Here is a 144,179-nt window from a genome sequence, read left to right as displayed (position 1 = left end):
GTTAAGTTCAGCTAATACAATATAGTTTATTATAATCATCAAAACAAACAATTCATTTATTAAGGACATGGTAGTGATGTGATCTTATGTTTCTCCTGTCAATATAATGTGATGACTTATAATGAAGTCCAGGTTTAAAATATAGCTCCACTAACACAATGCACTTGGTGGTCTCCTGTATGCACCAGATGGAAACTTTCTAGTCTGCACAACATACTTACTTGTGGGTATGGAAAAATATCCAGTGTGGATGGGATAGTATCTAGTGCTCACCAGATAGTAATCCAAGCACACAAGAAAGAATTCCAGCTGTGTCTTGATGAATATGTATTATATTTAAATTGTGATAATAGCTCAACTCTACAGCACAATTCTCTCTCATCACAGCTAATGTATACTTAGTAATACAGTTATATTATCTCTGATATCATGCTGGCATCAAAACAATATCAAAACCATGCATTAACTTTTAATATTTTAACAGTCTATGACTCATAATCACTCAACCTCGGACTGAAATAAAAGGACTAGAGGTGTTTAAACCACACCACAGTAGAATTATCTATTTATCTTGTGCCAAAACATTATTTGGAAATCATGTTATGCAAGTGCATGATTCCACAATATTTTTAGTCAATGCAAGGGATTGTATAGAGGAATGCCCCATGATGCATAGTGTAATGTGGAAATAAAAGTGTCAGAGGTTTTCCCTGCTTTGTTGCTTCTTGATGTGTGAGTACTTCTTGTTTACAGCATGATGCAACATGATGCAACATGATGTCTCTTAAATGGAAGACGTCATCCTAGACTGCTTCTTCAACCTTGTATGAGCCTTTAAAGGAGCTGTTATCTAAGGAACTCATTTAGGCTGCTTTTTATTTCACATGTGAAACAATCGAACTTATAGATTAACCAGATTTTAAGATTTAAGGTTGGCAGCATACACTTTTTAAAAGACAGAGACATGAATGCTTTTATGGACCAAACTGGTCTGAAATAAAGATTGAATTGAATTCAATTCAATGCCAGTTTTTATGGTGCCCTATTATTGTGCCTCCCTTGGATAAGCAGTCAGGTGTTGTGTTTGTGTGTTGTTTATGTATGTACAGTAGTAGAGAGAGAATACCTGTATTTGCTCGAGAAACCAAACCAACCTTCAACGTCAGGAATTTATTTTTTAATTTTGGATTCAATTTGCCCTCTGTTGTTATGGAGGAGGAAGTGCATCAGTTCTGGGGGTGACAGTTTAAGGCAGATACAGAGATAAGGAGGAGGCTACTTCCCTGCAAACTGTTGTCTTGGCTTTAGTCTTATAGTGAGAGGCAGAACCTTAAGTGCAGTGTGAGGAGACTATGCACTACAGCAAGCCTTTTATTTTAGGAGGCAGCAGGAAGGAGATACATTGCAAGAGTTTCCCTTAACAACAATGGCCCTCATGGGACAGGTGTAGCAGCTTGCATCTGGCCTTTCTCTTTTTGACTAGCCCCCACGTCCAGCCACTGAAACTCTACTTTGCCATCTTGTTCTGTGTCAACCCAGTTCTAGTCTAGTGGCTTTGCATAGGACTTCATGCTCTACAGCTGATCAACATTCTCATGACCACTATCATTGGCCCCATGGGCAGTGGAGCTGGTGAAGCTCCAAAGCCTGTGTCAAATGCTCAGTCTGCCCTCTTCAAGCCTTGGTAGTAGCTCTCCATGTGTTATTTATTTATTTAATATTACCTTTTTGTGTGATCTGTTTTTCTTGGGTTCCAAAGTGGATACACTTAAATATTTACTTAGGGTAAAATTCCCAGAGGTGGTGTAGTACAGTATAAAGTAAAATAAATAAATAAAACCATACTCTTACCACACTGGAAGCACATTAATTGTTTTTTAGGAATACATTTGTATTTTGATAGTTTCTCATAACTTAACTGCACACTGTTTTGTATTATTTCAGTTTCACAGTATACTGTATTAGATGGAAATTTATATTCCTTCCTGGAATGCAATCATCATGAATACAATGCAGTATGTTTAGTTTTTTTTCCTGTCCTTGTGATTCATGCATCACTTAAACATCAGAGACATGGGAAACAGCAACATGGAAAACAATTTCCTGCACTCTGAGGCAGAAACAGTACTTTATTATTTCACTATGTTCAAATGTATTTTATTTTGATTTACATTATGTGGCCTAACAGGAGCTTTGTGCAGAACAGTTTGCAGATTGCCATCTCACTGCTGGCTTCCATAGGAAATGAAAACACAAATGAAAGAAAGAAACATTGCACTTTATAAAGAAAATATATAGTACTTCACAAATATGAGGAGGTAAATGTCTTTTCTGTTTGAGGGAAATACAGACCTCGCAGCTGCTGAGACTGTATGGTAGTAAACATCCAATCTGTCTTAGGTTCTTTTCTCCAGCAATTCAGAAAATAATGTTTACAGGATGTCTGGTCTTGACTGTTATGATTACTTTACAGTAATGGACATTTTAAATTAAAGCAAAGTCCTGGCAAGTAAAGACAGCACTTTTGAAAAGCCACAGTCCAACTTATTCAGTATCATCCTTTCAGAAAGCATTATGTTCAAAATATTGCAACTCTGTGCTAATGCCTAATCAGACCTAAAATAAGCACAATCTTGAATCATGGCTTGGCAACCTGACATTATGGAATTATATTAATGATACACAGTACCAGTCAAAAGTTGGGACACACTTTCCCATTCCCTTGAATGGCAGAGTGGTATTATAGAATTATATTTTTCGTCAGTGCAGCAGTCATCAAATGATGGTGATAACCAAATGCTTTTATGATGAGAAAGGCTAAAGAAGACTTAGAAAGTACACTTTTAAAGGGGTGCTCCACTGATTTTATATGGCAATCTACTAAATCATAGGAATATCCCTTTAACTGAAAACACAGTCATTGTAATACAATATTGTGTCCTATCTTTAAAATCATGAAATTATTTGTTTTATTTGATTATTTCATCCAGTATAAGCTGCCTCCTAAATGTAACATACCTTAAACTAATGTCTAAAGACTATAGAGAGATATGGGAGATTATTCACTTTTTTCAATGCAGCTGTAAAACATCAGGCTCTATCATGTGCAAACCTCTTGGGTTGGTCGCCATGGCCACCTTACATCAAATACAATGGGCTCCCTGCTCGGACTCTCAATTGTACAACCTTGCTTTTTTTCACCTGCTGTTATGCTAACTATAGAGTCTGATTGTACTTCACCTTGTGGTGGCACACACATTAGTGAACACCTACAGTGAGTTTCAATGCTATTGATTTTCACCTGTGTGCATATTTCTGCTTCAAATAGGCAATCTCAATTTCCATAAATACAGGAGGATTATATTAACAGAAAGATTATTGCGAAAGATTATGAAAGATTATATTTACAATAGCATTTCACACAACGTCCACTTTGCAACGTCCACTTTGGTTCTACTTGTGTTCTCTTATACAGTATATCATTTCTGACAGTAAAATCAATTTCATGGCCAGACAATTTTGTATCTGATAGCTAAAATATTTAAAACATGCAGACATAATGGCTAACTCTACAAAAAAATAAATCTGAATCTACCGAGCCTACCAGCTTTAAAAATTAAACCTGCTGAGGGATAACAATCAATAATATTCATTATGCACATTGTGGATGATTGAGGAAATCCTGTGGACCCATGGGACAAAAAAGCATAAGCAGGGACAAAATAATATTCATCTGCATAAATAATGATGCTGCCTCTTGACTGTTGGGATTCAGCATGTGTATGTGTGTGATACAAGACATATTGACGCACAAAATCTTCACACAGTGACATCATTCAATGGATGTTTTTCAGCAGTGTCTGATGTAATGGACTGTTCAAGGATGTTCACAGAAGCATGTTGTCTATATATTTTTTTCCTTACTTAGCTAGTGTGAGTTACACTGGACTCTGGTTGAAGCTATGAGTCCCTAATTTACACAATTAAACCACAAGGCAACATGAAAGTCTTCACATTAAAGGCTTGACATTAATTCAAGTCCAAAATAATCATTCAGAGAAAATTAAAATGATCTATTTGAAACTTTTGAAAAGTTGTATCTGATATAATGCATAATGGTCCTAACCTATGCTCAGTTTAACCAAGTCAAATGTTATTCTTGACGATGGAAACAGTACACAGTCTTAACTTACGGTACAGTTATGCAAGATAGGGTTGGAAGGTTTATATGCTATTGATTTCAGCCATATGGTCATTATCAGAAGCCATCAGGAACATCGTATTGTCATGGACAATATAAGTTGAGAAAGGCCTTAGCAATTTTGCACCAAATACACATATCAGCAAAATAATAAACACATTTAACCTGAACAGCAAACTTCCTCTTTTAATAGCTGAAACTCAACAAGCTGCCGTGCAAACAGTGATAAATCAAATCCCTTTCAGGAACTTTCCTTCTGGGTCTCACCTTTTACTGTGATGGATTGTAACAGCTGAGTTATGATCTGTCAGAGCCGAGAAATCTTGATTTTTCCTGAGCTGCATCAGGTCATGCCCCACTGTCACCGTCTGCGTGAAATATTGATGGCAATTATCTGAGATGCTGGTGGCCACACTGAGATGGTGGGTGTATGGGTGATTTGGCTGACAATTTGTTACATCACAAACTGTAGCTGATATAAAAGAGATAATCTGTAAGACCTTGTGGTGGCTACAACTTTCTTACCATACTATCTTTGCTGTGGTATTCTTACATTGCTCCTCCCAGTAATAACGTTCATGATTCCTTGCCCTTTCTGCCTCAATCCCTGCCATCAGCCCTACACTCTCATGTTGGCGATTGCCATTCTCCACCTATCCTTCAGAAGCCTGAAGACTTTCCTGTCTAGTTCCTACACTCACTTGCTCCCTTGTTGCCACCCCCGTAGCTACTCATTACCCCTTCAATCCCAGTACTATACATACCCTAACCCTAACCCTAGTCTCACAGCAGTTCGTAAAATAGTCACGAAATGTAATGTCCACAGACACAAATCAATACTCACTGTTGATTTTATTTATATCCTTAACATTTCTCAACTCAAAAAAATGAAAGTGTCCTTGATAACTCAATGAAACAATGGATGAATGTTATGGCCTTTAGCTTTAATTATATCACCCTCGATTGGGAGACATTGATTTTCTTCTTTTTTTTGAAGTTTTGGACAATAACAGAAGTTACCCATGATCCTCAGTGACTGTTACTACGGTGAAGAAACAGCAAAAGCTGTATAACATTATATAGTACTTTTCCTCATTGTTGATTTTAATGATATCCTCAACATTTCTCAACACAAAACCATGAAAGTGTTCTTGACAACTTAAAAACATGATGGTTAAATGGTATGGCCACTGACTCTAATTATTTCACTTTCAATTCTGAGAGTCTAAGACTCTACAGCCATGCTAATGCCCCTGTGAAACTGTTCTTAGCCAATGTCACCCTGCTATGATGACAATACTAATGTGCTAATGCTAAGCAAGTATAGTGTATGCCTTGTTGACCATCTTGATTTAGTGTGTTAATATTTGCTAATGGCCCAAAATACAAAATATGGCTGAGGCTGATAGCAGAGATCCCAACTCTCCCGGAAGTTCCGGGATAGCAGCTCCCTGACACCCCCCCTCAAAATAATTATCTTGAGGGGGACATTTCTTGGCTGTCCAATTCGAGAATATGTCTCTCAAAACTGTGAAGCTCCAGTTTCTTAAATGTAAAATATATTTGTTTCCTCTGTTTTAAATTTTTGGGTTTTGGACTGTCTTTGGTCTTGGAAATGCACTTTTTAAATTATTTCTTACATTTTATAGTCTAAATTATTTAACTTAAAAAACAACTAAAATTTGTTGTTGCAACCGTACAAATTACAACAACAATGCATTCCCTGTGTATGTGTTCTGGTTAGATTGCTTTCCATCCAAAATTATTTTAGAGACGAGGAAAAAGAAGAGCTGTGGGAATACAAATCCTCTGTCCTGCCTTATTCTGTGTCTTTAACCACAGACCATGAAAGCAAATTCCACAAACCAAACATGCTTTTACTTACTTACACACACACACAAACACACATGGACACACGCACACACACACACACAGGCCGGGGGTCAAAACAAAGTAGTAATGCCAGAGGAAAAGATTAGAATGACAAAGCAGAATGGCACTATGTCGGGAGAGCGGTGTGGAGGAGGACAGCAGAGATGGAGATGCTAAATAATGGCTCTCTTGTGGATAAAATATAACCTCTGCCAAAAGAGGGGAAAGCAGTGGAAGGAAGTAACTATAACATTTTAGAGGCAGGGTAGAGAAAAAGAAGACATGGAGTTCCAAAAAGAAAAATACCTCGAAATCAACATTTTATTTTATTTATGGGGTAAAAGGTCCTTCCTAAAAGCTGTATATATATTTTTTTTAAAGTTTCAAGATAATTTATGATTTATGTCATTTCAACATGGATGGATATCAGACCGCCTGCTGTGCTGATAAGTTAGGTTCTATATTCTTGCCAGAAACATATACATTTTAAGGTGGATTCATCTTTTTGGATGGAAGCTGTGAATGTGCAGGTTTAATGGTAGACAGACACTCCAGGCTGAGAGGATCTGGTGCCTTTCATCATTACAGTCCTATTATTCTAGCTTGTGCCACTGGAACATACTGTAAATGAATTAGTGCCCACACAAAAAGCAAGTCTATTTTTATTACTAACTGGGGATCTCATAACATTTACAGCAAGGCCAAAGTAAACTCAAGCGCCTACAGTATATTGAAGCTGCTTTATATTCAATTAATGGACACACTCCATCTATTGCTGAAGACAGGTTAAAAGAAGGTCAGGCCTCTATTCTATGCATGTCCAATATGAGTAATAAGGTTATTAGTCCCCTCATGTGACCCAGAATGTAATGAATGTTCAATTGCTCGGCTTTGAAATGAGAAGAGGAGTAGGGCTGTGGACCTCAAATCTTATACTACTGGTAGAGAAGAGAAGTCAAAAGAACAGAAGGAAGGAAGATAAACGGACGAGAGAAGGCTGTAGTTTAGTGAAATGAAACCAAAGTCAACTAGGAAGTGGTAAGGGAGCATACAACTACCTAATTTAGTCATTTTGAAAATAGATAATGTTTCAAAGACTTTCAGAGACAAAAACTCTGCTTTGACGCAATAGAGTATCCATAGACAATAACTAGTCAGTAATAAATGAAGTCTGCTGTCATGGAACTGTAGGACTTCTTGTCTACATTATGACTTAAAGAGGTTTGTTGTGATTTTCTGTTATTTTTACATTATTATGATGTTGGATGTATATTAAACATGCTTAAATTGGTTCACTTTGTCCACTCACATATTTTGGATTGGATTTTGGTATGAACATGTTTGGAGGAATCTGAGATCTTACCATTTTGAGTAACTGTTTACTGTAAATCAAGCAAAAACTCTCCAGTATAAAACATATACACCTGAAAATGTGCATGATATGTAACCTTTAAAAGCTCAAGAACAAGCAAGAAAGTGAACCTTGAGTGGAGATTGTTTATCAACTGTGGATCCCAAGGTCAAAAATGAACTGTCAAGCTTAATAATTTTGATTTTTTGGGGAATACATAAATCTAGGGAAGTGAAATCTTTCTACAAGGTTAAAATGTGCAACAATAAAAGTTTGTGAGTCTTATGACCATTGACTTATGGCTATTTAGTTTGTGTTGCTGTTGTGCTATTTAGTGACAGACACACACACAAGGTTTATATTAAAAACCACAAATTAAATTAGCAGTACAAACTATTGAGCACTGTTTGCATACACACTGAAATAATAACAATAATAATATCCTATGTAAACATATGAAAACCATATGAAAGGTGTATTAACATTTAAGATGGCGCCAATGCGGCCATGAGCTGTATCTGCACTTCGCACTGCAGCAAACATGAGTGCCTGTCTCCTCTACAGTATGTATGTACTGTATTCCTATTATCATTAAGTTGTTGATTTTCTTCGACCAACTTTTTCTTGTTGTTCAGCAACACACATGAACTCCTCAGCTGCATTCAGACTACAAACAGCCCTGTGTTAAATAATACATGTGACTGTTTAAAATGAAGGTGAGACAATGAAATCCAATTCAGCAAGTCCGGTTGGAGTAACAGATTATTGCATTTTAAGGCTGATCAGAAAAACAATGCACAGCTGTTTCTAATAACCACAGAGTGGATTTTTCAACTCTCGAAATGTATCACGATGCAACCCTATTTACTAGTGGGCACATAAGCAGGTGCAGATAGAACACTGGGGCACAGTCTCAAGAAGGGTGGCACATATAAAGAACATGTAAAAAATTTTTAAAAAAAAATATCAACCAAGTACATTCCACCAGTGGTGGGGGGGGCACCTGGGGTGGCCAATCAGATTCTAGGAGGTACTGTATAGGTGCCACCCACGGCCACCATGTTGGCTCCGCACTAAACATAAGGAATACATTTGTGTCCACAGACCTTCGAAAAAAATGGGACCACATGTGCGTCCACACGACCACAGCTGTTCACAGATGCAGAATATGGAAAGCTCGACTTGGCCTTCAAACTTTGCCTACACTGGGCGTTGATGTACTGTATTGTATTTCCTCTGAGAAGGAAAAGTGCGGTTACTGCCATCCACCATGAAACAACATAAACCCACTTTGCATGCTGCACCTGTGCGCTTGCATCTGGGAGACTACTGTTGCTAATTCTGGTTGATGCTGGACAGTATTTACAGTATATGTATGTGTATTTACAAACACAGTTGTAATAATTGAATTAGTATTATTATAATAATTAAAATTTGAAACAGTGGAGTCCCTGTTTGAGGGTCAGGTCATTCCTCTCTCTCTCTCTCTGTTTCCTGTCGATATCTGTGCCAGTTACTATCTCAATAAAAAGATAGTCCAAAATAAATCTTAAACAGTAAAAAAAAAAAAAAATTGAAACTGTAAAACTCACTGTTGGGCATTTTACTACTTCTTGTGGGTAGCCTTTCAGACAGCCTATGTCTACAAGAATTTGGATTACAGAATTTGAATTGGGAAAAAAAATCCTCAATTTAGATAATCTGTGCATGCCAAATATAATAAAGATTGGCTAAAATAAGTCTGCAAGAAATGTTACAAAAATGATGATACAAATGGTAATACTCTGTATAGGTGGAAATCTTGGCCTTTCTATTAAAAAAAGATTCTTGAGATATTCTGCGAAACAAACAATAAACAGTAGAAAAAAACACAACCTCCCTGGCAGAGGTTAGAGCTCATTAAAGTGTTTTCTACCAGTTTCTCTGTTTGAGGGCTCTATACAATCCGATGCTAATTTGCACCTCCAAAATTCTCTCAATGCAGTCTTGATTCAGTCTACAGCACCACTGTGACATGATTAACGAATGACCTAACACTTGACCTTTCATAATTGCACGTATTAGCTGCCAAGACACAAACCCTTGACATGGCCACGTGGACGTCTTAGACTGGGGGGTGAGGACTCCTCCGGGTAACTAGAGACCCTGAACAAAACAGAACCAGACTGGAGGAATTAATAATATTGTAGTCAAGCATCAAAACCGTAACATTATGCATGCACAGTGGGAGCACATCCCCTATCGTGGTTAACTAGCATGTCAGCTCCTCCCTCAGTGGAGCAGGATGGTAGGGATGGAAGCCACTGTCTGTCAGGATACAACAACAAGGTCAACTGCCATTTAGCAGAGCAGCGTTCCTCGAATGCCAGTAAAACAGATCCCTCTGCCCAGGCTCCTGACCTTGTCTTGTTTAATGAAATGTAGTGACCATGCGTAACTTCTCAGCCTGTTTAACAGCCTGTAGACTCGCCTGCATGTGAGCCATGCTGACTGTGAATCCTGCCCATCGGTCTGTGATACAAAGCTGTATCACAGAACGCCCTGCGCCAATGAGCATGCATGAATAATGTCCATGAATTACAGGACTGGCTGATTGGAGAGATTTGAAATGTGGCATTGATAATAGATAGTGAAATATTACCTAAATGTGAGTGATGCTGCTGGGAGAGAAGAGGCGTTGCAGCACAATTTTATATTTCCATTCTTCTGCTGCAGTAACCGGTCTAATCAGATATGCTGTAAGTGTTAAAGGCTACCAAAACATTGCTGCCTGCACCTGCATAATAACATTGATAAGGAACTGATAATAACATAATAACTCACTGAATTAGCTCTCCCCCCTGCCCTCTTACGTGCTGAAGGCTCTCTCACATTGCATATACACCTCTCACACCTTTGTATACATATCAGAACTGACTCTACTGCTGCTGAGGATGAACCTCCTTTGGCTATGTGGAGAATTAGCATTTGGAGAGGGAATCATACTGACAACTATCACATGTGATCACTTGTTGCATTTTGACTACAGGAAGTCATCCATGATGGAATAACATAATCCAAATTGACAATTAATCTGCTGTTTATTGGGTCTCAGTAGACTGAGGCTGATTCTACATTGTGCAGTGCCTTCTGTATAATGGCACCAAACAATTGACACTAATTTTTGGTATGAGGAGAAGTCTTATGTTACTGAGTATCATTGCCACTGTCTGTTAAATCATTAAATGATTATCATAATTTGTTTCTACAAAAATTAAACCAACCCAGTGATGACTGGTATATTCATTGTTGCTCATAGTCTTCTCGAATCAGGGACAGATTTGGGTGGATATTTTTGATAGTACCTCTGGGGGTGCCAGTGGCTTTATCAGAATATGTCATTATTTTGGGAAATATGATATTTCACTTTCTTTCTAACAGTTGGATGAGAGCCTCCTGGAATACCACAAAACAAAATAAATATTATGTGTTAAATATTGAACTTTAGATATACTTGGGGACAGACTTTTTTTTACCATTGGACAGAGGCAAGTTAGCTGTTTCCCAGTGCTGCCAAGATATGAGGCTGGTATTGCCATTCTTAACTAATTACACAATGAATAAGAATACTTCCCTAATATCTGGTCTGATGTTTGCAACTTCATTCTCATTCTCTGAAATGCAAATCTATAACTGCAACAAGCTAAACAAATTGTCCAAATAGTCCCACATTTCTGGATTTAGAGGTCAGTTAGTGTTTTGGTGTAGTGTCCTTTTTAATTAAGCCATTGAAGAATGCATTGACTCTCCTGCTTTACATCAGGTAGTGCTGTCATTATTTATTTATATTCAAGAGCTACATTGACACATGTTCTAGTTATGTGATATCCAGCTCTGCATCCAGGGGCCTCTGACCACCAGGGACCTCCCCTTCATGACTTCCATGGTGCCTTAAGGTCAGACACCATGGAAGTCCCTGAGCCCCTTTGGCCTAGTCAGACTTAATCATACATTTTTCCACCTCAGGGAGCTGGTGACCAAGGGTTACAAGAAATCAATTAATTAATGATTATGGATGGTTTCAATGGAAGGGCTTAACTTGATGACAGAAATGAAGGGAACATTGATGTCTGAATTTGTTAATTAAACACAGTTTTTTCAGCAGCTTTAGGTCAAAGCTCCAAAAAAAATTGAAAGCAAAGAATCATTACACGCCAACATTAGCGGTCAGTTATTAAATAAATCAGTTCCCAGTGCCAAGTGACGAACTGTATGCTGTTGCTACTGCTGTCACCTCTGGTGTCTGAGATGTGACCATTCCCACGACATGTGCCTCATCTCATTGTGACATTAGCCTTGAAAAGGACAAAAAAATAGTTTGAATGTAATGTAATTTAGCCTACCATGGCAGTCTCCTTGATGGCTGCATCCATCATTGTCAACAAAGGCTACATCAGTGCAGGCCCCAAGGTTTCGCCAAAGAATACTTGAATTGTGAATGTCTCACTCAGGTGTCTGAAATCATTGTGGAGAGGAATAGACAAGTCTAAGTGAAAGTGGCAGAGAACACCATGCCCTGCTTATTTTGAACAAGGAACATCTTTCTGACTGGGAATTGCAATGATATAGACACAGGAATTATGAATTACCCACAGACACAACTTAAAAGTTTGGATTTACTGTAGGCGACACAAGAAACTTTCAAGTTTAGATTTAATGTACTATAGGTGTCAAGGTAAGATTGAATATTCCCATATCATCCATTCAGTGAACATGCTCATAGAAAAAAAAAGAAAAGCTCTGTTTGTGTTTTGTTTACTGTTGACATTTAAGCTGGGTAATGCCTCAGCGTCCTGGTATTCAGTGGGAGGCTATTTTATCATATTTCATTAGTGCGGCTCATTAGGATCAGATGAAGGCTTGGATCAGGCATTTCAGAGGAGATTCCTGGCTGCTGAATGATGTCTGTGACCCCCCCCCCCCCACCACCACCACCACCACCACCACCCCCCATCACCAACTCCAACTTCAAGTAACAAACTAAATAAAAAAAAGAGAACATCAAAGGCTTTTATCTGCCTTTCATCATGGGGAGGTTGGCAATTTCGCAAACCAGTCAATTAGAGCTTATTAAAGCCATCACACTGTTGCTGTTCCACATCCAGCATTTAACAGATATGGTCTGTTTTTGTTCATTGCATTTTATTTTGTTATTTATTCCATATTAATATTGATCAAGCATTGAAAGCAGTTTTTCTGTGTAAATGTAGTCCATGTTTGCTTTGGGGTTTTTTTTGGAATTAATTTTATGAGGGCACCTCTGGGTTATTGCCACCCTCTGATTTAACAAACATACAACTGGATTCAGATTGTTCCTCTTCCATCTGCATTCTTTTGCATGACAGGTGGGAAGACAGAATCTTGCTACCAGACAAACAAAACAAATAACAACAAAAAAACAATGGCTCTGAACAATAGATGGATGAAATAATCAAGTATTTGTATGGTTTTCATGGGATTAGTATTATCAGGGGATATCTATCCTCCCAAAAACATGGTAGATTTACAAATTAAAGGAATGGAAGCTCCTTATGGGATTATATTCATTAACTCTCCATGATTATTATAAATCACTTGATCACCTCAGGGAATATTAGCCCTCTGCGTATACAGATTTTCTCTCTTAAGGAATTTAAGCAACTTGTTGTGATGATTTGTGAAGTCATTTTAGACATACACTATTAGGAAAAACAGACACCATGTTCTTAATGATTAATGGCCCCAAACTTTTAAAACATTTTAGATATCTGTATTTTAGGTTGGAGTAGACAGATTTTCCATTTGTTTTGTATTGTAACAGCCAGCTATAGCTCACTGCGGTTGTTCTCTCAGAGAGCTCGTCTGAGTCGTCCCTTTGAAGAATGTTAATGTGCCCTCTGCTGGTTCGTCAATTTCCTAGACTTTTGTCTTATATTGGTTCCACCTTGAACTGGCTCCTTGGCCCACTGCGAGACAGGAGGCAGATTAATGCCACTCCTTTGAAATCTCAGTCACATAGCAGCAGCACCAGCTCAACCATGAAAATAAATCTAGAGTTTGCCATCTGTCACCACATTGACTAATGTTCAGGTCCAAAAACTAGCCTTGATTTTTACCCAAATTGAAAGGAGAAAGGAGAGAGAGAGGGACATCAATGAGTGCTGATATTATCCCCGTGCAACTACCAGTGTTTTGGCTGCCTAAGCCAATGTCAACAGACAGGTTGCTGCCAGGTTTCAAAGACATTTTATTTGGATGCTTCCCTTATCCCACAAAAAGTTGAATGAAACACTGTAAGACTGCCAGCTGGGAAGGGAATTAAAGTCACCATATCTTCAGGGACCACAGATAAAAATTTGCTATAAGCTAACTGTGGTACAGTACATCAAATGGTAACATTAATGTTTAACACTGTACATAGTCCCATTAAAATAATTACTACTGCTACTTCTTGTAAAGACAAGTCTAACACTTGAGCAACGTAAGATCCAATCTATAACCTCCATGCTTATTCTCAGCTGATGTATCATGTTTTTTTTTTATTTTAGAATCATGTATTCAAATCAATAAGCTCCAGACAAGGCGTGTGTTCCAGGAAAGTGTGGTCCTTGAAAACCAAAGGATATTTTTAGATTTCCCATTCCTATATTTAGCAATGTACAGTATATGCATTGATGATGGAAATGAATGTGCTTTGACAAGAGGACTTTTCAGGACAGCATTTTATTTATCCTAACAGATGTACATAAGAAAACATTGCAGATGAAAGAAAATGTGTAAAAATCTGGTTTTAGTAAACGTTTTCTGCCAACTGTCTATCTTATTAACATGATAAGGTGCAAATTGATATTGTCATCACAAATTAACTGCAGCAAGAGATATCAAAGACATAAAGACACGTGCTTTGTCCTCCATACATTTCAGAAACTTTTAATGTCGGCTTGTTCTGCTGCTTGTTTTGGTTTCCTCCAAGATGCATGATGATATTGTACTGCAGAGGGACAGACAGTCTTTATTTCACTTCTTTGTGTCCAGACCACTGGAAAGCCAGCCACTGACAGTTTTATGGATCCATGTGAAGGTTCTCTGCAAACCAAGGCGAACTAGGTTTATTTGCCCATAGAAGGCTGTGATGCCAGACAGAGGTCTTAACTGTGCACATTGTTTGTCTGCTGATCCTTGGAGAGATCTGTATCATTTTTGGACATGGTTTAAGAATCTACAAATAATATTACCCACAGTGTGTGTATATTTGGATTTACAGTATATATATCTATGCGCAGTGTCTCTTGGCACGTGGTGCATTTACAGTTGTTCCATCATAAATATGCAAATATATGTGTGTTTTGCATGTGTATGTTAATGTGTTGCCATGTGTGAAAATGACTGTGCTGCATGTCAATGAGTGTGTGTGCATTTGTCTGTGAGCATGTACAAGCATTTGTACGGTAATGTGTGTTGAGTGTGAACTGATTTGTGCACAGTCAGGATGTTTTTGGAGTGTTTTGTGATGTGGACATTCATGCAGACAAATCCACACATATTTCCCCCTGCAAGCAGGAAAGCTCTTAATTATAAAAGAAGGAGCACTGATTTCATGAATTAGCAACAAAGGAAGGGCTTTTTTAATGTAACAGCACTGCAGAGTGGTATGCTTGTTGAGGGGAGTGTCTAACTCCATATTACAGCTTGTCCTTGTCCTACTCATTCATTACACTACACTTGTAATCACCACTCAGTGAGTCAGTTTTATATGAATTTAAGGTGATTAAAGGTAAAAAGCTTGCATCATTACAGTGTATTATATATTACACAGAAACATATTCAATCTGGAAGTTGTATAATTTTAGAACCAGGAGGACAGTTACCCTGCCCACACATGAATTAGTCTTTATTGTAATGTTTCAGAATATGCCTATGACAGTGTGTAATTTTCTAGAAGTCCCTGCTGTTGCTAACTGCAAAATTGCACTAAGAAGGCAAAAATGCCTCTACTGAAATCCTCCAGAAAAAAACCTACCGAGTTAATGGCCACACAAATAGAAACAGGCTCATAAATTTTAGCAACATGTCAGCATCAACTTGAGCCATGGCATTTCAGCTCTTGTCGATTTACAAGACATTAGCAAACATACTATGACGGTCTTAGGAATTAAATGAGTGATTAAAGAGAGTTTAGTAATCCAAATTTCACACATATGAGTATTTCTGAAGTGATGTCTGAAAGTAGCCCGAGGGACCAGATGGTGAATAGCATTTTAGTCAGTGGAGAGGAAGAAAAAATAAAGCTCACAGCAGTCTCAGTTTACTTTAATTTAATTTTGCATGTCGTGTGAATTGCCTTTAGTTCCAAAGTGTCGTGTTTTTAAAATGGAAATAAAGGGCATTTTGACCAGTGCTTGCTTCTCACCAAATGTATGAAATTCTAATAAAGTACCATAGCAACCATTTTCAGAGTAAAGCTATTACAATTATAGTTAATTATATATAGCAGACCTGAGTGTGAAATTAATATCAGTGTAACAAAATGGGGAAAATAATTTTGTTTGAAATTGTGTGTACAAATAACAAGAAAAAGGCTTAGTTGCTTGTTTGCATCTTTAAATAGTCTCACCATATTGAAGATGTGATATTTATCCATCTATCCATCAATATAATTCATACTCAAAGCAAACGCCTGATTTTTTTTTTTTTCTAAAATCGCATTCTTATTGCCATATGAACACCTCAAGTACTGTATATTTTCCTTTAGTATTACATGGTTAAATCTGCTGACTTGCAAAAACAGCACAGTGTATTATTAAGTTTGTATACAGTTGGGATTGTAGTATTAAATTATGAGTTGTGAAGAGTTATGTTGAAGATTGAGTTTCCTTTTTTCCAAAGTTATTTAATTATAATGATTTCAAGAGAGATTCATTTCATAGAATTTAAGTTTAAAAATAAAAATCATTTTAATGGTCCATAATCCATTATCCTGCCAATTTGACCATATATTTCTTGTATAATAAATGCCTTAGCTCAAGTTTGGAGGTAAACTGTTTAAATCGAGGATAAATGAATAAAACATATATTACAGTTCGCAGGTGTCACACATTTCAAGAAGTAGTATTTTTTTCTTGACACAGGTGGAAATATACTGGTATTAAAGAAGTAAGCTTCAGAGGGATTCTGCTCAAAGATTGGATGGAGGAGTGATAAAAGCCTAAATACCAATGGTACCAATAAACAGCTAAGAGACAATAAACCAAATGCGCATCACATGTCTTCACACATAATATCAAAGGTACATGGAATTTCTAGTGATCAGCACCTGAGAAATCAACTCTATAGCTATTTGAATTGACATTCACAGATGGCAGCATTACTCATTTATTCCAATGTATTTATTGATTTACAAGCAAAGACAAAGGGAAGTCACACTGGTATTTAAATGGAACCACTTTGAATAGCCAAAGAATGCATACAGACACCTACAATTAGTCGTCTGTGCCTCTTGTGAGAAATACCTTTCTACTTAATCAGACAAAAGAACCATATTAATCTTTTTTTTTCATGCAGGATGAGTTTTTTATTTGTATTGTTTTCCACCTGTGCCCATGGTGGCTTGCTGAGTCATAGCCTTCCTTGCCACACCATTCATCTTCCACCCGTGTCAGGGTTAAGGACCTGTTCACCTGACCACCCTGTATCATTGATTGCAGTGTAACGTAGCGCACCTGTGTGAGAATGCATGTCACGCTTTGGCTGCACAACACCGGCTCAGTTGGTGCCTTATGTGAAGACATTTAGGATTTAAGGGCCTGCTGGGAGCCTGGCTTTACAGTGCGGGCTTCATTTCCTCCTTATTTCGAATGGGATACCGTCGGAGGACTAATGTCATCTTTCTGAGAGCTCTGCAAGCAAAAGCAATGGGTTTGGTAAACTCTGATATGTATGGATGATTGTTGACATTGTGTTTTTACAAGTGAGCAAATTGGGTTTGTGTGATTTGACAGTATATTTTGCCATCATTGTCACCAATAACTTGACTAGTATCACTGCTTTCATTCTCATTATTTCCCTCATGTTTTGTTTGGGCTCTGTGCTTTTTGTCATGGCATGTGACATCAAATATATACTATAAATATGTTTATTAGGTACACCTAGGTAAAAAAAAAATTCTAATACAATAAATCTAAAATTATTTCTATGTGCATGATGATTACAACGTTATATTTTAGTTGGAAGCTATGTGTTAATTGAGCATAATATATTTTGGTGCTTTTGGAGCACATGTTTCTAATATTTTGCCCTTATCATTTACAGTATATCAATAATGGAAATAAAAGTTGCATTTCCAGAGCTCATAGTTCAAACTCTGCAGTCAGTGTCTGACTTTTTTCTTTAGACATTTGAAAAAGAATATTTAAAATCAAATGTGACTTAAGGAAAATAATAATATTAGTTATAATAATGGTAATAATGATACAATTTGAGTGTCAGTTATTCCTGAGAGCTTAGCATGTTTCTAATAATTATTGTATTGTAGAATTACAGTAAAACAAAAAACAACAACAAACTTTGAGTAAAAGAGCTCCATATTTCAATTGGGTTTTCTGTCATCGCTTAGCAACAAGAGCCATAACCATAATTTCCCACATACAACCTATTAGCACTGCCAGCTACAAAGTGGCACCCAGTGGACACAGCTGTTCCAGGAGTGGCTGTAGGTCAAGGCCAAATTTAGCAGCACAATTAATATGGATTCTATAAATTGCAGAAAAGTGAAAAGGGTGAAGGGTAAAAGAAAGGAGAGAAGGAGCTTATAGATAGATGGATAGATAAATAGATAGTCTTCCTCACTTGCAGTGCGTTCAGTATTGCCCTCATCATAATCACGCTTTTCATTCAGGACCACATTACCATGGCACACACCCTACAGGCTGTCAGATTTCTCAAAGGGCCTTTGCATATTGAATCAAATCAAGTGAAACAGAGCCAGCACAACTTAATGGGAAATGTTGCCTCTCCCGACAGGCAGAAAGGCGCCGTCTTCATTTTAGCACATCACAGAGTTTTCTGTATGACCACAGAATTCATTCAATCACTGAGTCCTTATTGACTAAATATGCAGACAAATGTTATTGCTGATTTGAATATAAAAGCAGATGAAATTGATTATAAAATGGTATTCATAGCAGACATTTGATATGAGGAGCGTTTGAGTTCACAGTGTCCTTGTAGCTCTATGTGTTCTTAGATGTTGTCACTGCATAATATGTACATTAATAGCAAGGATAAGTTAATATGAAGGCCTTACTGCAACAAACACAGGCTTTCCCACTTTCCCAAACTCGATTGTATTGCCACGCATCAGAGGAACAATCCACCCTTGACTAGTTTTTACATTTACGTTATTTACTGTTTGTCCCTATTTTCTCTTTACCTGCAAGTGTTTTTGTTTTTTTAATATCCATCAAGACCTATAACACCCCTTGGATTGATCTCATTTAAATCAGCTTGGGTTTATATGTTGATGTGAAGAGTGAAAAATGCAAAACAACTTGTCTTTTCTGCTGTATCCTCCTCTATTGATGGTACTGATTGTAGAGAAATTGTCCACTCTTTCTGCCTCTCCTATTTTTCTCTGTGTCTGACTTATTCCTCAGTGCGAAATATTTAGTCGACAAAGAAGCATTTGCTCTTTGTCTTGAACATTGCCTGTAGCTGTTTTTTAAGTGTCTTATGGTGAACTTTTTTCCTCATATGACAATAAAAGATATAAATCAACCAGAGAGAAGATTTTGTTCACTCAGACAGCGTGTATGAGCTCTCCTGACATAGTTAGCCTTACTATTATAGAACAAAGGAAGATCCTCATAATCTTGTAAATACATTTTGCCAAGCCCAGTTATAAGGACTGGATAGACTACAGCATAACATGTGAGATATAAAGCAATCAGCTGCCTTAATGGTGATATTTTTCCACCGGCTGATACAGTATGAAAGACAGCCAATACTAATGCTGTTTTTCCTGACAGCAAAGAGGCACAGCAATTGTCACTGTAATTGTTGGAATCAAATTAATCAAGTAAATAATAAAGTTAGCAAATTATTTGTGAGTAAGATAAAAAATATTGAATTCAATTTTGCACACTGCACAGCAAAAATCAATACGAATTAGTTTTTTTTAAGGTGGCTCTGAGTCTTAAAATAATAATTATCTCAATGCATGATAACATCTTATCAGTATTTCTAGATTCAGAATGCAAGTATAAATACTATCTAAGATCCATGAAGCTTCAGTGCTCAGAAACCTCCTTTTCTCTTGATCTTTCCGCTCTCTTTTGGTCATGCCTATCCCCTATGCTTGGCTTGTGCTACATACATACACCAGTCAAGCTGATGTTCGAGCAAAGCAGGAGAAAGAAAGTACTAACTAGACTCTCATGCATGGGCTAAGATACTGTATATTTAGTTATATGGTGTTGACACACCAGTGTTTCAGATATGTTATGTTGCAGGCTTTACATCACCAGTTGGCATAGTAACCATGCAGCATGTAAGCACTAACTACTACATTGTGACATCGTTTTTGTCCAATTACTATGGATGTAGCTCTTTTCACGACAACAGACATGTAGGTTCTTTGAAACAGTGTTTTTATTGCTTGGGCATGTCTTGTTCCTCTGATGCATTCATGCCTTAGTCTCACCATTGGAACTATATTCGTGTATGAACATAGTACAAATACATCAACAAATCTTACAGTACATAGCATGAAAACAAATGAAAATACAAAATGACGCTTGGTGCAAACAAAGGGAATTTTACAAGTAAATAACGGCCGCTGGTCATGAAAAGAGGTCCTTGAGTTCTTAAGAGTATTTTAAAAGTCTTTTTGACTATCTGCTTTGGGTTCAGACATAAGTAATTATGACTTTAAAAACAATAAAGCAGAATTTTATGACATTAGATTGTACACAGCCTGGCAATGAAATACAAACAATGAACTACTACACTAGTGGCTACAACCCTTTCAGTTTAATCACATCACAGTTACATTTTAATTTTACATCAAATTCTTTACATGTCATAAATTATGTATTTATTGCATGAAATTCTGAATACGAATCAATTATGCATCATGAACATAGCAAATTTATGCAACAGCACTTACAATGGACGCCACAGTAGGCTAATAAAATGCTATGTTTCACTGTCACTTATTCTAAAAGCCTTTCATGCTGGCATTTGCCACTCCAGGCACACATCAGCATTGAAGAGGGCTGGAATCTGTCATGTTGTGCAGAACTGAGGCATTGTCCTTTGTGCAAGCATCAGGGATTTTTTCTGTTTTGTTTTGTTTTTTTGTTTTGTTTTTTTTGCTGGCTTGCCTCCACCTTCTTTGCTCCTTGAGTTCTAGTGGGTAGCATCAAATTTGTGTGGGCGAATCAAACATCCATACCATGTCGAAATCTGCCAATGTAGTAAAAGTTGAATTTCTCAACATAGTTTTTTTGGGGGGGGGGGTAAATAAGTTATCTACCTGAAGAGGCTTCTTTCTCTTTCAGATTCTTGAAAGAAGGAATGAAAAGTAGTCACTCTCTGTGTCCTCTCTCATTTTGTGGCTCTAGTTTATCGCCTCCCTCTCCAGCTCCCTGCTGTGTTCTTAAACATTGGCATCTGTGTCTCTGCGGCAGAGTCGGTGGATCAGCTCAGCCACCGCCGTGGCGGTCACAGTAAAGCTGCGTGCTCCATGTCAATAAGAACTCAGCTCAGCTTTGAGGCCCGAGGCTGTCAGGGCACACGTCTCATCAAGCCACACTGGGACCAGAGAAAACCTTACCAGCTCATGCAAATGCATTCTGGATTGGATTCCTTCAGCAGTCGTGTGGTTTCTGCACACAAACATGGTAATTATGAATACTCACTGCACTAAGGTGGTCGTACAGAAGTACAGAATAAAATAATTTTGTGCTGAAAAAATGACAACAAATGGTAGTCAATCAGGTGAATTAAGGGGTGGGAGTTTTTTTGTTTTCAGACAACAATCAGAGACAAAGGGTCTGATTGTCTCCTAGATCTGTTTATGGTGCAGAGACAGATCAGAAAAGAGTAAATCGATGCAGAGCTACTCACTGACTCCTATTACCCTAACAGGAGAATGATGATGGGGATCATCTGCTGTGTCTCACAACCCCAGTGAGGGTCGCACCTGCAGGCCACCTCGGTCACTCATTTTCTCATTTTTCACTCGAGATCTCATGGGCTCCAGACTGCTATGGTGACTGAGTAATCCTACCCTCCCAGTAAGATGGAAAATGTGGCCTGTGCTGATTTGGTCAGTTGGTTTCTTGTTTTGTTGCGTTTGTTCACTGTGCTGTGATTATTTACAGTATGTACCATTGGTAGGGTTTTATCCTCTAGATGTATTTGTTGTATTAAAAAACTTTGGACAAAAAAGCAAAAAACCTTTGCAGCCTAACATTCTATAAACAACTAGACACAGAATAGCTAAGACATGTGAGTAAGAGACATGGCTATGCCCTAAGCTTGTAGACTGAGTGAAAACAGAGCGGAACAGCCGGGGTTTAATGTTTATTTTGGAGTGTACAAAGTCCAAAATGTCTTTTTCAGCATTTCAGCATCTCATACAGTCACTTATTTGTGAGCACTCTTTACTGTGAGAACAAAAGAATTACTGCACTTATTTGTTTATTTTGGCTTTAAATGAAAAAGAAAATGGAGAAGAAAAGGACAATATTGGAGAGACAGTAACAACACAGCCATTAGCAAGATTGGAAACTAGAGCCAGAATGTGTGTGGAGCAAATCAAGAGGAGACTTCTTGATTTAACAAACTGTAAACACAGCAGCTTGTGGCTTCTGTGTTGTGGCACAAGAGTAGGAGATACATTAATAGAACAATCCTGCAAAACAACTGCTCTCATTTCAAGCCATCCTACTGAGTTCATAGCATGTGTCTCTCCTGCTCAAACAATCTCTCTCTGTCTCTCTGTCTCTCTGTCTCTCTCTCTCTCTCTCTCTCTCTCTCTCTCTCTCTCTCTCTCTCTCTCTCTATCATACACGCACACACACACACACACACACACACACACACACACACACACACACACACACACAAGTGAACACAAATTTTCTGAGTACTACCACTGTCCACTAGGTCTTGGGGCTATGAGACTTTTGTTTTCAGACAACAAAAAGAGAGACAGAGGGTCTGTTTGCCTCCAAGACCTGTTTATGGTGCAGACACACATCAGAAAAGAGCAAATCGATGAAGAGCTACTCACTGACTTCTATTACCCAAACAGGAGAATGATGATGGGGATCATCTGCTGTGCCTCAGAACCCCAGTGAGGGTCGCCCCTGCAGGCCACATTGGTCATTCATTCTCTCAGTTTTATCTGGGCCACAACAGCGGGGTCAGCCCTATAAAAGTGAATAGCTGTTATTAACTGAGCGAGTGACTGAGTGATGAAGTTACACCATCAGTCAGCTAAACAGACAGGGTTCAAATGTTTATTTTGCAGCGTAGCGAGTGCAAAATGTATTTTGGAGCATTTCATAAAGCCCTTTCTTTGCTTGCACTCTTAACTGTGAGAACAAAATAATTACTGCATTTATTTTGTCTTTAAAGGAAAAGGAAATGGATAGGTAAAAGGACAATATTGGAAAGACAGTAACAAAACAGCCATTGTTTTGACTCAAAACTAGAGCCAGAATGTGTGTGGAGCAAATCAAGAGACTCCTTTATTTAACCCTCCTCCCATGTTTGGGTCAAATCTGACCAATTTCAAATGTTCATACATCATAATGTTGAGTTATGGTGACAGTGAACGTCATATCATGATTCACATAATTTTCATACTCGTCAAACCATTTCCTGAGCCCCTATGCCCCATAGATGGAAGAGACCACTCACATCGGCATAGAAATGTTTCATCATAGGATAAAGGTAATCACTCACAACAACTATGTATGTAATTGCAGTGACCCTTCCCATAACAGAACAGGTAGACTTTATTTGTGCCTTGCTCTCATTTTATTCTATGAACACAATGTGCAGGCAACTGATTGTGCGACTTTCTGTCCGAGAGGCTCTGGACCATATTTTTGAGCCAAATTATAACTTTGTGAATGATAGTTATGTTAACCACTACTCTGAAAGATTCAATCAAGCCTGAAAAAGACTAAACAATGCATAATACATTCTCACAGACCCCGTATATAAAGCTTTATTTGTGCCTTGCTCTCATTTTATTCTATGAATACAATGTGTAGGCGACTGATTGGACGACTTTCTATCCGAGAGGCTCTGGACCATATTTTTGAGCCAAATTATAACTTTGTGAATGATAGTTATGTTAACCACTACTCTGAAACATTCAGTCAAGCCTGAAAAAAGGGTTAAATGATATTTGGTGATGATGGTTTTTGTGTGTAAAAACAGACAAACACTTAAATAAGGGTGGAGCAACAAACACTGGAGGAGGGTTAACAAACTTTATAAAACAGATCCTATCCTTGATTATGATTGGCTGAGCTGCATTCAAAATCGTTGTAAAATAAATACACATCTGTGAATGCATTTCAACAGTATTACTGTGTCAATTAGTCAAAAATTGTTTAAAAATAACAGATTTTGTTGTGAATTTTAATTTACTGGAGAAAGATTTTTTTTTAAGAGGAGACAAGCTGACATCAATGAGACAGAAACTAAAGACCTGTAACAGTGAGGAGACAAAGCTGAGACCTTGTAACATTGTGTTGTGAGATCAGATCCTGACTCACCATTCATCGTAGGGAGCAACAAAGACATTGTGATGTCAGGTTTTTGGACAATATCACATAATCACTGTCAGTAAACAATGTAACCTACCTGGCTCTCCCTGTTGGAGACGGATGCTGGATGCTGTTTTTTTGGGGGGCCAGTGCACTGCAGTGTCAGTAGGGAGGGTTGACCAGGTTTTTTTCACACCTTTCCAGAGTCAAACACCCCTGTACCAGCAAAGCGGAATGCTTACATAATGTTATGTAATCATCATTTTTGTTGCTGTGTGTTTATTATATGAAACTGTAACTATTTTATAAAAGCAATAAGCCAGCAGTGGTTTGAGAACAGCCAAGGGGCTCCACGTCACTCCGTAGCTGTTCTAAAATCACTGTAGACCACAGCCTCTTGTGGCTTATTGCTTTAGCAAACACAGCAGCTTGTGGCTTCTGTGTTGTGGCACGAGATGGCATCTATCAGTAGGAAATGAATTAATCGAACAATCCCACAAAACAACTGCTCTCATTTAAAATCATCCTACTGAGTTCATAGCATGTGTCTCTGCAACACAAACAATCTCCCCCCCCCCCCCCCCTCTCTCTCTCTCTCTCTCTCTCTCTCACACACACACACACACACACGCACACGCACACGCACACACACACACACACTAGTGAACACAAATTTTCACAGTGCTAGCACTGTCGTAGGTCCTGGGGCTAAGAAGCTTTCTGATTTACTTTGGTAATCCCAGCTGTAAGTCCCCTTATGACTGTCAGTGTGCACTACTGATGCTAAATAAGAGAACAGAGTGGTAAAAATGTAATTACGCCAAATCTTTATTTGGTTTGGAGGTAATTAGCAATGTAACATTACAACCTTGAGAAGATTTGTTGTTATGCCACCAATATCAGAATGAAGTAATATTCACTGTACATTGAAGGGTTTAGCAGTGCTAACCATTATAAATCACATGATTAGCAATTTTGAGCCTGCAATAGAAATGCCACCTTTTACTACTATAAAGCAATCTAATTAGTGCATGACTTCTGAAAATGTGTCATGTTGCTTTTGCTTTTTGTTTTCTGTTTTAAAATGAAAAACAAAAACAAGTATGCATGGTTTCATGGATTGTAAATTATGATAATGAATATAAATCCTCTGTTCTCAAAGAACATTGAAGCTAAGAAGTTAATGGCTATGTGGTACATACTGTATATTATTAAGAGTTGCTACCTTTTCCCCTGGAAAGGCTTGCATGTAGGAAATTGTGATTGTGAGATTGGGTTTAACATAAAGTACTACAGCTATGTGCTGCACAGTGGGGAGAAAAAAAAGACTTACATTAAATTACACTGATGTTTATATATCAGTGATGATAAGCTCTCCAAGGGGCCAGACATATCAGCAGCCACAAGACTGAAGTGTCCCGTCTCTCACAAAAAAAGAAAGAGATGGCATATTCTAGAGATGCATGTGAAAGTAAATCAGATCAGAATTGATCATGTTGTGCATCATAAGCAATGAGCACATACCTAGTATTCTGGGATGTGAACACAAGCAATGCAGGTGCTTGAACAGTCTGCTCATTGCTACGCAGAGGAGCTTAATAATGAGTGTTATTACAAAGACCAGATGTTCAGCTCGTAATCCATCCTCTAATTTGATTAGCAAATTGTCAATACAAAGTCAGGAGGCTCTTTAGGGAGGCTAGATCGAGTTGCATCAAGCACTAATTTAGCTGTCTGGTAACCAGCGCAGCTGGTAGCAGTGGGGGCACTGGGTCATATGTGTCTGCCAGCTTGTTCACCCTTTTACAGCAAATTTCAAGCATATGTCATACAGGGCTGCTCTTGTCATCCAAATAATAGGGGAGAGGTGTCATTACCTCTGTATTCAGCATGCAAACCCACGCTGTGAATGAACAGCGGTCACCCTGGATGTCTGTGACAGTGACTGTCCCGAGATCAATTAAACTGTGTGGTTTCTACTGAGAGAGGAAAAACGCCACAATTAAAGTCGGAGCGCCTTGAGATACTGGTTCCACAGTTAATTTTTAACCAATTAAATCAAATTGACTTTGCTCCGGTTTGATTGTCAGTTACAGAGCTTGCACTGGATCTTTATCAACAGTAATTGCACTTCAAAGATGGTAAAAGAGTGAAGGATCCACTGTGACAGCTTAGGACATGGGTAGTAGGCATGTATCCAAAATGCAGTGGTGGGGAGAAAAATGAAACAAAAAAAGGAAGGATGCAAGATGAAGCTAAAAATCTGGTTTCACACTCACTCGCGTTCATCATCAGAGGGAGAAGGAGGCATATCTGACAGGCTCTAAGTGGTTAAAGCAATCTTAACAAGCCAGCCTTCGGAAAAATTACAAAATGTTAAAACACTTGGCTACCATTCAGACATAGTGAATTAGAAGCATCTCAATTTCATTCCCGAACTCTGCAAAATAGAAGATGGATGGCTGTATCCAAAAGCTTTATGTCTCAGTTTTGCAGTTTGAAGGAATGACAACTGGGTTCCTTTCTGTGTCAGGAAGAGGCAGCATTTCCTATTCGAGTTTGTTGCTCCCATAGTAGCTTCACATAAACCACGTCTGACTGGAGAAGGCTGAATAGAATTGATGGAACCAAGGGTATTTATCGGTTGAGATTCATGACCTGCCATCTCTGGATCACTTCTCAGGGTGAAGGTGTTGTCAGCTGGACCGCACTGAGCTGCCTTAATTTACACTGCATCAGCATGCTGTGTTGCAGAAGAGAAATGTTACCAATAATCCCGATGTGTTGTAAATCCTAAAGATTCCCCTAGTATGTGGTCCCAGTCCTCCAGAGCTGTAAAGGGACAATGCCATTCAAAACAAAACTTTTGCAATCAAGGAAGCAAGTGGACCCAGTCTGTGAAAAAAAACAAAAAAAACATTAAATAGAAACAGATCTTACAGTTTTTGATCTAACAATAGCATATATAGGGCTGTCAAAGTTAACACATTCATAACAGGTTAACGCAAATTCATTTTAACACCATTATTATTTTTAATGCACAAACGTGTTCAACCCCTGTCCCAGCCTGTAGTTTGGAAATAAGGACGCGATGCAGCTGTAATGTTTTGGATAACAAGCAGAAATAGATTAAAAAAAGGGTCTTATGAACGGCAAATTCAGCTTCAAAGCCCTGCCAGATGTTCTATAAGAGACCAAAGTTATTTGCATTACACAGTACGTCGAGTCTCAAATTAAAAACTGGAAAAATATTACTTTAAAATACATTTAGAAAAAATAAAAAATGTGCAATTAATCGCGAGTTAACTAAAGACAATCATGTGATTAATTGCGATTAAATATTTGAATCATTTGACAGCCCTAGCATATACATGTGCCAGTTAGTCTAATATTTGACGATGGGCAGCAGTTTATGTTCATTTAGTAAAGATTCCAAAAGTATGGCATTATTGGATTATGTAAACGGAGATAGAAAATATGACATATTGTCTTTTACCTAGCAGCCCGGACTTAACAGTGTGTTTCACAAGTTAATGTGAGAAATGACTCTGTTGAAGCTGACAGCTCAGATCACTAATGAGGATTTGGCTTTGTTCTGATTGAGGCACCCCCATTCTGATTCAAACAATCACAGATCAAATGGATGATGTTGTTTGCATTTGTCGCTTCCCTGATGAGGGGGCAGGAAAACAACTGAAACTGTTTGTGTTTGAATCGTTTAACAACCAATTAGTCATAAAGCTTAAGCTTTATGCACAATTCAAATGGGCAACATGAGAGCATGTGGTCCTCCTCGTCAGACTGTATTAAAGGACTTGTGAAGCTCTTATTTTCACGGTGAAGTAACATAATCATCAGGTACAAAGGGCTCATGTCCTCCCATAGTAGTAAATTGGTCATTATCAATAGAGTATGTACCATAACTAACATGCTTATCAGTTCACTATGGAACAGGTTGTTATTGTGAATGCAAGACCCTCATCAGCCTCTGATTCAGTTTCTATTTCAGAGTCAAGGTGACATGACTTATTCTCTATCGTCATCTCTGTGTGAGGATTACATGTTACGGCTGTCATACCAAATTGCAACTTGTAGAGAGAAAAGGAGCATGAGCACTGCTTAAGTGATGGAGAGAAATGAATCAGTTCAAGTCTCTTCTGTGGCAGGAAGCAACCTTTATGTAACTCAAGAAAATGTTGCTGAAACAGCTGCATCTATTAACCAGACTGTCTGTCAAGGCCTGATACTGAGCAGAGATGAACCCTAAAACAAGAATGTCACAGTAAAAATGTCAGTGAATTGTACTGTAAAATTTTAATGAATTAAGTTGGGGGATATCTGCCTTATTTGGCAACACCTCTTATATTAAAATAAAATTTTAAAAAACAGCTGGAAAACTATCAGCGGATTACAGGAGAAAAAAATGCATTTTGAAAACACAAGCTTAAAACAAGATTAAATGACTTCTTTATTTTATTTTTTTCTTTCCGCTTTTAAACAGAAAATTATATTTGTTTCTGGAGTCTCACCAGAACACATCTTAACGTCTAATTTGTGTCTTTGTCATCCTTTTCCTTCTCCTTTAACAGCACCTGACAGTTGTTTATCTGTGCCTGAGTAAAGACGCCACAGCAGTGAGGCAGCCTTAGTAATACCTTAGTAATAGTTGCTGATGTAAGGCATGCAACACCAGCACAAAGAGCATTTCCGAGTTGCTATATAAATAAAGATGATGATGATGATGATGATGATTGTTATTATTGTCATTGGCAGTTTTTCATCATGCAAATGTTTTGGAGGTCTGAGAGAAGCAGCATAGTGAGCTTGATCCCTTTTTCAGTCTGATTCAAAGCGGTTCTGTGATTGCAAGGCCAAACACAGGACCATTTCCAGAGTAACCTTGCTGTAATGTGCTGTAATATTACAGACCCTTCTGTATGAGATCTTGCTGCAAAGTTCTTCTTTCATTTAAATCGCTGCCATTTTCATCATGGCAGATGCCCCTGCGCTCAGCATATGTGCAAGGTCATAAATCCAGATTACCTACTTCTTGTGTCGCTTCTTGAGCCATCTGGTGTGATTTAAGCATTGGGCAATACTTTTTTCAACACCTGCTCCCTGACTGGAGAAAAGGATGGGGATGGCTCCAAAATGATCTGGCTTCATCTTCAGTCATTAAAAAATAGTTATTATTATTATAGGATTATTTGTGACTGTGTGTTGTGAATTCAGTTAATATATGAGTATCGCTGCAATTATTATTGGCAGTCAAGCAGGTTACATTTCATGTGAAGAAGAGAACATTACAAATATGCACTCATGATCATTATATTCAATATAGTTAAAACACAGATACAGAGAAACCCAGTAGAGTTAAGGTGAGGTATTGTATTGTAATTTTGAGTCAGTTTGAAGAATGCAGAGGACAAAAACACAAAAACACTAACACCATTAGGTCTTTAGTCTTAGTTAGCAACTAGAAACACTTTCAAAGATTTTAAAGACCCAGTTGTGTACAGTTTCTGGAGGTTCAAAATTTTACCCCTTGGCTACTGCACACTGTCAGTGAGCCAATGAAATCAAAAACAAAATCAGTGGCTCTGTATCAAACAGTCTATAATGCTGGCTTGACACAAAATTTATAGACTTTAATCATCTGCATCTCCTCAGTCTGGAGAGATAACAGTTAATAAGTCAACAAACAATTTATCAAAAATTAAAAATGCCATCATACAGTCTCCCTTTAAAGGAATGGGAGACTGCTGCTGCCCCACTCTGTGTTTTTGACTGAGAGATACAAATAAATAACTAAAAGCTTGGAAAAAATTGTTAAAGAGGGTTTTAGCCTCGAGTCGTTAAGAGTGTAGAGTGGTCGAGTGGTTAAGAGTGCATGCCACATACGCAGCTGACCCCAGTTTGAATCCTGGCGTGGGGGACCTTTGCTGCATGTCACCCCACCCAGAAAAATATCAATTTGATATCATTCGAGAGAGAGTACAGTTAACATCAAATTTCTGAACACACTATCTCCACCTAACTTCTTGTGGCAATTTGCACTGGTCTTTGTCAGTTAGATGGTTTTATTTGCATAGAGAGTGCCCATTTTTCACAGAATATGCCCTATGTCTTTATTAGTGCATATTTGGTATTGCAGTAATCCTAAAGTAACGGAAAGTAATCAAGTAACATTACTTTGATTTTGGTCCCACTTTGTGGTAACTCCAAGCTACCATCTGCACGATTTCAGAAACCCAGTTAAAGGAAACATAAAGCTCCAGAGAGTGACGCCGACAACCCAACAGACTTGTAGCCCACCTCCCACATCTGTGTGATGCTCTTTGGGCTGTTTAAGAAAGCCATTGTTACACCTCTAATTGACTGCATGTTGAATGGCTAAATAGAAATACACTTCAGTGTATTAAAAGTGTTACCTTTCCAATATTTTGTAAGTAGAATTATAATATATTTGCCTTGCAATTTTTCAGGCATTTCACTTTATCAGTACTAATATATAGCTTACATAGGAGGTCAGACTGAACAAAATGTTGACTCTTGTTACAAAAAATGGGCATACAGACCTTAGAAGACCTAAAGGAAATACAAAACTGCAGTCATTTATTTCACCCTTTTCCCTGCAGTATCAAATTTGCAGAAGCTATTATTGTCCTTGCCTGTAGATGAGGCACATTCACATGTCTACATTTGCAGTTCTGAGCTGTCTCTGATGCTACTTTCATTATCAGTAGGTGGCACAGGTTTGGCCATGAAATGTAGGTCCAAAATTGGGTATATTGAAAGTGCTAGGAGTGTGGCTCTTCTGGGCCTGGTTTCAGGTGAATCACATCATAACACTGTGTCCTTGTTACATAACATTCTTGCTTAGTGCAGCTTTAATTTGGGACTCTTAGTATAAAATCAGACAGTGCAGTGCAGTCAGTGGCCCATATAATGCCAGGAGGGCTTCTGTATCTGACAGGGACCATTGAGGATATGGCACTTCTTCAATGTAGTGGACCGGGAGAGCTACAGACACCTTACTAACCTTGGGCCATGTGATGGAGCATCTCGCCTTGCCAGGTGGACATGCTCATTGTCCGGCTGCCTTATCTCTCCAGGGCCATTCCTCCTGAAGATCACTGGGACTGACAGAGAAGAAGCATAGGCATTCCTACAGAAATTTCTGGAGCAGGCAAAGCCCTGGGGAGACTATTGGCGTTGCAAACGAGGAAAATCTAAGGCGTCTGGACTAAAGCTTGTCTGGAGTATTCTTAACAGTTTCTTGGAGGTTCAAAACCTAGATGGTTAATCACTAATATATATTAAGGATATATCGCTGATAAGGATGGTAAATGGAGGCTCTCCACTGGACACATTTCCTCCCACTGTTATTGCTATAGTGTATAGTGGTAGTGGAGCAATTTAAAGCACCCTTGGGACTGGATCGATGATGCAACCAGTTTGTGTCCCAGTGCATTAAATTTGGCAAGTGATTCCATATCTCAGGATTGATTGTTGTGTCTTGTTGTGTGAGTGATGCAAGATAGTAGTTTGATGTGACAGTAAACCTATTCCATTACACAGGAAACAAAAACTCTCTCATATAAGCTTTGACATTATGACTTATTATTATTCTACACAATGCATTTCAATATTCAATTTGGTATGTTGATTATGACCCTTCAATGTTAGGTTCAAGACAAACTATCCAAAAGGTAAATGAACATGTCGCCCACTGTGGTTGCCTTAGGAACCTGCTACTAAGGTTTCAGAAACCAAGCTTTACACGCCTGAGGTGAAGCAAATAAGAACTATGTCAACTCAAGATGGGATCTCCTCTTGCACTAAATACTTGTGAATAACAATCCCCAGTCATGTGACGAAATAACACGAGCATACTTTCTATGTGAGTCAAGTGGGCAGATTTGCTCTGATTGTTATTGTCCCAGAAAATAATATATATTTTGAGCAAGGCAAACATAAAAACACACATTAGTGACCAGACTCACATTGCTAGTAGAACAGTATTGAAAATGATGACTTGGCATGTATGGACAGATAAATGAAATGCAGGGCATGTGTGGCTTTCAATCGATCACATTAAGAGAAAGTTGAACTCTTGAAAGCTTTTGTTGTGAACATTAAACCACGCAGAAAAAAAAAATTGTCTGATAATTATCAGATTAGCAGATCTGTCAAATCGGGTTTGACAGATAAGGACTTTTGCCTGCAGACAGTCATATTTAGACCAAAACTAGTGAATTATTATATAAATTTTTAAAAGTGACTATTTGCATAAAAAAACAATCCGACACAACAACACAGCACATTTTTCTTTCTTTCTTTTTAAGAATTGTCTGGGGTAATTTATGCTTGCTGAGTACCCCAATACTACAAATTTTCAGTAGTATTGAACATTGCAGGACCGAAGTAATTTAAAAGTACTTTACAAATACATGAATTGAAAAAACAACCTAATTTCCATTGCAGGGACTGACACTGATCATCAGGGTGATGTTTATTATTGAGGACATGTGCATGTTTGTTTATCTATTCACTGATTTATCTATTAAAAGGATTAAGTTATAAGACCACTTGGCTGTGCTGGCACCTTCACAGCCAAGTGGTCTTATAACTAACAGATTTCAGGTTCAAAACCCTTAACACCCTTTTAAACCCTGCATGCTTACCTGATATTTCCCCTGGTTGAGACTGTCAGACATTTTAACATACTAGAAGAGAGATGGACCATACGAAAAATATCTGTAAGAAATAATTTATGAAAAGGCAGTCACCTCATATGTTTATTTCCCTAAGTTGATAATGAGGGATTAGTCAGGTATTAACAGAAAGCCCCTGTAAAAGTGCATGGTCTCACACATGCTGTGTGTTGCTTTTCACACAACAAGCCTGCTGTTCATGTGGGATTTTACCATTAGTGCTACTGGCTGTAACACCGGACTCTGCAGTCAACTCTCTCCGCTTGTATGCCTGGAATGAGAATTTTATTGCACATTATACAGCTTAATGAGGTAAGAGATTAAGACGTTGCCCTCACATTGCAACGGCTATATTAGCACACTGGATTCAAAATGACTCTGCTCGGCGACTACCTCTTGCGGCATTGTTTGGGGTGAGAGTGATGGAGTGGTTGGTGATTACTCCACAAATCTCTAATTTGAATGTAATTTCTAGCTGTGGAATTTGGCCTCTTAGGTTGGCCAGAGAGTTTCCATTTGATTTAAGTCACAGGTTATTGCATGATATAATTATACTGTGAGGATATGCTGGCACTTTGAAAAGAATCCACATCTAACCTTTTGCACTGGAAGAATTTTCATCCAAAAAAGACATATCCCAGATAATAATATGATTCTTGAGAAATCATTTTATCAATTCATTTCATATTCAATGGAAAATAGATGCCGCATCTTAGAATGAAAGACATGTCAGAGATTTTAGTATTCAAGTTATCTTGTCATTATATGCCCTTCAGACCAAAAAGCTACAAATGTAGAGCTCAGATGTGTCGTGAGCTGAAAGCATGCTTCCAGAGAGCTGTGGTTGTAGACTGAAGGAAAGGATTTATTAACCTAGGAGGTAAAGGCCCCTGCCTCCTCAGGTCAGGATGTTGCCCAGCGCCTGTGTTGCAATACAACGCTGCAGGGCTGTTATGGGTGGGTAGTATTGATTGAGCTGGGTGTAAATGAAACTGGCATGGGAGTTCACAAGCAAGATACTGTAATTCTCCATTCTTGATCTCGATGCTCTCTATAGATAGCCTCCAGTTTTAAAGTGTGATGTCCGGAAGGTCTGAATTTTGTCTCAGTGTGAGGGTAGTGTGTCACTTCCTCTGGAAACAAGGACTCTAGGGGTGAGTTGTACCCTCCTGATCCCTTTTTACAATGTGAAGAGTGATCTTATAGCTTTTTAGGAGTCAGAGCTGTTCTCTTTTGTGCAGCTGGAGCACCGAGGGCAGTGTTTGACCTCATAAAGTCTTGCATTGATTACATGTTATTAAATGTTTACAGCTCTTGTGAGTGAAGCACTTATGTCTAGATTTATGGAATTCCCAAAAGGGTCAACTGGGAATGTAAAGGTTTGAAATGGAGAATGCACTATTTGCACTCCCAGGATATTCATAACTCTACTAGTGGACAGACCATCAAGGCTAGTTTCAGGGACTTGACTTACTTACTGCTTGTTGGGTTGGGTGAAAAGATTATTCCACCGGATTCTCGCTGCCATCCTGAGGCATGCAGGCTGGAGGCCATATTTAGCAGCAGACGCTGACATGCTTGACCTCTGCCAGCGAGACACACAAGCTGGATTACCTGGTGATACGCTCCTGATTCTCTAATCCCAGATCTGTCGTGCAAAGATTAGCAGAGAGGAAATCAACCACATGCAATACTGAGAAGTGACATGCCGAGACTGACCCACTACCACAAATGCCCCACACCCCACACCCCACTCACTGTTTGTTAATTTTTTTTTTCCTTTCTTGAAGTGCAGTAAAACTAGCTCTCAGTAAATAGCTGCTGGAGCCAGTGGCTTTAAAATATTCATTGAGCTATTTCCAGTTTCCCCAAACATTGCTCTCATTAGATAATGATTTTTCCCACAAGCAGGGGAAGACGGAAGTTGTTTGTTGGGTTTCATCAGAACAAAAACACCACAGACATATAAATTTTAGATTTTTCCTTCATTTGGTGCAACAGTTTGATGTAAGAGTGGGTTATATGCTTTACTTCAACAATTTTATTTAATTTAGCTTTTATTTTATTTTATTTAATTTAGTTTATTTAGTTTAAAAATAAAATGAAAGCTGTTATAACAGCTTGCTTTTAAGGCAAAAAGCATGACTGAATTGTTGAAATCTGTTTTTGATGTTTTGTCATCTGGCATTTTCAGAAAATGCTGTAGCATTTAAATTCTCCAGCATCTATGCCTGTGCAGCTGTGTACAGAGTATAAAATGATTACGATGCACGTAATTGGTGCTCATGCTGAGAATGGCCAACTGTCCAGTGTAAAATAAAACTGCCATAGAAAAAATATGTTTCGATCCTAAAGGAGAGTGCAAATTGAACTTAATTCTCGAGACCAGAAACTTCACATGAATGCAAATGTTTCTCTATGTCTGCTGAATAATTAATCATTAAAAATTACATTGCACTCAACAGAGAAACTATAGGGTTAATATTCTGTTCAAACGCTACCTGACAAACAGCTTCTTTGCAGCCATGTAAATGAGTCCTGTCAAATGACAGTCCTATCAGCAGTTAATGTGACAGTATTATAAAGAAGCTTGCGGTGAATGGTTGTGACATTTGACACTAGAGATCACTGTTAATCTCCTAGCAACAGTCAACACTGATTTTGTTTAACCACAAACACATCCTTCCTTTAACCACAGTGTTTTGTTACCAAGACTTTAACCATTGCATATTACATAGAGGTTATTACAAATGACCTATTTAGGAATGACAAACTGCACCTGATGTAGAAATGATATAATTGATTTGGAAAAGAAAACACTTTAATTAAAATATATCAACAATAAGCCTCTAATCTATCAGGGGTGGATCTAGGAGTGGACAGGATCAGGGGCTAAGCGGCTAACCAGAGCACCCAGAGCCAGGTCTAATGGTTGGTTCATATATGCATTTGACTGCATTTTATGATTATTGCAAGCATTAGTAGTAGTAGGGATTTATTTTGCTCCTCATTAGCTATTTCCCGAAAATAATTCCACATAGAAATAAATAAATAATAATATGGCATTAAATCAAAAGGAAAACAACAAAATGTCACATTATTTTTTAATTACATTTCACTCAGTAACACTGCCTCAACTGAAAAGAGTTTCACTCTTAATTGTTATAAACTCACTCAGATTCAGTTAGCAGTTGGTTTAAGTCACAGTTCAGAAAAAGTGATTTCTACCAGAATTTATTATTTTTGTTTTTAAATAAATCTGGGGATTTTGTAAAACACTTTTGGGGCTGCAGATCCAGAAGCTACTCCCTCATCCCAGCACCTGATATCTATGCTGCTTTTATGTGAAAAAAAATAAAAAAAATAATAATACATATCCAAATGACATTGACAAACTTTTATAGTTACTTTGAGTTTTAACCTTTTCCCAAACACTGAGTCACAGGTAGTGCTGGCCAAACAATTGGTTTCGCTTGTATTGTGACACATGTTCCATGAATTTAGAGCGTACCTTGGTGTTAAAGAACATAATGAGTTCTACCTCCCAAGGAACACACTGTGTGGGAGATGAAAAACCAAAGCAGGACCAGCATACAGATCAAGAAGCTTGCAACATTTGTGAACAGTCTCACTTCTCAGTGGGAGACCATCTTGTTGCTCCAAGATTATGGAGCCTTACTCTCAAAAGAAAAGATAGTGTATTGTGCCAAAGCAGCCATGACTGAAGGAGAAAAGGGACTTCTTCTCTGTAGTTACGTTGTGGAATCATGCCTGAGTGATTTGCACAGTAACTGAAGTAAACTTTCTTTTTTTTAAGATTAGCTTTGTGCAGGATGTCTCAATGGAACCAAAACATTTGTGCAAAATGCTGATTTAATTTTACACAATAAATAAAAAGAATGATTGCTTTAGTTAAAAATGGAATATCATTTTGAAGAATAAAACCAGAGTTTGTGATATTTTTCATGACAGATACCTAGAGTGTGTGAGGAGGATTTGATTTGCTCATGCGGTGCACACAGTGCTGTTTTAAATCTGCTGAGAAGTCTTTCTCATGCAAACCGAATCAGTCGATGCAGCTTCCAGACCATTGCGCTTGCTGTTACAAGCTCCACTTTACATTTTGTTGTAACATGTTGTCTCATGCATTTGTGTTGTCAGGAGCTAGCACAAGTACGGTACAAGGTCAGAAAACACTGCTGAGGCTTATTCTGCAGGTGCTGTGGGTCTGTTTGAACAACCATGTGTGTCAAAACCCAAGTGAAGGACCCACTCTGACACATCCAGCTCTATTACACTGGCACTCGATGGTGAATGAATGGTGTTGATTATCAGATGGTGTGATACATTTGTTATGGCGGAGATGGGTTTTTTGTTTGTTATTATTTGTGAGCACATCATTATTTCTGAAATCTGAACTTCTGTGCTGGACTCCTTCCCTGATGGGACTAGAAAAAATGGAAATAGACACCCAAAACAGATCATCCTTCTCTGCTTACCAACAAGAGGTGTTTCTTTTACTTGTTATAAAATAGATCGAGCTTGTACAATGTTTACTCCAAATGAGGTAATGTGGATTAGTATGAACATTTCAAAGAGCTGCTCTGTTGGCAGAAATAACCTAATTAGATATATTTATTATTCAACAAATTCGAAAGCAGGAACACTTACACAAATTAAAATATAAATTGGTATTGGCTTCTTTTTTCATTCATTCATGACCCACAGCAGTCATGGACCAACCGGCAAACTTCCCTTCTAATATACTAGTAATAAGACTTGTATAGCCTCATTTATATCTTTTCTTTGACCTTTGTTTTTCATAATTTGGGATAACTTTAACATTACTTGCCAAGAAAAGTTTGGCTCATCGATGTTGAACAGACAGTGTTTGTTTAAATAAAACTCCAGTCTGCTAAAATTAATTCAGTGCTTTCCAGTGTTGAGTGTCTGAGATTCTGTATGACCACCATTACACCATCTGTAGCCTTCAAGTGACGCCATCTAAAACACTTTATGTCACGCAGATGTCTCTACATCCATGAATGACATGTGATACTAGCTATGTTTACATGGATCCTGTTCTGGTCATAATTGAAACAGAATAAACAGAATCAAAATGCTCCATATAAACACCTCAATCAGAATAAACAGACCCAAACTGAATGAAATTTCAATCAGTTTCAGAGGGGCATTGTACCATATAAAAGATTTAACCTGATTATTTTCTGGCAGTTATTCTTTCTGCACATATGCTTTGTCCTGATGTAAACATGTGTGGATGTATGTTTCATCAACACCCTTCCAAACAATTACAACTTCCAAGCAACACTAGACCTCTGTGGAGAGTTTGTTTTCGATACAAGATATAATGACTTATTTCAACAAGTCCATAAAAAATAATGAATGAATGAAACCAGGATTTTGCTCATGTCACACAGCTGTTCTGATTAAATGCATCTGTGCACGTACAACAATGAAAAAGAATGAAAAAAGTCATTTCTACTGAAGTGTTAAGTTCAGGCTTTAGGCACCTTACTATACTCATCTCATCTACAGCTAATCATTTCAGAATTTCAGGTAGCAGTGGTGTTGTTTTATCAAACCGCTTATCACTTGTTTTATCAAATGCTCTTGACTGAGTATAATAAGAAAGAAGCTCTTAAAAAGCAGTACCAAAATGTTCATATTGTCCATGCCAGAATGCCTCTCAACTAAATCTGTTTAACCATCTTGGAGGGTGTAAAAGATATTGAAAATGATCCTCAGGTTCATATAGGTTTATTGCTGTGTGTGGGCCACAAGCTGACATGGAGGCTGACTCGGACTTCAGCAGTAAAAGGGCATTATTCTAATTGGTCCCTTGAATGTTACAATCCCCCTACATCCCTGCAATTCTAAGAAAAGATTGCAATTTCAACTGTCACTAAATATTACCCTCATTTTTTGTGGTACACAATGCCTAGTGAAAGCTTCAGAGTGCTTATTTAGCAAGGGAATACCTTTTCCAAACTATCTCTGCTTTTTCTTCCTCCTAAAAGCCAGTCTTACAGCATGCTAGTGTAATAAATAGCATAATGTGTTTTTAAATGTTGAATTCTTCTCACCCTTTTTTAATATTCCCCCAATTTTTGTAGTATTTTGTTGAGTTAAATCGTGCTTTAAAAAAAATCTGTAAGGTTAGCTGCAATTCACTAAGCTTATATATCCTTATATAGACTAATCCTTATATAAGCTTACATGGTGTAGTTAACATGAGCTGCAGACAGAGCCTGTCTGGCAGGAAGTGAAACCTCTTGACCCATGACTTCCCATAGCATCCAATCCATAAATCGTACTCGATCTTTTCTCCCTACTGAGAGTCTGAAAGATGTAGGATGACACGTTTAGGGTGTTGAGAAATGTCCTGTGCCTAATCATTGATTGTGTGGCATAAAAAATATGGTTGGTATGTGGTTTGCTTTATATCTACAAATACAGTGGACACTATTGGAATCTACATATATCCCATAGTCATTATTATCAAACTAACCATATTACTAAACATCTTTAAATTATGACTACATTAAAGACATTTGATTTAGTATTGTGAGTGTCAGAGCCACTGTTAAATTTCGAGTCCCTAATTACAGAACTTCGACGTAGTATTACCACGTCCATAGAAATGTAACTACTTCTGGATAATAATTTGTTTGTCTCTTTCTCAATAAACACTCATAAAATATGACTACACACATAGTTTATTGACTTAAATATAACAATATATAAATATAATATAAGTGATTAAACATAAACATTGGGTCCAAAAAATACAGCACTGGATTAAAATGAAACACCATCCTCATACTGTTTCAGGGAAAGACATTTTCAGGCAAGTATGCAACATAAATCAGGCTTTCTCATCTGTGTTTATTCATAATGAATGAAGATAATTTGAGTTATGTTCAAATTTTGCACAGATCTAATGAGTTTGAGGGCATAATGGTGCATGTATGCTGTATGCCAGTACCACACGCCTCCATCTGAGTTCAATCTGCAACCTGCTCAGAACTCTACATATGTAACTCTCATTCCCTGTAAATCTGTCAGTTTGTTATATGATTCATATGCCTGATTTTAATCTGCAAGCACAGTCCTTGTGAATATGTTGGATCCTTCCTGGTCATGCTCTTCTATTGCTCACTCAATGGCTAGCCTGACTAACCCCAAGCTCTAATTGGTCATAGAAAGTGCAGCGTCAGGATAATCAGTGAGTGACAGAGTAGCTCCACCACTATTATTGGCTGCCCTGTGTGGTTGTTGACCCAAAAGATTAAATTAATCTATGTTTGTTGCCATAACCTCTACTGCAGCATCCTTCTTAATGCATCAGATGTTAACCATCATCCGCCATACAGTCTATCATTCAGCTATTATTATAGATGATTCAATACCCTGTGGTCACTGTGCCTTCCCTGATATTAAGATTTTTACTTGAATTTCATCTGCAGCTGCAGTACTCAAACTCGGTATTGATCATATCAATGATTCAAAGGGCAAAGTGACTCACAAACAGACATCAACTGACAACAACAAGCAGACATACTATTATTAATAGTAGTTAAATTCAGAGAAACAATTTATTTATTTTTATTTGGAGCATCAATGATAAAAAATCTATTATTTGTCTTACTTGTAGAAAAGGGTTAATTAAGTGAAGTGAAATGGATCATCATCAGAAGCTAAAATGAGTGTTGTGCTGTTTGCCTGCTGTCAATTCTTAGGCAAGTGACTGTTTGACTTGTTTGTGCAAACGGTAAGTTTGTCTATCATCCCTCCAATAACTACAGCATCGTGTCAACAGACCTCCTGTAACTATGTGTTTTTGGTAGGCGAGTGACCTAAAAAAACATTACCCACAACTTAGGGGATGATGGAGGTGTAAGCCCCTTTATCCTGCTAAATGAGCTCCATCTGCACAAAATAGTCAGTCACAAAAATTTAGTGAGACTCCACAGTAATGCCTATCCTAACCTAATAAATACATCTATGTTCCAATCAATATAAGTACATTGTAAGATAGAAGGTAGACCGTTAATTTCCAGATGTTTTCACTGGAAATAAAAATATGTTGATGCATTCCTTAATAAATACTTTTCAAATATATGGCATTTAACATGATATTTACTGTATATGTAACAATAACAATATATCCTGAGATATGTTCATTTTTCAGAATATATCACTTACATTATCACTAACAGACTGTCAAGGTTGGTTGAGTTATTTTTAACATATGGCAACATCATCAGGTAGCAGTTCGTCTGTCCTGCACGTTCGTCTGCATATTCTCTGTTTGTCACACTGTGTAACACCATAGTTGAGTAGATTACGTGACCATGCAGACTCATTACTTTGAATATAATGAGTCCCTTAAGATGCCTGTCCTACCAGTGCAAATCCGCAATTATGCTTATCACCACGTTAGTTACAGACAGTGTAAGGTCTTTGGTTTTGGTTATACTGTAGGTTTTTAAAGTTTTTTTTTTCCTTTGTGCATTCATCTCGATGACAAACAGTGTATTAAATTACACATTTAGGTCAGATAAGCATAAGCATATTAATTACCTTCTGTCATATTTCCAGACCTGTACTCGTACTTGTACTTTTCTACAAGTAGGTATCGCTGTTTCATAGCGAAAGAAGAAAGAATAACCCTTTAACTGTACCCTGATTCTAACTTAACGTGCCAGATGGTTTGTTACACAGAACCATCTGAAAAACTGTTTGGAAAAGAGCAGGCACTTTCAAAATATACTTGGCGGGAGACTGGATGAACCATCTGTCCATCACTGTCTATCATCGTCTTACCTTGTGAGGCAGCTGGATTTGCAATACTGATTGGTCTGAGGCACAAGCACATAACTTGAAGCCTGACAAGATAGATTCTTACTTGATTGTGTGATGTGATCTCACAAATCCAGCTGCCTTGCAAGGTAACCCTGTTCTATAAATGAGATCTCTATGCATGGGAGGACAGAGATCCTTGGGGCAATGCCACAGGCAAGAACACACAGTATTGGAGAGTTTCTAACATTAACCTGCAAAACATGTATACTTTGTGACATACTGTTATAATTTTATCATCCCGCTGCAAATGTGCCATTATTTCACTCTCATCTAAGCAGGACTGAAAGAAAGCAAGTCGTCCACCTGCAATGTCACACAAACATGCTTCACACAACAGTGCATATCTAATGGTGTATCCCCCACCATGTGAAATGTTAAATAATTCATTTGCAGCTACATTTCACTCTTGTCAGACAGAAACCATAACTGGAAAAGGTACATTTTTTTCTTCCACAAATCAATTGGTAATGGTTTGGGATACAATGTTACAGAAATAGCAATGTGACCTTTCAATTTGAGTAAAAAATAGAAAAACTACACCATCATTACAAATGCATGTTGTTGGTTTTTTGGTTTTTGTTTTGCTTTTTTTGTAAATGACATATTAAAATATATACAGATTGTTCTCATACTACAGTGGTAGTAAAAGATGTACCATTTACTAAAAATAATAACTCCACCATACAAAATATACTGTATAATGAGTAGAAATCATAAATAAAAATGAACTGAATATGTAATATCAGCATTATACCTGAATGTATCAAAATATATATATATATATAATGTGCAAAATGACATCTTTCAACAGTAAATGTTGTATCTTAAATTCTAATACATTAGAGCATCATCATTACTAATGCATTAAAAAACATTTTAATGTTAATATTATATACTCTTGGGTGGTTAATCAGGGCACTGTATTTTACATATACTGAATGTAATGGCCAAAGGTGTATGGACACCAAAACAGAGTAAGAACACTTTAATGATACACCCTAAACATCTCATTCCAAATCCATGTCCATTAAATATATTTATATAAATCCTCCCATCTGCTGCAAATGCTAACTGGAAAGGTTTTTAAACCAGGCTGTAGGGATTTGCTCCAGTTCAGCCACGAAGCATTAGTGAGGTCAGCCACTGATATTCGGATGATAAGACCTGACTGGCATTTCGGCTCATCCTAAAGGTGTTGGATGGGGTTGAGGTCAGAGCTCGGTGCAGGCCAGTCACGTTCTTCACACTAAACTCATTCAACAATTTCTTTATGGTTTGTTATGTTAAACCAGGAAAGAACTTACCCTTGCCACACATTTAGAAGCGTACTGTTGTCTCGGATATCATTGTAAACTGTAGTATTGAGATATTCTGATATTGTAACTAAGGGGTCTGACCTGGAAAACACTGCACTTACTGCAGTATAGTACTTGGGTAAGTGTAGTTCTTACATATAGTTCAGAAAAAAAACATTTGCACACATTGAAAGTGGATTGAATCAATAGCTGAAGTCAGCTAATTTCAGCACAATTTTCTTTCCGGTTTCTTCTAAAATGGTTTCCATAGTGTGCAAGCAATATATGAGGCAAAGCACTAAAACTGTCTGCATTTCCTATTCATATTCCTGCAATTTAGACGTGATTTCCATCTTACTCAGTGAGCAGACATGTAGCACAAACAGCCCCTAATTGTAGATGAAAATATCGTGTCTTCATATGTTGGTTTCTTGCAAAGTCTTCACTGATTGGAGTTTAACAAAATGTGAAAACTCTTCCCTTCTTCCCACTGGGTGAGGTGAACAGGGGAAAGGAGTTTAAAAAAAACCCAGCATACAAGGAATATCTGCTGCTTTTTCACAACTCAAAGACACTCATCAAGGTTGTCATAGTATTTCTGAGGGAGGAATAAGAGTATCCTACAGAGAGACCTTTGACCCCCTGGTTAAGCCTTATGTTAGAATGGGGAACAGTGCCCTAGAGCTGGACTCATCACTGGGCATTGGAGAGGTTTTCAAGGTCAATGGAGACCATCAACCATTTCCTTTTGTTCAGTGCACTGTGTGTAACTTACACTTGACAGCTGAGTAGAATCCAGATTTTAGCAACACACACAATGCGTCTTTGACATACATACATGAATCAGAATAAATACATTGTTTAATGTGATATCACTGGGCATATATGTGCTTATTGTACATGTAATTTGCTGCAATGATTGATGATGCCATCTTTCTTAAGAAGACAGGCCAATCTTTCTTTAACCTTAACGAATAAGTCATTTAACTCAGACCACGTTTCTCTAACCCAAAAAGATGTTTTTTGTGATGTTTGTCACCTCAAAAAACAATGTAATTTTAATGATCATACATTTCCAAGACACTTAGAAATGATGTCCTGCCAATCTAGGTGTCAGATCAGGAAAGATGATTAAGGTTAATAGGAAATAGCATACATATACACCATATACTTGATAGCTGTAGGACCCATAGTTTATTCTGCTAATAAGCCTATGCTTATATTCAGTTAGCTGTTTATGGGAGTTATTTTTTTCTACTGAAGTCTATATTATGTAAAATGATATAGTCAATTGACTTTGTGGTGGTTAATTTTGATTTTCATATTTAATGTTCCTGAGACTGACCAGTGCCTGATTGAATATACTGGTTGTGCATGAGGGTTAGGGTTAGGGTTAGGGTTAGGGTTAGGGTTAGGGTTAGGGTTAGGGTTAGCAAATAGGCATTCAGCAAATATGTATATTGTCACTTTGTGTACTGTTAACATAAACAATGCTTCCTTATTGTAATAAAAAACATAATCCAGGTGACATTATGTTACCTTGAAAATATAATCCATAATGCTATGTAAACTGCAAATGAGTAGTTTCTCCATTATTTTTAGAAAAGTAATACAGTAAACTTATTTTTTTAAAGAACAATAAAATAATCAATGATCAAAGAAGCCGTTTGTTGAAGGCTAAGTCTAAACTAATCAGCATATTCATTTGAAAGAGATTGGACTTTCCCATACTTTGGTATGGATTTAAAAGCCTTGACCCACTTCTATAATTCTGCTTCTTGTTTTCATTAGCAGCTGCTCCATCATTCAGTCAGAGTGCACTCTGCACCATTAGGAGTTATAACTCTTGACGGTGTCTTCCTACTCACACCACTTCCTGTGTCATCACTCAGAGCAACGCAACCAAGCCACATGGTGCCAGTCGATACATGAGTCCAAAGAAACATGGATTTGAAAGTCAATGATTCTGTTCTGTCATAGCATTGATTTTTTCTTTTCAGTTGTTTTTGTTCTTTCTTCTTTTTTACAGTCATATTTCCAATTATACAGATAATATTTCAGGCTAGATGTGTTCTGCAGTTACTTTCAGTTTTCACTCTTCTCGTTGTGTGTCTGAGTGGGATTTAAATAAGCTGCATGTAAACTTCCCCTTGTGTAAAACACATTGACTCTTGACATCCCCCCCTCCTTTTCACCCAGCTGTAGCTGTGTTTGTATTGTTAATAAGATCTTCTGAATCCATAATTAATGAGCATATAAATTGTGGGATGGGAATATGGAACTGCTGTGTATGTGTTGTTTTTTTGGTTTTTTTTGGCTGTGTGTCCTTTTAAATATTGTCCTACCTTTTTGCAGCAAATTTACTTAAATGTAAACTGTAGGAATACTCAGTCTTCATATCTAGGTGTAAATACTGTATAAACCATTGGGCATGAAGCAGAATATCAGCCTTTGAGAGTCTGCATATTCTTCAGCAAGACATTTGATGCATTCTAACAAGAAAACAATATGTTTTCACAGTTGGCAGCAAAAATAACTATTTGTTTGATTCCTGAGCAGCAATTTGTTTTGGCTGGGTAAGTGCTCAGGGGTAACAGTACTCACAGTATTCTCCACAGAGGGAAGAGTGGTATATGGATTTTTAATGGCAGGCGATGGTATAACCTTGATGCTCGTCAACCACATATAAATTAGATGTGTTGCAAGAAGCAAACAAGTTCCCAGTCCTACCCTGCTGATATGTGTCTCCCAGTTCCAGCAGAGCCCGCTGCCTCCACCATTTGTCTGTGTCCCCAGCAGTTCCCATGCACACACCCACCAGAACCAGCAGCTTGAAATGAGATTCACTCAAGTGCATAATCCCTCAGTTCTGCTTAGCTGTGATTAATTGACCAATGTTTCTTATATGGAGGGTCCACAGAACCAGCTTGCACCATTGTGTATTTAAAAATTCACACTAGCCATTCAAGTACGCCGCAAACTTAATCGTTTGCAAACTTGTCCCAGGAACACATTGCAATCTTAATGTATTGTTAAAGGCTCTTCAGCAATTAGCCCCCCTGGTGAAATGATTTACAGACCTGTCATTAAAAACCCGTCAGGGAAATAGACATCATGCAGAGAAATGGCCCTTTGGATCGATACTCAAGTAACCATTAAAGCACTGTGAAGCTTGTCATTAGGGAGAAGCATTTGTGTTTACAGAGTTTCACACTCATATATGTGCCTGGAAGTTATCCTGGTCCTCATTAATAAATCAAAGAAGTGCATGCATGTTCTACCATCATTAGACAGATTTAAACCCAGTTTAAATCTGTTTACAAGTTTACCTTTCCAAAAGCATTTTGAAACTCATGCTATATATTTAGATTGTATATTACATCAATAGTATCAACAACAAATTAAAACAAAATGTTGTAGGTTAATGCAAAAAAACAAGAGAATATTTAAATGTGTGAGGTGATAGTGTCAAGTAATTTACAGGAAGATGATCATGATGCAGTAACAAAGGGATATCAGCCATTAGTGAATTTGTCTTCTTTTTATACTGTATAGTGTTTTTCCACTGTGACACATACAGTACATCTTCATAGTCTCCCTAATGCAGTGTTCCTGGATGAAGTCCAGAGTCTGGTAAGCCCCCTTTGATCTTATCGACATACAGCATAATGATGGAGCTGTGGCCTTATGCCATAATGTGAGGTTCCAGGCAATTAGATATCTCTACTTTGAATCTAAATACACAGCTGGTGTGTCACTTTAATGCTCGTTGCTAAGGTCTATAAATTGTTACAAAGAAACTAGTAGAATACTACACACAGATGGGGACTTCCCAGATAGAGTGGATACAGGTCGTTTTATAAGTCAGCATCAGCCACAATAAGCCACCTTAAACTTGGTCATCCAATCACAATATTTTTCTGTGTCAGAGAGATATCTGATAGCATGCACAGGTGTGAAAACTCATCTTAGAAAGAGTGAACAAACAACGATATGATGGCAAAACTATGAACATGAAGTGAAAACTATTGCTCATTTTAAAATATATTTGCCAGACAGAACTTTGATAATAAGAGATTTTGAAGCCCTGTGTTAGATTAAATATTTTTGAATGTTTTTAATAAATAAAAAAGAAGTCTAATAACACTGTAGACACTTTGAGCAGGTATTTTAGAGTCTAACTGAAAGGTAAATATTGAAGGAAAACAAAATGTATTGCCAGCAAACATTCTGATATGCTTACTATGCTGATAATTATATAAACTGTATATAGATGTATACTGTATAAACATTTCTAAGAGACAGGGTTGACCTATATTGGCACTGAACATTGCCGTTGGATATGCTGTAAATGATTCATTGCAGAATCATCCAAATTGCTGAGATGTGGATACATTTTAATAAAGTACTAAAATGAATGGCAGGAAACAACATCTTCAGATTTTGTGCAGACACCACCAGCAATCATTCCAAGAAGAGAAACAAACTAGATTACGGGCATAAAGAAAATACCACATTACCAGGTACTCATGCCAGATTCATTTCTGAGAAAGATCACATGACTAAACATCTCAGGAAGTGTGTTTTTTCCCCTTTTAGTGCTAAGAATGAAATCACTTATCTGCAGTTTCTTGGAGAGTCATTACTTCTTTTTAAATATACAGAACACATCCACTTTAGAGTGTTTTTTGAAGCTGTATGCCAACCCTGGATGTGAACCAGAGACACAGTTGTGCTGGCAGGGAGAACTAGGCCTGGATGATAGATGATGCTGGAGGCAGTGTGCTGAGGAGCCGCTGACGTCTTCGAGACCCCTTCGTCTCCACGTCCACTTCCTCCTGACTCTCATCTCGCTGCTCGCCTCCTCATCTCCTCGTCTCCAATGTCTAATCTGTCTCCTCAGCAAGCACACTCTTTAGTTTATAGACCCCCCCCCCCCCCCCCACCCCTATTCCTTCCCTCGTCCATGACGCATCACCCTCCATTCTCTTGATGTCTCCTCTGCAGCCTAATTGATGGGTGAACACTAACAAGTTGCCCTCCCTCCATCTCTCCATCGTGTCCTGGTCCTGAAGGGCCTCTCTCTCCCTCTCTCTCATGCCTCATCCCCCACCTCCTCCTGCCCCTTTCACTGCTCTGTTCATTATTCATTAAGTTTCCCTTTGGATCCAGAGAGAGCAAACGCATGGCTTAACTCATAGGCAGACTCAACAGCTGGCCCAAGGCTACTTGAGCAATGTGAATGTGTGTTTGTGCAGAGAGGAGAGAGAGGTAGAAAGAGAGTGACAGACTGACTGACAGGCTGACTAATTGATTGACAGAAACAAAAAGAGCGGAAGAGAGAAAGAGTGACAGTCAAAAAATGAGCATGCCATGCCGAAATACAGTTTCAAAACTGTAATTGGGCTTTGAAACAGGGAAACACAACCAAGCACCAAGCTCAGAAGTGCTGGATACGGGAGATGATTGTATTTTGAAATCATGAACAAGAGAGTGTCGCCAACCTGTGAAGTGTCATGCACAGGAGATCTGAAGGTAAAAAGGGGCTGCAACAGAAAATATGTTTAAGAACACTGATAATGTTTTGTGAAAGACAAGCAAAATGTTCCATGTCTGAGTTTCAGTTTTGAAGAAAAAAACAGTATTTGCTTTTGGTGCATCAAAGAGAAATAGAGATTACTTGAGTCATGCTGGAGTTTTTTTTATTGTTTTTTTTTTAAATTGGAGATTATATAAGCGATAAACTAGGTTTCCTGATATATTCCCTCCATGAAGACATATTTATTGTGAATCAGTGTTAACGATACCATCATTGCATCATTACTGCATCATCTGTTTTTCAAGTTTAGTGGTTTGTTTCACCAGCAGAGTTAATGTAAAAGTTAATGTAAAGTAAAGCAACTAATCAGTCATACCATGGAATCATTGTTAGCAGAGGGGGTTTCTTGTTTTCTGAAATGTTTGTTTATGCAGCTGACCAGAGGTGTGTGGTTGGGAATAGATGTTCTACTGCCAGGTACAACAGTAGATGATAATGTTGAGAGTCCTGTAAAGACACTGAGGCAAACTGTCAGGGTGAGATATGTTCCAAACTACTGAAAAGTTTCTGTGCAGGAATATCACACATTTGGCTAATTCTGTGATAAAATGCTATGAAAAAGCTGGTAAACTGGACCTACAGTATTGAAGTGTATTGAGGGTGAATTCAGTTAACAATGTCTTAATATTAATATATTAATAATGAATATTTTGAGGTTTAGAGAGCGATGAGTTGTAATTATTTATTGATAATATGACTAAAAAACAAGGCACCCTGGGATATGTCCCTGCTATTATTGTGAGTCTATGCATTCAATCCCTGGTCAGATTATGGCCAGACACTGAACATCATCAAAATGCCCCCGGGGAACAGACCCCAGACCGACAGCCTGTCACTATATCCTGATGTGTAGACACTCGAGCAGCAAAGTGTTTTTACACATGCATACATGGTTGCAGATACAGCTTTGTATTTCAGAGAGCAGTGTAAAGCATTTCAAAACATAGTTCAAAACAAAACGTCATCCTTTATTGAACGCCTCTGTGCATCACTTATGCATCTTAAAGCATCAACCAACTACCGATGCACCCTGTTGTCTGTAAACAGAAGCTATGTAGGCAGGGGTGTAAATTTTGTGGGATGGGTGGTAGCACGGATATTGCAAGCGCCAGGAAAACTGGACAGCTTAGGACATTTGTTTTATCTTCTCAGCAAAGCTTATTGATTCACTCAGGAAATGTTTAATCTTTTGTCATGTATAGCTTTGTACAGCTATAAAAGTTGATATATAAAGTTAATAGACAAAGATAAAACATTACAATGACAGGGAGATGAAAATGAAAAGCTATTTAACATCTAATTGAAGCAGACGTACGTTTTTAAATACTCTATTCAGTGTATTTCAATATGTTCTTATGTTTAAGTATATAGTAATACGTGTAAGCATTGTGTCTTTATGAGTGTACATCTGAGTGTTTCCTGAAGAAAAGAGCTTTTGTGGCCAAAGCATTTTCTGATAAAGTAATTCCTTTCTCTAGGACATCTAAAATGGTAAGCTTACATTTTCTATTTCTATTAAAAGTTACCCTGATTGTTTTCTTCTTAGGCAAGACCAGATGTGCAAATTAAACTTTATGAATCTTCATACTGTGTTTCCTGAATTCCATTACTTAGATGTTGACCTCACTCTCCCAACTCTCCTAGATGTACTGGAGTAATTGGTAACTGTGTTTTGCTAATGGCACCATTAAGATTCTGGAGGATGAAAGTAACACTCTCATGCCTTCAATTTTAACCACGAGAAACTAAAAGACACTTTTTATTTTGTCTGTTTCTATCCTATTTTATTCCTGAATTTGTGTCAATGTTTTAAAACTTTGAAACAGAATCTAATCTCCATATTTGTTAGGAAAATAACACAAATGAATGCAGAGTGTCACTCCATTGTCCCTGAAGGTGTAGGTTTTTTTGGGGAAAATGGGTCACAGGATGGAAATCAATCAACAAGTCCTTCAAATTAAATGAGCACGTAGGTCGTTTGACCATGCAGAACGGAAAAAAAAAAAAAATGTTTTTTTTATCCGGCACCTGTATCAGCAGGACAACATCGTTTGTCTGTGCTTTCCAAAACCATTACACATCACAATTAAAAAATAATGTTTTTTTTTTTTATTCTGTGACAATACTGGTTAGATTTAGGAACAAAATCCACTTGGTTAGAGTCAGGTAAAGGCCATGGTTTGGGTTAAAATGACCACTTGGAACATGCTGTGGGTTAAAATGACCTTTTTCTTCTCTTAGTAACAGTAAAAACCACAATTATACTTGAAAGCATGAAGAAGACAGCAATCTGCTGCAGCAAAATCCACTTAGTCCTAACCCGCCACCCAACCACCCTCCTCCATGCATGTATTAAGTCAACTGGATACAGCATTAGAAGTGGGGCCCCGTTCATTCCTATAAAAGTTGCTCAAATGCACATGAAGCCACACATTTTCTGCATCATCATAAATTCTGAAATTAAAAATATTGCGATGGTTGTGATGCTCAAAAAATTGTGTCCACCATTTTACAGCTACTCCTTTTCCCATGATTCTGTGTTGGAACAATACTTTTTGGGGCCATTGTTGGACCTAGAAGTTGTTATCACACAGTTTGGCCACTATGTCAAATTAGCCTTGCGCTATTCCTGTGGGTTTGGCCACATCAGAATATCGATATATTTGTCACCTTGTATAGGCCTCATCTGAACTATGGCCACTAGCTGGCATTTGTCACTCAAACGTAACTATAGGTTGTTTTTGGCAAATTACATTATGACCTACAATATTGTGTGTTTTTTTTTTGTTTTTTTTGTGTGCGTCAAACATTTTTAGATCTTGAGTTTTGAAGCAACACTGCATGGAAATAGTCTTTCCTGCATTCAAGTCATGTACACATCAAAATATACTGTCACTCTTCATATTATGATACATTTTGATATTTCAGTGTAGCCCTGTAAGCCTGTATTAGTCAACATATTAACATCTCTACCATTGGTTGTAACCTTTCCTTGCCTTTCCTTGTGCAACAACATGTGTACTGCAAAGAGTTCACTGAAAGGTTGCCTTGGACTGTAAGGGTTTTGAAAACATAAAAGTGCTCATCTCCAGTTTTTTCTGCTAAAATGAGAAAAATCAGTGCAACATTTTGCATGCAACCACACTTCTGAACGTCAGTGCAATTTGCTGCCAAGAGTTTGATCTCTGCTGCTTTTAAAATGAAACTGCAGGTTTAAAAATGAAAAACAAAACTTGCACTCTGTGATATACTGGCAGAGTGTCTGAGGGTAGTGACAATTTTATACACATTTCCATAGGAAAATTACAAAAATGATATTTAGATAAACTCTTTTTTTATTGTAAAGTGCAGCTTTCTCTTGCACAGTTTCCCTTACTGTTGACTCTCTATATCCTACTGGGACAATCTGGGAAGTAGGCTGTCCCCGGTATTGTGTGTGCGTAAATTAGATAATAAACAAGAAAATGAGATAAGGATAAGGTCCTTCCTGATCACTATCTTATATAATCACGTGTTAACATTGAAAGAGAGTAGCAGAGGAGGAGAGAGAGATGATGTTGAGAGAAGTAAGGGGAAGCACAGAGAGGCCGGTCCGAGTTTGATAGTCTTAGATTGATCTGAAAACCGACCAATCAAACGCTCTCCTCGGCCTGAGCTGCCACAGTAGCCAGGCAGGATTGGAGGATGCTTCGGCTGAGAGATGCGCACACACTCATCGGCTCTGCTCGCTCGTCCCGTCTCCCGCACACACACACACGCGCACACACACAAGGGGAGAAAGGAAGAGTATCGGCTCTCCACAAGCCGTGCAGTCAAGCTCTGCCTCAGAGAGGATGGCAGCGGTACGGGGGGAAATTGAAAGAGAGACGGTGGAGAAGAGAAAATGAGGAACAAACTTTTTCATTTTTAATCAGCCGTCATGTGTGTTCAGGGGCAGCACGCGAACAGGTAAGAGAGAAACATAAGTTTGTCTGTCTTTGCGCTGTTACCCAGCACATCAGAGTGCAAGTTTTTTTATTTGCACCCGTGCGCGTGACTGTTTGTGGGATCGGCGTGTGCACCTGCCTGTACTGTCTTATGTTTGAAATAACTGTAAATAATAAGGGGTCTTCGTGTCCGCACGCGCATACAAGCAGAGAGAGCATTGGCACGCGCTTATAAGCGATGAGTTTTTGAGACTGTGTGCGCATTTGCAATTACGCCCCGTGAAATGAGGCTCTAAAGAAACAGACATGAATGGAAAAGAAGAAGAAGAAGGAGAAGAAGGAGGAGGGGGAGGAGGGGGAGGTGAAGAGCGCGGACTTTCTTGCAGTCATCTTCGCTATAATGAGTGTGTTTGGCTCTCAGTGCCCCGGTGTTTTCTCCTGGGGTGTTGTTGCACACAGCGCCTCGGTGGAGTTATGAATGATAGACAGGCTGCTATAACAGAGTGGGAGTTGGATGCTATCCGATCCCTGTGATGCGTGTGCCGCACTAGTGTAGGCAGATTGACATTTACGCGCACTGCAGGAAACAGGAGTCCACTCATTGACTGCAGCCTCTCCATGAGTCGAGGCTTCTCTATCCACACCAGATCCCATCTCTATGTATAGGGAGAGAAAAAAAACACACACACACACACACACACACACACACACACACACACACACACACACACGCACGTTTTAAGTAGATGCCCCAGTCATCTAAATTCTCTAAATGCTTTGACAGTCGTGTGTATGGAGACGCGTGAGCCAAGTGCCAGATGCTTAGCTGTCCCTGTTAATGTTGCGTTGATTGGCTTCTGGTGAGCACAGGGAGAAGTGCATGGCTGCCAGTTTTAAGCACTGCATTTTTTTTACAAGGTGCCTCACCTCTTTGGTGTGTTTGCAAATGTTTAAAGAAAAAGATGGCAAGTCTAATTTGAGCCAGTGGAATATTTTGGGGCAACAGTGTGTGCAGAAAAAGAAAAGGGTTAGGGTTAGGATTAAGATTAGGTTTAGGAAAAAAACAAATAAAAACTGTAGATGATGTTTTTATATAAAATTTTGACATTTGGTATTGATGCAGGAAACATTTATTAACATTTATTTTATTTATTATATACAGTTGTGATAAACTGTGCTGAGGGAGATTTTTTTTATTCGGGAGAGGGGACTGAGAACTGGGCTGCAACAAATGTTTGCATTGATTATTACTACATTTATTTAATTTATTATCACGTTAAGTTCACTGTCTGTTATTCTGTCTGTTTTTTTTCCTGAATTCAGTCTATATGGTGAAAAATAATAAGCAACAACAAACATTACAAAAACAAAAAATCCTCATATTTGAGGAACTGAAATGAGCAATTTTTTTGCATTTTTGCTTTGTAAATGACTGAGACATTGAACTTGACATTAATTTGGGTCCTGTCAACCACCTAATTGATCATTCAAGGCTGGACAACAGGAATTTGCTGATTAAAGATGCAGTGGCCTACCATATGTGATATGCATTACAGGCCTGCATGTTGTGCACTTACATTATTAGCTTTAGAAAGCCTGCTGCTCAACATCCATCCATCATGTCAATACGTTCTTTCTCTGGTAATTGTACAACCCATTAGCACTTACTTTCCCCACATTTTAAATGAGTTGGGTTGTAAACTATAAAAGGAGCACCACATGACCACTGGCCTAAACTGTGAATTTACAGAAGGTCACAACTGCTAAAGCAAAACTGTGTTTAAAAATGGATGGATGAACATGCAATTTGGGGCTTAAACCAGAATTGTTTTCTTCATTGCTTTATCTGTTGACAAATTATCCTTGATAAATATCATGACAGCCAATCACAAGTGAAGCACTGAAATGGCCTAACTTGTGATTGGTGAAAGTCAGGTACTTAAATTGCTTAGCCAATCTGACTGAAAGAAAGAAGAAAACAAACTCCAAAGTGAGGAAAACTCACTTTTAAAATCGATAAATGGCTTAAATTTCAAACAGCTCATTTTCTACCTTATCAAAAAATGGATTGATGATCTCAGATCTACAATGAATTGGATTTGCTCACCACCACAATATGGCTAAATAAATCCATACTGTCATAGTGATAATCCAAACTAATGATCTTTGAATCTATGTGGGAATTTATGATTTCCAGTTTCTCCTCCCATCAGTGAATTGTACTGTAGGCTTTCCTTATAGAAAAAAAGGGGGAAAAAGATGATAGCTCCGAAAAGACAAAGGCAGCCTTATTACCCTTTATAAGACACTTTGTTTATATAATAGTATGCATGTTTGCCCAGCCGCATGGATGTTCCCTTGTTTGAAAAGGGCACAGAGCTAATTGCACCCTTATTAATCTCACTGAAGACAGTGACTCAGTAAAATATCCATTTTACTTTACTGGTATTTGAAAAGTATGCTGTGTGAAGGATGCAGACAACATATCTGTATAAAAGGCCAAGCTACACATGTTAATCACTGAAGTCTCTGATTTGACACCAGTTACACAAACCATACCCTGAAGTGTTGAGTCAACTGAAGTGTGAACAATCGTGCAATTATCAGTCATTCATTACAGAGTGCTTACAGCAGACATCTTAAACGGTGCATATTGCTCAGCATGGTGACAAGTTGCAACACCATAAAATAATAATTTGTCAATCTGTGCTCAATTTTAGATCACATGCTAAAAAAACATTGTAAAAATGTCAGTATTTAGTCACTTCTTCATATTATGTCTAATGTAGTATATTAGAGAGTTAAGAGCTCTTTCAGAGACAGGTTTGTTATGCCCAGGTGCTCTTCAGAAAGATTAAGGACGTATTTTGTACTTCCTGCGGCGAAGTCTTTTAATGAGCATTGTCGTTGACTGTCACCATTGATTCTGATCTGATACTGAAGACTAGGATTGTAGTTGTATTGGGAATTTTGATAATGTTGGTGTCCATGAATATGTTGATGAAATATACAACCACCAACATATACTGGTACAGTCACATTGATGTTTATGCTATTCATTATGGTACTCTTCTGTTATTCTTTAGAGGCCCACTGCTCTCTACTTATCCTGGCTTATGTCCAAATAAGGTAGATGCTCTGGGTTTTGGGATGAGTAGAACATGGTAAGGTGTCAAGAGTCATTTATGGCTTTGGGGATGTATTACTCTCATGTAACATACATTTGTATGCAAATGTATGTATTGTGGTTATTTGCCATTGGCTTTAATCATATAAGCTGATATGTTTGACAAATCATAGATCATATCTTTGTTCCTTCAGAGACTGCAATAGATTAGGTTTGAGATTAACTCATTGCAATGAGCCGATGCAAATGTGTGTGTGTGTCTCCTGTGTTCTTATTGTTCAATAATCATTTTTTATATCTTCAAACCAGCAGTGTCTTGTGTAATATTTCATGTTTAGTGTTAGTGCTTCATGTTTTCAGGCAATTTCCACAACATTTTATTTTTTACTGCCTTGAAATGTGTTTGCCTTTTTCCCACTGTCCTACCTGTCCTATGTGGATGGTGGAACGCAGCTTCCCCTCTGGGGGATTAATAAAGTATTTTGTATTGTATGTGCTTACAGTACTTCAGCTTAATGTGCCACTTATAATTCCACTGCTGCCCACACAACACTCTGTTAAGGCTCAGTTTCGAACTGCTTTTGATCAATGAAGTTTAATAAGTGGACTACCACTATGAAAAATGAATGCCCAGGATCATGTTAACACAAATTTAAAAAGGTATACTCAACACGAATTCTACTTAGTCTGGGAAAATAATTGTGCTATATAATGCATTTTCTGGCTCTGTAGTGACATTTCTATAGTCTGACAAAATAACCCTTATCTCATCATGGGCTTGGAAACATAAAATTGGTAATTGAATGTCTCTTTTAGAAACTAAATGTGTACTGATAAAAGATGTACTTGACCTATAGTTGAGATTACACACACACACACACACACACACACACACACACACACACACACACACACACACACCCCAAAAAATCTGTCCCTAAACTTTATGGAAGTACTATATTAAGTACTACATTACAGCAATATATTGCAGGAGCATCCCATATAAAGATGATTCCAGATTGTGCCATGTCAAAAAGCAAGCAAGGTGCATCAAGAATTCATGATCCATGCAGAAATGCCTCACCCCATGTAGCTAGTGTGATGGCCACCATAATGTTCTCAGTCATATCATTAGCACACCAGGCAGGAAAAAAGAGAACAGTGGACTATAGTTCCAACAGCACAGTCAAAGGGCTATTCAAAGGATGAATCATGCTTTCCTCCAAACATTCGGTCTCTTCACAGATAGCAAACAGAAAGTGGTCATTCACTGAGTCTGTCTGCCAAACAAGACTGGCAATGTAGAGGTTTTGAAAGTAAGAATGATAGCTTTGAAAAGGCAAGTGTGCTGATCAGTGCTGTCAGTGTTGCAATCTGCTAAATCCAGGGCTCGACAAGGTAAAATAATCCTCTGTTTCAAATGCTGCGCTGTGATGTTTTTGTGTGGATTCAAGAGATAAATGAGGCATTGAATTTTGCCATTAAATTTCTTATCAGTCATTCTGCCCTGATGGGAATATGTACACAGACACCCAAAAATGAGTTCTTACATTGAACATTAAACAAAGATTGTATCCCTGACAGCAGCAGTCACTCAATTGGAGGTTGAAGAGGAAAACGATAGCTCGCGTGAGCAGAGCTGACTGGGGAAAATAAATAGCTCCACCCAGTAAAAGTTTAAAGAAACAGAAATCCCTAGGACACCTTTACTGTTTGACAAATTACAGTAGTTATTTAAAAAGATTTGCACCACTTTTACAACAACATAAAAAAAAATCTCAAATGAATGTGATTGCCACTTGAATCTGCCTGTTGCTACTTTGTCAAGGCCTCGCCGATCTAAAATGAACCATCTTCACTGACAAAATAGAGCTGGTAATATCAGTGACACGTCGAATTAGATGTTCATCAATTGCATCGTGGAAGAAAAGCTGTATCTACCTTAGAGTATCTCTGAGGGAATAATCTAAATGTATACAAATAATTTTGCCTTGCCATTAAAGACTTGGGTGCTCTTCCATAGGGCTTGTTTCTACAGTAGCCCAGAATGGACAAACTTACACTCTATGAAGGGGGAGGGCTATACAGTTGGTTGCAGTCTGCAAACTCCCCTGCTACATACCACTAAATCCTACACACTGGTCCTTTAAATATTCAATGGTATTGGCATCGATATCAGTTGGAAACGTCGCCATCATTTACATTATTATTTTGTTTCTTATGACCTAGTGTCCAATTATATTAATTCTAGAGAAAAACACCACAATGATCATGCTTTGACAAATCCTGTCTGCTACTGTTATTGACCGCTATCCACTTATCAATAAAGTGGACTTGTCGCAGTATTATTCATCTAAATACTGTAGATATTATTGACATATATTCTACACACAGCAGTGTCTGCCAATGGTGACATTTTCTTTGTTGGTCAAATTAAACTTAAATATGGGATGATTTGATCCTCAACATTTCTGTAATACTATTCCAGTTGGGAATTTTGCACTGTTGCTACTCAATCCCATTATAAAGACAAAAGCCCCATATCGTCAATCCCCTTCCAAAAATGTGCCAGTGTTAAAAAAAGAAAGAATGACATTAAGTGAAATAAAAGTCAGCGCTTTGGTCATTGGAGTACTATCAGTACAACTTACAGAGTATAGAGTTTTAGAGACTTAAATAGGCTACCAGACAAAGGCAGTGGCCAATAGCCAATTAGGAGACAGGTATTAAGAGGCAGAAGCTGTTTTCCATGAAGTAATCAGCTAGCTGGGTGTGGACATTTGGCTTATCTTGCTCTGAGGAGAAGTCAATCAGGAAAAAAGGAGTTGTCTTGATTAAAACCAAATAGACCAACTTCAGCACTATCATTAGGAAGAGAAAGTATGAGGGACTGTTCTGCTAACACACAGTTCCTGACATTGTGTCACCTGGCCTTTACTTTTTGTGATTTAGACTTCCATTGCTTATAGCAGTACACAGAGAAGTCTGCATCACGTCTATATTATTACACTTTTGGTTTCTTCAGTATGGGTGCAACATTAGAATGATTCATCTTGTGCTCTCACTGTTAGTGGAAAACTGGACAGAAAAGCATTTCTTTAAAGAACACACAGCACTATGAAAGGAACCGTATGTCTTATTATGGCAAAGTCTTTTAAAGACCAGTGCATTAAGGCATTGTGGCTTTGACTTCAAGAAAATATTGTGAAATTGTCCCTAAATGGTTAGAAGAAATAAATGAATGCACTGGCTGTCTCACTGGCTGAAATTTGTTCAACACTTCATAATTCATAATTTGCACTCCTCTTAATGGCCAGCAGGGGGAAGTCACAAGTGTCCACAATAGCACAAAACACGTTCTCTCATCGCAATATGAAAAACACATGGACATCAAATGACTGAATTGAAACATTGCTTTATCTTTGGGCTTAGTCACAATTGGCATATTATGTAAAACTAAAAATGTAACGTAATAAACATTGTAAAATACAAACCAATAAATGAACACTGCAAATCAGGTTTGACAGGGAACTGATTTTCAGTGTATTTAAAGTAGGTAATAAAAAGTGCCCATGCTTCAAAGTGTGATGTAAGAGAGAAAAATCTTCCACTGCAGTGGGATGCATATGAGTATATTCTCTCTCATATTTGTCCAGTGCTTTATGGAAAGAATGTCTTTGCAACCCATGAAAACAGAACTAATTGATTGCCAATATGCTGCATGAATAGTTAATGCACTATTAGGGAGAGTTGGATTTCATTCTCCCATTTTTGAGTGTTTGCTCAGAGACTTTCCCTTTTTTCAGTAGCTCTTAAAGATGAACTGTCATTATGTAATCGCTGCATGTTTCATTTGGGATCCTGGGGGCTGCCTGCGAGTATTTTATTTTGTTCTCTGTTTAAAAGCATCGGTGTGTGTTGGGTATGCCTTTTGGTCTCATTCAGAAGGTTTCAGCTTCTTCAAGGGAACGCCTGTTTTATTCACCTGGGCACAGCCTTTATCATATTATTCCCCTCTAGATTTACATTCTAAGCTTGAGGCATTTTACTAACACTTTTATACTCAACAATGTACACAGAATAAACTGCTAGACCTTCGGCATCTTGCTCGAGGAGCGTTCAAGCAGAATATGAGGCTGATGATGGACACTGCTGAGATTAAACGTCTGGAGACAAGGCAGTTTCTGTAACAACTCTGTCATTATGACATCGGTTTTAGTTCAGACTGTTACAAAAAGATTTAAAAAAGCACCAGTGTGATACATATTTGATAGAATAAAAAAATTAATGACCTGTGCTAATGAGAAAATATTACATTTATCTTAATTTTAACACAACCAAATGAGTTTTGTTTAAGTAATGTACAGCATTTTGCAAGTGAAGCCCTGTAGATATTGTTTATCATGTTCATTGTTAGGAGACATTACATTTACTACCTTTTTAAGATATTGCTGTCAGTGTTTTATAACCCCACAGCTATGTAGTATCCTGACAGAGAGGAAAGGGGAGTCACGTTAGTTAGCCGTCAGTGTCACGGTGCAAAGAGAAAACCTGATGTATGGCACTGATAAAACATTGGTGTGCTGTGTGCCTGTCAGACCTGCTCACCCTTCACGTGCAACAGTGAGTCGTGAAAATGTGAGAGAGATGTTAATTGGACCATGCCAACGCTTTATGAGGCTGAGAAAGAGAGGGAGAGAGAGAGATGGGGGGGGGGTGTGTGGATGAGCATCCCTACTGATTCACAGATCTGAGGTGGATGAGAGGCGAGCCGCGGGAGGTTGTCCACTAGACTTACGATGACAACTAGAATTTTTTAATACTGCTTCAATACCTCAGGTTGAATTTAATACTTTTGAATTTTATAAACAAGCAATAGTTAAGCTTTATAGACTCCTATAGTTAAAATGCTGTTGCAGTGTCCCGTCTAAAAGGTGTATAGACATGTAGATGGCATTTGTACTGTCCATACTGACTGTACTCGACTGTCACCATCGTTGCTATTGTTCCAGCTAAGCTGTGTAGTGTGTAAGTAGGTTTTCTTAGAACAATCTCCAGAACTGTGATTGAACCATTCACTTTGTAGCAGCATCTGCCCGCTTCCTCGCCCAAGGACTCTTCTCGTGAGCTTGTGCACTGTTGCCAAACTGTCAAACCATGTGCCAAAGTGTCAAACAGCTCTCCATGTAATGAAATGAATTTCAATGCACTGAAACAAGTCAAGAAGCCATGCCAAGAGCCTAATTTCAAGCTTGACAACCAATTGATACCAAAACTAATGTGTAGTATATATCAGACTAAGTAAGAATACATTTTGATTTTGATTCATGCCCATACAAACTGATCACAAGACAGCAATACTGTAGTGTAGTATTTATATCAAAAAAAAATGCTCATACTTTCTCTTGAAGATAAAACATGCATGGATTTAGCATGAAGTATGAATTTCCTGGGGCTTTGGATATTCAGTACAGGCTCTGGAATGAGTATTTTTCCTATTAGCAGTGCACGTTTACCATTAGCTTTTTTTTTAAGTTAACAGACTGATTGAATAATTATTAGAAAATAATAGATAGTTCCAGAGGAGGGGGGCAACATTATTATATTTTACTCTTGAAACATTTTTTTTAAAACCTGCCATTGAAATGAACCCTACAGAATTGACAGAAATGCTAATTTAACTAAGTGGACTTAGTGCTAAGTTCATTCTTTAAGTGACATCAACATGTGTTACTATACAGGCAGAAATCTCCCAAATCAGTGTCTTGCGATATGCAATTGAGAACAAACACGGTGCATGAAAAGCCTCAGAGGAACAACAAAAAATAGAACAAAGTGAGTCAGAATCAAGGAAATCCCACTGGTGATGTTGGAATGAATCTGAGAAAAATCATAATCTCAGTTCTGAGTGAAAAAGTAATGATTATCATTTCTCCAGGAATGTACTCTTTTAATAAATGCTTTGCTTATATCTTGGTGTGGATAAAAGCATTTGTAACTAGAAAATGCATTTCCTGTGGAAAATCACATGTGAATGCTGACAGCTGAAATAAATTACAAAGCACTGCTGAAAATGCAGAAATCTGAAATAAGTTTTGCTTGAAAAAGCTGAAAGCTCAAATACATTGCATTGCACTGCTTAAAAACCTGGAAGCTGAAAAATGTAAAACTGGCAGAATTGGAAGCTGAAGTATATTACCTAAAGAAGCTGAGAGTTTATATATGGTGTAAGAAAAGCTGAAAGCTAAACTGTAATACTGTAAAAGCTGAAATTTTACATGAATTGCCTGAAAAGGCTGAACAAAGAAATTATTTGTATTGACGAGAGAGCTGCAAAGCATCGCTGAAAATGCAGAGAATAGTACAGAACAGAACAGAAAGTAGTATTTGGGTTGAATAATAGTTAACGTAATACACATTAATGCTGTTGCTCCACCAGCTGTCTTTTAAAATGTTGGTGCCACCTATATGTGAAATTGTATTAAATGATTCAGGCTTGTTCAGCATCCCCATCTGTACACATTTGCTGAGATATTACATGTAAGAAATATGGCGTTTAATAAGTAATTGGGGTTGTTTCACTAATGGCCACAAGGTGGGGCTGTTGGTGCCATGCTTCTATACGCTGTGCACATTCTCATGGATAACTGAAGTACCAGTTTCATTTTACTGAAGACAAGAGAATTGTAGAAATATGTTATGATATTACAGAAGCGCCCACAGTGGAAAACAAACAACAAACAAAAACTCTGTTTACCAAGAAAATCCAAAATGGTGGAATTTTTTTTCTGGGTACAAACGGAATTGGTCTAAATCAGTCAAATCACCAGGAACATACTCTGCAAATATTGTACTTCTCTTCCTCACAGTACATGACATATTACCCACAATGGAAAACTCCACACGGCACACCTGTCCATGAAGTATGAATAGTTCAGCACTTTTAGTGTTTGAGATATCGACTTTCAAACATTCCTCTCATAGACTTTACATTATACTGTATACAGTACTTATACTGTACATTATACTGTGTATGATACATTTACAAAATGTATAAACACACTAGAATATGCTAAAAAAGAAGACACATTGTGGCATAAATGTCCTTAAAGAGCTGAGCATTTTGATATTTGAATGGTTTCTGTAGCTCAAAGTATACAGAAGTAGTTGGAGATCAAAAAAACGTACAGGAGAATAATAACTAAAGTTTTGAAGAGGTGTGAATGCAAGCCTTCACACTAATGATGTAAAAAAGAAAAAAGCATCAGCGTGAAACACCAGTCTCCCCAGCATACTGTAAACACTCCAACTATTCCTCCTCATCTTTGCCTCTGCTGTCTACATCACCAGCTGATTCTTTTTTTGGACTATGAGGTGGCATATTAGTCTGTTGCTGCCCCCCCACACCCACAAGTCTCTGTGGGCTCTTGAAAAGCAGTGTGGTGAGCATCTGCGAAACCCCCAAATCTCTCACACTTCATCCTCTCATGAGGAAATCTACCTGGCAGCGAGAAAGCAAGCTTATCTGTGTATGAAATGCTAATGTGAATAGCCTGAGCTCTACGTTGTGGATGAGAGCACAGGGGCCCCTCTCCTGGTTGTAAAACCCACCTGCTCTGTGTGTTTTAGCATGGGTGAAATGGTGAAGCTTGCCAAACCCTGGTAGCCTCAACCTGAATTTAGACTTCTCAGACATGAAGAGTGCTGTAGGTGATATGAATACATTTCTATTCTGAATCCACTTTGTGTCTTCTTCACTTGTTCTGTTTGCCATAGAATGACTTAAATCCCAAACGCATTACAAGCTCATCCAAATATTTCTGAAATGCTTAGTCAATGGACAGGAATTTAAGCAATAGCAATTTCTTATACTGTTGATCAGCAAAAGAGCATGAAACTAGTAGCAGGACTCGAATATGAGGCACCAATAAAAATGTGACTTAGTCTTACAAACATTGCTCGATTGCATGACTATTGAAGGAAATTTGAAAAGTCGTGTGGACATTCAACATGATGGTGTCTTGACTGAAACTGATCATTTCACGTCATCATTCTTCAGATTTGCTGTCCAATTAATGATTCTGAGCAAAATTAAGAACCAACAATTTTGATAATTAATAAAGTCATTTAATTAGCCCAAATGTCAAAACTATATATTTGGGTTTTGGAACGTTGGTTGAGCAAAAAAGCCATTTGTAGATGATGCCTTTGGCTCTTTGGGTTTTATAGACTAAACAATGAATATGTTAATTAGAAAAAATAACCAACAGATTAGCTGACACTGAAAACAATCAGCATTTCAGTCTCATGGCAAATGCTTGGATGTAGGGCTACATCTACTATCCTTGTCTTGATGTTGTGCAGCAGCGCTGCAGTGAGAGTAAAGAGAGATGATGATGATGCGAGTTGAAAGACTGTGTGTTTTTTGTCTGCAGTGGCCAGCAGATGGGTGCTGTCTGCTCCATCCTGGCACTCCCGCTGTATGATGAGAGCTCAAGAATCCTGCCATTAAACACACAGCAGATGGGACATTTTCCATCTTCCACCCAACTCTCATTAAGTAGCCAAACAACATATAGTGGGGTTGACGAGTGCAGGCATGTTTTCTAATTTGACACCAAGAGAAAAAAGAGAAGAAAGAAATCCTTCAAAGATAATTAAGGTTGTTTAACTTGGCATGTAAACATGAGGAGATGAGACCATCAGAGGCTTCCCGCTCTCATCTCAGCAACCTTTGCCTCGCTGAGCAATATGAAGATGATGGTGGGTTTTGGGTTTGAGGTAATCAAAGCTGAGGGTTAGGACAGATGGTGGTTGGAGGGTAGTGTACTGGAAGGACAAGTCACTGTTGACTTTGGGAGACATGGTAGGAGGGGGTGACTGACACACCATCCTGCCCATTTGACTCAGTGGGAGTCATTACGGCAATGGGCCTAATTACCTTCAGGCCTAATCTGTGTTTAAAAACCTGCTGCTTATTGCTTTTAATTACCCACAAGTGTTGGAAATAGATTGAAATGCAATGTTGGAGCATTTGTCTGTTATGTGTCTACATTTTGTATGTATATGAGAGAAAGAAAATGGGTGGATTAATTGTTTCTAGACTGTTTACAAAGTGGGCTTTAAATGTCCTTATATTCCACAGCACAAGTATGTCTGACAACCAAGTTTTTTTTTCTTTACTTCAGGGCTACACATTGATGTAAAATGTTACGTGGACAGTTGTACTGTCTGTAGCCAGAAAACTTAAATTACTCTTACCCTCATCACCAGGCAAGAAGAAAGAGAACCGATTCTCAGACCTTCAGATCTCGGTTTGACAAGTAGAAGAGTCGAGGGAAGTGTTATCTATAGAGCTGGGTCATGATTATTAGATGATCTTGGAGGTTGTGTTCTGCAGACCATCCCTAGGTTATGTAATGTGATCAAAGTCATATTCGTGCAGGTGTTGGAACATGTGCTTGAGTCAGCTAGGAGAGGAGAGAAAAAACAGTAAATCATTTTCTCATGAAAATCTACCCAAATTGATATAGACTTTTTGTGACTTTTCAATAAGAGCATTATAGTCGTTTGTAAGAGCTGGAAATGAGGTTTGTGAAAATGAGTGCAATTAACTTTGGGCTTGAACAGCATGAAGGTTATTGAAGTAAATGTGTGGCTATGTGGGGTTGTTGGTATAAATATCAGCACACTTTCCTGTCTCAAAAAGTACTCAGAGCTGCTCTTTGGGCAGAATGTGGACAGAATCTCAGGAGTGAGTGCTACTGACAAACAAAAGTATATTAACATATAATGTATCTCACAAAACCTAAGATGGATCTGCATGAAAAAGTGTTCACAAGCTCAGATGGTTTATGTAGAAAACACAACTAAAACAATTCACTCAGTCATGCTTCCCTGTGTGTTTTTTAGTAAGATAGTTTTGTGGAAATACTAGTGTGCTTGGCTAAACCTCTGAATTGCTGGCACCTCTCTGCAACCTATTTGTCTCCTCCAATTTCGTGGAACCTCCAGGGTGTGCCGCACATTCAGAGGATTGCCCCACTTGTGAAGCTGATCAGACTAATCTGCTTCCTTTCACAAACAAGGAGCTAGGTCAAATCACCCAATAGACTTCTGGCAAAACACACTTATTTTTAGAACAGGTACAGATCAATGAAGGGTATTTTTTGCAGTTCTGACAAAAGTGGCTGTTATCACTGTCACTGAATTGTGATATACAGCAGTTTGAAACAAAATCATGTCATCTACAAGTGCTTATAATCATAGTGTAACACAGATTCTTGAGATAGTAGTTTAACAGTTTATTTTAAGAGTCAAATTTGTGACAATTAAAAAAAAGTCCAAGGAGACAACTTGAAATAAATATTAAACATTGACACTCAGTTAACACGAAGTTAGAGTTAGATGAACTGAAATAACTAAATATAAACAATAAATCCAATTCTGTAGCCTTCCTCTTTTACATTCTCCACAAAAAACATATGTATAAAGCTACATGCTATAAAATCATAATAATGGTTTTTAACGAGACACTAAACAACATATTGCATCTGTTGTGCCTAATAAGTTTTTTTATAGTTGGCTTCCATTTTAGCATTTATTGAAACAGGTTCATGGGGAGTACATTCAGATTCAGCAGAACAACAAATGAAAATAAATACATTCAGGATCCTTTCACAGCAGTGTTAACAGTCCTATTTCACATGAATGCTTATTGTTGTGTCACTAATTTTCTTCTCTGTTGTTTACGTCTTCCTGTACTTGAATCCTCTCGTTTACTTACCGCAGCTCAGTGAACATTGCCTAACACTACAGGCAACAAACAGCTCCTGTAAATGAGTGGAACATGTTTTATACACTCTACAGGTCAGGTGAAAAGTCAAGAGTCTCTTTGGCTGTGGTTGTGTCTCTCTGGCTGTCTGTCTTTGTTCTGAGGATAGAACAGTGACATGTGTTTTGACCCACCCCAGTCTTCTGCTATCTGGTGTTTGACATCAGCAGAAAGCTGATGCTGTGAAATTGAGTGCAGTGGGTGATCTCTCAGCAGGAGCCCAAAACATTAGCTATTAGCGGCAGGCGACAGTAGCCTCTTCTCCGTCTTTGCCGGACCGAAGTGAGGTGCATCTCTGTTGCTTTCTCTCCCTCTCTTGTTGTCTTCCATTTTATTTTATCTTTCTACTTTTTGAAGTGTTTCACATCCTGCAGTGTCATCACTGGCTGTGGTTACGTGCAATACGTGTTGGCTGTTCTCCAGCAAAGGTCTCATTCAATTTAAGTTGTTTACATGACTAGTTGATTCCCTGCAATTGAGTTTTCCTGTGTCTATGAATAAAACAGGAGATGGAAACACAGTATTTCTGTCTGCCTATGTTGTCCTAGCCACAGACCATTACCAACAAAAAAGTAAGAAAAGATTCATTGTACCACTGTGGGCACTACTACTTCATATTTTCATTATTGATGTGTTCAGTTTTATTAATTGATCAAATATTTTGTCTATAAGGTAAATAAGTCCCCAGAGCCCAACATGACATCTGGCTTGCAGTTCAATAAGGTTCACTGAGAATAAGGAAATACAACATATTTCAACATATGATTACAACAAGCAGTTTTACCACATTTGTCTCAAACTTTATATTTAAATAAAGTTACAGCATTTACAAATCTGAACCAAAACTGAATTTTCATGTGAATGTTAATATATCCACTTTTGCATGCATCTTGCCAAGATCTGTGTGGCTGCCACTTTGCGTAACCCATCCAGTTAAATGCTGCACATACTGTATATAAACATGCCATGGGCAGAAGGCGGCTCAAAACAACATCATCATCATAAAAGGGGGAAATTATTTCCATTGACAGAGCCAGATGCTGTTGATTTCATGGCTCTCTGAAAGTATTTTGCTTAGAATCAGCATGGTAATCAGACAATTAGGAGACTGATTGAAGAGAGCCCCAGGAGGCGAAAGTGATACCACTGGAAAAGATATTCTCATTCTGACACAGAGTCTGACTCACCCAGGTACCACAATTGCCTCGCTGATGCTTTGGCTGTGCAGTTACAGAAAGAGTGAAGGGAAAGCAGGTTTTGGGCGTCGCTCTACCTATGCAGATGAGAATCTTGTCCCAGATTACACATGTTTAGTGTGTAGCTGAATATGTATCCTCTGCTTGTTTAATCCTAGTTGATGTGGAACAGACTTTACCCTCCCCTCTTAGTGGCGTGGCTGGCAGTAGGTATTACACATTACAACTGCTACACTTAGTCAACATCACCAACAACTATAGATGAGCTGCGTAATTTTAATGTAGAGATACTTGAAACATGGGGATTAGTCAGGGGTTCTAAGCACATCATAATCCATATATATATGTAAAATATTTATATTTATAAAAAATAATTCAGTGATTATCCTTCAAAGTATGTGACAGTCGTAAGTTGCATTAATGTCTCGTTTTAGCTTTTCTCTCTTATGTTGTCACATGCATTGTAAGAGATAGAGAGCAGCAGCCTTTGAAGTCTGTCAGCTCCTATATCCTATTAAATATCAAATACATGTGTTTGTCCTCGTCATAATCCCCACAAAGCTGCTATTCTGCTGTAGCACTTTGAATGTTGGACCAACTCTCCTGCTGTAAGTCAAATAGTAATGACTGTAGGTCTTCTGCTTCTTCTTCTTATAATTAGTATTATTCTTATTATTCTTATTATTCTTATTATTACTATGGAAAAGGTGAAACTTCTTACATTTTATTACAGTTTTGACTTTTCACATGAATCACCCTAGCTTCACTTGTTAACGCAATTAGTTGGTTTTTTTTATTAATGTTATATTTCTTATTTTTGTGACACATTGGCAATATCACTGATTGTCTGTGTAGTGCATTAATTACATATTTCCCAACAGAAGTAAATTATTAGTGACAGTGCCATACCATCTGTCACTGTGTCAGCTACAGTAAAGCTGTTTGTTCTTTCATGCGAGACATCAACTATTTAGTTTTCAATTGTGGTCAAGTTAGTATTTTTGAGAGATGTGAGTCAGTGTTCATGGTCATACTGCTGAGAATAGTCAATAGGCTCTTCATGTCTGTCTGAGAGGAATGGTTGGCATGGCAAACCAACTGAAACTACACACACTGACATGCAAGGCACAAATATAAAATATTTATTATTATGTCATCTAGGCAGAATGACACTTTATGTTAAAAACTATTCCACCTGGCTTCCACTCTACTGCCAAGCTAGGGTATTTTCTAGTGTTGTGACAAACTATGGAACTAATTTAGCAACAATAGATAAAGTGCAAGCATGTGCATTTTTTTTGTTTTGTTTGAATAGTGTCTGTCAGCATTGTACTGATATGGGCGAAAATGATAGGGCTGATGCTCATTCACTCATTAGAACTGTTGTACTGTCTGTTTAATAAATACATGTAAATTGCAGTTTGTCTACTGGCTTTACAACATCCAACAACTGTGCTGTTGTTGGATGAGACAAGGTGACTGACTGTAATGGCTGACTAAACAGGTTGATTTCAGGCTTATTCACATTATACAGAAAGGACAAATGAGGGGCATGGTTTATGATCATTCAAATCATGTATTTCACAGCCAAATAAGCACCTTGCCATGAAGACACATAATAAACTCACAAATGCAGACTCCATTCTGGAATGTGAGATGTGTGAGGCTTTCAGGTAACTCAGCATGATCAGCGTGTTCCTTGCCCTCCAGTGAACAAACTATAGTAGCAACACTGCTAACAAATTCATTTTTAACAATACAGATTTATAAGTATAATATTGCCAGATTAAATCAATGTATTTGTTGGATCTATTCCCAAGAGCTCAAGTTTCAACTTGGCATATACTGCATTGAGACAGGCATATCCCGTTTTATATAAAAACAAAATGAGATCCTAAATTTAAAAAAGTTACTACTTTCCAGTATCTTTTCAGTTATAACATAGATGAATGGGAAGCGCAGAAGCAAGCACTCACACATTTTACTGTCAAATCCACCTTAAGTCAAGACAATTTTCCATAATACCTTCTCTTTAAGGACCACAGAGTTGCACATGCAGGAGTAGTGCATTGTTTTGAAGGGGTATGCATGACTTGCAAGCTTTATCTGAAATGCTCACTAACTTATGGATTTAACAGTGCTTGCAGTTATTTCTACCAATTCAATGCCATCTTCGATATATATGTAATTTCGATTTAAAAACAGTTTTCTCCTGTCGTTTCCATTCCACTGCCTTCTAAAAATCATGCCGTGCCTTACGTTTCAGTGACTTGATGTTTCTCCTTATCATAGGAAATGTATTTCTTTCTCCACATTTATTATTCACCACGCTGAGGCGCACACTAAGCCTCGCAGCATGCCCTGGCCATGTTAAAAGACCCAAATCAAACCTTTTTTTAAGATATTTTTTAATAAAGCAAACTCAACCTTTGAGTCATACAGCCAGTGCTGCGCTGCTCTGATACATGACTCTGACCTCACAGGGCAGTATCAGTCACCAAACAGTGCTTTGACCTTATAGGCATGGACAACCTTTTAATAGCACTGTAACTCCTCAAGTCTAAACTTGTTTGTATCATTTGCATAATTGCTAAAAATGTCCTGAATACTGAACAGAGATTTCTTGTTGCCTTTTTGTACTTTATCACAGTCAACCAGTTTGAAGTGCATGTCCTCATCTGTAAGGATTTATGAGTTGCAATTTAATTGGAGGGAATTAGTGGACATTTAGCTTCTAATATCCATCACATTAATCTCTCTTTCTGTTTCCTCTCCTCTCTTTCCCAGGAAATCCAGAATGGCTTCTGGGATTAACCTCTGCCCTTAGTAGAACTACCCTGAAGTTCATGTCCATTTACACATCTCACAGCCTGCGAAATTCCATAATGTAAATGTATCTTGCTCTTTTTTATTAAACCTTCGGCTTTGGAACATGAACCTTAGAGGATTTACCGGGACCACTATTTCCTTAGTCTGGATTTAGATTTCTCTTTTGCCTGGACTACTTCACGGACCTGCAGCGGTGGCTAGTGGTGGGAGGAGTGGCGGCTGTGGTGGGAGGAGCTTGCCACCTTGGAACACAGGGATAACTTTACAGACACACGTGCCACCATGAGGATATCCACCACCTCCTGTATCTGTCCCTTTCTGGTCTGCCTCTGCTTCATCCAGAGGTGCTATGGGGAAAGCCACCATGCTCCCGCCAAAGTGCCCTCCAAGAACCAGACCAAACTGGCCAACGGGGAGACGGAGGTGCACCACAGGCCTAAGCGTGGCTGGATCTGGAACCAATTCTTTGTTTTAGAAGAACACATGGGACCAGATGCGCAGTATGTGGGAAAGGTAGGATTTCATTGAAATGACTGCACCTGTAAAAAATGAAATCTTTTGATCCCAGGGAACTTGCTTTTGAATAGCTTACTTAGCATGTCCCTGTTGCTTATTGAAAAACTGGTTACAGCTGAAGCAAGCTGTTCTAATAAGGTTGATTGCCACATCAGCATTGTACACGCTTCTGATGGAGAAATTCAGGTCTCATTTGTGAAGGTGCATTTTTTTCCCCTCATTACAATGTCTGACCAAATTCCTCTCATGATAATGTCCAAAAAATGTTTTATTCTCTGTGATTAAGGGGGGTGCCTCTCAGCATGTCTACCACTCTGGGAAGCCAGCTATCCAAGACTGGATTAAGTTTGAAAGTGAGAATAAAAATGAAATAGGTAGACAGTAAACCAGTGGCTTCATAGTTAGAGAATTTTATGATGCATCATTTCATTGTCATTTCAGAGAGACTGATGCCCTTCACATTGGATAAAATAATTGAATTTGTTTACATAGATAGCACATAATGATAAAAGGTTTAGAAAAAGTATTAAAGACAAAAAAGAATAATAGTCACTGTGCAATTTTCAAAGTCATAGAGCAATTATTAGCAACAAGTAAAGGCAAATGTGAACATACAACTCTTGAGCCTTAGCCAGAGTTGGGGCAGATCTATGATTTATTGGAAGTTTATTACTTCCTCTCCTAGGTGGAGTTAGCAGCCCGTTCCCTGATAATGTAAGGAGTCTATTGTGTACATAGGATGAAAGCAATATATGTATTTTGGCCCTAAGTAATTAAGTGATGTATAGACAATTAACAGTATTTTGAACTTAATTCTAGGGCACACCAGTAGCCAATGCGAAGAGCTGAGAACTGGTATAATTGTCGTTAGAACTCTATTAGTAGCATTCTGTATGAGATGTTGCTTCTTAAGTGCTTTTTGGGAAGGTCTGTGGAGAGGCTGGTACTGTTATCAGTCTAACCTACTAGAAATAAAAGCCGTAATTAGATTTGAAGGTCTTGCTAATACTTGCTATATTTTTAAGATGATAACAGGCCAATTTTGTTATTGACTTGAGTGGGTGTTCAAATTTAGATCTGATTCAATCATGACACCACAATTACTGAGAGCTCTGATTTTTTTTTTTTTTACTTCAAAGAAAGGAAAATAAGATGAGCCACTATGTTCAGCCTTTTTTCTTTAGCACTAGAGAAATTAGCTAAACTTTGATTTTTTTTTTTTTGTTGATATGGAGGAATTTCTTGCACGTCCAGAGAATTGATTTTGGTCAATACATAGACTTAGTGAGTTTATAGCAGAATGATCACTTGGTGAGAGAGCTATCTATAACTGAGTGTCATAAGCAATGTTCTTCTTTTGCATAACATAGTGGAAGCTAATAAATTAATATAATCCCCAGAATTAAACCTTGAGTATCTCAAATGTCATGCTAATTCACTCAAATATATGGTTACCAATGGAAATAAAATAGTCCCTGACTTGCAGATATGACCTGAACCAATCTAAGACCGTGCCATAGAGTCCAACCCAGTTTTCCAGTCTGCCTATTAGTATTGAATGGTCACCAGTGTCAAAAGCAGGACTAAGATCTGATAACACAATAAGTTCATTCAAATGTTGTTTAGAATCTTAATAAAAGAACAGTGCTGTGACAGGGTCAAAAACCTGATTGGAATTCATCTAAGATACTAGTTTAGATTAAAAAAGTGGTAAGGTTGTTGGTACACAACCTTTTTGATTATTTTATCTATGAAGGGAATATTTGATATGGGTCTGTAGTGTCCAGGCTGCTCTTTTTTAGTAGAGGCTTAATGACTGCAGTTTTTAAAGCCTTTGGAGGAATGCCTGATAGGAGGAAGTTGTTAACTATTTGCACAAAATCTGTCGCCAAGCAGCTACAGTATACATTTTTTTAAGGAAGCTCATTGGCAGGGTTTCAAGGCAGCATGTTGAAAGCTTAAGATGTTGTACACTTTTCTCAAGAGTTCTGTAGTTACTGGCATAAAACTGGGAGCTATTGATAATTTGTCTAATGTTTTTAATTTTATCCCTGAAGAAGGAGGAAAACAGTACATTTATTGGCAGATAGGAGTTCAGGAGCTATTTATGCAGGGGGTTGGTCAGCCTGTCATCAGTGGCAAATAGACGGTGTTCATTATTAATGTTTTTGTTGATGTTGTCAGAGAAGAGTGATTGCCGAGCACTTTTCAGCACTAGACTGTAGGAAGTCTCTCTTTATAGATGTCATTGTGAATGTGGAGCTTAGTTTTTCACCATTTATGCTCAGCTTTCCAGCATTCTTCTTTTCTGCATATTTACAGTTGCACCATCTCTCCACAATGCCTTTTGCTTACTAGAAGTTGATTTCACCATTACAAGAGGAATGACTTCAATAGTGCTCAGAGTTTCAGAATTGAAATTATTGTAGAGATCATTAAAAGAGGCTAAGGTGAAAGTTGGGACATGGTTTCCACAAACAGTGCACTATATTCTCAGATACATGTTTTGGGTTTTCAATCTAGAATGAATATCTGGTGGAACAGACATTTTAAAGATGATCGGAAAGAGCAACAGCAATAGTCGTAACAAATGATGATTTAAAACCCCTTCTGTCCTGTCCTTGGTTGTAGGCCCGGATACGGAGACTGTCCAAAGGTGTCAAATAATCTGTCTAGTTCTTTTACATTGCTACAGTATCATTGGGGTTGTCAACATGGATGCTAAAATTCCATGATATAGAGAGTCATATTCCATTGAGATTGCAGTAGTTCAACAACTTTATTAAAGAAACTACTAGAATATTTTGGTGGTCTGTTTATAGTCAAAAGTAAAACTGGAGAGAAACATTTCAGTACAGCAGCAAGATATTCAAACGATGACAAAACAACACCTACCTACCATTGAAATAAGTCTGAAAATATAACAGCAACTCCTCCCTCTTTCTTATCAACTCTGGGAGCATCAATAAAGTTAAAATTTGGGGGTGCTGATTCAGTAACAACAGCTGCTCTGCTATTCAAATCAAATCAAATTTTAGTAAGAAACATTAAATCCAATTTATGACGAATAATCAGGTCACTAATTAGGAAAGACTTTCAGATAATGATCTTACAATATGTAGTAGTGATTTAATGGTTGTAGTGACAGAGAATAGGGACACAGTGTGCTGTTAGGTTTGGTGTATTTACAGAACGTGTCAAACATTGTTTGTTTAGTCAGGCAGTGATCCTGACAGGAATGACAGAGTTTACACTTAGAGCGGTTTGATAGTCAGTCTGTTGTGACACAGTGTTCTTGGCAGTGATAGGGGTACAGGTCGAGGGGGATGTGTAGGGTAGTTGTAATAGTAGTAATAGTGGGTGTTCTTCTTGCTGAGGGTACACTGCGGCTCAGTTGTTGGTGGTTGGTGGCGACTTTTCTGTTAGCTCCACAATAAGCCACAGGGAGCTGGTTAAGTCCTCTGCTTGCAGATTGCCTGCCCTTATCTCCTGAAATGTGAAAATGTGTTTCTCCGCTGCAGTGATCATTATTCTAGGCACTCAGGCACAGACTAATCCCCTCAACTGCACTCCGAGAGAAAGAGAATGAGAAAGGCAGAACGCTCGTCTGACTGCACATATGTCTGTATTTCACCAACGGTACGATTTGAAGGGAGAAAGAAAGAAAATGGGGATGACATGCTTCAAAAAGGGTGCGAAGGGGGGAAAAAAAAGCAACAGTAAATATCACTTTCCACCTCAAAAGTCTGTTTATTGAATAAACCTGGAGTTTTAATCACAAATGTCCTTACCAGGCTGACAAAGCAGAGAAAAAAGGTTATTTGTTGGTGAAACATGTTTTCGCTAATATTATTTGATGCATGAATGAACCATGAAATCCCACAGTGCCAACAAAAACAATCCCTCAGCATGTATGAGGCATTTTGTCCTGAGAATTCGACCATATGATACCAAAAACATTTGCTATATATTCAAAGTGTCAGTTTTGTGGATGCATTAACAGCATGAAGACATGGCTTCTCTAACATTAAATTCATCCACTGCTTTGAAGTTCATGATTGTTTGCTCACTGATTGCTGGCTCCACTCCTACCTTTAGGGCGTTGTTGTTCTGTGTGTGTGCATGTAAGTGTGTGTGTGTGTGTGTGTCTGTGTGTATGTGAGTGAGTGTGTGTGTGTGTATGTGTGTGGTGGATGCTGCTGATGAATGCAAAACAAACATAAACAGCTAATCCTGGATGATAATAAACCACTGAGAAGAAACATAAACATTATTAAGGAATCAATTTGACATGCGTGTTTAAAGAGATGAGGTCTCCAGATGGTTAGCACAAAAAAACATTTAATTATGTGGGTTGGGACTGGTGTGCAGTGTCCTAATGTGGCCAGGAGACAGAATGACCCTTAATTAGACAGAGACAGGAGAGGAGGAGGGGGGAGGAGGAGGGGGAGAAGGATTAAGGCACTGGGCATGTACAGCTCTGTATTGTTTTTTCTTGTTGCTGTTGTCTTTTTTTTTTCTTCCTCTCTTTGGCTGATTAAAAACTCTGGACATTAGCAAGCAGCAAATGAGCAGTTCTGCTACGGGGGAATTGCCAACACTTTCTTTGTCGATAATTGCTTTCATCAAAAAATGTCAAGATTTGAAATAGGTGTTAAATGATAAGATATGTGGTGAATAGTGCTCACAGAAGTGGAATTCTAATTATTGTGTGGTCAACTAAAAAAGTGGCCGTCTGCTAAGAAATCTGCAAGGTCAAACATAACACATGCATACCACTATGTCAGACTTAGCCTTGGCAGTTGGTTTTTGTTATGTGTACTTGTTTGCCGATGTTCTCACGTGAAGGACAGCACAGAGTGACTTCTGGGAATAAGTGAAGCGGCCAGTCTGTCAAGAACATTTTTAATCCCCTTGAGGTATGCCGTAATCCCCAGTGACACCTTTCTGGGGGGGCTGATGCATTTGGGAAATGACAGCTTTGTGCATGAGTGAGACGCAAATGCTTGGTAGAGGACAGGCCTTGTCCAGATATGAGACAGGAGACGAACCACTCTTCCAAAGGGAGGTGTGAGTGTCTTCATGTCAATCAGCTCAGCGTGGTGCTTTGAAGTAGTCAGGCTGGTTACACACTGGATGGTATTTTTTAGAGGACGATGCAAATCCCTAAACCCTGAATGAATATGAACAGAAGTGAAATGTCTGCTGTAACTTAGTTGTGCAGTTGTTGGATTAAACAAAAAAAAACAAAGCCCTCAATCCTTGGTCAGAAAACCTTGAATCAAACTGCCATTGGGTGTCTAGCTGCTGCTAAAGTACACCATAAATAATGTGAGATTTGACAGAATGGGTGCTTCAACCCAGACCATGAGGAATACCCCTTATTTTATCCTGTGTTTATTTGCTGAGCAAAGTGGCAACCTCTAAGAAAGGTGCCTAAATGTTTTATTCATACGTCTAAAATGGATTGTGCCGTGACAGAATCAGGCAACTGTCTTCTTGTATGTACAGTAATAGCTCAACAGCGGGAAAGAAAAAAAGTGATGTGAGATTTTCACATAAAATTGCTTTTCACCCACGCTTTGCCATGCAAGAAACGAGTGCATGTAGATTGGAATGTTTTCAGTGTTAAACCAGCAAAGTGTTATATGAAATAACAAGAACATTTCACAGCCTGTGTTGTTACATTGCGTTGATGGGAATAGAAACACTCTAGAAATGGCAGAAATTAGATACTTACTGTATTCAACACTAATGAAGATGTATTCAGATTGCTTAAATTGTTCAACTAACAGTCCAAAACTTTTAGATATTCAATCCAGAATAAGAAAAAACTAAGAAAAGAAGTGAAGACTGATACTGAATAAATTAGAATAAAAATCAAAGTTGATGAACTGTTAAGATTAGTATATCTTTAAACAGTTACTGATTACATAAAAATAGTTTCATTTAATAATTGTTCCAGCACATAAAGTGTACATTCAGAGTTCTTTGAAAGAGATTCATTGATTGTTTTTTTCGCAGCTGTTTTAGAGGGAGTTAAGATCAACAGTCTTTGTTTGAAAAGGCTCATCATCCAGTCATAGATAGAAATGTACCTGTTATGCCGTGTCCTTGATACAGTCACACTTTCACCAAGATGGAAAAAAAAAATCCAAACAAAGAAAACCAAGTGAATAGAGTTCAACTTTCATTGATTCAATAACTGCAGAAAATAACACTGGCACTATTTTAACCCCTCAGTGCAACAGCAAGGGCAAGGTGGTGGACAGTGAGGGCATATCCATGTGCACTTGCTATTTTGGTTCATATATGTGCAGCAATGCAACATGCAAAAGGCATGAGTGAAGGTGAATGAGGTCACTGTGAGGGTCACAGCACAGCAAACAGAACGTTTTTTTACAGGAATGGTTCATTCAGAGCGACACACATCACAGATAGTCACATTTTTCATCAGAAAGATTTGGTAAAGGCATTTAAATCATTATATCAGACCTATGCTATTTCAGCAATAATTGTAATGTATCTCACTTCATACATGGTCACATCATTTAGTAAATAATCTTACACAACAGTGTTTGCTCTGCAATATGTTTCAATGATAAAACATGAGATGCTTCTTTTAATGAAAAGAAAGTCTGAAAAGAGGATGATGAACCCTTCTAACCTGATACCTCCTTTAAAAAAAAAAAAAGGAAGAATATCAGATTGTGTGGTTATACTGTAGCAGCCTCGTTTCATTTTCAGGTGATTTAATGAAGGTAAACACAGTGAATAGTCATGCATAACGGCACTGTGCTCTGGTTCTTCTCAAAGGCTGCAGGTTTATCAACGTATCTGTCCTGCTGCTTTCAGATGCTGCAGGGAGTTAATGAACTGAAGGAGAAGCTTTTCATACAGTATAAAGGAGCTGTCGAAAGCAAATATTTTAAGAATCACCCACATTCATTTATAGATCAGTGCAGACTGATTGACTGACTTTCTTGCTGTGACCACATTAAACGTTATTCTCTGTACAGATTTAGTATTTAATACAAATCAATTATTTGTCATTTAAGCATTATTCCATTGTTGCAGTATTTAGTTTTCAAACTTAGCATCAATCTACTGCTGCTTTGGTGATTTTATCAACAGGATCAAACTGGTTCTGAGGCTTCTGTTTTTATTGCAACATCTAGGACCAAATTTTAATTAAAATACATCAACTGTGTTTGCGCTGCTTCATTTGAATCACCCTCCCACCAGTCTGTGCCAGTCCTCCCACCTGTGCACTGGTCACCAAAATACCACATAGATGGGCAAAGCATGTTTCAAGGTCAGGATATACCAGTTGTGCTAGTTGTTGAGTCTTCATGAAAATACGGCCCTTGAAGTTCATGTCTGCTGTCTGTGCATATATGTATAATTTCCTGTCAACTGGCTGACATGTTCAAACATATTAGCACCATTTAGACACTTGAGACTAAAACCATTTGCCGTCACTCACTGCAATAGCATGAGGCAGAAACGTCATGTTTCTTAAAGCAGATGTGCTGATGGTTACACTTCTGTCTCATTCAAATATCAAATTTTAGCAGCAGTTAGAGGCAGAGCCATTAAATGAGTGTCAGAGATACTTCTGGGGACTCTAATAATCTCATTATCGTTCATCATGAAGTCCACCATCCTGCTGGGAAGACAACGATTCATTCTCTTTCTCCAGGCAGATGTCAAAATAGAGGACAACTATTAGGGCGGATCTCCATGATGTGCATCAACGGCACGTCTCCAGCACATCCCACATCACTGTCTCTTGATGTATGGTCATTAGTGGTGTGCTCCATCATCAGGGTTTACTGTGACTGTTACAAATCAATTGAAGAGAAGGGGGCGCTCAGAGGAGTTGATTGGGAGGGAGCATGGTCAAAATGTGGTGATAATCAGACAATCAAGCACGCCCACATAAAAAGTGATTAAGTCCTCTTGAGTGAAGTATAAGAGCCGAGATTTAATCAAAAACGAACCCACCCTCCTTCACTAATTGCAAATATGAAGCCAAGGCACTGATCATCAGCTAAGGCACGTAGCTTGCTCATTTCTCCTTCTCTTCAACTACCCCCTCCCGCTTCACCCCTCCCCTCACCATGCACATTGTTGATGGAATAAATGCTCCATATCCTTACTCCCACCTTCAACTCCCAATTCTGCATCAGCAAGGTCTGCTTTCAGTATCAAAGCTGTGCAGTTTAAATGCATCTCTCATAACCAACCTAAGGCAAATGTCACTATACTGTTAGTCCAGTATTTGTCTGATTACAAGAGTTGTGAAATCATAACCTAGAACGCAAAGATAAACAAAGATGTTGAGCTCTCAGCGGTGCGTGTATGGCTATTTCAAGCTTGGACGCTTCCATACAAATGTGCCTGTCGCCTGGAGGCCCATTTAGATATGCCATGAAGTTGATGTCTCACTGAAATTTCATCTTACTGGAAGATCGATTATAAATCAGCATGGGATCAATCAGCTGAAATGTAGCCACTGTGGCATATTTTATGTTCTCTCACTGATATAAAATTTGATCCTTTCTTGTAATTGTCACATCTACAGTTTTATGTCGAACTTATTCATTTTCTATCACGGGTAGAGATATATTCTTCTTCACCTTCTTGTTCCCTTTCCACACAGCTCATGATGAGTGGACATAATACCAGTAAGCCAATATCCTCCTATACAACCAGATGACAAACAAGGCTAGCGATGCACATACATTATGTGGATCTAGTACAATGGATACAACCATGCTATTACAAAGGGCATTTACCAATAATGCAATACAACCAGGCACATACATTATCAGGATCTGTAAAATGAAAAGGACAAAGCCAGTGAAGAAAAGAAAATAAGTGGAGGATCAAAATAGATGAAGGTCAAGCTGTGTAGTAATTAATAATGTATCTGGATAGCACTCAATAGAGCGTGTCCTCCAGCAGCAGTGTGTAATTGTTAAAACTGTGTTATATGTCATGTACATCTTTTACAAAAAGTTGATATTCCTCAAGCTCCATTGAAGTTCATTTATATAAGGAGATGTAGTCATTTTGTCGACTCTACCTGAAATCGGCAAGGATTTATGTCTGTTTTAATAGCTGCCACTTCTTAGCATTTTGGCTGATTATCACAGCACCATGTGGCCAGTCGGCTCTATATTTGTTCAGCAGAAAAGTTGGCAGGAATAGAATAATTGGCATGATGGTAATGTCTAAACCAAGACTGAATGCTGCAATGGTGCGTGCTGTTCTGTTTTCACAGAAATGGGGAGTTTTAAGGTTGTTAGAACGGTGCAGATAATACACGCTTTAAGTGCCACACCTTGGCCATTCACTCCATAAAAGTCTATGCTTATCCATTCATAAGTGTTTGTCAGAGATCCTGCTCAAAACAGACAAAAAAGAGAGGAGTAAATAACTGATGGATGATGTTTTTAAACTTATAAACATGTAAAGAATGCAAACAATGCATTATTGATTTATTTGGTTAGACTGAAAGACAGAAAGGAAGAAAAGCAGTTACAGATCAGATTACATTATGCAGCAGGCCTAGATCATCAAATGTATCACATTTCTGACATTTTCAATCTCTTACTGACTCAAATTTTGATGAATAATCAGTCTGAATTAAATTAAACTGAGAGCAAACAGACCAATATCATAACCAGATGTTTGACCAATCCATTAAGCCAAAAGGCCAGTCTGGAAGTCCATAATCTAATCATATTGCAATTAATCTAGACAAACATAAAATATAAGCCAGTGCAGTAAAATGTATGACATGTACTGACTTACTAAATAATTTTTTTTTCTCATTATATTAAACCTGTTAATTTATCATGGGTTTGAGTTTAAATTGTATCATCCAGCCGTATTTTCAGAGTTTCACATTTTTTGAGATAATATTAATTTATAATGGATTAGGTTCTTAGAGAATGTATTTGGTTATGTTGATATAAATCTGTGTTGGGGTTTTTTTCTGTTTTTTTTTTTGGGGGGGGGGGGGTGCTACCAATATTTGCTGCTTACAGCTTCCCATTTTCTCTTTTATTCAATGTAATTTTCATAGTGTGCTCTTATAAGTCATGATTTGTGACTTTTCATTTCTCATCAATTCTAACAAACTAAATAAGTGACTGACCAACTGTAATCAGAAATTACAGCTCTGATTTGATTACATTTGAGACCCATTAACTTTATTATATTACCCAGCATCATTACACAAGTAACAATACTATTTAACGTTGCAGAATAATATTTTAGGAAGACTTAGACACCTGACAAGTGGTACGACAGAGCCAAAGGTAAACTGTTTGTCTGTGAGCACCAATTAGCTTGCGAACACAAACAATTTAAGGCTATTCTTCACAATGAGTATACAGAACTCAAACAGTGAGAACACATTGCTTGTTAACAAAAGCAGACACGCTTTCTCTCGGGTTGCTCCTCTGGGCATATGATGAAATTATAAGTGAGGTTCTCCAAGAGATTGAAGTGTTTTCACCAGCGACTTTAGAGCCCGAGACTCTGTTGATCTCTTTAAACTCCTCAGAAATGCATTGCTAGCTGCCAGCCGCCAATCACATGCCAGTCATCTATTCCACTAGTCTTTTATAAAGTCACCCATAGAGACTGAGAGATAAACGCAATCCCTTGTTTTGATGCCCTGTGGAGGAAAAGATTCCTCTAAGTCTTTGTGGGGAGATGACAAAACAACAAGGTTGCAGAGGTTGTAATTTCCGCTTCCTCTTGATGTCTCCCCAGGCATTACTGATCAGCCTGTATGAGAGATTTTCATACATTTTCTATTCATTATTTATTGCAAGGACTGGACATTGCGGCTGCCCCCACCTCTACTGGATTGCCACACATAGAGCTGATGTATGTTAAGCTCATATCAGGCCTGCTCTGTGGTTTAACAAAATTGACGCTAATTGCATTAAGGCGGGTACTCATGAAATTTTCTGTGTGATCAAAATTAATGAAGTATAAATAAAATATCCCACCGCTGAAGCTGAATGCAGTAGAGGCACCCTATGAAGAGAAATGGTTCCCTCTATTTTAAATCATACGACAGAAATTTGCCCCAGGCCCATTTTTGTACAATCAGCTTTGACGGGAGGGAAAGATGTGAAAAATAAATTGTGAGGGGGTATTCTGTTCAGAGAAAGTTGGATACAACTTGCCTCTTCTCATCTCTTTGTTTTCCTTTGGCATCAAGGAGTCACAGATGGTTAGTTACAGATGGAAATTACTTTGACAGTCTTGAGCGAAAAATGGGGAATGCATGTAGCTTTTTTTATTATTACTTTTTTGTTTTTCAGAAACCATATGAGCCACCCAAAATACTTGAAAATGTTATATATTCACAAATAGCCAACATAGTGATATTAAGTAAGATTAGGATCATTTTTAAACTAACCATGATCACCTGAACATATGCATATTTAATCAGGTATTCTAATCTCTCAATAACTCTTTTCTGACTTGAATATTCAGTATCCTCACATTGTTTCACTCTCAGCCGGCCTTACACTGCAGTACTTTCAGCCTGTAATGTTAGTGTAATGGCCCGCAACCTGTTGACACTTTTATCACCCATAGATTTTGGAAGGCAGTAGTCACCATATGCATCATTGGTTCACACTCTGCCAAGCATGATTTATTGGCTCCTGCAAAAGAAGTCAATGGCTAAATTAGTACTTTGACTGGAGGCAAAATTACATTTATGAGCTGGAGTTGTAGAGTGCTGCTGGACAGAATGGAGGTGGAATATTCTTATGTAATAACTCTGAATATCTGTATTTAACTGATCAATTGTTTTGGTTAGAATTAATTATCAAACTATACTATAACAAACACACAAATCTAGTATCTCTAAATGTCTTTCATTACATAAAAAGATTAAAGAGTGCAGAATGGTGTCAAACCATGTCAACATAAACTTGTCTACACTGCCACTGATGTGTAAACACATTCTGATTCCTTGCTTTGGAGACTGTGTTTCACATTAGTACAATCGAGCTACTGATTAATTACCTGATTCAACAGGATCTTTGACTCCTTATCTAATTACAGGCATGATATTTACCACGGAAAGGACAGTCTGCTCACATCAAGAGTCAGGCCTGCAATCAACAGCAGCATTCTAATTAGTAATTTATTTGCTAGTCCAGGTTTTGATTAGATGTGGCCTGAGGACCTCTGCTATTCAACTTGTTAAATAACTTGTCTCTAAGCATGTGAGCGTTTGTGCATCTTTATCATGAGTAATGTTGAAGTCCTTCACTTTTTTAAGTATTGATTTGTATTTCCGGCGTTGTACAATGCAAATCATTGTCAAAGTGACTTGAAAACACAACTCAAACACATACATTGAATTTTGGTCTAACTACAGTATACAGGCTTTCCAACTATGTCATATCTCACAGTAGAGATCTGATGGATATCAAGTGCAGAATTGATCAATATAGTAATCAATTACATAACAAACAGACAGAAAAAATACTGTGAGGAGTGTGGTTTGGTCAGTAATGGGTGCAGTTTTTTAGTGCTCTAAATACAATTGAAAAGTGTGATGATAAATTGTTTCTAAATTTAGGTTACTATGAAAGTAGAGTGTCTTGTTTTCAGCTGTAGTCTGTACTCCAATACACTTGAGTGTGTGTCCCACTTCAGTGACTGCATCAGTCATCAGACGTGTGATCATTGCAGATTGCTGACCAGTTGTTTCTGTAAGCCTTGCCAAATAACATATCCAAATCATTCTGTGTCATCAGATGTAGGGCTGAATCATATGGCTAAATTGCTTGTCTCAATCATTTTTAGAATACGGGTTAGTATTAATATGCTGTGTACCACAATATAAAATCTAATTAATTAAAATCCCCATGTAGATTCATTGATCAAATAATCTTCAGTTTTGTCAATCAAAGTCCTCTCACATTTATTCCTGCTTTGTGACATGTTTACAGCCAGACAATTTTAGTTCAATTATATCTCTATCAGTTAAAAATCTGCCTTCAAAGACACTGTTGGCACCCTGTCTTTTGGCATTAGAACAACCAACACAACATGAAGCAAATAGTTATGTTGCTTAGGGGTGTTTCTCTGAAAGCCTTGCTGCTTATTCCAGGGGATAGGTCTAATTGCTGGTGTATGAGGCTGTGTACTTGCACTCTGCATGCTTTATTGGGTGATGATGCTTCAGGTGATTAACTAAGTTTGTGGTATTTGCTGTCCTTGCCGGCACAAAAATGTTTCCTCACAGGGAGTGCTCATCTCTCCCACAAAACTGTTGTTACCACACAATAGCTTGCAATAGCAGCATGTTTTTTTTTTAACTCAACCAGCTATGTTTTTCGTGTGTTATGGGAAAGCATATGATTAGTTCGAAAAAGCTTTGTCTCTGTGATCTGATTGGTTGTACTGTAAGTATATTGTCAAGCACTGACAAAACTTAAAAGTATATTGATGTCTCCAATTTTCATAGAGGACATCAAATGTATCAACGCTGTTCCCAATCAAAGACATTGCAGACATTACATAATACTCTTAGCTTAGTCATACATTATATTGAGACATCTAGGGTTGGCTATTTAGAAATTGTAGACTTTATATGTAAAACACCCACTCTCAAGGCTCAAGGTTCAGACACTAGAATCATTAGAAAGACTTTTGGAGAATGTATTACAACTTCTAAAAGCCCTTTATTGTGCCTACCACTGTTGTACTGTATAATATAAGCAGCACATTTCATTTTTCAGTTGGAAAATGAAAGTTGAACTTATTGCAACTTTCCCAGATCACTACACCAATATAGTCCATTGAGTCATATCCCTGTTGACTGTGACTGCTTTTCCTGCTTATCTTTGTTTGTTATAATTTTGACATAATCTCACATAACCACTTTGATTTTTTTTTTTTTATTATTACTACTATGTTTTTTTGACTGATGCACCTGCAGTTCGGGCACAGGTGATTTGGATTCTGTGGAGCTCTGTGTTGTTTTGAAAACTCAACATATTAAAGTGCTGAGGGCCAACCTCTTTTATCTGACAGATGCTGCTAATTGGCGTTTAACAGAAAATGATCCACCATTGTGGTAAAGGTTGTAGTTATGGTTTATTATTTCAAAGTTAGTTCCTTTTCATCCCCTTCTTACATGTCTTCCCCTCTACATTTTGGTACAAATAGGTTTTTTATAAAATCCACACTTTACCTGACTGTGTGTAGATTATAATGGGAAACAGAATAACATATTATCACCATTCAAACACATCATGCATTATTTATTCACTGCAAGCATGTGTATCTTATGTTTTTTAAAGACTTGCATACATCTTCTTTGAGACTAGACTGAGATGTGTTTTAAAATTCAAAGGTTGGTTTCAGAGCTCATTGTTGTGCATCCACAAATACAAAATACAAAAGTGCCACCAGTATCACTATTATGTAAAGCATTTCCATTGCTGAATGAAACTGGATAGTTATGTTATGTTCAGCTTAGATTTCCCTCAAGGAAGAAAGAACAAAAAAATCTATGTTTCATAACATGTTTTATTCATTGATGAAAATGAAATAGTTTAATTGATGATACCATGGTGCTCTGCTTTGGAAATTCAGTGGTATTGTAAAATATAGTCATGAAGTTTAAAACTACAACCCAGCTGAGCAATTGGCATGAAAGTCTTAATCCTCTTGGTATCAATTATAGCTGAACAAGTGGCTTCGTTTTCCCTTATTTCTCTCTCTCCTGTTAGGAAAGAGACAGTACTATTCCATCTTTAACAGTCTTGTAAGGAGTTCCCCCACAACTTTAATCTCTGAAGATGCATGTCTTCAGCAATGGTCGGGTACAGTTAAGCCTTAGAGAGGAATATTGAACAGTGTGATGTCTTAGGTAGATGTTGGGAATATTCTTCAGCAGAAACATGGGCAGAGAGCCACTATGCAGTGCAGTGATGCTGCAGAGGTTATTGCTATGTCAAATGCAGATGTTTTAACAGTAAATGGCTACAGTATAGTACAGATTGCATGAAAATGTAGTAGATTGGAATTACAGTTTATTCTTCTACAGAATAGATCCATACATGTTTTTTTCTTCTTTTTTTTACGATTGTCATTATTTTGTTAATTAATCCATTGATTTTTTTCTCTATCAAATATTCACATTTGAGAAGCTGGAACCATCAAAAGTCTGGTGTTTTTTCTCTGAAAGCAATTCACAATTTACCAAAATGTAAGATCAACTTTCTGTCAACTGACTAATCAATGAATCAGTCACTGGGTTAAGCACTAATGTGGGCATAGCATGCATTTATCCTGCAGCCATTGTGCAGCAGTGCACTGTGGCCATTGTAGATTTTACAACCACAAATCATATTTTGAAGCAGTGAATCAAAAACAACCCTAAGAAGTGATTTTGGCAACATTCCATTCACTGTATTCACACCCTCTGTCTGGTTTCCCTTGCAGCTTCACTCAAACTCAGATAAAGGCGATGGATCTGTCAGGTATATTCTGAGCGGAGAAGGAGCTGGGACTATATTTCTCATCGACGAAGTGACAGGAGATATTCATGCCACTAAGAGCCTGGATCGGGAAAGGAAAACGCACTATGTCCTGCATGCACAAGCCTTGGACCGCAACACAGAGGAGGCCCTGGAACCAAAGTCGGAATTCATCATCAAAGTGCAAGACATCAATGACAATGCACCCAAATTTCCAGATGGACCCTTTGTAGCGACTGTGCCTGAGATGTCTGAAGTGGGTGAGTAGTGATACATAATAAACTGGAGCTTCAAATGATTGAGCCTTACTTTTTACCTTTGCTTGAATTGGTTGAAAGACAAGAAAAAACAAGGGTGTAATGGTACGTGTATCCACCCGAACCGCCATGGTATGGATGTTGCAATTCGTTGCAAGTGGTTGTCCGATGAATACACTCTATGACCAAAATGATTGTCAGAATTGTTTATAAATCCACTTAGTTTGACGTGCAGAATGATAATTCTAGAGCGTGATATCCACCTAGAATGTTTTGGCACTGCACTACTTAGCTGTAGCATGCTCATGAGTGTATGTCAGCTGGCTTAACCAAGGTAGCCCGATAACCTTGAACTGTCGCTTCCATCAGAATAACAAACACTGATCGAATGCAACATATGCTCCATAATCTCCATAGTGAAAACATACAGCGTCTCATATATGTGTTCAGGCAGCACATCGTAACAACCAGTTCTGAGAGAGGAAAGTGTAGTTAAAAGTATTAAAGTAAAAGTAGTGGTTTGGTCCCTCTTACTGATATATTATATGGCTTCATTAGATTACTACTGAAGCATCAGTAAGTAAGCAGCATGTTACTGTTCCTGCTGAAGGTGGAGCTAGTTTCAACTACTTTATATACAGCTAGACCATAAATCATCATAAAACAGCTGTCAGCAGGTGTCCTGACTCCTTGCAGGAAACAGAAAACCTGTTGTTTTTTTTTCCACTGCAGCAAAACTCAAGTGTTTCAGTTATAGTTTTAGCCATTGAGCCATTATTACAAGTTTAATTTTTCACTATAAAAGGCCAATATTTTATTTCCACCTTTCTTTTTTTCTGTAGTATCTAAATTGTACTGAACTGTGAATTGTGTGCACTGTTACACCTCTACAAGCAAACACACAAAAAAGAAGTTTATTTTTACTTTGTTGCTTTGAGATATTCTTCATATTTGTATCCATTTTATTCTTAGAGAAATACTAACCTCTTATGACAAGATCATTGATTTTCAGTCCTGTATACGTTTGAAATAGGCTCATGACCATGTGCTGCTGTAGTGTCTGCATCAAACATGGTATTGCCCTGTGCAGCATTCTAGTTTTTCCTCTCTGTGATAATGTTCTCCAAAATGTTTGATCTTCTGTAAGCCAGTGGAGTCCTCTTTTTCATCTTTGTTTTCTGGTTGTTGTGATGCTTTCCCCGGGTGGGCAGGTCTTTATAAAGCACTCAATAGTGCCTCCACAGCAATCCCCGCCATCGAGACTGTGGAGTCCTCCACATCATGGAAGAATGAAAAGCCTCTATCCACCTCCTCTGAGACAGTTGCTCTTCGCTATACCAAGCATCATGTGGCAAACATCTATTTTTTATTTCTTTATCCTACTGTTCTGTTTTTAGCTCAAGTGAACAAAAGCCATCCTTTTCGCAGTCCAGTGGATTCTGCCTCACAGCACAATAGCTCAAAAGTATGGTGCTCAAATATTTCACAGCACTCCTTCAAAACATATATAGGTTGTCCAAATGGTGGCCAAACTGCTGTCAGGGCAATTTTACTTCAAATATACTATAAGATAGAACATTTATGGTGGCGAGAGTTTGTCAAAAAACATTCCATTTATATCTGTCTGTCCAAAATAATCCTTTCACTTGCTCAAAAGAAGTTGAAATACTAGAAAAATACCTCAGAGAAAATGAACAGCTTCATCGGTTTCTTGCAGCAAGAAGATGGAAATGTGCAAAACCGATTTAATATGCAAACCCCAATAGACCTGTAGGCGCCCTCTTTATAAACAGTCAATATCTCCCTGGTTGCATTCATGAATATTCATGAACAGACAGGGCTGACACACATACAACTTTGCCAGTCAGTATTTGTTTGTAAGTCGGATGTGTCAAGTACATGTCTTAATCTCTTCTGAGAGTGCTGCACTGTATTTTCCAGTGTGTTTTGTGTGGAATAATGTTTACTGATGCATCATCCACTATTTTATTCTTAGGTTTGTACCTGCTGTTGCTACTGGAAGAGTATGTTAGCGCTTTCTTTAAATGATTTTGAATATTTGATAAATCAATAGCAATAATCTTTAGATGTAAATGAGCTCATAATAGGGCAATTAAAATATACCTAAATCATTCATCTGTGTATTGGCATCCTTCATTTAGTTCTAACAAGGCTACTCATTTCAAAGTTTCAATGTTCGCTGAAAACTTCATCATCGGTTGCACAAAAAGAATCAATCGCTATTGATGACCCGAGGAAGGAAATCAAGGACTGTGAAGGGGAAAATAATTAGCCTTTTTTTTTTTTTTACGCCCCTTCTTTTCCTCATGTACATTAAAGTAATCCCTCTTTGGTTCGGCGTCTGCAGTGTCAAATCGGCTGTAACAATCAACTGTCCTCACACTCCAGAGCACTAATCCCCCAGCATTTGTCAATATGGGCGCTCCCAAGTGCAGGAAGGGGCTGTCTGGGAGTGTGGCGGCTAATTGGTTGCAATGTTCTTTTTTTCTGTCTAAATTGATTAGCTGGGCATGTGCCAGGTAGTCCAACATTACTATTTCATACTTCCCATCCAATTGTACAATCATATTTTGAAAGCCAGATGAAAGGAGTATCAATTTCCTACTACTGTATCTCTCCCAGTTGAAATGTCTCCAAATTGAATCAGTAACCATATCAGTGTTTCCTGTCAACCATATCACTTCTGGGAAAATCACAGTTTAATAGTGGCATCAAACCTTGGAGGTAGAGACGATAGCTTGTTTAGATAAACAGTTATGATTAAATGAATGTGGGCAAATTGAGCAGGATGGCACACATGGGTGAATATGTAACATTTTATAAACAAAACAAAAATAGAAATTCAGGATTTCCTTACAGGACTGAACAGATAGTTTAAATCTATCCTCAGCTGCATGCCTCTTTCAACTGTGGTTTCCAGTAGAAGCTTTGACCAGGAGAAGCTGCAATCCTAAAACACAATTTTCAATTTGGGTTTAAACCTCCACGCACTTCATGTGTTATGAGATGCACACTTTCTTTTAAAAATTGTAATTAGATTTCATATCTGATGGCAGGCCTCTCCAAAAAGTCACATTTGACGACTGCATCAAGATATGTATACATTAAAGAAGGGGAGGCAAACAGCAGTAGCCTCCAAACTTGGACATTTGTAGATATTTTTGATGTTACAGATGTAACATCAAAAAAAGTGTCACGAAACACTTGGAGAATTTGTGTCTATGATCACAAATCCATAGATAAAGTGTTGTGACTATTTCACAAATGGCCATGAGACTTGTCATGGTACAGATTTATGAAATGAGAATTTTTCATTTTCTGACCAAATGAAAGTGGTGATGAAGCACAAAAACCTTGGCTCAGATTGAGGATGAATGCAGTACCTTTTAGCTGTAATCCAGTTCCAGAGACCAACCTTGATCTTTTAAAAGTGTATTACTGTATGTTTTGTGTTTGTGGCAATGAGTCCAGCCAGGTCAGTGGAGATGGATTGTGGTTGGATTTAAACCTAAAGAAGGTGATTAAAGTGTAAAATGGGACAAAGTATGAGACTAGGTTTTTAAGGATATGTTAAGCCAAGTTAAAATGTCATACTTTATATTGTATAAGAACTTATAAATAATGATGCCATCGCCTGGGCCAACAGTAAAGCAGAAATGATCGTGTATTATAACTTTTCCAGAGTTTTAGTACTACAGTATAGAATGTTACATAACCAAGGAAGCTGCAAAACACCTGAAAACACACCATGTTTTGCTGCTCCCTCTGGAGTCTCAGAAAGCTTTTTACAGATTGGTAGTACTCCCCAAGACCTTTAAACAGACTTTGCTATCTAAAATCAGAGTTCTTTGAAGAGAAGGTGTCTCCCATATCTAAATTTATCAAGGCGTACCACCCTCAAAAAGGACTTTTGTGTTTAACTGTGGATCCAAAAACTCCCAAATGACCTCTGCAAAGTCATAAATACTTTTTATTAATCGTTTGAGTTTTTATAAGTTAGCACTAACAGAGAGATTTCACCCTATAAGACAGACTACAAAATTATAATTGTGGTAGTGTTATAAAGTGTCTTTACTCTCCTTGAAGTCTGTAACAAGAAGAAAGGAGACTGTGACCTTAAAAGTCTTTAAAACTAGATTTCCAGCAGAGTACTGCATGAGTGAAGCAGTTTTTTCCTCAAACAAGTACATGCTGAGTTTTGAGTGTTCACTTTAATGAGTCAAGTCAGACCTTTTTTAGTGTCACATTTGTCACCTTAATAGTACCAAATATACAGAGCAGTACTTGAACACACCTAAGTTGAAGTGATTTGTGAGCGAAGCACACTAAGCAGTCGATTAGTAGTGAATAATGTATATATTATCATTTCACTTTTACCACAGTTAACACATGAAACAAAGATTTTTGTTTCATGAAATGTTTTTTTTTTTTTATTTCTGCTGATTTTCATAAACAAACTGTACAAAAATATGAATCATACAAGAGGTTACAGATGAGGATGTTCTTTACTTAAGCCATTAACCCAGACTGATTAAAAGTTTATCAATTAAATTATGTACTAATGCATTATAACTAATGCATTTCCTTTCATAGATGGGAACTAACTTAGCTTCCAAAGCAATCCCAGAATCGATTAAGTCAAAATAATTCCCACTGCAATTTTCATTGCAAGGTTGACAGAGGTTCAGAGTGCCCAAGCATGCTGTGGAGAACATGGTTCATTATGGCTGGCATTTCACTCATAACTTGTGGGACACAGTGGAGTGAGTTTCACTTGTTTCATTTAATTCCCAAAGGAAAACAACAGAGCTAATGTCCAGACGATTTACATGCGCTTTGATGTATACAGTATAGCTCATATTATGTGTCTCCTAACACAATCATACTATGATCTTTACATATATTAATGCATTATATAAAGCTTGTAGTGCAATTATAATGCACTCATCATGCAATTATAATGGGCTAATGAAGCCTGTAATGCTATTTGAGCAACACTTCAAGTGTTAAATTAAACCACAGTGCCTTACACACAGTTTTAAATAAGTGTAAATAATGAGCCATTCCTCATTTTTTGTCTTTGTTTTTGTCATCTTCTGTAATACAAATATCATGAAAACAAAGACAGATTCTTGTTCTGATAGCATTTTTTCCATTTGAGGGCTAACAGCTGAAAAATGTCCAGTGATTTTCAGGTTATGTAACACACATTGCAGGTGTGTGCAACAACGATTGTGAGCAATTGTATTTCTGTATTATTACACTATATTTTATATGATCATGTTCTATCACGAGGTCATTGTGAAAGTGGTCATTTTGTCACTGTTAAACCTGAGAGATTTTGTATTCACATAATGGCTCTTAGCAAGCTAACCACAGCATTCGACCAGATAACATCAATTTTTACAGTGTTGAACCATGGCCCTGGACCCTTCAATAGAACCGCAGGTGGCAATAAAAAATAACACATAGCAATAAAAATAACAGCCAGAGACCTGTCACATGGAAGTTCAGCATAAGGTTTCTTTGCTCTAACTGGCTCCACAAAGATTGATGATCTTGGAAAACCAGTCACACAAAGCTGGCTATCATGACAACACTAAATAAATAAGCAAATCACGTTGACTTATTTCATGTATTTGGTTAGCTGTAAAATGTAGAATAATCATTAGTTACTGTTCAACAACTAAGGATAGATCCAATGCTAATTTAGTGTTTATGTGTTTGAGTTTAGATTTAATATCTCTAAATAAAGGCGGCAGTGCCATACATACAAGTTAAATGTAGATATCAGATGTCTCATACCAGCCAACACTCCCAAAGGGGAAATTGGAAAAGACACAAGCTCTACTCAGCCATTTGTCACTGGCCTTAACTAAGACATTCATTACCATTTCATGCCCATGGCAATAAAATAAGAGATACAAATTGTAGTTTTATTTATCACAACTGTCATAGAAAACTGTGATTATCAAAAGATAAAAAGATATAATATATGTATTTATTTCTCATTGAAATGTGTCTTGATTGCAGGCTAGTTATATTGAAATGAATGACAAACGTATCCATTTTGATTGCTGTGCCCAGAGGTGAAATGTAGTACCCAACATAAATTGAAACAAAGTTGCAATGAAACCAGTTAACAACCAGCAACCTGCGCCCAATTAAGCAGTCAGCAACAACTTTGGAGTTAGGATACATTCACAGAAATATCTTACAGCACTGTTTGTGACAATGGAAGCTGGGATTTACTGGTTTAATGAGTTACCATTTGTTCTTTCCTTCACTTCACTCACTGACTACTTCCGTGATACCACTGAAGAAAAATTGTGATCGGTTAAATTAACCTATTGTTTGCTAAGACAGTGTATAATGATGATCTACAAAATTAAAAATAAAATCTAATAAATATATATATTAGAGATACAGATATTCTTTCAATATTACATTTTTTCAATGAATACCTTGAATGCCTAGAGGGTTTATTTTTATTTCAGATATCAGATTTTCTGTTTTTTAAAAAAAAATCATCTTATGTGAAATACTGAGTTATTACTTTGTAAGGCATGCTAAGTCAACGTGTAGCAAGCAGTTTCATTGGGTGACTTATTAAAACTGCAACTCTGTGGTTTTTTTGGGACATGTCTAGCATTTTAAGTATCTCTCTCTTTCTATCTGTGCTATCATATATTCAGATTGTATGCACAGTAATGCTCATTGGATCTGATGGCCTCAAACAAGGTTGCTAGGAGATTTTCAACAAGAAAACTACTTGTGTTAATATTTAAAAACAAAACTAATCATGGGGAAATCATTTTACTGTGTTCATTTTTAGGAACATCTGTGTTGCAAGTCACAGCGACGGATGCAGACGATCCCACCTATGGAAACAGTGCCAGAATAGTCTACAGTATTCTACAAGGACAGCCATATTTCTCCGTTGACCCCAAAACAGGTGTGGTATAAATGTATAAATGTGTATGCTTGAGATAAATGCTTAGACAAAGTAAGCACAGACTCTCTTGCAAGTATGGTAACTATAACTAGAAATGAGAGTAATAACTTATAATCTTCATTGTTGATCTCCTAAAGCGATGTGTATATCATGCTGTGAAATCTTTGCACCATACGCTTCTTGCAGTGAACATCCTGCTCTGTTATTGCAGCACGTCTGACATCATAAAAGTTAAAGCAGCCACAGTAGAGTTATGGACTACTCATACAACTGCTATATTGTTGAGCATGCAATCCGTTCTTTGTGGGCCATAACTAACTCCTCAGGGGTCAAAGGAGACATTTGCAGAGGTGCATTTAAAAAGCCATTGTTTCTTACCTATTGAAAGCGGGGAAGGCCACAACAGGTAGTACTCAGTGTTTTTCAAAATCCATCTTTTGTCTGAGAAGCCTCTACTAGAATCTATTAAATGTTAATAAACCTTCTAAAGTGCAAGACATATAACTTTTATATGATGTGAAAAATGTGTTGCTGTGAGAGAGTGCCTGTCTGTTTACGTCTGATATCTCTTTGTCTCACAAAGTGAGTGTGTGAGTGCACACTATTTCAGAAGTTTTTCATGCTTGTCTTTGCAACTGCTGCTGCTGTCGGTTAACATGAACAGCAATCTACTTGTATGAATTGATTCATTGCTGTCTGGAACAACTATTGGCCCCTTTGAGACTATACCACCCATGTAAAACACAAATTCTTTGTTGAATGAGCAACACAAATGAATTGCTGAATATTTTGACTTTACCTCGAAGGAAAATGCAGTGAGGATTGATGTAGCAATTTTACAGTGGTGTGGTAAGGCACCAGTGTTGTCTATTTTTAAAAACAGGGCTTTCTCATGCAATGCCATACATTTTGTCAACTATACAGCATGTTACTTTAGTTGTAAACTGTCTTAAATCACATTTTGACTGTACTTGCCCTCTCCGTATGCAGCATGTTTTCGGACACATTAGATGGCTTGTTTTGCTTGAGCTGACTCGGCATCTTGTCTGCATTGTAATTCAGCCTGGGGCATGCAGAGGAGTGAGTATGTGATCGAAGGCCTAGCCAGCTGCACTCTCCGCACAGCACTATTCCACCCACACATATTAATTTATACAAGTCGGCTGTTGTTTTTGCCACTGGCAATCAACCCTACTCACTCAAATTAGGACATGGAACTCCAGTGGTCAGTAGAAAATGTGCACATGGAGGGAGCTGAACCTGCATGTGATCTTTAATATGCTAAGTCTTAAAGCAGTTGTGTTGGCATGCTGCCATATTTGAGCACCGCACTGGGGAGGTAAAGCTGCTTCTGCATCTGTCTCACAGTGTATTAACTTGCTTACACCTCCTTCTATCCACATGTACCTTGCTCCCACAATGCTTAAACTGCAGAGGCACCGTCATGGGGAATTCATATAATATTAGGAGGATTAAGAATACACACATGCATCACACACATGGACAAATCCACTTTTCCCCATATGACCTTGTTCTTGTGGCCTGATGCAGCAGTCACAGATTTTACAAGACCCATGAGGTAAGAGGAAAGGTCATTTAAGGACAAAGGGTAATGATAGCATTTGGTCGGCACATATGGTGTTGAAGGAATCCCCAAAGGACTGTCTCTGACTTGACCCAAATCTTCAGCAGGCAAAACAAAGTGAACTGTTTCTTTCCCCTGGCTTAGTGGTTGTAATGATCTCAAATCTACCAGAAAATGAAAGGACAGACTTGTCTGACCTTTTGGCAAATTAATTGAATGGTACTGTAATTGAACTGCAGTTATAGTATATAAAATATTTCAACTCTATAGCAGTACAATGTGCTGATATAACAGGTAGCCTTGGCAAAGCAATCACAAACTTGTGGTTTAGCTCATGAAGCTTTTACAATATACCCCATGAAGTATGTGTGATGCTTTGTACCCTGTTGCTTTCAAAACTAAAATATTGTTTTTTATTTTAATAAACAGTATTTGCTGTTATAGATTAAGAATGTAATGACTATATGTATTTCAGTCAATGAAAAATATACATAACTGAATTGGGGTATGGTGGGTTTATTGTAAATAATAATTCAAAGTGAGTGATTTGATTATCTTACTGTTTCTAAATGGTTAGGTTTCAAGCCTTGGTGCAGTTACCCATTAAAAACTATTTAAAGAAAACGGTTAATTTAGGACTTCAGTTTGATGTAACTCCACAATTACCCCTCAAGGAGGTATATGAACACAATTACAAAAACAAACCCCAAAATACATACAGTTGTGACACCTGAACATTGGTCAGTATTTGAAATTATACACTGGAAAAATACAACACACTAAAAATAATCATAATTAAGTAACTAAATAGATAATCAAATGCTCAACTGTAACCAAACGAGCTTCAAAAGGTTGGTTTCTCTTTGATATTTTAGATAATTATTTTCATTCTACATTCTTAATTTCAACAATCAGAAAACTAAGAACGGCATGTAAATAGTTCAATACATAATGACACACAGTTCATACTTCTTTTAACTGACTTATTAGCTCAGAGAACACCATTAAGGCAGCTGCGTGTTTCCACTGGAAATAAGATTCAATCATGGATGCAAAATGATAATTGATGCACAATGATGGTGTTATACAAAATGCAAAAAAGGGGGAGATACAAATTTAGGATTAGATTTACTTCACTGGAGAAATAAATGAGCATTCAGCCTTTGTCAAGACAATAATATAATAACAGATACAAGTGATAATGATGGAAAGCCTGGGGGAAAGAATGTATGCAGAAGAAAACAAATGATGGCAGCTTTTGCACTGCTTTATAATAACTTGGTATTTCCAAAATACTTTGCATGTCCGTACAATTATCTTTCATGGAGAACAAAAGTCATTTCCTCATACATAAAATGATGGAACTGTCACAAAATACTGTTAATGTTGAGTGTGTTAATGTTGTGTGTGACTATAATTGATATTAATCATCCTAGCAATATGAGGTGTTGATTCAAGTGATCTAATGTGGCAGTCCAGATTGTGTGTGCTGCTAGATGTTTGTATTTCTATCATAACTACTCTATCTGACCACTCATTGTCTGGTAAGCATTAGTAAAAGTCATTTTTTTCTGGTTGATACAATTCTTGAAAAAGTGATTAATTCATGAAAAAAGCAAGTGAGGACCACATGTCAAGTATACATGCTAATGAATGCATTAAGATAAAGTAGTAGCAACCTTTCACCTTTCATCAGTGTTGAGATTAGGTGTCATTCTCTGAAACAGGTGTCTTCAGTCAGGGAAAGATAGTCAAGACTACTGTCAAAATCTGAGTCTAATTTTGATTAATTGTTAAGATCTATTGAATAAACAAGTCCACAATCATATACAGCATGCATGCTACATAATATAGACTTGCCACATAAAATGGTAACACGTTAGGTGAGCTAAAATCGTGGGCAGATTTGTGCAGTTTCAAAATTGGATGATGCCCCTCACTCTATATAAAGAACAGAGAAACTGAAGGTGTGTATAGATTATCCACTTGTTGGTTGGTGAAGCACAGAGAGTCTGCAGGTTTTTATTCTAACTACACACTACAACAGTGAAAGCCACTGATTATCACATATTCACAAAGTGTGGTAAGACTAATCAGTGAAATCACTTGGTGCAGTGTGTGGCTGGAGTGAAAACCCAAAGACTCCTAATTCAGTATAATTGCCTGCAGTCCTTGTCTTCCTGCAGTTACTACATGTGGAGCAGCCAGTTTTTAATACTCCTCACCCAAAAAACAATCAAATAATTTGTGGGTTTCTTATATTTTAAAGGAACTGTTCTATGTTTAGGTAAATTGACTTGTTGGCTTTGTTATACACTAAATATGAAGCGAATCTGCTTACATGCACCTCTGACTACTAACACATTTTATCTGGCTTGCTTAATCTGTGCAAAAAACAAAGTGTAACTACTACAAGTTATGATTTTGCAGGAGATTATGAGCTGGAGGCATTTCTTACACATGTTAATTAGTGAACTTTAGAGGTATTGGTAGACAGACTTAAGACACATCCAAGCTAGCTTTTTTACCCCATTTACTAGCCTTCATGCTAAGATAAAAATAAGCATAACTCACTACTGGCTGTAGCTTCATATTGTTGTCAATCTTCAAAAATTTCTCTGGGCTCAAGAACAAATAAGTATATTTTCCAAAATGTCAAACTATTCCTCTAAAATTTCAATACCTGTTGCCTTTCACAAAACAGCTACTTAGGTGGCCCAACTTTCTCCAGCGATAGTTTCCAACAATAGCCATGAATCCTGACAAATAGTCTTTTTAGAAAGACCTTGAACCCCCTATCTGCTGCTCATGTTGTGACTGGTCTGGGTTGTTTTTTTGTTTAGTTTTTTCTCTTATTAAAAACAAGATCAGATGCACAAGGACAACTGAGCATTAGATGGACAAACCTCTATCTGCTCACTGAATTTAAATTGCACAGGGTGAAAGTGATACCTGAACTTATGACCGGTCTACCTTCGTCAGTTTTTTGCCAAGGACTGCTCTAACAATATTAAGAAATATAACTAATCTTGTAATGTAGCAAGCTAGGTTGCATGCTAACTATATTAGGAACATTAACTGCAATGGCATGACTTGATTACATGGTATGCAAATCTCAAAACTGCCAGCTAGCAGTTTTAATAAGAGCTTTCTATACTGTATATCAGCAAAAGAACATCTTCAGACCGTGGCTGCATTTATCCTTTTTATAGTCAGGTCGTAACTCCTGTCTTTCCTATCACTACTGTGCATCTTTCACTCACCCGCAGAGACATCAAGGTTGTTCCTCTTGAGTCTCATAGTTCGAATGCCCCCCTCCCCCAACGCCCCACCCCACCTCACATCTGTACTCGCACACACACCACACTGCAGAACTCCCAAGTCCCTTTTGCATCCTAAATAGGCTAATTTCTCTGCTGATCTGGGATTTGGGAGTGTTCAAGTTTATTGAAGGAGCTGACACAGATCAAGACTTAATCCATGTTGCAGTTCATGGATTAAGTCCTACCTCTGGTTGGATCATGGCAAAGCTGTCACTTTGTCAGTCAGACATGCTTTAGCCTTGTGAATCCAAGTATTCTTAATCAGACATATGATCTAGTTTGTAAAGTAAATATAAGAGGTGTGCTATTATGATTTATGTTATTATTAGTTCTGCTATTGGTGATATTATCTTCCATTTTCTCCAGAAATACTGTAAGATTGTAGACACACAGGAGTAACACTGAATTGGAGTGGGCCAAAAACCAAGATTCCTGAAGCTGAAGATTGAAGAGCGCTTTAGTAATCTCCTATAATCCTTTTTGTTCACCCAGGAGATTGTCCTCCTTTAGAAGTTTCCAGCCAGACAAAGAGGTGGATAGTGTGATGGTATCAACTCTAATAGACTGGGGAGGTTGAGGAAAAGGCTAACCACCTCACTGTGTCAAATGGGCCTAGGTTCACGGAAGTCAGCTCTTTCTCAATTATTTTCTAAATTAACTTGACAAGTTCCATAGAGATTTAGCGGAGACTATCTGAGGTATTACGGCTTCGAAATGGTCAGGAAAGGGAGTTCAGGGGTGTGATCTTTATGTCAAAGTACTGACATACCTTTCAGGTACTTGTACTTTCCAAAGAATACCCCTTTGGCCTTTTTGTATTGTTAAAGAATTTCATTTAAAAATGAATGCCACTCAGTGATTGAACATTTGTAATAAAGCTGCATTGCACCAGTGGAGAATGTGTTGCCACGCATTTCTGTGCGGTCTGTGCGATCTTCCTACCAACTGAGTAAGAAACTTAGTTTCTGAATGGTCAGACACAGCAAGGTTTCTCATTTGTTTGTTTGATTGACAGCAGGAACTCACTGCTATGGAATTCCCTTGTCCAAAAAAGAAAACCTCATACTGTTTTGTGTGTTCATTTTTCCCGAACCCACTGCTGTGAAATATTGCTCAGGAGCGATGCGCCTTCAAGAGTCAAGGGGTAATAAGAGACTTGAAAGGTCAGATCGTCTGTCTTGGTGTTGTTTTAATGGAAAGTGTGGCCACTTGCCAATGCCTATGTGTCTCAAAGACCTCATTTTAAGGAATGCTAAGACTCGAGTTAATAACAGACCACCAATAGAGTTTTCAGAGCCCACATCATTACAGGAAAGTCTCTGTAAGCACTTAGTTTTAAAACCAAGAAAAGCAATGAATCCATGCTGAGACCTGGCATTTGAAAAGAACAGTGTGTTGTGCACTTGAACTTGTACGATGTTCAGATTCTTGGAAATATGTTGTTACGTATTTGCACTTCTGCTATGTGAGAGTGAAATATTTATATTTATTATTATTTTATACCAGGTTTCCACTCAGTCTAATTTTTTATTTGTAATAAGTCAGTTTTGTAGGGAAACATCACAATTTAGCGTCGAAGCTGTTAGCCTATGTGCTGCAAGTACCAAAAATATAAAGCAGTCAGCTGCATTAGAAAAGGCGTTGGCTGACAATCATGATCATCTGAGTATGCAAATGTATTGTACTTCAGTTAGAGATACTGTATATAATATAAGTCAAGGAACTTAAAATGGTTATACAGTTAGATTTGGCAGAAAAAGCATTGCTGTTTTAGGGAGATCTCAAAGAATACAGCAACAATAATTTTGCTTAAAGAACAAATAACCACTTCTTAAACAGATGACTAATTAATTTTAGTTAAAACAACAATATGAAAACTTAGAACATATCAGTAATAAGATGATGAATGAACTAATGATGTTGAAGCATGAATGACCAGCCAGGGTAATAGTTTGCATTGCTTTATATTCAACTATTTGCCATTTATTTTTTTACAATATTAACATATTATTTAAATAGACATCATAACAAATCTCAACAGTTCTCACCCAGTATTGTATATGTATTTCTGGCATTTTCAAAAGGGGTGTGAGGGGCACAGTTCAAACAGAACACTCTGTCACTGTCTGCTTGGCATTTGAAAGTAAATGGTAAATGGACTGCACTTACATAGTGCATTTATAGTCTTCAGACCACTCAAAGCACATTTAAACTAAAAGCCACATTCACCCATTCACACACACTTACGTATCCATGGTGGCAAGGTACCATGTGGGGTGCTGGAACAGCCATCAGGGGCAATTCGGGGTTCAGTATCCCAAGGTCATATGGACTGAAGGAGCTGGGAATCGAACCACAAATCTTCCTATTAGTGGACAATCTGCTCTCCTACCTGAGCCACAGCTGCTCCAAAGGAAAAGCAGACACATATTTGTCCAAATTCACCACCAGCTCACAGGTCAATCAGCTCGCATTAAATTAGAGTATTTATTCACCTAAGATGAGAGTTATAATACCTAACCAGCATTATTACTTTTAAATTAAGAACTATTCCACAGAAATAATATTGAAGAATTAATTAAATAAATCTGCAGGGAGAATGAAATGAATTTGCTGCTTTTACAGAGTGTTTCATATTCTGTCAGAGAGGAACCTACCTGGCAGTCAGAGTACATGTATTTGCTTTGATATCCTTTGGAATAAAGCCCTGCAACACATTAGTGTCTTTCTAGCTTGTTGCCCTACTTAACAGTTGTTCTTTTGAAAGCAGAAATAATACACACAAAATGACACCATACAAACAGTAGACACTGAGAGTTGATAGATAAAACATTCTCGAACTACCATGATATGTTTGAAAGCACCTTACAAAAAAGAAGCTCAATCTAGTTTTGATTTATCTCAAAAGATTTTACAAGTTGTGCCTCTCTGTAACTGTGAAGATGATTTTGAGGATATACAGTCGACTATGACATTTTATGCTTAAAAACTCTTTCATCACCAGTCAACTGATTCAGTCCTTTCATGGAAGTCTACATCATTTGAGGAATATGAACATGGTTAGAGTGAATCATTAGGTTAGAGTGTATTCATAGCAGTGTGAACATAGTTTGGAATATAATACACCCATAGAACATCATCACCTTGTCAATTTTATATTTTTAATGGTTACATTTTGGCTGTTAAAGAGTAGTTCAGGTCAAGTGTTGAATACACTTTGCAGCAGAAGGTTATAAAATTCAGAAACACCCTCTGCTCAAATAACTCTTACTTTATTTCTATTGCCATTGATGGATATAACTATTTAACTCATTTAATCATGCTGTTAATAGTATAATTTTGCTTTTGAAGATTCATTGCTGGGGAATACAGGTTCACAGGCAGTCTGTGCACTTTAGCCACAACTCAGAGTGACAGATGATATGTGACCTAAGATCCCCTGGATCTTAATACTGTTGGCTGCCTTGCTCCTTGACCCACTTTTAATGATTATTCTGCCTGAGGCGAGTGGATTAGTTTCTGTCTATAGAGTCCTGAAGAAAGAAGGAGGAAAACGATTGTGTAACACAGCTTTAGCCCCCTCTTGTAAAATTAAGAAATCATAAAACTGTTTCAGTTAAGTCCAGAGTGGTGATTTTGTATGAAATTCGACCTGCTACAGTTTAAATCACACTGAACAGAATAATTGGTGCAAATGATCATTTATTTCATTATTCATTCGGGTCAATTCCTAAAGATCTCTTTCAGACATTTTAAAATGTGCAATATTCAGTATTTGAAAGATTTTGAATGGTAAGAAACTAGTGAAAGAGGCTCAAACGTAAGATTGCATATAAATGTACGAAACTAAAGTATCTGAAAGACCAAGTCCATAATCATTTTCCTATGTAAAGAATAATTAAAACATAATAAAGATAGTTTCATATGGTTATAAGTAACAATCACAATATAATAATCTTAATTTTATGGTCACTGTTTTCCCTTCATTTGTTTATCAAAAAAAGAATTTCACATCCTGTTGCAAATCTAAAGCTTCAAATCAAACTGTATGCAGTAACACCACCACATTTATTAAAGAAAGCTTACCTATATTGCTTTATATTTGTGGTTATGATATACAGTAATAGTAGCCTTGGTAAACCCATGCTGTTATTTGAGTGACATTCCACTTAGCTCAGAAAGTTAGCATGGCCACCAAGACAAAATTTTCACCTGAGATAGGGAACCAATCACAGACTGCAGAGGCGGGCTCAAGGCGATGACGACCGTAGAGCGACTCTGTTTAGATCCACGGAGCGTGGCGGCCACGGAGCTACGGCTCCTCGCCAGACCCTAACTCACTTGTGGTAGGGTCTGGTGTTAGCCAGGCTACAGTAATAGTGCATTAACCCCCTTGCATTGAATTCAAGTAAAACTGATTTCCACAGAGCTTCCTTCATGATGTTCCTCCAGCCCAGAATTTACTGTCAGCTAAACTAAAACTAAATGAGTTTGAAAACATTTGACAGAGACATAAAGGTTGACCTTCTAAGAAATGGTGAGAATGATCTGTTGCCTGCCAACATAAAGCAAACATACAGTACATCAGCCATGTTTGTGATAAGCGCTAATTACAGTTAATTGCATTCATCTCGTTTGAGTAGAATGAAAAGAAGCAGGAGTGACATTGAACAAATTTGGTGTTCTTGGCTTCTTCCCAAAAGCCCCTCCACCAAACAAAAAGGGTACAAATAGTATAATGCAAGTATAATATAATTAGTAGAATTAGATTATGCAGTGTACAGTATGACTCATAAAAAACATGTGACTGGCACTTTCTACTTAAAAAGTAAACCACTTCCCACATCACTTTCACCAGGCATCAGTGATGTTAGTGATTCCTTGATTCATTTTCAAGAGCCATCTTATCAAATGTTGCTTGTTGTGATTTCCACTCACAACAGGGGTCAAGAGGGACAAAGTCAATTTTCCATTGTGACCAACGCCATGTTATTTCCTCCCAGGTTTCACTGCTCCTGGTCAACCATTGTGTATAATTGCAGGGTTCACAAGTTCACAAGAACATAAGTTCAATGGTTGCCAGAGGGGCTTGGCTCTGGAGAAAAAGCCAGAGTTACATTGAAAACTGATGTAACTGGTAGAACATATTGAATCAGGGTCCATGTGGTGATGTGGTTTCAGGAGCTAAGATGGTGAATTAACCCTCGAGCAAAGATATGTGCACAAAAAAACCTAATATAGACAAACAGACATGTTAAGACTGTGCACACAGACACACTCACAGACAAATATACGTGCAAGACATGTACTTATTACATTCAGTAAATCACCTTCTACACAGCAACACAGGAAGCAAACTCTTTGCCTCTGTTAGTTGGTTACGATGTTGCAATTTACCTGTGTACACTTTCTCAGTAGTGGACAGAGGTGCAGTCATATATCAATTATTTAGCATTGTGAAAGTTCACGGCTATGTTTGCTGTGTTATTCTAGTAATAAATGTGATTGAGTGGGTGCCTCAGAAAGTTTCATTCTGCCCTGTTCCAAGGTTGCATAGTCATTTTGAATATAATGAAATGTGAGGAAAGGCTAACCTTGACAATGAGAGGCTGGGATAATCAAAGATGAAAGAGGCACACTCTTACGGGGTTATTCTTTAAAGGAAAGAGTGATATGGTGCAGTATGAGTAGTCCAAAACTGAATAAAAAAAAGGTTTTGGTGGAAGAAAATGACCATAACATCTTGTAACAGTGTTGTGTTTTTGTGTCTTATCTATACAAGCATACTTTGTTATTCATTAGTTGCTGTTAACTGAAAACTCATTTTAATGCAGTTATAAATAAATGTCTTGTACCATGAGCGCTTATAAATATTCTTTTCATTTAATCTCATATTATCTTGTTTACTCTCACCATGCAGGAATCATCAGGACTGCCTTAGCCAACATGGACCGGGAAGCCAGAGAACACTACACCGTTGTTATCCAAGCCAAAGACATGGCAGGCCAGGTCGGAGGCCTCTCTGGCTCTACCACCATCAACATCACTCTGACAGACGTCAACGACAACGCCCCCCAGTTTCCCCAAAGTACGTACACAACACATCTGAAGGCATGTTCCAAAAACAAAACACAAGCTTTTCAGTTTATATCAGACCCTCAGCACCATCAAGGATGTACTTTTCAGAATTGAAGACAATAGTTAAAACGTATATAACAACTTGGTTATGTTTGGCCATTGCCTCCATTCAAAAACTCAGCTATACTCTGAGAAAATTGTTGCCTTTTGGCTTTCTTTGCTGGCAAGAAGGCTATTTTAGCAAAGTAACTAATTCTAATATTAACAACTAACTGCTGCCAATGTTCAACTAAATACATTAGCAAGTGTTACATTAAACGGCCAAGCTGTAGCTGCAAATTCAAGAAGCTGTATTCTCAGTACTCTGTACTATATTTTTGGCCTTTGGCAAAAGACCTCCACTATGGCTGCCTGAGGCAGGTACATTACCTGAAAAGAATTTATAACAGCTCTATACTGTATTTTCATTGGGAAAGTGTTCTTATAATGTTTGCAAATTAGTCAGGCTAATTATCTATTTGAGTGTATTTTTTTCATGTTCTGCTTGAATGCAAGAAGAAAACATACTGTACTGTATGTTTTTCAGTTTTGGCAGAGGCAACACAACTTTCTTTAGATTTTTAATTCACACATTAATTAATTATATATCAACTTTTGATACTGTAGAGAGCAAATCATGGATTATTAAGGTTTTCCCTTACAACACATTTACCATTTTTTACAATGATGTATTAGGTGTCATTATTGCGTGACTTAGTAATTAAGCAATGATGAAGTTGTGATTTCTTGTCTTTGAAAGTGCCTCATGGAGCACAATCCCCCTTGGCTCTGAGTTTTTCATTTTGTGCTGTAATGAAAAACTATTTCAAAACCATCAACATTTTCTGAATAATCGTCTGCCTCAGAGTTCGAGCTGCTCCATTGCAGTGTCATCAACCTCGGTTTAGCATTTAATGTCAATTGAAGCACTGCAGAGTATTTTTAATGACATTCCCTCAGGAACAAATGGTGACAGAATCAAATTGCTTAGCTAAGCCCTTTAAGGAGAACATTCAGACAGCGATGTGTGGCAGATCAGACCCTCTTTAAAACATGTTTTCCCCCTGTCTTTATATGGGTACACATCAATGTTCCTCCACAGAAAATTACCAGCTGTACGTGCCTGAATCAGCTCAAGTAGGGAAACCAGTAGGGAAGATCAAAGCCAATGATGAGGACCTTGGCATCAATGCAGACATCAAGTACAGCATCATTAACTCAGAGGGGGCCAACACGTTCTCCATATCCACGGACAGGGATACGAGAGAGGGAATCTTGAGTCTCAAAAAGGTAAGAACATCTTGTTTGCAACACTTAAACGTGGTCTTTTGGGGAGTCCTTAGTAAATGATATCAGGAAACGTACCTATGTAAGAGTTGCTGTTTGAAAGCAGACCTATGCACTATGGGTTTTGACCCCTGAGGTTCCTTTTGCATTAGCAGTAACTTAATACAGCTCTGATACTGTTTAGAGAGAGTGAACAGTAAACAGCAATGAGATAAAATTGTGCCGGGTTACATGCTTGCATCATTTTCCGTCAAATCCCTAGTGCCTAGGCAATCTGATTCTAGTGCGGGAATGATGGACTCCGCCACTATCAATAAAAACTATTAAATAGAGAGATAATTACATTAAATGGCTGTTGAGGAAACAATGCTGACCGTAAATAGTATCAAAAATGATGGGGTTTAATTTAATTAAAACTTTATGAATTACAACTGTAAAAAGGTAATAAAAAGCTAATTTACCATTTTATTCCAATTAGCCTTTGAATAATAAAGGTTTATAGCAGGAAAAACATTCAAAATGTGGGACAGGCACAACTTATTTGTCAGCAGTGTTGAATGTAAGCAAAACCTTTTTTTGTTTGCAATGAAAACAACACAGGATACCTTTAATACCTTTCCTTTACAGTATAAAAGATTAACATTTTCTCTGAGTTTAATGCGTAGACATGCAGCATATTCAGTTAACCTTGTTCAACATTCACGTGTGTCACCTGAACAACCACCTGCGAATTTGTATTGTAAAGTGTAATTACAGTGTTGTATAATGAGTATGCTAATCATTTAAACCTTTGTCTCTTTAACCAACAGCCTCTGAACTATGAGAGGAAGAAGACCTATACTCTCCATATTGAGGGGATCAATACGCACATGGATCCTCGTTTTTCCTATCTTGGTTCTTTCAAAGACACTGCCACCCTTAAAATCACAGTTGGGGATGTGGACGAAGCACCTGTGTTTTCTATGGATTATTATATAATGGACGTATATGAGAACGCACCAAGTGGCACAGAGGTGGGCGCTGTAATGGCTCGAGATCCTGACAGCAGGAACAGCCCTGTCAGGTAAGACTCACTCTAACTCCTATATTTACATGTTCAATCTGCAGAAATGATTACTAAATATTCAGACGCAGAGCTTGTCTGCTGGCATGCTGTCTTATTGTGTGTGCACTGGATTGAGATTTTCTTGTTAAGAAAAACAGACTAGATCATCCCACTGAAAAAGTAAATGGTGAGAGAGGAGGTAGCTAATATTATGAGGCTTATTTTGAGGCTTAGCACTCTTTCAGCTGTGACTAACAGCCAATATAACTGTCACTTTGTCAACTAATTGGTAGCCAAAAACATTTTTATATATAGAAACCAGCCTTTGCCAGATGGATTTATAAAAATGTTATAATCCTGGTTACCATATCTTTTCGGATTATCTTAGTAGGGCATACGTTATGCATATGCAAGAGTTTTAATCATGACAGAGTCTGTTTTTGTCATATGCTTATCATGAATTACTTATTTATCTTTTAATCAGAGTTGAGGTGTTTTGGCTTTGCCCATTGAGGTTTAAGACAACTAATAAGATTATTTTTGCCTCAAAGAAATGTTTGTGCAACTCCAATTTGCATGTCATATCTCTGCCGCATATAATTGTACTTTTTTATATATGCAAATTTTAAGCTTTAATTTGTTATCGTAGCCTTTAACTGGGGTCTTTCAAATCTGAGACTTTCCAAATGGTTTTGAACTTCAGGCCATATTATGTGAAGCATAGTGTGACTATACTATAATGTAACTATGGATGGATATACAACATTAAGTTAAATAGCTTTATGTTTGCTCCTATTATTAAAAATGCACTTAATGGTTCATATCCACTCATTATATCATCAACATGCATAGTGAATCCATCTCATTTGGGGGATAATCAGATAATTATAGTAAATGATAGAGTATATGTAAACATGAAAGTTCTCATGAGAGAGAGTATTGCTGATATATCAATAAGAAGCTATTTTCTGTAGTGATTACATGTTATAGGATCATAGTTTAAAACCTTGCCATAGGCCATGAAGCCGTGGGGTCTTCTAAACAGCAGTGGGCAGTGAGAATCATGATTACTCTGCTGTCCTCTGGGTTTTTAAGAGGTGAACTTTGTGATTCTTGATGAATGACGTACAATTTGAAATGGGAGTAAAGGAAAAGTGATTCTTTGATTTGTTTCAGTAACTTAAGACTTTGTGAAAGATCATTAGTAAACAAGAAGGTAATCTACATATGAAAGAGTTTCTTTGCTTTCCTTGTGGGATACCTCCTCCTCGTCCTTTCCTATAGAACATCCCTCCCGATGTTCACCACATAAAGACGAAGGTAGCAGGAAATGTTTCAATGACATCCACTTGAACCCAGAAAAAAGCTAAGCAACTGTGCCACCACTCCCTGTGTTGGCATCAAAATGCAGAATACAGCAGGGATTAGTATTTGTCTCCCTTTGATCATCAGAAGTCTGCCCATGCATGCAATGAAATAAACATGTTATTGAAGTGACATATCAAATGTTGGTCTGAAATTCTTGATGGTGCATTACCTCTGGTTGCTCTCATTAAAAACATTATTATAATCATCAGGAATAGTTTGGAAAACTTCCTGACCTGGTAACTGTCAAGCCTTGCATGAAATCAAATCAGTCCTATGAATAAAATTGCATTAACTGACTAATTTGTTGTTAGATTGTGTTTCGTAAGTTGTAAGCAGCTGCATTATCAAATTAACTCATACAATTTGAATAGATAATAATAAAAAGTCAGTAGAGACCATAAAAATAAGGCCTGATCACACCATATGTTTAACTTTTGAACTTGCTTTAGTCTCACTTGCAATTATGGTGTCAGAATAACAACGATTTACTCTCCATCCAACTATTTTGTTTTGCAATAAGCATTATTGCTTCATGTGGCTACTACTGTAGCTGTACATGGCTGTACACCTGCAGTTTTGCTGATGTGTAGTGCATGCCAAGGTCTTTGTGCAATGTGTGGTTCTCAATCTTCCCTTATTTATTGTATTTCACTTTGATTCTGAATAATTTCCTACATTTCTAGCCAGAGAATGGTATTTTTAGATATGGAGATATGTAGGTATGGGTGTAGTTCTTGTTGTTCAGATTCAGCTCATCTGATACCAAAACCATATGTTTACCAAAGTGTTGTTTTATCACTATTAAAGTTTTTGGAAAATAATCATTATACATGCTGTAACAGCTTGCAGCTTTTTCTAGTTATCTGCAGGAGTAAGAGAAATAAACTAGAGACTATTTACAAAAATGCTCAAGATTTATCACCACTAGCTGTAATTAAGAGTGCTGAAGTGTTTTTCAATGGATTTATCCCTACAAGCCATAAAATAATATGCTTTTCTTTGTGACAAAGCAAACCCTTAGCACTAAACTCTCACTTTTTTTTACAGCTAAAAAGCCGTCATGCTCGTATGAGCCTAAGCATTTAATAAATCATGACAACATTCCTACTAAGGGTGCTTGGTACACTTGTAAGCAATTCAAGCTAAAAAAGAAAATGAATAAAGAGTTAATTATTTCAAATAAGTACAATCTTGCCATTAATATTCCTATACCATTTCCATCTCCTATGTTAATTGAAAACTGTCGAGTTACTCTGTAATGCTCAGAAGAATGAATGCTGGATTAAGGTGTAAATAGGTCATTAAGGATAAATTAGGGAATACATATGCAATGCTCATTTTGTGCTTCAACTCATGAGAGTAACAGCTGAGCCTGTCTCTGCTTTGTATTCCACAGACTGCTTTGCTTCTAGTTTGATAACAGCCTTGCTAGTAAGCCATTACAACAGTGTAAACATTGCCAGCAGAACATCGCCCTTTGTCATTATTAAATATTGAAGATAATTGCTCTTGACTCAGAAATATGTGTTTTCAGAACATTTTGCTAAGACCTTAAGTCCTTTTAAAAGCAGTAGGGATTCTTCTATTCATGTGCGTCAGAGGTGGCACTAGACTTAGAAAACCAAAGAAGCATAAGAACATCCCCTTTGGCCTTTGTTGTTTTTGCACTTTCATTCATTTGGCTGCATGATTTAGTTTGACTGAATCTGTTACCATTGCCTCAAGTTTTTGTTTTTCTGGGTTTCATACATTTTGTTACTAAATGTGACACAACAAAAGTAAATAAATGAGCTTTTTCTAAGGCCTCAATGGATGTAATAAACTAAAGCCAGGGCACAAAAACACTTCATGTGCTTGTTGTAGTCTTATAAGGCATTTAACTCAATACTTTTTTCATTGAGTATGTGTAATGTAGATTCCCTCCTTACCATTTGGATTGAGTGGTAAGAAGACAGTTAGACATGGGCTGGACTGATGTTACATCTGACTGTGGTTTCAACAACATAGCAATACAAATATTTCAACTTAAAGCAGCTATTAAATCATTTAAATGTAGTTTAAACAATGGTAATGATTAATCTATACACCTAAAACACTTCCACTTTTCAACCATATTTAGCCCAGTTTTAACATAGACTTTTAGACATCTTTTGGAAATCAAGAAAACAATGCTTACTGGGCACCAACACTCAGCTTTGCTATATAGCCTGCAGATTATCCACTGCCATCTTCATGAATTGTGATACCTCATCAGTTGTTTTATAAATCACTATGTTTTCTGAGAAATGCACCTTCAATGGCTATACAAGATTATGTTTTTACTTTCCCAACAGATATTTCTTGGACAGCAAAGAGGAGGATGTACGCTACTTCAGAATCGATGAGAGCAGTGGAGTTATCAAGACGACGCAGCCTCTGGACAGAGAAGACTTGCCTTGGCACAACATTACTGTGATGGCCTCGGAGGTTGGTAGGTACCCAGGTTGCTTTCCATAAACCAAATGTTTACAAGTGGGCAAGCACATGTAATGCACCTGCTGTGTTTGTTTGCTTTTATGTGAGTGTTAATAAGCAGATGTAGATGAAGTCAGCCATGTTTATCTAAGTGGGGTTTTTTCTCTCTTTTTCTGGTTCTTGCCATATTGACATTTCTATTTCTGGAAAGTCTCTAATAATCTAATCAAATTAATGTACTGTTAATTATTTTCTTGGGAAGTTCAGGAAAGTCTGAAACTTGAAGATGTTCTGATTCTATCTGTGCAAAAATGAAATGTTTATATTAGCTGCACACTTAGAGTTGCTTTGTCTTGCAATTGTCTTTGCATTCATATACCAAAAAGAGTGTAAAAGTGTGTAATTGGTTCATAAGTAGATATGGAGATACATACATATAATGCATATGTCAATATATAAACAGTACTAGTCAAAGGTTTGGACACACTTTCCTATTCACATCAATGAGAAAGTGTGTCCTAACTTTTGGCGGGTACTGTATACAGTACATGCTGTACACACTGTACTATACATAACATTTTCTCCACCTGCCGATGTATAAATAATTTAAACCATTGTATATGTATATCTCCAGCGTTTGACACCGTTGGGAACTTTAGTAAACAGATGATATACTATTATACATATGCATGAAAGAGGCAGTTAGAAGAGATTGCTCTTTCTTTCCACACTTATCCTGTCTAGCCTCAAGCTAATAGCAGATATAATAAATCATTAAATGAATTATGAATGAATTAGAGCACAGTTATGTGCTTCAATATAATGATTTTAAAAGCAGAAAACAAACAATTAAAAAAGACAAAGGTATGTGCTATAAAGCTATCCAGATGTTTTTGGATTTTTTGTTCATACAAGATAACAAGACACCCTGAGGGGATCGTATAGTCAGAGAGCAGTCCAGGTTCAAAATCATAGAGTGTAAAATTAGAGTCAAAATCAATATCAACAAAAGAAAGCTTCCATAAAGAGGAATGACTACATGAATTTACAGTATACACTCTCCCCTTACCTCCAATGTTTTGCACAAATACACACACATAGATACATGGTAATGGACACACATTCATTGCTGTGTGACTCTGACTTGTGTTCAGTCCACCAAAAGTGAGGGCTGTAAGGACTCACCCAAGCCACAATAACTGTCTGTCTACTGCAGCTTTTCATCTAATAATGTCACTGCTGCTGTCTTTTACCATTTCTTTCCTGCAGAACTGATCAGGCAAATACATATCTAGTTAACAGACAGTACATGCAGTTCTATTCTGCTTATATTCTTTACTAAAAACCTGTAAGACTCAAATATTTGGTCACAGCAGTAATTTATGTAACAGTCATTTGTTGGTAAAGTCCTATTTATTTTGTTTTCAGTAATGCACATTTTTTGCAATAATACTTTGCATTTGCAAGTGTTAATGGTAATTAATCATCAAACTACAAACAAGGAGCACCTGCGCACTGAAACAGAGCTCCTTTTTCTTTATTTGTGATGTTTTACCAACTTGTCTTCCCCAGGCAAATACCCACTGGATGAAAATGAGTATAAATGTATATACACACACATATATATATATATATATATATATATATATTTGTGGTCAAATGATGAATGACACTAATATCATCTAAACACATTCATTTGTGTCAATGTGCCATCACAAGACAAGTAAAACCATTAATATGAATGGTCATACAATTATAAAATAATGTCTTTATGCAAATGGTGTATAGTATAGTAATAGGGCGTGTAAGACAAAGCACCACTAATGAATCAATAACATGGTTCCAACCCATGTCAATACTGTATATTGAGGTTCCAATGCAGTATGATGGTTTAATAGCTGTATTAACAGTTATATCACAGTCACCAACAGTATTTAAAAATAGTCCAGTTCCAGGTGCCTTAATAGTGAAATTAACAATTAAAGTCTGGAGAAAACAAGAATGACGAAGATCATTTGCATATTGATTAGAATGTATTCAAATAGGTTAGAGTGTATTTTCCTTATAATTAACTACCAAATCAAATTAGTCCCAATTGTTTCAATGTCCTTTCTTACATTGGAAATTAATTAAATCAATGCAGGCCATGCTAACTTCAAGAATTGCTATCAGGTAACTTGGGCAATTTGTAATCACAATTAGGCAAATCTCTTGCTGGCTGGCAGAGGTGCTGCATGCTAATGTTTTTTTTTTTATCTCTTCACCTCTTTTTAGTATTCAAGGATACACTTACTTAGCCAAGACACGGTTAGAAAGGCAGAAGGATACAATTTTACCACTTTAAATTAGCAAAGACATATATTTACTGCGAGCCACCCTACAACACCTTGTAATGGCCCCCAAGACTCTATAGGGGCTCTATTATCATTGAGTGTTTTCTGGATCGGTGAAGTGCTTCACCTCTAAACAGCACAAAGAAATGTCAACGCCCCTTTGTGGTGCAATGTTGAACCTTCTGTTGATGCTGCTGAAAAAAGTCCACCGAGATTAATTAAATGCAATTCTAAACACATCAATTTAATGCAAAGACTGCTGCACCTGCTTAAGTACATTTCAATCCAGAGAAGATTTTGTTTACAGTGCATGCTATTTTTTAGCACAGTCCTGCTACACACTTACATCTGGATACTTTCTCATAAAAAAGATTGTTTTTTTGCTGTTGATGACTGTGGGTTGAGGGTTAACTGCCTTGATCAAGGTTACTTTAATAATATTTTAGGAATTAGGGAAAATTCAAGTAAATTTATGCTACTCCAAATGGTTTTAGGTTATGTCTTCAAGGAGACTGTCCTAGCTCCTCTATTATTAAACAGAAATCTAAGCCTTTGTGTAAATTTGAACAATCACTGACCCTCATTTTGTGTAAATGTTAACAAATTAGTCACCTTCGTTCAGTATTGTTGAGGGTTCAGACAGTCTTTACCAGAATTAATATTAGGGGAACTTTCTGCAGCACATTGATGTTCACTGGATATACAGAATGTGTTCGCCACATACCATTATATTGAAATACATCTGCAATAAATATGTAATTGTTTCACCAGAAAGAAAGACATATTTTCATGTGTATCAAGGGTGTAGGTGGCTATGTTGTCGCCATTTAGACTGTTACCTGGTATTAACATCAGATGAGGAACGGCATATGTTCTCTGTGGTAAATGAGTTGCTCCTGCACTAGGAGAGATTAATGCATCACAACCAAGCACACCAGCTGGTACAAGAAAACACTGCATAAAGACGATCAGATGTGCTTTTATACACAAAATTGCCTTCTGCAACATTGCATCCCTCAGTACTTTTATAGTGACAAAGCCTAAGACAACACTTATAAGCAGTCTAACAAGAAGAGCACAGAGTGCCCCAGTTTAAAATTACAGTGTAGCCGCTCTACTTAGTTATTAAGGCTTACATTTGACTTTCATCTTCTTTGTCACTTGTTCTTTCTCTGGCACAGACAACCCCGGCCTTCTCAGTCACGTTCCTGTTACCGTCCAGGTCTTGGACATGAACGACAATCCGCCAGAAATAGCTACAGATGAGGAGGTCATTGTATGTGAGAGCTCAAGGCCAGGACAGGTGAGTGTCTAGGATTCACCTAGAAAAATCCTTTACAGCTATCTATGTCTCTATTTCTGTTTTTTCTCTTCTTTTTCCAGCTGTGTCTCCTCACATGTTCCAAACTTTCTACGCCACAAACACCTGAACACAAAATTGAGAACTGTGCATTAACTTCAGTCAACCATCCATTCTATCTGCATGCATTTTGCACTGAACAATTGTTTCCCTCAGCAGTTTGAGTTGCTCACTCACTGGGAAAGACTATAAAGACATTGAAGAGAGCTGCTTAATCATCCCACATTCAAAATAAGTATTTCAGCAGCAAACCATGACAGCTCCAAATCGAAGCTCATTCCAATTTGCTCTCAGTAGTCTTTGATTCATTCAAATTAAGAAGGTTTTTGAGATATAGAGCAATCAGCAGCATGGAAATGACTGAAAGAGTGGTTTTGCAGAAGGATGATAAAGTAAAAACTGGGAAGACACAACTAAATACATTTTTAATAGTTTCAAGCTCGTGGAAGAAAAGTTTAAATTAAGGTTTGCATTAAATTTGAATTAAAATTGCATCATTGCCCTAGGCCTATTTGCCAAGGAGGTTAAGTGGGAAGTATTACAATGTGTTCAGTGAGACAGTTGCACACCACCATTCAGCATAACATGACAAAACTTGAAAGAACAGAACTTCTCATTCATGTTTTAGAACCAGTTTGCATTTCAGTACTTATAACATGCTTAATAGGTTAGATTTCAAACTTGCTAATATAAAGTAATAAATAAATAACTATTATAAATATTTCATGCACGAGTAGGAGTAGGAAGAAGTGAATACATAATCACTCCTACTCCTTTTTATTTTAAATCAATATATTCAATGTTAAACATGAATATTCCAACTTTCCGCTCCAATGTTCACCAAACAATCTACAGCTCCTGCACTCTGTCTTACTCTGCCAGTTTCCCTCTCTGATCATCCATCCCATATCCATTTACTGTTATTTTTAAACATTCATTTAAATGTATATGTTTTCATTTCCTCACTACAGTTGTTCAATAAATTAACTCCTTTAATATTATTAGGCAATAACTTATGTATTGCTTTGTATATGATTTGAGTGTTTTGAAGTTGATCAGATTTTTTAAATTTTAGTTTTCTTAATTTGGTAAAGCTCTGTCTATGAATGGGAATGATTACTAACAAGCTTTGAAAAGCACCGGGTGACAATTTGAACAAAGGTTCTCTTGCTTGTGATTAGTGGCCACAGACATGATAGTACACTCTGAGGTGTACTGATCTCAAAAAATGATATCAGGATATCTTGTCATGTCTTTATGTTTATGCAATATGTAGACAAATTCACAAAATTCATGTAAATAGTTTGAGACCTGCCACCTTCTCAAAGTTACAAATCAGAAATGTAATATTTATGAATGTTGTTGAGAACAGCAGGTGCTAAAACACAACTGTAAATAGATAATGGAATTAACAGATTTTGAATCTGATGTTCTGATGTGTGGTAAAAAGAAACAGATGTGATAACAGTGAGAGGAGGAATCTTTACACCTCAGCTAATTGTTCAAAAATGTACACAAACTGCACAACAGGCATATTGAACTGAAAGATTTGTACTGAATAATACAATATAGTATTATTATAATGATGGATGCCAGATATAGAAAGACATATGCCACAAAAAGTGAAGATACACATTAGACAATCTTGTATAAACTTGTTTGTACCAATCTAAAAGCCATTTTCAAACTAATGACCAATTAAATCACAGCCCCTGTATTTCCAAAAATTAAATTTGATTTTTATGATAATTCCTAAAAGGGAATTAACTGGTTTATCACACTGATGGGAAACAAAATAATGACAACAGGTCTTTGGACTGTAGTAGAGGGAGATCACTGATGTTCTCAGCCAAAAGCTCCAACTAGTGCCAAGCCATTTGGAAAATAAATGTTTTGTCATCCATTTAATGAAACCTGGTTCAACAAATTGAGATGGCTGCATTATATTGAGGACAGTTATTGCATTGCCTTATTTAATTGTGTCAAAAGAGGTGCAGAAAGGTCAATTTAATAAAGATAGTGTAAGGGAGTTTTCTCAAGGGAGGCTTCACAAAGTGGTGGAAGGCCACTGAAAAATTCAACAAGTGTGAGAAGTATAAGCAGTGATGCCATTCAACAAAAAAACTTGCTGTAATGAACACCTCAATGAAAGCCCATTTATCCATGCTGCCCACCAAGCTCAGAATACAACAAAGCACACGAGAACTGTTCAGGTCAGTGCTCTTCCTGGGAAAGAAGGGTTTTTCAGGGAGACAGCAGCCACGATGGCATTTTGTATGAACTTATGCTGGAATGTACCTACAACCTCCCAAAAGAGAGAGAATGATTCTTTGGAGAGATAACTGACACTTGGACAGAATTCAAAATGAAGTCATTCACCTGCACTATTCACAGTGAGATTGTGTCCCATGCTGTTAATAGTCTGTACCTTGAACCATGGTACCATGGATGACAGTACAATAGAGCAGTTTTCATTGACATTGCAATATGTAGACGAAACCATGGAGATTCACTCTGATTTCCTTGGATTTTATGATGCTTCTGACAGCAGTGGAAAGACCCTGTTCAGGTACATCAGATGTATTTCTCAGGCTTAACATCCCAACTGTACATCTATTGGGATTCTGTTTTGATGGAGCTAGTAATATGTCAAGGTGGTTTTTCGAGTGTTCAGAGTCTCGGTTTGTCCACTGTGCTACCAACTCACTTGACTTACACCTTCTACAGACTACTCTTAAGGTGAATCTTATCGCTGATTCCATTAACTTCTCAGGGCATAGCTGTGGTAATCCGTGAGTCAACGCAAGGAGCTCTATGAGTCAATGTTTGGCTGCAATGATATATTTTCCATACTTTCCATATGTCCAACAAGATGCAGCATACTAACAAGAGCTATCCAAGCTTGTATTTAGTGCCTAAGATAAATGATTTGCACTATGAGCTACTTAAAGATGACTAAAGTGTGAGAGGAGTGACCAGATTCAGAGGTCTGTATAAGCAAGCAATTAAAGGCAAAACCTACTTTGGCCTCCTTGAAGCACTTTTTGAGCCATGCAAGTCGGTGGATAGCACACTAAAGCCAGTGCACTGGGTGCCCTTGGGTGTATCGAATTGCTTATAAAGCAACTGAGATGATACAGTGGTGGAGAACATAGTACACGTTGTATCCAAAGTGGGACTGAAAATGCCAGGTGAGCATAGGGCACCAAAAACCCAAGTTTATTTATTAGCACACAACAGAACCAGAGGCACAAGCGCTACATTCCTGGCGAGTTTTATGAAGCACTTGGTTTCAGAGGAACTAAAGAGGAGAGTCGACCAAGATGGAATGAAACAGAAGTTCTCAAAGAGGGGATGGTTATTAAGGCCAATAAGGGTGAATGCATGCTCTGCACCTTCCCTTGTACTTTGACAAAGCCCGACTGCAGATTCAGCTGAAAATGATTGTAGAATACTTCTGTGATTCTCTCTGTAACACTGTAAAAGTTGTTGCAGCAAGTATGTCTAAACACCATCCACAAACAAGGGCTATTGTCAAAGAAGCTCAAAACCTCATTAAACGATGCCTATTTCAGTCTGGTCTGTATATCCTTTCGATATTAGTTTTTTTGTATCGTTTATACACAGGTTATGACAAAGTCTTTACAGAGAGGGGCCGGAAAGATTAGCATACAATTTCCAGTTATACAAAAACAAAACGTTTTCTCATTGCTAACCTAGAAAGGAAAAATAGATGCCCAAAAATGTACATTGCTGCTTTGACACACTATCATGTTTACTGTTGCCATGGAGTTCAGCACCAAAGACAGCATACAAGCACTCCATATGCATACTAATAACATCAGTCCTGCCAGCCCAGTTCTACCCATTGAAGTCGCGCTCCCCTCCCCTTCTTTTTTTTCTCCATCATCCCCTAGTCAGAATACGTTCTCACAGCTATAACCTTCACATAAGTACACTGAAGCACTCACAAAATACATCCTAATACAGCCGAGTTTAAAACAAAGTTGTGTCCAAGTACACTAGAAGCACAACAACACCCCAAATATCACATTGAAGATAAGAATTCCCTGTGGTGACAGGGGCTATCAGGTGATATTTTTCTCTCAAGGCTGGCTGTCTCCACGCTCTCACAGTGTCTTTTACCAATTAAGGGTAACAAACTGACAAAAGTAGCGGTGAGGTTGCTGTGAGAGCACTCCTGTCATTGTTAGATGCCACCTCCCTCCTGGCAGAGACCAAATTCAGTCTAAAAGTTGCAGACTGAAACAGTCATTCACTTTCAAGCAGTATACACAGGTAGAGGAGAAAATGTTACAAGGCCAGTGTGTTGTAGGTCAAAGGAACTGAACATTTATGGTCAACAGAACATGAGACATGCATCAAAATCTGAATCTACACTTTATCTTTCATTCAATTATAGTGATATGTGATTCTAAATGGTGCATCAGCTAATTAAACAGTTGCAGGTGTTGTCATTGAAAAGTAATTTGTATTATGTATTCTGAACAACAGGTGATCCAGACCGTCACAGCGGTGGATAAGGATGACTTTGCCAATGGACAGCGGTTTTCCTTTGCTTTGCCAAGCCTGCTCCCAGTAAATCCCAACTTCACCCTGAAGGACAATGAAGGTAATTAAAGTGATCAATATGTTTGTTTGCATTTCTTATGAGTTTTGCAGTCGGCCCTCAGGGCAAGACTCCATCCACAACGCTCACATTCCGAGATCCAATAAGCTAACGATTTCCTCTTAGCTTGGAGGTGCAATAAAAATATGTGCTCTGTCAACTAGGTATCATCGTCATCTGGAGACCAAAATGCCACTGGGATTTACTCAGAGTCAGGTCTTCATGAAACATCGTAGTTATAGTGGTTTGGCATGTTTGCACATAGTGTTGTCAAATGGATTACCCGCTCAGGCGCTTTCACTTTCCCCTCCTGCGCGCATTATTTTGTGCCGGCGCAGAGCCAACAGTAGGTGTTACCATGGCAACCATCTCAGTCTCAGGTGAATACCTAGCCCTAGGTTGGTCGGCAATCACAGGGCTTTTAAAAGCTCTCAGCCAGAAGATCTCACAGTTTCCCACTGAGAAGAGGAGTTCACAGCACTCCAGGAGAATCTCTGAGCCAGAGAGAGGCAAAAAAACAGAGAGGGAAAGAGTGCGAGAGAGGTAAAAGAAAAAAAAGAAAAGAAAAAAAATCGATGTGATAATAGGAGATAAGTCTGTTTAGCCCTTGGTCCAGTTGCTTCCCACCACAAGCATTCCCCTTTCCTACTTCAAGTACACTGAGGTGCAGAGGCAAGTTTTGCTGCATTCATGTAAGTGGCACTTAGAGACGCCCTCCCTCACCTCCCATCCATTTCCACTTCTGAGGGGCAAATGATTTCAACAAGGCAAGGATTGACTAGTCCAAAGACCCATATTATTAAGGATAACAGATGACAATATAAATAATATTTTACCATCCTTGATGATGAATAATTTATATTTATCATTGGGAATATATTTAGCTATATGTAGCAGAGGCCCTAATTCCACAAAGGATATACTGTACAATGATTCCCTTTACATCCCAGCTAGTTAAGGATTGGTATTTTGGAATTTAGTTATAAATATATTTTATGTGTTGTGACACTTGTTAAATATATTTCTTGTCTTTGTCACTTCATGCTCTGGGGTATTACTGTGGAATACATGGAGATAAAACACCTCCACAACTGTCTGCTAAATATCTCTTGCTGATTTGCCATATGCTGTGTTAGGAAATCACACTGTGGGTATGAAGGAAAGCTAATCACTTGTTAACCAACAACAAGTTGGCCACAGAGATGCAGCCATTCTCTGCCAGTGTTGCTCCTAGTTTTGCTTTCTGTGTAATAATATGTAATAATGTGACAAAGACCTCCACAACCTCTGACATTGCTATGTATACTGAAGTAAATGGATAGCTAAAGTGTGCAAGGGTAACTGTGTGGGCAATACCTCCTGGTAGGGCCTTCCAGATCAAACTGGTCTCAGATGAAGGACCTCAATGAAAAAGCAATTCAAAGCACTCTCTACATCAGTGTCTTTGGAAAGGACTAATTTGATCAGGGAAACCAGGGCACCCTGTCGGAGCCAGACCTCACTAAGTGCCTGGTGGGCAGGTGTACCCAAGGGGACTGTGTCTTCTTTTGAGAAGCACAGTGGAAACTATTGAAATGACACATTTCTGATCCAAATACTAGCCATTTGAAAAAAACTTTCCCACGCTTACAAAATGATTCTCACAAAAGTTGTGAGATTTAAAAAAACAGAGCCATCTGTAGCAAAATATTCCCTTACCATTCAGGAGAGAAACTGTTCTTTCATGAAGGATTGATAGCTGTTTTTTAGTTCATGCTGTTTGAGTAATGGTGCCTTTCAATTTGAGTTTTAGTTCCTGCTGCATACCATCCCACAGGCTCTTGTTTGTCTCAAACTATATGTGATATAATCCTATGTGGGATGGGCCTACTGTGTGTCACTGCATGGAAACACTAAACGGTTACTTATTTTCTTTATGTAAGACATACTGTATGAGGTAGAAATATTTCCTTTATAGAGAAGTCATTTCTTTAACTCTGATTTTTTTTAAGAGCACTTTCTGATTTAGTGCAACAACCTGGACTATTAGCTGACCAGAAGAAAGAGAGGCAGGTGCCCAACAAAGCCTCCCAACTTGATCTGTTGACCGCAGAGAAGCTCCACTGAAGCAGTTAAATACCTTGATCAGGGGCACACTTAAACCAGCTTTTAGACAAGGAGAGTGGTTCTAGTTTTAAGAACTTCTAACTTTTAAACACACACACACCTACACACCTTTTGTTAGAATTCCTGTCCACCTATAAAATGATTCATATCACTTTCTCTCTGAGTTCTGTCTAGCTCATCTAAAGTATTTAAACACCAGCCGCCCTCTTAAAGTTAAGCTGCTGCTGCTCCAGTCATCTCAAGTTACTTGGAGTCCTCATTTGCACTAGCACTCAAAAGAGGTGTCAAAGTCGTATAGTGGTCTACTGCCACTGTGGATTAGAAGTTATTTGCTGTGTTCACAATATCCGGGTGAGAGAGAGGCACAATGCACCATGCTGTTGACTCCTGTGTCTGATAATTCAAGTAAGCTCTTCACACTCAAAGCAGCTTCTTTCATGTCTGTTGTAGCAGACCAACAGTTGGTAGTTGCCCTATGCCAGGGTCTAATACCTCCCTCTGTTGTTGTGAAACTGACGAAAATCCCTCTCAGTCACTCACACAACTAACTCTCTCATGACCTGCTTTCCTTCTCAGTTACAGTTTGCTCACAATGGATCCTTATGAAACTTGATTTTTTTGTATGGCTGTGCTCTTTCTTTGCATGAGGAAAAAAGGGGATTGGTTTTAAGACACTCTGATCTGTTTAATAACCACATCTTTAGTTAAATAACTAGTGATATCTACAATCGATTCCTCCTTTTCACTCATTTCAACAATCAGGAGTTTTAAAAAGAACCCATTAACCAAACATTATGGCTTTTTCGCGAAGCTATTTTCTATCTACTTACAACAATATGAGATTTGTTAAAGGCTATTATTTAGGTAATTCGGTGCTATTCCTTTGGAGACCTGTAACAACTCCAGCTCTGTTAAACAAAACCAGATCAGCATAGCCACTGAGTGTTGATTTTTGGCAGAAAAGAGAGCACAGATTCAGTCTTAGATTCAGATCAAGACTGTGGACTTATGATCCTTGCATGTGAGGAGATGATGCCATGGCTCCTTAAAGACTGAGTGTTCATTTGGATGTGTTGATGCAGTTTAAGTGCTGGATGTGCTACAATAAATGCAGGTCAAACTCTTAAAGCATATTAGGCACCATTAAAGCTGGAAAACAAGGTAGATGCCTTTGTTCAGCTGCTCTAGGAAAGCACTTCATGACAAACCTGTTCTGTTAAAAGCCCTTTAAATGTATTCAACTTGACTATGTCTACTTTACAATGACTGAAAATTGAATGCCTCTTTGATCTCCTTATCTGTCACATTGTGATGACATTTGCTTCTAAAAAGGCAATTAAATGGGGGCTATGATCTCTAAATAACCCACATACTTAAATAGATCAATTGATTTCTGAAGGCATCTTCTTCCAGTGTGCATACAGAAGACCTTATAATATTACAGTTAATCAGCTGTGTTGAAAGAAGTGCTGTCAAGCCATTGATATGTGGGGCGTTTAATTAGCTTTTATGTCATTCACACTTCACTTGCAATGGGTGTTACACTTCTAGATTCCAAAACACCCATTATCTGCTGAAACAGCATGATTTGTGCAAAGAGGGCAGAGCAGCCTGTCTCTTGCTAGTTTTGTCAAACTTGCACAACAAACAGCTGAAAATTGTCACAATCTCACATTTGAGTATTTGATTAGATTTCCTATTTTTGAAGCAACATTCAGATGTTTCCCTAAGTCACATCGAATTAATTACTGGATAATGACGTGTTAAGTAAAAGCAATGCAGTGTTGTTTTTTTGTTTTGTTCTTTTTGGTTTTTTAAATTAACCAATATCACTTTGCATAAAACTCGTACAGTATGTATGCAGTAAGGCATCAGCAGCCTTTAGTACTGCTTTGGAGCACTAAACCACTTTGTTCCTGTGTTACAGAGGAACATAATAGTACACTGCAGTCCCGTTTGATTGTTACTGCAGAAGAATACAGAATACTGGCCAACCAGTAATTACCTGTAATACACAAAACACAGCCTAATGTAGACACAAACTATACTGTGGTGCTGTGTATATGCTGAAACCACGCAATGGGCAAAAAATATTGTTTTTTCCAAGGAGCTTGATCACTAACTGCTATCTGTTGTCACTGCTGGGCATGTTTTGGTAAACTAAGCCTTCAAACTAATCCCTATTGAATGCAAAGGATTCTTTTAAAAGGAGATTGCTATGTTTGTCTCCTGATGTGTTGTGTATTGTTCTGTATGAAAGGCTATTTCTACACAAAATGATATTAGTGTTTGAACACTGAGCCATGAATATGCAGAACTGACTCTCAATAATACAAAGGGTGTTGCAGTATATGAATTTGCCAAGTTCCTGATTGATACAGGATATTCAGTTTGATGTGCAACAGTTTGTAATCATTTGGTTGAAAGGGCATAACAGTCAATGAATCATTGTTTCTACAAAATGTATGAAAATAGTGAAAAATGCCCTTTATAATTGCTTAGAGCTCATAGTGACATTTTCAACTCTCATTTTATCTGATCAACAGTTCAAAATCTAAATTATTCACTTTACTAGCATGTATGACACAGAGTAAATCATCATATTCAAGAAGCTGCAGCTAGCAAATGGTTAGCATTTTTGCTAACCAAATTATTATTCGATTATCAAAACAGTTGCCGATTAATTTTCTGCCCATCAACTAAGATACTGATCAACTAATCACTGCGGCTCTAGTCTAAGTAGTCTAACACAATCAGATAACAACCTTTATCTTGAGATTTACATTGATTTTGCGGATAATGATGGGTTCACTTACACAACACAGACCATACAGACAATGATTATAACAACAATATATTGATGCCTCTGTAAGCAGAAAGAATATGGGTGTGGATTTCAATATCTATAATACCTACATTATGTATACACACACTATTTTCAATATATTCATCCAGTATAAACCTGAGCCATCCCCAACATTAAGTACCCACCCTCAGAATGTAACCCAATGTATTCTCCCCAGAGTGCCACCATAGAACTATATGTTAAGCTACAAGTGGCTACCACTAGAGAGAAGGTTTGTGCTAAATCCCATCAGCGGCACCTACACACACCCACCAAAGTTCACAAGGAATCCAGCTAAGTGCATGTGTAGGCAAGTGTGAAGTCTGTCGAGATGTGGTTGCGTCGCATGTGTCTATTGTTGGTATATTTTTGGTCCATATTACACTCTGCATGTTTTACAGTTGGTCAGCTCTACAAAGATATTATATGGTAAATACCTTCAATATGTCAGTTCAAATATATTGTGCATATTTTATCAGATGATACTGTAAATCATGGGTTTTCTGTTTTTACACTCTGTTTCAGTATTTCAATATTAAACTGCTGAGGTTTTTAGTTCAGACATACAAGGTTACAGTTTAAAAGGCTTCATTATAATGTCATAGCATTCATAATGTTCTTTTTTTAACTTTGAGAGCCAGAGAGAGCTGAGTGTGACCACAGGAATCAGAATTGAGTCTGATAGGGCAGACCCACCTCATTTCTGAATCTCTCCCAATAAGGTTTTTTTTAATCTGTTGCTGTGAAGTCTCACTTAAGATCATATCTTAAGATGGAGAGACAAGAATGCATGAGTGAAAGTTATGCAAGTAATACTTCACCTATCATGCTATTGCTTCTGGAAAAATGAAAAAAAAAAAATCAGGCCATTTGCCAGTTCATACTCTGACTTAATGAACCCAGTGCAAGGGGATTTCCACAGGGTCATGTAGAGCCTCACACACATGCATATAAATGTATGTGTGATAGAAAATCAGACACCAGAAGAAAGAGTAAAATTGAATGCCAGTGATCTGCAAAATAGCATGGATCAAAACATTCATTATAATTCTCAGTGAAGTGTCAAATGCTCTTAAAATAATATTTACCCTCATTTATTTGGGTGGTCACCTGCCCCGCACTGCAGGTAAATGTTGCAGCTGTCACAACACGTTTAAACTGTGACTGTACTAACTCATGCTGTCTCTCCTCTTATGCTGATGCCGTGTGGCTGCAGATGGCCCATCACACTGTGGTGTTAATCAACAAGCACACAGCTCTCCTCCTCCCACCTGCGATGAGAGGTGGTTTAATGTGAAATTAGCATGACTTGATGCAATTCCTTTTTATGGTCTGTAAAAGGACCCTCGCTGTTGTGCTCTGTGCTTCAGTGTAAAGACTATGACAGCAAAGGCCACATACACACAGCTTGTTTGTATCTCTCTGCTTCTGCCTTCTTATTTGTCCTCTCTGCTCCCTCGTTGGCTTACACATACACACAAACACACTTCCTCCATTCAACCCCACTCGCCTCCCCCTCTTCCCCTCTCATCTTCCAACTCCCCATCTCTCTTCCTTGTTATTTGCATCTCTCACACTCCACTCTCTCAAATCCCCCACCCATCTGCTTGCTGATTCGGTGATACTGCGAGCCTGACTTAATAAAGCTTGAAGTACGTGTTGTCATTCCAAATGTCGATCATTATAATTATTCATAGATGGAGCAGAGATTGGAGTGGGAGGCAAGGTCTCAGAGCAGCAGCATGATAGTACTGCACGGCGGAGGTGTTTTCACTGGGTGGAAGAAAAAAAAAGGTTGTCCTGTGCACGATTCAGCATTTTCGGCCCTTAAAATATCCCATGAATATATATCAGTCATATGAGGACCGAGTTAGTCATCCAAGTACCTGACCCACCCAGCCATATAGTTTCAATGAACAGGGATCCTCCATATTTGGTCACCATGTTGATAGGTTAACTGGTCTTCTCCTGTTCAGAGAACCTTTCTCACACAGTACATGTACCAATAAGCATGGCATGTTAGGTTCTTAATGATAAACCTTCCTAACAGCCCAGCGTGTGTAGTGCATTAGCCTACATGTTGGTGTAAGCGTCTTAACATGCATGCCTTCTGAAAGGAAGTAGTTGTACTGTTACAATAGGAAACAACTATTTACTAAAGTAAAGGTAAATGTCATCCTATATTTGTCCGTCTGTGTCTGAAAGCATTCCCCTGTTCATTCATTCACTTCACCCTACATAATAGACACTGAGTAGTTTACCCAGTAGTAAGCAATAGACATATATAGGATAGTAAACGGGGAGTGATTTCGGACACAGTGTATGCAACACTATCCATGATTGGGTTCTACAGAGCTCTACAATTAACTTCAGGGAGAGATTATAGAGTTGTATCTTTTTACTGATCTCAACAAACATGAATACAACTCTGACAAAAGCCTTCACGTTGACACATTACTTCTCTTTACACTCTATAATGTGGAGTACTCATGTACAGCTACAAGAACCATGAATAGTGTAAAGTAGCTTTTCATAAGATTTAAGGTCTCTGTAAATTATCTCATTTCCATCCATGATTAGTAATGTCCAATACCAATATCATCAAATATAATGTTTCTCACTATCTAAAGTAAGTCCTCTTTATGTCAAAATCCCCTTCACAAGTTGAAGACCAAATCCTATAATATATTATTTCATAAGTGTCCATGTGCAATAACACAGGTATAGGTTACAGATGCACCTAAAGTCTGCCTTTGTGCTCTTTTGTTTATCTATGAAGAAAATATTTAGCAGTCTGCTGGCACATAAACAAGCATTCCCCTGAATAAATATGGTAGAAAAAATCCATGCTATAAATCAGTGAAGTGAAGTGACTTAATTTAGAATTTGTGGTCAATAATGACCACCAAATGTCTAATGGCAACTCTGTCAGCGGTGTCTATTTGCCTCTCATTCTTTTGTTTCTTCAGCAGTGGACTCCAACACAATAAACTAGGTTAAAGTAAACTAGGCTGCTATAGCTGGCTACAGCTATATAGAGGACATTGGCAAGTAGCCTGCTTGGCATATTATACAGTAAACATCCTGCTTTATTGTCCAACACACATAAATAGGGATGTACCAGATACAGTTATCTGGTACATTCACATACATTCATTTTTAAGAATATCTTTATCAAGAATATTGAAGTGAACTATGCAATGGTTTTACACAGCCTGTCTGCAATAAATAAAAGCAAATAATTTGTTCCATCACAGTAAGTGTTGCGATACGATTCAGATCGTGCATTTAGGTAAAAGGATAAAGTCCAAGGAGAGGGACATGTGAGATACAGTACATAATGAGAAACACAACAAGCTCCTTTTTAAGCCACATTTTTGTCACGATTATTTTAGTGTTTACATGAATCTCTTTCTTTGATTAAATCTTGCCATAAAACCTTCCTCTCAAGCTCTCTCATTTGCTTTTCATCTCTATAAATTCACCCTTTTCACTTATGTGAATGGAACATGTAGATAAACAGAAGAGTTTTTGCAGTGGCCAAGGTGAACTGTTCTTTTGCAGCACACTAAAATAGTAAACAAACACCTTTGAAATTAATTAGCCTTGGCATACAGGGAAGCAGCAGACACACTAAGAAATTTAAGAGCTTTAGATCATTCAAAAGCAAACATCCACACACAATATCCAACGGCAAATATAGATTCCTTCTGTATAGCTGACAATTTCTACATGCAATTAAATGTGCGTCTGTGTAAATAGGTAATTGCAGGCCTCTCTGAGAGCACAGTGCATCTAAATAGAAATATGAAGCTATCCATTTGTCTTTTTAGCTAAGGGATCTAATCTGCCTCAACATCTTTTATCATTACAGATAGCACAGCCAGCATCATTGCAAGACGGCGTCGTTTCAACCATCTGACCCAGGAACTATATGAGCTGCCTATTGTGGTGTGGGACAGCGGGGAGCCATCATTGAGCGGCACCAGCACCTTGACCCTGCGTGTTTGCCCATGCCAGCGCCACGGTAGGATCCGGATGTGCCAGGGCGAGGCGTTCCTGTCCTCAGCAGGTCTCAGCACGGGGGCTCTGATTGCCATCCTGCTTTGCATCGTCATCCTGCTGGGTAAGTTGGGACAGCCGCTGCGGGAACTACAGCAGGGGGGAGCTTGGGTAGAAGAGATGGACCATAGAAGAGCAGAGAAGGGTGGAAGGGTTTGACAAGGACAGAGGAGGAGAGAGGGATGAATAGACATGTGAAGACACAGGTAGAATTTAGAATGAGGGTAGAAAGAGTTAGAGAGGGCAAGGGTGATATAAAAAAGAGAATATGAAGGACATAAGAAAAGAAGTACACAGCAAGAGGAGGCTGGAGAAGAGGTGACTAGAAAGGAGATGGTGAGGACAAAGACAGCAAAGAGGAGGGGAATGGAGATAGCAGGGTCAATGTAATTCAGGGAGGAGGCATATACAACTTAAAGAATACTGAGAATAACCCTATTGCGGTTGAAGAGGCAAACTTGAGGCTGAGAGCAGTGAGGATTCATGTTCAGACAGGCAGCTCGAATCAGAAAATCAGATTAGACCTAAATCACATTTGTTGACGATCTGAAATTCAATTCAAATGTGCCTTCTTACTATACAACTGAGTCTTCTTTTTTCCCCCCAATCACTCTCTGCCTGGCACATATTTGACACCACATGTTGTGACTAGGAGAGTAGAGGACAAGCATGGAGGAATGTGGTGACAGCCAACAACGTAGATACCACTCTCGTTGATTTCATGTGTGACGGATCCGTTCTGCAGCATGCATACAAAGCACCGTCAGAAAAACAGTGAAAATAAACAGGGATACTTCCATGTTAGCAGCTTGTCGCAGCACCCAGAAAACATGTGTGCGTGCCTTGTTACTATGGCAACCTGTCTTTGCAGTGACAGCAATTGATAATGTATGAACTTGCAAATATGATCTTGTCACTTTAGATCAGAATCTGGACAGGTAGCTTTACAGAACAAATGAAAAATATATCTAATAAAACATAATATTAGGCATGGAAAATCAAAAGGAACACTTTCAATTTACAAAAGTAAACAATCTGACGTCGGCTTAACTGCATCATCTCACAGCCGTTATGTGATATGTCGCAGACCAATTTCTACGTTTGCAAAGCAACCTGCATTCGGACATGATTAGACAAAGCTGTCTAATAACACGGCTTCACTGTTGCTGCTCTCCCCTCCTCTTGTCAGTGATTGTCTGTGGACATTAGTGCGTGAAGGTTATGCATATTCATACTGGCTGTCTCTCTCGTCTATGCCAGAGCCTCTGGCTGAGGCGAACAAAAGGCCATCACCACTGTTTGGAGCAAACGCTTGAGTGAGAGACACACACACTGAATCACTAATCATCAGCGCAAGGCAGACTCTAGTTAGGACAAAAAGAGAGGAAGAACTGATTGCACACATGGTTCTCAGTTTTAGTTTGAACTATGCATGAAGTGTCTTACACACAGTTCAATTACTGGACAGATATTTTGTAACATATCATTCCATGGGGCACTGTATTTTGTCAGTGGGCCACAGTTTAATTAATCAGATTCCAGCACATTTAACCTTTTTTAAAAAATCTATCTACCAGATATTTCTTATCTTTCTTAAACTTTAATAATATTAGACACCATTGTACTGAGTCAAAGGCTTGATTTTTTGTTTGTTTGAGGGATGTTTTTTTTATCTAACACTGATACACTGAGTCATTTGTCACATGTTTAAAAATAACCTTATAAAATATGAATGAATTTGAGCTACAGTATTATCTCTAACACTTCCTGGCTATCACATGCACAAATCCATGTCCCTGCAACCACAAAACCTTGGTCAGATTTAAGGGTGTGGCCAAAGAGTGTTGAGCTGGTTTTAGACCAAAGCTGATTACTTGACAAACAGCACAACCTATTATATGGCTGGACCGTATATGAAATGTTACAGGGCTTTAATTTGTCGCCTGGTTAAACATAGCATTTTTAAGATGATTGTTCGACCATTTATTTGTATAACATCTGTCATGCAGTAGTTGTAAGTCAAGGTGCTGTACACATAATAAAAACATGATCCTTTATACATTGCACCAGATTTTAGGTGTAGACTATATGATGCTGTTATAAGTAGGGTTAAATTTTAGACTATTTTTTAGTATGCTCTTTATATTATTTCATTTATCCACAACCCAAAAAACATTTCTTAATGCATTAACTAACAAGTTAATCATTAATGCTAAGTGTAAATGAGCCCAATACAATATGTTTCTTGTATAACACAAACTTGATTATTTGGATAAACTGGCCACATATTGGGAATCTAGATGGTTACTTCCTCACCTGAGAAAACATTAACATTTAATAAAGTGACATTAACAGTCTTACAAGGTAAATTACAACAGCTTAATCTCTACCATTGTATTGCTGTCAGATGATGTGAAATGCATTCTGGGATATTTAGCTTTGGTCAGATTTGGCAGACCGATGGTTTAACTTAATTATTCAGCAACTCTGTCAGTCAGTCACAGACAATTGGTTAAAAGGGTATACAAAAGAAGTTCAGACGTTTCTTGTCAGTGTGTGGTTTGCTTGTGTCTGATTGTTTTTCGGTCTGTTTGATTAATGTCCATATTTTATCTCCATGTCCTCTAATAAGCCAACCTAATTAAGCCCTGAGCGAGTCAGAAAGAGATACAAACTATCTCAGGGCTGACTCCAGTTTGTAATGGCCTTTATACATTTTAAGAAAATGATACAATATTACAGTACTAATTACATTAAATGAGTAATTAGATGAAAGCACACAATCATAATTAGTGGTATTTCTACAATTTCTGCGTAATGTACTACATAATAAACTTAAACTTTTTGGTATCAAACCCTCTAAAAATATTTCTGTGAATTGTTAGATTTTATTTTATATCATCACATCTCAGTTAGTCTTCTTTCATTCCACTTCCACAATAAGAAGTCTGATAAGGCATCTGATTTGACTGTATTGAATACACATTATTATCACACATCTGCCAAATATATGGGTTAATAGGGGCCTACTAAACCTACTAAACTGGTAGGTTCAGCATTTGTTCTCACCAGTTTATTTCAGTGAGTCAATGTTGGTGGAGCAGAAGGCATGTTATCAGGCATGTGCTGAAATGCCTAATCAGCTTGTCCCAGAACACCATTAGCCACCGCATCGAGGACATGACTCAAGACATATGGAAGGAAATCATGGATTAAACAACTGCATTTTCTACCTTTTCCATCAATTTTGACATGAGCACTAATTTATCTGAGTCTGCTCATTTGGTGGTGTTTTTGCGTGGAGTCAGCGAAAATTGTGAAGTCTCACAGGACCTGGCTGGCATTTTCATGTACAACAAAAAAAGTGGATATTTTGGCAGTGGACAGAATTCTGGAGAAGAACAGTATGAAGTGGGAAATCTCGCTGGCTTTACAACTAATGGAGACCCCAAAAGAGAAAAAAAATCTGCACACTGATGGATGCACCGCAATACTAGTGAAGAAATCTGGCCACTGTGCTAGTATCAGAAAAAATCCATGAGTGCGAAGGGAACATTTTAAAATGCCATTGTATTTTATTCCAAGAACAGCTGTGTGCCAAATCAAAAGTGCTGTCTGACCATCAGTGCAAGACTCTGCTGGATGAGACAGATGTGCAGTATGGTGATGTGCTGAACCAACAGGAGGTGAGATGTCTGAGCCAAGGGAAAAGGTCTCTTCCAATTTTCTTTGAGCTGAGTGATGAGATCAGGATGTTTCAAGCAAGAAAGGACAGTAACATTTAAGTGACCATGGATAAGCACTGGATTCGCGACCTGGCTCTTCTGGTGGACGTCACAGATTCTGGTGGACGTCACAGAGCTGCTCAACATTTTGAATCTTCAGCTGCAGGGAACCAGATAATCAGCCATCTGTTTGATCACATCAGAGCCTTCAAGCAGAAACTACTACTGCTCAGCAGGTGACATGATGACAAAAAAAATACAAAGTAAAGTTTAGTATGCATTCATACGGAAGACGATCAGGGCCATTCTGAAAAAAAAGTCAGAATTCTGAGAATTTTCCCACAGTGGCCCTAATCCTCTTCCGTACATTCAGTGATGGAGCCTTTTTATTTTTGTTTATCAAGCTTTTAATTATTTATATTAAATGACCATAGTTTAATTTCCTCTTGGCCAATTGTCCCCCTTCAGGTTTTCCATGCCTGTTATTATGCCCAGATTCTTAGTTATTCTATTTTTCTTTCGTCTCCACTTTCAGGATATTTGGCCCATTTCCCCGATTTTAGAGAGGTAGACTTGATGGAAGGGAATGTACCCAAGCACATGGACATTCTCAGCAATCTTATGCTGGAGTTTGACTGGCACTTTGAATATCTCAGAGGCAATGCAACAGTCTTTGAGTTACAGTATTTGCTCAGCAGTTTTTTGTTAATGTGGACATAGTTAGTCAGGAGCTTCTTAAAATGAGTTAATTGAATTCCAGGCTGATTCTCACAACTCCAAAATAAGTTCTGCTCTCTGAACTCACTGACTCTTGCCCCCATGACATCCTCACTCAGTCAGTAAGTGAGCTGCAGCCTAATGTTAAAAGGCAAATTAAAGAGAAGCTTCATGTGTCCAACATACAAGTGATTGATAGTTATACAAGGCATTCAAGAACATAATAAAAGGTCTATAATATGAGGGCATTTAGTGATGATGTGTAACTTTAACATTTCTCAATGTTAACTCAATACCCACTATTGATTTGTTATTCGGTGTCTGTCACCAAGATGTGTACTTTATAATGTTGTCATTGTTTAAGCTAAAGTCAAACTTGCACTCTTGATTAAAAGGTGGACAATATAACTAAAGCACTTTGAGTTGCATGCACTTTGTCTTTTTAATGTGTTTATGCTCCTGAAAAGAAGCATATGGATATTTTATGTTTAAAAAAATATCTCTGCAAATCAATAAAATTATTACTTAACAGATAGAGTATTGTTTTTCTTATTTTGAATTGTTATTTTAGATGGAGAGTGTTAATTTTTTATAATAATATAATACATTTTAATGTAATGAAATTTCATATAGTTCTTTGTCAATAATTTTTGGCCTGCAGCCATCCATACAGATTCATTTTTGGAATTTCCTAGGGCAGAATTTGGGCAGCTCATTGTTTAGGATTACTAATTGACAATATAAAGTGAATTATAATTGCCTGTTTTGTCTTCTTGTCTTGTACAAAAATCCATTGTCAAAATAATGTGTGTAAATAACTTTATTTGCCAAATGAACGCAAACACTTCCTGCAACCCAGGCTATCCTGTCCCTGTTTTGACCGATAATACCTTGCGTTAAGAGGTCATTTCATTTTGACAAAAGCTGATAGATGACTTAGTATGGCATCTTCAGTCTGTTCAGTCCACTAATGTAATGCTATTATTCTTACAAGAGAACTGGAAGAGTAAAGGTTCCAGTCTTTGACTGGACTGCTCAAGCTTGATGGCATCACACCTTCAATCTAGCTTGAAACTGCTCCATAAACCATTCACAGAATGCGTAAATACAGCAGATTAGCCAAACACATCATTGCATCCTTGATGTTATGAAAGCTGAAAACTCTACCTTCTGTTAATACACCACCATCAATTGCACCTTCCCTGTCTCTCTGTCTAGCTCTCACTTTTTGTTATATGGTGTCTAATCCAGTGAGACTGATGTAACATAGTGTGTTTCCATTTGGATAAATATAGCACAAAAAGCTTGATGTGCAATGCTTAGATGCAGAAAACATTTATATCACCTTTAAAAAATCTCCTTTTTTTGTTGTTTGAACGTAGATGTTTTTCGTCTTCCTGAAATCCAATTTGAATGTTCAGAAAAGACGCTACTGCAGGAATGATCTATCTCGCTCATCCCTGTAATGTAGCATAATGAACTCCTTTTAGATATTGCACTGCTGTAAAAATCTACTTCCCTTGCTGATGCGATGTTATTAAATAGATGTTACTGTTAACATCTTGCAGAGAGGTCATCATTAACCCAAAGAAGCATGACTCTCATTAGTTGTAGGAACAAGTTCCAAGATGTAGCATGTCATCAAATATTACTTGGCTTCTTGACTTCATTAACCGTTAGCAATGATTTTTTTTTTTTTTTTTTTTTTTACACTGTAAGCTACTTATCTGCAGACATATTCTACAACATCATGGTATATTTTATTTGATGTGGTAAAACTGACTCATTCTTTCCCTTACTAGCCTCACCTAAAACTAACATGAAACACAACTCCATTTGCTGAGGCATGTTCAACTTCACCCAGTTCATCATTTTACATTTTGGCTTGACATGTGGTTAAATATTTTTCCACAGATGATGGTAATGTGAATATTGTCATCAACTCAACAGCTTGCATTCAAAAAATCATCACAGCCATACTAATGTCGGCTGAAGCGTATTATTGATTTACAACTCTGCAACGCTTGGCCAGTTTTAGTGTCCTGATGGAAAAACAGATAAATATGCACATAAAATCGGCTTGTGTTCATTTGGTTGGCTGTTTACGAAGCACAACATGTTTTTCTGTCATGAGCTATGAATTAATAACTAACGCAGGCACACACAGGGATTGGTATTAGCATAAAATAACATGGCTTAGCATTGTAACCACATTCAGATGTTCTTATGTGATGATGTTCTGCTAAGTGGCTTGTTAATTTCATTGTTAAAGAAGTATTTTCCAATTTATCTTTGTCCCACAACTGTGAAATCTGTTATTTTGTTGTAATGAAGTTTTCCACAATTATACGGAAACATTATTGCGGATTTTTTGGTATTATTCTCATCACTTCTCAATTTATGTGAAATTGCTACTTTCTTTTGTCCACGTCAGGTATCTGTTGTCAGTTTCATTTGATTCACAAAGCTTCTTCTGTCTTGCAGCCATTGTGGTTCTCTTCATCACACTGAGGCGGAGCAAAAAAGAGCCCCTCATCATCTCCGAAGAGGATATCCGTGAGAATGTAGTCACCTACGATGATGAGGGTGGAGGCGAGGAGGACACCGAGGCCTTCGACATTATCGCCCTTCGTAACCCAGCTGCAGCCGAGGAGCTCAAGTTCCGGCGAGACGTTCGCCCAGAGGCAAGACAATATTGTGCTCCTCCCCCCCGCAGCCGTCGGAGCCCGTCAGTGGAACACCTTGATGAGGTGGATGTGCACGAGTTCATCAAGCAGAGACTGGTGGAGGCTGACATGGACACAACTGTGCCACCCTACGACTCCCTCCAGACCTACGCTTACGAGGGTCAGGGCTCACCCACAGGATCCATCAGCCCTTTAGACTCTCCTGGTACACACTCGGAGCAGGATTATAACTACCTGGATGACTGGGGGCCCGAGTTCCAGAAACTGGCAGAACTTTATGGAGAGGCAGATTCAGATGTGACGACCTAGTCTGTGATTTCACTCTTGTTAAACCAAATCTGTTTGAAATCCGTTTTTCAAATTTTCAGTGAACAAGTTAACAAACAGAGATGCTGTCAAACTGTTCCAGTGGTTTTTAACTTCCTCTGTTGAACTGAAAAAAAAACTGCTCTTTTTTTTCCTTTTTTTTTTCTTTTTGTCGCTTTCGATCATGGGTCGTTCATCTGAAAGTATTAAATCAAATTTTGAGATGGAACAACAATATGGGGAAAAAGGAAAATGATATTTTCCTTGGTGTATATTTTTTATTGCTCAATAAAGTCCTGAAATCCATATGAGTGGATATGTGAGAGAGAGTGTACACTTGTCTTCTTCCTCCAGAATGGATATACAGCATGCAGTTAAGAATATCATGGTGGGAGGTATTACTCAAAAGGTGTTCATGATTCACCACACAGAAGATGATTCTGAACCAACCATATGCACAATAATGACAGAGCTGATCAAATGAGCTTATGTTTAATTTATTCTTCCACTGGTGCAGCGCCCATTCAAAATGTGCCTATTAGGAATGGGCTGATTGCTTGGCCACTATTTTGACACATAGAAAAGTTAATACTGTTCATGATTTATTAGGCTATATACACACCCAACGACAAAGAGACTAAAATTATACAGGTGACCTACTCTCAACAGTGTACCTGAACACCTCTTTGTAGTCAGTCACTGTTCCTACCAACGTGCTAAATGTGTTGCTAACACCACGCTTTCTGTCTAGACACAGGGTAAGATTAAAAGCTCTGTTTTTGCTGTCTACTTTTCTCTTTTTAAGAGCACTTCTCTCTATGACTCGTGTCACGCCTCATCTCTTGTCTCTCCCTGACAAGCTGGAATCAGCCAGCACAGCCCTGACGCTCCTATCCTGCCCCAGGATAGAGCTGAGTGCTGATCACAGGTTTATTACAGGTTTAATATTAAATGTGTCACGTGTCTAAATTGCATCACCCTTGGCTCCCCAGCCATACACCCACTGATTGTGGAATTGATTGGAAGAACAATTCAAGAGATGCACAAAGGACATACATAATGACAGATAGAGATTCCTTCCTTAAGTAGATAGATCTGGCCATTATCTTTTAAACAGTCACTGAAATAAACAATAAACTATTATAATCTTGTTAAGTAAGACAAGGTCATGCAGAACCTTATAAAATGCAGTTTCAATGGAACATTGTGTAGCAACTCACATAGTTAATCTTATCTATTCAGTTTTCTTATTGCAAAAACTGTGATGACGAAGTAGAATAAAATATTTGAGCCAGTTTTTCTGCATTGGATTTTAAAGAACAGGGGAAAAAAACACAACCTTGGTATCCTGAAGTTTCCCCAGGGTCTTCTCATGGTCAACTTTCCAATTTATTAGATGTTTGGGAGCTCTTCTATAGCAGCCAGACTCTCTGTGTTGGTTCATTAGTTTGTTTGTGCGTGACACTTTTTGCAATGGGATTGCTTAAGGAAAAGGGGTAAGTTCTCTTTGGATGTTACAGATGTACATGCTGTTTCCCATCATATTGTACATATAAAAAGGGTGTTTTTACAACTGTCCTTTTTAATCCAGTTAAATCAAAATCTGGTTTGTTCTCTCCCTGGATGCGATGTGATTGGGCATGTATGAATACAGTATCCTCACTCTTACGCGGACCAAAACAACTGCACTGGGACCCTTTAGAAGAGATGGTCTTGGTCCAGTCTCAAACAAAATTGAAGTGGTTTGTTTTTGGTGAGAATGTCATTCAACCCAACTGCTAAGTGTACTTGGCAAGTTTGAACAAAATGTAGCCAGGTGACATTTGTAAAGTGGGATGAGGATGAACATAGTTTCTAGCAACTGGACTGGCACAACATAATATGTTTATTTGGTCAGTGGACCTCCTTCAGGACCTTGATCCTATGTTTCAGTTCTATTTCACACAGGCTCTGCACTCTACTGGACTCTATAGTTAATGTTCTCCTCCAATCATATGCATGCAATCACCCACTGAAATTTGCACATACATAGTCAGCCAATCGGGATGTGCCTACCAATTACAAATTTCTTACACATTATGTAAGGTAGTGTCTTACTGCTGGTCCTTCTCATTTCAGCAAACCTGCTCTGCATCAGTTATTCCCTCCTGTCTTGAAGGTTTTGGCCACAGACCTGTCTTTGCCCTCCTCCTTGTCAAACATTTCTTACAGGGCGTGAGAAGACAATGCCCGTTGATGCGTGTCTCCGCCACCCCAGTGGGAACTACCGTTGGTGCCCTGGTGTGTGATTCCTATGAGCCTCTAGAGCGCTCCTCTCTGAAGGCGTTGTCATTCAGACAGCTTTTCTGCTTGCACTGACCTCGGCTAAGAGAGCGAGTGAGCTGTATGACCCATTGGTTCACCACAGCTGTCCGCTGGTTCATGGTGACCACAGCAGTGCTACTCTTAGACTGAACCCCCCTTTGTTCCCAAGAAAGACTAGGCATCAATTGGGTTAAGGACTATTCAGCTAGTGGCACCCAGAAAAGCACTCTTTTGGCACACTGAAGAGCTGTTCCTGTGCTATGGAGAAGGAATGACCAGGAAAGTCCTATCCATGAAGTTCCTAGCTAATTGATTACAATCAGTTTCATGTTCATGTTAACTGGGCTGGGTTTGGCCCCCTATTGCTCCACTGAAGCAATTTGGATTATAAAGTAGTAAGAGGGCTTCAGTGACTAACCTATATCCAGTCAGATTCAGTGAGGCAGTCTGATATGTTGCAGCAAAGCGAACATTCATTGCACTCTGCCTCCTGTACCCATAGAATCCCGTAGAGGGTGGAGCCTGTGTGAGATAGTAGTTTCATCCTCCTGGGCTTATAGAGGGTCATGCAGAACCTAACGAAGCTTAGAATATTGTAACAATTGTACTCAAATGTATATTAGCAGTTTTCCAAAGTCCCAGTTTGGTAGGCATCCTTGAGTACTTGTTAATAGAAAAGTTATTTCCTGTGCATTAACTACCAAAACAACATGCCAACGATTCCATCTTGTCTTTATTTCATGGTAATATAATTTAGCCTGACCAATATATTTGAGATTGATGCTATATTTGTGGGTTCATTTTAAAAATCTATTTAATGGTTTCTGCCAAATAAAACATATCAGCACTTATAACATTGTAATTTACATTATGTCTTGACCTATTAGAAATCTTATCTGAACTGTCTCATTCAAAGTACCGTGGTGAGATCTTTATGATACTTTATATAATATTAGAATGGAAAGAACTCTGAATCCCTTACATCTATTAGGGAACAAAGAATAATCTCACATTTACTGCTTAATATGTTGAAGAGAAAAGAAAACTCAATTTTAAAAGTGGTGTCATTTTGTCAGCCGGAGGGATAAAGCATCTAGCTCACCTCCAAAAGGAGCAATTTACTTTCATTTTGTGCCATTAAGCATTTTGTAAAAATGGGGTCATGTCTAAAAAGTTCAAATAGCTTCCAAAAATGGAGATTGTTCTCATTTTGCAACTAAACTCTTCAGTGTTTCTCTCTATAATGATGACACGAAACAAAGCACTGGGGCCCTAACATCAGAACTTAGGGAAATTGTATCACTTCTACATGCTGGTTAGTTATCTCCACCTAGCCCTGACTCTTCTCTCCTGTCGTGCTCTAGTGTTGGTTGCTTCAGAAATGCTGACAATGTTCTTAAGAGAAACAAAGGGAAGATGATGAATATTTTAGACCCTCCATTCATACCTCCTGATATCTTGACTCCTTTCTCTTTATGAACAATCCTGTCTCATTCTTCTTCCTTGTTCTCTTGCTCATTATTTCTTCCTGCCCACAGAAGGACTATGTTTTTGTCTTTTTTCACAATTTGAAACAAGGAGATGAGCATAGAAATCCTGTTAACACTGGTGAGGAGCCCGAGGGCTGGCCCAAGGCAAAGGTCATGAAAAGGAACCGAAAGCAAGTGTAGAAGTTGCCAATATTGACATTCTGTGGTTATTCTCTTGCTTATGTGTCTATTTCAGTCACTGCATTTACATTTATAAAGTGTAAGGTTTGTGTTTGCTTTATAACTTGTTAGATGAGCTCAGCAAAAATCAAAGACTATCTCTCAATCTATCATTCTCTTCTCATTCATGCATTTCCTCACAAAATCAGTCTCTTAGTATGGTTGCCGAGGGAAACAGTCTACAAAATTGCAACTTTTTGATGACTCCCCGGCACCTAAAATGTAAAAAAAAAAAAAAAGTACTCACCCCAAGGGGCTGTGTAAAGATGGTTAAGGTAATTTTGGAAATGGTAGCCTTGTTCTGGAAGATGGATACTTTCATCCACACAGTAGTAAAGTGCTCCAAAATGGTAGAAAATACATAAACACCTTCAACACTCTGTGTCATCAAAGCATTGCCATTCATTTGTTGGGAAATCCTTAAATTGTCCTAGGTTACTTTGATTTTTTTTTTTTAAAAAAGAAGAAAACAAAAGTAAAACTAATTTTGTACACTGGTCTCAAACCCAAGTAACATTAAAGAAGGCAGTCCACCAATTTTACAGGACTCAGCCTTTTGAAAATTAGAGTGATATTTTTATGTGGCTCTGGGGGAGTCTTTAAGTCCAAAAAATACCCATGATTATGGTTTCCTCAGTTTGGAATTGGAAACTTTTAACAGAACAGACATTTTAATAGAAATCCAGATTCCAAAACCAGAGGTGTGGAGACTAAAAGAAGTGGGATTTTTTTTCTAGGCAGGAAGGGTCTGGCTTAGTGCCTAGTTCAGATGAGTTGAATTATACAAAATTGTAAGATTCAATGTTGGAGTTTAATTTAGTTTAGTTTATTTGGATCCCCATTAGCTGTTACCCAGGCTATATCTCAACCTCAATTTTGACCGTTTTTAAAATCAATTTCTCTCAAACTCTCCAATATTAAGTACAATGCTAAATCACTGGTGCTTGATTTCCACAAGTACAGAAATGAATGATTTCTCACTGAAAATATACTTTAACATTACAGTATTCTCAGATTTTAGAGTGAAAAGGTTAAACAAAAGATAAAGAAGTCAATAAAAAAAGCCCCTAAGCAGGACATCATTTGCTACTTATAAATGATTTAGTTGCACATTTAGCCAATTTTATTATGTGTAATCAAAGGTTCAAGTCAATCTGAAGGCACTGAGTTTGACCCCTGACAGATGTTGTGGGCCGCACACTTATTATGACCCAGCCTAGGGGAAACGCTGGAGCATCATGAAATATGAGACTCCCTTCTTCCCAGCTCTCAAGAAACAACAGCAAAATAGGATTTGCAGCCCTCTAAAAGGAGTATTTAAAAAAAAGATTTTCAACAGCAAATAAAAGGAAACTAAAGCTGAGCGACCTAAAATGACCCTAAACCAAATAAAATGCAACAAAAATAGAAGTCACTAACCTCTATTGTAAGATAGAACCAGTCATACTGGAGAAAGATTGTTTATATTTTAACTAAACACCCAAACAAATACACCCTTCCCATCATGCTCCCTCAGAGGTTCCAAACCCAAATTCATGGTTGGGCATTGCCAAGGCAACGACAACAAGAGAAATATGGTGGAAACCAGTGAGATTCTATTCGTCACACACTTTTACACAAGCGGGGGAAAAGATTTGGTCTTATGTGAGCACAACAGTCCATCCACACTCTCCATCTCTGTCTCTTTGTCCACAGAAGCAGTCGTTTGTCAGCTGCAGCCCCTGGGGAGCTTCTCCAGTCTGAATGACAGCAGAAATCCACTGAATCAAAATAGTTTGCATGTTGGCTCTACTGGAAAAAATTGACAGTGATTGTATTTATTGATTCATTGATATGGTTATTAAGTTCAAAACACATATACAGCGGGATATGTGTGTGATTCAAACAGCTGCCTGTTCAGATTATGCTTCACTAAATGCAACAAAGAAGTTCAGAGCATATAAAACGCAGGGGGGAGGGGGGGGGGGTATCTAAGACTCAGATTCAGTGTGGATTGATACATGTAATGAAATGGAAAAGCTTCTGTTCATTGAGAAGAAAACACCTTCTGTGAATTAGCCACAAGCCCTCTCTCAGCCCTCCCTTACTATTCAACATGAAGCCGTCATATCCTCACACAGACAGCTACTCTGATGACTTACCGCTATCCTGTGCATGAGGACGAATGCCCCCTGCTGAATGGCCAAAGTAGTGTTATGTGGCTTAGTCCAAGCACTGTGTTTGTTTCCTCATTTACAGAGCCAGGGCTGTGTATGGACACCAAATTGTTTTCTTTCAGTGCATATACACAACAGACAGCTAGTAGACCGTTATTAGATATTTTAATTTGACTAAGTGTACTGAATAATCTTCCTCCAGAAACACTGACTCTACCTTTAATAAAAACGGGGGGAAGGATTAAACAAAAATCCATGCCACCCATAGTGAACCTGGGCTGTCATTTAGCAAGTCTATTTGCAACATTTCACACAGAAACATGTTGGCTGGCAGGATGGTTGGAAGAGGAAAGAGCTGGAGAGCCCATGGGAGCTGGAGGAAACAGGCCTTTAAACTGCAAGCTTGGAGGATGGAACCAATCACCTTCCTGGAACTACGTACGCACTCACACCGTCACAATCATTCAATTAGCCGAGCTCACCTGCAGCCCGTCACACAAAAGCACCACAGCAGGATCAACAGAGAGAGGGAGAGAGAAATCCACAATACACGCACGGAATCAAAATCACATGCAACAAAAGGTTCGAAAATGCTCAAACGACCTAAAGATCGTAACAACGCTAGACTGCAGTCTCTCCTCGGCAGACTAATGACACAAAAATCAACATAATTTCTTCAGCTGATGCAGTGCGGGTCTATTGTACACAGCATGTTCTTATCAGATGCATAGACGTGCAATCTGTGTAGAAGATAAATCTGGGTGAATAAAGCTTTTTTAAAAGACGGGGGGAGGGTGGGATTTTTCATCCATGACTGGAAAAACTAATCTTGAGGCAATTAGTTACTTGTTAGGTAATTAAGCATACATGACACTTAAGGAGCCAGTTTTAGTGAAAAATGAACTCAAATGTTATTAAAAATGTGGCGTAAAGTTTCCAGACGAGTGCCAAATTGCGCTATTGTACTGAAAATGAATGCTAAGATAAGTGTTCGACACCGAGAGACGTTTACATGGATTAAACAGTCACTCCCTGAATAAAGATTTCTTCCTTATAGAGCCACAATCTATCAAAGCTCTGCCCATATGTTTCCAAGATAAGGCAGGGGTAATATCTCACAGGCCGTATGAGGATATGTGTCGGGGTAAGAGCTCCCAAGGTTTTATGTTTTGTCAAAAGTAGCAGAATGGATTATCTAAGAAAATACAAGTCCTATTGCAAGCGGTGATGGTTCTCATGATGTTTTACTGCTTCTTTCACCCTTAACATCCTCATATCTTCTGGAAGAGCAACCATGCATCATATAGTTGTGTTTGTTTACAGAGAATGTTTGCATACCAAACAGCTTAAATTGCATTTTGCATATCAGGTCAAGGATGGATGTGCATTTGTGTTTGTGTATCTGACTGCCTGAGAGGTAAGGTGTGTGTTGTGTAACTTTTAATTTTTTTTTTTATTTCTTTATTTTTTAGTGGGTTGTGTTAGCTAAGACCTCAGGGCCTGCAGAGCCAGTGAGTGCTACTTTTCATACTGTTTGAGGTCAGAGGCTTCTAAGAAGGTTTGAAGCTTTCACATAGAGTACGATTTAATGGAGGAGGGCTTTGCATATTATAAATGTTCATGACTCTGGAGTATGTGAAGGTGAATTGGAAATAAAAGATCAAAGAGACTAAAAATCCTTTCAAATTCAAGCTCGCGATCATTAAAGTTGTTTTACCCAAAAGTTTGCGAGGCTGTAAAGGTTTGTTTTCTGTTTCAAAAGTGTACTTTGTAAAACTTGGAATTTCAACTTTAAGATGTAGAGTGACTTGTCAGTGTCACATCTTCTTTCACTGATGTTTCTCAAAGTTGAGAGACCATTATGGGAGAATTTCATACCTATGAATTCCAGCTTTGAAGATAAGTTTATTTAGAGAATAGCGTTTCAGTGCATTTTATAATTGATCTTTTTTTGAAATAATTACATGCCTGCACTGCTGTCAGGTAAAAAAGGTGAAATAGCTGAAAATATGTTGATTAGCATTTGTCTCCCTAACACTTCACCTCTGCAGAAATGCATCATTTCCAATGACATGAGAGAATAAACAATGAAGAATTTAAAAATCATGGTTCAAAACAGCATCATCAGTCA

The 144,179-nt window shown here is 37.9% G+C and overlaps 1 protein-coding gene across 1 annotated transcript; it reads left to right on the top strand.

Annotated features, from left to right (window-relative positions):
- Positions 1 to 70,923: 70,923 nt before the first annotated feature.
- Positions 70,924 to 135,959, top strand: LOC128382051 (cadherin-18). The gene is made up of 11 exons (XM_053342029.1): positions 70,924 to 71,154; positions 86,662 to 86,956; positions 93,810 to 93,929; positions 104,758 to 104,925; positions 106,057 to 106,244; positions 107,051 to 107,304; positions 110,988 to 111,124; positions 114,623 to 114,744; positions 119,317 to 119,434; positions 128,257 to 128,508; positions 135,371 to 135,959. The coding sequence occupies exons 1-11, from the start codon at positions 70,924 to 70,926 to the stop codon at positions 135,880 to 135,882; spliced, it is 2,397 nt and encodes a 798-aa protein (XP_053198004.1). The 3' UTR covers positions 135,883 to 135,959.
- The last annotated feature ends 8,220 nt before the right edge of the window (positions 135,960 to 144,179 follow it).

The sequence above is a fragment of the Scomber japonicus genome, chromosome 21, assembly GCF_027409825.1.
Source record: "Scomber japonicus isolate fScoJap1 chromosome 21, fScoJap1.pri, whole genome shotgun sequence".
Taxonomy (NCBI): Eukaryota; Metazoa; Chordata; class Actinopteri; order Scombriformes; family Scombridae; genus Scomber; species Scomber japonicus.
This window is presented reverse-complemented; position numbering and strand designations above follow the sequence as displayed.

Coding starts and splice junctions, on each gene's coding strand:
- LOC128382051 (XM_053342029.1), top strand. CDS start 70,924: ATGAGGATATCCACCACCTCCTGTATCTGTCCCTTTCTGGTCTGCCTC. Junction 106,245..107,050: donor GAATCTTGAGTCTCAAAAAG/GTAAGAACATCT, acceptor TTTAACCAACAG/CCTCTGAACTATGAGAGGAA. Junction 111,125..114,622: donor TGTGATGGCCTCGGAGGTTG/GTAGGTACCCAG, acceptor TCTCTGGCACAG/ACAACCCCGGCCTTCTCAGT.